The sequence below is a fragment of the Gopherus flavomarginatus genome, chromosome 7 (assembly GCF_025201925.1).
Source record: "Gopherus flavomarginatus isolate rGopFla2 chromosome 7, rGopFla2.mat.asm, whole genome shotgun sequence".
Taxonomy (NCBI): Eukaryota; Metazoa; Chordata; order Testudines; family Testudinidae; genus Gopherus; species Gopherus flavomarginatus.
Window position 1 is genome coordinate 11224658 of NC_066623.1, and position 143111 is coordinate 11367768.

Here is a 143111-nt window from a genome sequence, read left to right on the forward strand (position 1 = left end):
GGGAAACATGGCAACGTCTCTCCGAATACTTTCCACGTTTCAGAAAGGACAGTCAGTTGAGAAATGAAGAACTAGAAATATACACACACACATTTTTAAACCACCAGTTTCTAAGTGAAACCTGCCAAGGGACAGCTCTAATTCATGTCTTTGGCCATCTAAGTAGAATTTTTCTTTATACAATTTGCTAAACAGCATCATTACCATAGTAACTAATGTGCTGCGTTGCTGCTCCTCTCTCACGTACTGTATGTTTTTTGTTTTGAAGACACAGACACCATATTGACTGCATTCATATTGCTCTTGCTTTCCAGAGACAGCGCCAAATTCATCCCTTACATGACTCTGCTGAATTTAGGTTAATTACACCAGGCATGATGCCGGCCTGTGAAAAAGCAGCAGGAACAAACAGATTGAATGCAAAATGGAGAAGGGAGGAATGGGAAGGGAAATAGGGGAACAAAATAAAATGAGGAGGAATAAAGAGAGACCACAAAGTGGAAGGAAGAGAGAGGAGCAATGTTAAATTGGGGAAAGGCAAGATAAAGCACTGCAAAGATACTGAGCGAGAGAAATACAAAGTGAAGCCTAGAAGGAGAAGCAACACGTCCCCCTGTGGCATTCAATACACACCCAAGAGGCATCAGGAAAAGGTTGCCACATTGCAGTAAAAATACAGCAGTGATTAGGCCCTAGTATTAACTGACATCTCTCTCTTTGAAGTCAACTGCCCAACTGGCTATATGGCTTCTGAACACACCCAGCAAGCTTACTCATAAGGACTGTATCTTGATGAGCAGCTGTTGATATGCTACTTAATTTCTCATTAGCCTGAGGCTTTATCTATTAGACAGTGACGTTTGTGTCCTGGAGAATGAGTACCATTACAGTACCTGTGCAGTAGCATATCCTTCTAATATTCACTCATGCTTCCCCTAACATGGATTCTGAAGGCATTAGGAACAGATTATAAATAATTTACTAACAGAAGGAAATGGTGCAACACAGGGGAAGATACAGATAGACCTTATATACAGTCTGTTTACTGTATGAAGCGATTTCTAGCTGCATTTGGGTGAAGACATTGATCTCCCATTTCTTCTGTTCCCACAAGCTCTGAGTCCCACATCACAGTAACCTTCCCTTCCATGGAGATGACTCACCGCTCCCTCTGGATCTTTTGTATGTTACTTCTTTCATCACAGAGGGCCCCGGCAGAGAAATGGGATTATCAAAGTTGGTCTTTCCACCAGTTACCAGCTCTTTTCTCCTGATCAAGCACTTGCTTTTCATGTAGTGATTTCCACTGAGATGATATTTTTTACCAAATCACAGAGGGATCATGTATAGTGTGAGAGGCACTTAAAATGCTCTTCTTTATCCTGGGAAAAGCTAACTTGCAGGGGCTGGGGTGTTGTTTATGGTCTCAATTGTTTCTTTTTTGTGAGCAGACCTAAATTGCTCATTTCCACAGAGATGAAGGGAAGATGTTCTATGTGTAGATTCTCCCTTCCCTTCTCCTTAGTAAGGCATCTTTGGGAGTTCTTCCTATGTGACCTAGGAGAGAGGGAAAACAACCCAACCAGATCTTTTGATAGGATGGAGAAGAATGAGCCAATGCCTGTTCCTTTGCTCCACCTGTTGGGGAAAGCTAGCCATGTGCATTCAACATAAGCTAACCTGGGCAACCCCTTTCCAAATACCTTTTCCAAGCAATAATATTCAGGGTATCTTTCTCCAGGCATTTTTTTATATGTCTGGTATTCACCAAGAATATTTGATTTGGCTCCTGTCTCTTCCACATACAGTGGGCCAAATCCAGCCCAGCTACTGGCCCACTGAAATCAAGAGTCACGGGATGGACAGCTGAAGCTGACCCTGCATATGACAGATAATAGTTACCTTACTACTTTCAGCAAGGCACTCCTTCTTTTGCTGGATTCTTTTTTGAGGGTGTAGGAAGGGGAATTGCTGGGCTAAATGAGAAGATATTTTAAAGCTGAATATGATAGTTAATACATTTGTAAAAAGAGGTCATAGAAGTGCCTACATTTGATGTGTAATGAGTAAATTGTATGGAAACTTCCACAAAGCACAGAACTTATTAAGAAGTATAGAGTCCCTTTGTCCAAGCTGTCTAAGTTTAAATCAAACGCACAACAACCAGATGTTTTTCACATCACTGTATTTCAAAATTTTACTGGAAGTGATCTCATCATACGTAGATGTCCAACTGTGCATATTATTTATATCACGAAACCAAGCTTCCAGCTTTAGGACGCTGAGCAGCAAACATAACTGTTGTTTAAGGTGGATACAATTTGTTCTAAGCCTGCCACTGGGATATGGAGAAGACAAAATTGGATGTAATAGGCTGACACTGACGAGTGTCAAAACTGAGGAAATTATATCACTGATAAACATTTGAACACATTGTTAGGAAAGACTGAGCCACTATTTCTGGGAACCATATTGAATGTAGCCAATCTAGTAAATCAAAGACTTCACAGGCCTCAGATAGCCAATTAACTACAACTGACATGAATAATCTGCAGCAAGTTGGCAACAGGAGACAGACAGCAACAGAAAAAAAGATGCAGGTTTTTTCCAAGAAAGTTAAAATCAAGACCCATTTTTGGGGAAGCAGTGTTTCAATGGGGAAACTTTGCTTTGCAGTTTTGAAAGTAAAATAAAGTCAAGTTGAGTCACTAGCCTTAAAAATAGCCACAATGTTCCTATTTCTGGTGTATTATTTGAACGTGAGATGTTCATGAGGATCAGCATTCATAAGTATTCTGATCATTTTCACAATCTTCATTACTTTCATACCACCTTGTGTAAGAAAATGCCACAGTTGATAAAGGTTACAGATTTCAGACCTGGAATCATCCTGTCACTAATCTCGAGGAGCTAGTATTTGGCCAGGATACCACGAATACCCTCACTATTGCAACAGTGCAAAATTCAGTGCTGCTTTTAAAGAATTTTGGAAATCCACTAAGAACTGAAAACTGCGTAACAGTGCACACCGGTGGATAAGCACTGCTCAGACAACCCACTGCTCTACAACTAATAAGATTTTGATCAACACTCTCTCCACCAACATCCACTAGTCTGTAAATCTAGTAAAATTACCCTTTGCTACTTATAACAGTATGTCTGGGTACAGAGAAAGTAGTTTACTCTCGTGAGTACATATCGAGGCAGCATAACATAGACAAAATTGGCTCCCATTGAAGTCAATGGCAAAAATCCTATTGACTTCAGTGGGATCATGACTTGGCTTTATGAAAATGTATTAAGACAGATTTAGCTCTCCAAAGAGGATTACTTGGTCTTCCAGAATTCCTTCACGCTATTTTGCTGACCCCTGACATAGGAAAAATTATTTTTGACTGGTTGTTTCAAAGGAATATTTGATCATGGCCAATTGATTTATAAGGATTATAAATAATCAAGTGACTTTGGGACTCAATCATGCAAATGAGGATTATGTAACTGCTGTACTGAATTCCTCCTGACTAACTGAGCATACAATGTGAAAATAGTTTCAGAATGTTTTACTACAGGAGAAAAATCTAAAATCAATTCATGAAGTTACTGAAAAGAGTGACTGCTAAAAGATTGTTAGAAAAGAGACCTTAACTTGACCTGTGGTAGCAATGTTTTTTATTTAAAAAACAACCTGTCATAAACAGATAGTTAAGGGTTAATAGAACAGGAGTACTTCATGTCTCTTTTGACTTAAAGGGTTAACAAGTTCAGTGAGCCTGGCTGTCACCTGACCAGAGGACCAATCAGGGGACAGGATACTTTCAAATCTTGAGGGAGGGAAGTTTTTGTGTGTGCTGTTAGTGTTTGGTTGTTGTTCACTCTGGGTTCTGAGACTGACCAGACGTGCAACCAGGTTTCTTTCCAATCTCCCTGATACAGGTTCTTATAGATTCAAAATAGTAAGTACTAGGTGATAAGGTAAGTTAGGCTTATGTTTGTTTTCTTTATTTGCAAATGTGTATTTGGCTGGAAGGAGTTCAAATGTGTATTTGGCTGGAAGGATTTTAATTTGTACTTGTATACTTAGGCGAGGAGGGTATTCCCAGTATCTATAGCTGAAAGACCCTGTAACATATTCCATCTTAAATTTACAAAGATAATCCTTACTGTTTTTTCTTTCTTTAAGTAAAAGCTTTTCTTGTTTAAAAACCTGATTTTTTTTTTTTTTATTCTGGTGAGACCTCAGGGGACTGGGTCTGGATCCACCAGGGAATTGGTGGAGAGAAAGGAAGGAAGGAAGGAAGGGGGAGAGAAAGGTTAATTTCTCTCTGTGCTAGGATTACCTTCTCTCTCAGGGAGAGTCTGGGAGGAGGAGAGAGAGAAGGAGTGGGGAGGTGAATTTTCCTCTCTGTTTTAAGATTCAAGGAGTTTGAATCACAGTGATCTTCCAGGGTAACCCAGGGAGGGGAAGCCTGGGGGAGGCAACGGTGAGGGAAAGGGTTTACTTTCCTTGTGTTAAGATCCAGAGGGACTGGGTCTTGGGGGTCCCTGGGCAAAGTTTTTTTTGGGGGGGGACCGGAGTGTACCAAGCACTGGAATTCCTGGTTGGTGGCAGCGCTACAAGTACTAAGCTGGTAATTGAGCTTAGAGGAATTCATGCTGGTACCCCATCTTTTGGACGCTAAGGTTAAGAGTGGGGAATTATACCATGACACAACCATATAAAAGCAAAGCAGGGGCATAATAGTTTCAGTTCAACGCAAATTTCTGTCAGAGTCAAGCAATTCATCAGAAAATATTTCATTTGCAATCAGTGAGACTAAAAACTCACCACACGGTGAAAGCAACAAGACTCTCTCATAACTTTCTGGCCATTGGATAAAATGTTATCTGACTCTGATAGCTAAGAATAATTTACTACAACATTATTGGGCTTTTCTAGCATTTCCAGCATGTTTCTCTTGGAAAGTGATTGTTGATAAAAAAAATTGATCAAGTGTCACATGACATCAAAAAGATACTTTATACTTAGTCCTATAATTTCTTTGACAGCTTGCCTTTACACATTTTAGACAGTTGCATATTACTTATACTTTGTGGGCAGAAGTTTCTATTGGGGAAGATGAGGGAATTATAAGAATATTATTGTATCTCTAACTAAATAGGAATAATTCTTCTGATGAGAACATTACTTTTGTAGCCATTTTTAATAGCTAAAGACGACAGTCAGCCCTTTGCTCTTTAAAGAAAACTTTTCAAAAGAATGCCAATAATTGAGAGGGATAAAGGTAAACTTTCAAAAGGAAATTTCAGATACTAACAAAAAGCTATTGCTCCCTCTGCTGGCCTGTACTGCAAATATGCAGAGATGTCATAGCAGTTACACGAAGAGTTTTGAGAAGTGGGTCCAATAAAAGATCTCTCAACCACCTTATCTCTGTACTGAAAACAGCTACTTAAACTCCTGAGCTGACAAAATTCTTACTGTCTTCTTAAGAAAACAAATTATTTTCTGAAAACGCATCTTATGCTTTAATATACTGTACATTTCCAATATAGAAGAAACTTTACATATACTTAAATTATTAGAAAGTTTCCCAATTATAGATTTCACCAGTAATATGTTTACAAAGTAGTTTGGCATATCTCATATTTTAAATCTGAAGGTTGACCAATACAAATATATCATCAACTATAATTGTGAGCAATGTAATGGATTGTTTTTCTGAAATGAATTAAATAGTTACTGTAAAAATGTCTTTTCAATTTGACCAAGAGAATATTGTTCTTTTTACAAATTCATAAGAGCAAGACATTTCTAACATATTTAAATTGTCCATTTAAAAGAGACTCAGTCCTCCAGCCCTGGATGTTGATGAAGCTATTGAGATGAGTAAGGATTGCAGCATGAAGGCCTAAGAGGCCCTTGAATTCGAGCTGTCTGATTTTGCAGACACCTATTTGAATGGAGAGGTGTGAACTGTCCCATTCATCTCCCTCAGAAACTGAAAGAGGACAGAAAATATTTAAAAGAACCTAAGTGACTTCAAAGCCCAAGTTCCAGTTTAAAAAGTTGCTTAATTTCAGATTTTTGAAAGTATTTAGGCACTAAAGATGCAGATTGGTGCCTAGCAGAGGTGATGTCTGGTGGGTAGGGTTGCCAACTTTGGTTGGACCAATTCCTGGAGATTTCATCACATGACAATCTTTAAAAAAATGATTAATCTTTAATTCCTGAAGACTCCAGGACAATCCTGGAGGGTTGGCAAGCTAGTACAGGGGCACATGCTCCTGGGCCCTCCCCCCCCCCCGTTTGCTGCTTGGCTTGTACTGAGCATGCTCACACAGACAGAGCACGCTCAGTAACACATGTGAAGCCAGCTGCCCTCACTCTACTTCCCTCTCCCCACCACTATTGGCAGGCATGGGTAGTGTCTGTTGCTTAGTAAGATTTTCAAAAGCGCCTAAAAGTTTAAGTGCCTAACTTGATTTCAGGGACATGACGACGTTAAGGTGTCATATAGATGTCAGATGAGAGCACAGTTGTGAGGCTAGTTAGCAATGAGCTCATTGTTATTTGAGGCATTACTGCCCCTTCTCCACCTTTTGGATCTTTAGTCATGATGAAGCAGAGCTAATTAAGGAAGCGTTTTCAGTCAGGTAGCAGTTTGATTTATTTTTATTAAAGCAACAAGATACGTCTTCCTTTAGAATATTAATGGCGAGCAGGACCATAAGCCAAAAGCAAATCAATCTTGTTGATTGGTATTTCAGTGCCAGCCTGCAGTGCCTCCATTTCCTGTGGCACATGGAAAGCGATGGTGAATGAAGCTTCCTGGGAATGGAAGATCAGAAAGGGCAGGTTCCTTCTCGCTCTCCATTGTGAAAACATGGAACCAAACAGAAGAACCACCACCTTGAGGCACCCCAGTGCCAGAGTCATGGTTTCCTTACCGTCAAGCCCCACTGTAGTGAGGTACAGTTTATAATCCTCTTCCCTGTAAGTGTTTGGCACATAGCTACTGTGCAACTGGAGATGCTGTTCTGAACCCTGCTTCATAAGCAGAGATGATCAAAAACCCGAATGTATCTAACAGGCCGTCCTGAACTCCTTCAGCATTATGGGTTCAGGTAAAATGAACAGTGGTTTACATCTAACGTTAATTGTTGAAGTTTGCAAAACTTCCCTTATTTCACATTAAAAATGCACCAAACAAGAACCAAGCATCCGTCACAAGATGGATGTTCCTTTTTACTTCTAAACTGTGTGCGATTTTCATCTAGACAACCCAGGACAATAGGGAATTTCCTATTAGAGCTGTGAGAGCATGGAAAAGGCTATCTGGTGACCTTGTTGTTATTCTTTAAGAAACAAAGAGAAGGCTTTGATGCTAATGAGCCTAGGGGGATTTTAATTAAGCTCACTGGAGAACATAAATATTTGGTTATATTTCCCAGTAAGAAATGATACTATTTCAAGCTAATCCATGAGAAGTCCCCCACAAGCCGATTGTCAGTCATCCAAGAATAAATACAAAGAAAAAGAATGAACTGTCATTCCAGTGAAGCAACATGGGGCAAGAGGAGCTCACTGATGAATCTGCCCTTTCACTGCAGAGCATAATAATTATACAAGATGACTGTGTTTGGCCACTTGCTGGTTGCTGATATTATTAGAATCAGGGCTTGAAATATTGCCATATAAGAGTGTCATCTTAACCCATTCCAAGAGAAACACAGCAATATTCTCTACACAAATTTAACTATCTTCTGTATGCAGAAGACTCACAGACCTGCCTCTGCTCCGGACTGCTTGCCTTCTATCCAAACTAAAATCTCAGCCTGCCTCTCTGACATCTCCTTGTGGATGTTCTGCCATCAGCTTACAGTTAACATGGCCAAAACATGTCCTCATCTTTGCCCCCACCCAGTTTTTCCTCCCTTGTTGATCACAGTAGACAACCACTCTCCTCCCCGTCACTCAGGCCCGTAACCTGGGCATCACCTTTGACTTGGCTGTCACATCCAAGCTGTGTCTAAATCTTGCTGATTCTTTCTGCATAACATCTCCAAGATACGGCTTTTCCTCTGCATTCACTAAGCGAAAATACTTGTCCAGGATCTCATCACCTCGATTACTGTAGCATCCTCTTTTCTGGCCTTCACAAACCCCATCTCGCCCCTGTCAAGCCATTCAAAATGCTATTGCAAAGATAATTTTCTAGCTTGTCTCTTTGACCAATTCACCCCTCCACTACCCCTCCTTTCTCCATTGCATCAAACTACTTGTCTTTACTTTCAAGACCTTCATGGCCTATCCCCACCTATTGTCTGTCATGTGCTATCAAGATGTCAGCTCCTACCTCCACTTTGCCAGTAACGCCAGCCTCCATTGCCTACTTGTTAAAATTTCAAACAAGCACCATTTTTCTTTGTCCCACAAGATCCCTGACCATTTGGGACAAGCTCTGCAAATGTCTGCAAAGCCATCTCATTGTTCTTCTACAAATCCCTCATTAAAACTCACTTTTGCCATGATGTTTTTAAAAAAAATACCTTGGCAAAGGTTAGGCAGCTGGGATCACTGTCCATCATGTTGACCAATACCGTCTCACTGTTGTCTTGTACTCTCCCATTAGTCCATCTGCATCTGCTCCTTGGGGCAGTGTTGTATTAATTTAGGTGTGCCACAGGTCCGTGGTCCACTGCCTAGTGGTTGCAATTCCCAGTGGCCACCCCACCTAGTGGTTGCAGTAAGAGAAGTAAGAGAACCCAGGCTCTCCTGGGTTCTGACCCAAGGCCCTGCGAGGCTTGTCCAGCATCTTCCATCTTGGGGTGCCTCAAATCAGCCTCCTTGGGTCATTTCCTATCTCCCTCTTTCCTACAGCATGCTACAGTTTATACCTGTAAGCACTATCTCGAGGGCTGCCTACCTGCCTCTGGCCCACAAGGACTGCCACTCACTGAAGTTCCTTTGCCCAGTCTGGATCTAGCTCTGTTCTCCTCCAGAGTTTCCAGATCAAGTCTCTCTCTCTGCTTTAGTCACCTCTCACTCAGCCAGCCAGCTCCCTTATAAACTCTGCCTTCAGTTGGAGCATGCTCAGCAAGGGCAGAGGAACTGGGTCTCCTGAGCCCAGAACTGCTCTTTAACCCTTTGCTGTCCTTCCTCATCTCTCATCTTTCAGTCAGCCAGCATCGCAGTCCATTCATTTCCTCCTGAAAGCCTCTTTCTGAGGACCCCAAAAGGGAGTTATGGGAGGAATGGCCCATCCACTCATGATTTTGTTCACCAGATAGGCCTAATATCCAACACCAATTGCGGTTCACTGATCCCTGACCCCACACTTTTTTTGTTTACCAGGCATGATTACACAGTCCTTGAGTTATAGCAGTAGGGTTTTTTGTTTTGACTAATTCCTTCTGTTTCCTTTTTGCACTTTTTCCTACCAACACTTTTTATGACACTTTATGAACTTTCACTCACTTTTCACAGCTGAGCTCACAATCCAGGTAAATGCATAGGCCCATTTATTACAACAGCAGGGACCATCTTTTTGTTCTATGTCTGTCACAAAGGGGTCCTCATGCAGGGCTGGGACTCCTAGGCACCATCACAATACAAAGTAAGAATAAATCATCATCACCACCACCACCCCCATGAGGAAGAACATTGAGGACACCAGTGTCCATTTCTTCTCTGTCAGCTGAACAATTAATTAATGAAGCCATGCATGGCTTCTTAATCAAATCTTCCACGGTGAAGAGAAGCAAGGCTATTGTGCCCATTCTCTGATGTTACTGGATTCATGATCAGTGGATGCCTTTTACTATGGTGCCTTGTACTAAACTGACAACCATGCTACTCTGAAGCAGCTATATATGTATCCTTCCCAGAAGAATCAGCATCTCCTTGATGACATCTTATCCTTTATGTCAGTTGTTCTCCTCTCTGTATTTATTCAGACTTCAGGCCCAATCCTTTTCAATCAGAATTATTTCTGAATTGGGGCTCCGATGCAGGAAAGCATCTTATTCAGGAAGGTGCCCTTAACCCCTTGCTTAACTTTCCTGAATCAGGGCCTCAGATTGCAGCATTGATCATCACTTTGTAGCATTTTCACAAACACTAAAAATACTGGATATACAATAGCCTAAACACTTAGCACTAGCATAGCTTAGACAGTGGTTTATAATGATCCAGCTTCCTTTCAGAAACCAGCCAAGAGGCCATTCCTATACACAAAAATAAGTACTAGCAGGTAGCGGTATTCTGCCATAGAAGAATCTGCCAGCATGAATTCTAGATTTTATCTGCATATATATGAGCAATGCCCCGTGTACTTACTCTTCAGCAAAACTGACCTTAAATGGATTCTGCAGCACTCTGAAAATAGTGCGATAGCTTCTTCTAAAATTAAAAATGTGGGTCTTAGGAATAATCATTAGTCGAGTAGCTGTATTAAGTATTTTTATATTTGGTTGGACACTGTTCTCACATGTTTAGTTCCCAGTATACTGCAGATGTTTGCACTGACAATGCATTTTAGATGTTGTTTGCGGTGGGGCGGGAATAGAGGTTGGGGCAGCTGGCTAAATGAGGTCTGAAGCTTTGGGCACCAGGGGGCCTGAGAGACAAGTTAGGGATTTTGAGCTAAAATGATCAGAAGTGAAATAATTCACAAGGTTGACAATTAAAATGATCAGCACAGGGAGACGAATAGGCCAGTTAATGTGTCTCAGAGCTATTGTTTCAGGCTGTCTGTATACTCCAGCAGACAACACTGCATCACTTAGGCTCAGCTCCCATTTTCCAGGGGTTTCTTTGCAATCTTTAAGGGATAGAAACTTTTTTTTCTAAATGAAAGCTGAGAGTCTGGAGCACAATTCTGCAGGAATTCCCTGGCCTTGGAATTGCAGAATTCACAGGGTCTCCCTAATGATCCACATGCTGCATGGCAGAGAGAGAAATACAGAATGTGAGATGGATGGGCTGGTAAGAGAAAGAAATAAAGTGGTGCCTACTTGCCTTCCACCACAACCTGCAGACTTCCTACTGTATCAACAGATGGTCAGCTCCTCATGGCCGATAATGAGCATAGCCTGCAGAGAGGAAAGAGTGACTTATTCTGCAACATGCAGCTAATAGCTGCCAGTCTGCACCATTCAGACTCCATCAGACAACTTGCGTATGAGGAGCCAGGAATAGGAAAAACAATGGCCATATGGCATAGGAGCAGCCAGACAGTGTCCAGCGCTGGTCCCTGACGGTACAAGTAGCCAGATGTGGGTGAGGCTATCCCGAGCCTAGTAGATAGCACACTGGCCTGGAGCTCAGGAGACCTGGGTTCTAGTTGCAGCTCTGCCACTGGCCCCCTGACTGATATTGGGGAAGTCACATCACTGGCCCTGTGCCTCAGTTTCCCCATCTGTAAAATAAGAATAATAATGCTGACCTTCTTTTAACATGCTATGAGATTTACTGATGAAAACTGTACACAAGAGGTAGGTATTTTTATAGCCTGAGATCTACAGGTTTTGCATTATGATTCACTTAACCAGAGATCAAGTAGGTAGCGAAGATGTAAACTGAGGAATCAGGAACTAAGTAGGTGCACGCATTGCGGTCAGCCATCCATGGCCACAGAGGCCATGAAGAAGGGGGAGTGGAATTAACTATGATAGGCAGTCAGTCAGTCCTAAAACAGAATCCAACAAGGCTAAAGAGGAAGCTGCTGTAGTTTAGCTCAGAAGGAAGAGCTGTGTTTGTAGCCACTCTCATGAAGAGGGCAGTGCTACATAGTCCTTTTCACTCTCCATGTGAGGAACTGTCTAGTCAGGGGTGGGCAAAGTACGGTCTTTGGGGTGGATCCGGCCCCTCAGGGCTTTGGATCCGGCCTGCGGGATTGTGCCTCGTGGTGCTGCGGGCCCCGCGCCGCTCTCAGAAGCGGCCGGCTCCACGTCCCTGTGGCCCGTGGGTGGAGGAGGGTGGGGGCAGAGGGCTCTGTGCCAGGGCTGGCTCTAGGCTTTTTGCCACCTCAAGCTCAGGTGGGGCTGGGGCTCGCAGCTAACGCTGGAAGTGGAAGGAGTGATGTCACCTTCTCCCAGCGCCTGCAGGGGCTTTACTCCATCTCCCACCCGGCCGTGCAGAGAAACCCCAAAATAAGGGGTGGCACAAGGCAGCACCGCCTTGGCTCCCTGGCAGGACTTGCCTTCTCCTCCCCAGGTAGCAGCTTGGCCCTGGCAGCTCAGCATCCCGGGGCTGGGGCTTCCCCTTCCCACTGTGCCTGCCCTGGCCCCGGTGCGCACCACTGCCACCCCAGAGCCACTTTAGGTAAACAGTGCCAGGCTGGAACCCAAACCCTGCCTGCACCCCACCCCCAACTCCCTGCCCTGAGCCCCCTGCCTGCACCTTGCACTCCTCCTACACCCCAACTCCCTGTCCTGAGCCCCCTCATACACTGCACCCCAACTCCCTGTCCTGAGCCCCCTCATAAACCCCGCACCCCTCCTGCACCCCAACTCCCTGTCCTGAGCCCCCTCATACACTCTGCACCCCTCCTGTACCCCAACTCCCTGTCCTGAGCCCCCTCATACACTCTGCACCCCAACTCCCTGTCCTGAGCCCTCTCATAAACCCCGCACCCCTTCTGTACCCCAGTCCCCAGGGCCGTCCTTCGCCATAGGCAGAACAGGCAGCCGCCTAGGGCACCACTCTGCCTGGGGACACCACTCTGCCGGGAGCCCGGACAGATGGGAAGCAGTGGAGCATGTAAGAGCAGGGCTGCTGGGTCCTAGAGAGCTGAATGCAGCACAGTCTGAGGGAGGGGATTGGCTGCTGGGATCTCTGGGAAGGAGAGATCTCCCCTGGCGTGAGGTGAGGCAGGCTCAGCGGCTCTGGTAGTATCCTTTGTTGTCCCCCATAACATCCATTCTTCTCCCCCCTGCCCCACAGAGTACCCCCCTTTCTCCCTCCCCCCCATGGAGCACCCCTCTCTCAGGGCTGGGTTGGGTGAAGTGCTGCAAGGGGAGGGGAGGCTGGCTGCCTGCTGAGGAATGACAGTGAAAGTAACTCACTTCCTCGCAGGCAGCCAGGATTGGAATGGTCACAGACGGCTGGGCTGAGGATAGCCAATTTAGCATTTTGGGGTCTTTTTCTTATATAGGCTCCTATTTCCCCCCCACCTCCCTTCCTGATTTTTCACACTTGCTGTCTGGCCACCCTAGGTGGGAGTAATTGGTGCCTATATAAGACAAAGCCCCAAATATCAGGACTGGCCCTATAAAATCAGGACAACTGGATCTGGTCACCCTAGCTGGGGAGCACGTCTCTCCCCCGGGCTGGCAGTGATTCATCTCATCCGGGGGGAGTTGCACAAGGCAGGATGAGCTGCTGTGGCTCCATGGGTGTCCCGTCCCTGAAATCAGATGCTGTGCTAACTTCATCATGATCCATTGGGCTGGCAGTGGTGCCAACTGGTGTGTGATAGGACCTGAGGGTTTGCTGCTGCTGCTATCACTCTGCACGCCAAGAGGTGTATTTTGGGGTCCTGCAGTTTTCCACCTATCTCCTCCTCTACTGCAGCTGTTGGACCAGCAGGCTGGGGGGTGAGCCAAGCATGAAAGCAGTACTGTGTTGCCATTTAGATTGTCATTTAACAAATTTGTTCGCCAAAAATGCTTGCTAACAATTCTGAATTCAATTTCAATATTTTTTTTAAAAAAATCAATATCTTAGCCAAAAACAGAAAATTAAGTTGTTGACAATTATGTGACAACTTATTTGTGTTTGGTATGGGGAAGGGAGTGGGCCAGTTTTCATCAGAGAAACAAAAAATGTTGTTAGCCCTGTTACTGCTAAATAGAGCCCTCCAACAACTGTAATATGCTCATCTCCTTATTAGTGTATAGAGCAGAAGTCGGCAACCTACGGCACATGTGCCAAAAGTGGCAAGTAGCAAGTGAGCTGATTTTTGATGGCGCAGCGGCGGGCTGAGCGGCTCAGCCCGCCGCTGCTCTGCGGTTCTGGCTGCTGCCCCATTGCCACCCGGGGTCCCAGCGGCCGGCTCCACTCAGCCAGGGGCGGCTCTAGACATTTTGCCGCCTCCACAGGCATGCCACCGAAAGCACCCTGCCTGCCACCCTCGCGACACCAGCAGAGCGCCCCCTGCGGCTTGCCGCCCCAGGCATGCGCTTGGAGCACGAGTGCCTGGAGCCACCCCTGGACTTAGCACCCACTGCTGGTCTGGGGACCCCCAAGGAACCCCAGGCTGGAAGTAGGCTGAGCAGACTGGCAGCTGATACCCTGACTGAGCCACTCAACCCGCTGTCGGCCTGGGGTTCCAGTCACTCAGCTGGTAGCGGGCTGAGCAGGACTAAATTCAATGAAATAGGAAAAAAAGAGCAACTAATGACAAAGTGCAAGAACCTAGAGCAGTGGTCCCCCAGGGGCCAGACGAAGGACCTTGGTGGTGGATGAGCATCTGCCGAAAAGCTGCTGAAATTTGGCGGCGACGCCTCTGGATGATGCTGCTTGTCGGCGGCAAGCAGCGTCATCCAGAGGCGTTGCCGCCAAAATGCCGCTGAATTTCAGCGGCATTTCGGTGGATGCTCGTCCACCGGCCAGTACGCAGGCGTACTGAGAGGCCCCAGCAGGGGCCATGGCATCCACAGGCACCGCATTGGGGACCCCTGACCTAGAAAGCCTCCTGAAGCACGGCGATAGTTTTGATTTAAATGGACTTGAACTGTATGAAGAATTGAGTACACTGTCATCAATGTTGCCACATGCAAAATCGATGATGGACTTTGTACAGTTTATTCATATCAGCAAACTTGTTGACATATATCCTAATGTGTACATTGCCATTCGTATTCTACTGACAATTCCTGTAACAGTAGCATCAGGAGAACGGAGTTTCTCAAAACTAAGGCTCATTAAAAACTATTTCCACTCTACAAGGAGTCAGGAACACTTGACTGGTCTTGCTATTCTTGCACTCAAACAAGACATCACTTTGTCTATGTCATATGATGACATTATTACTGATTTTGCAGCCAAAAAAGCCAGAAAGACTACTTTTAATTAAAAACAAATCCTTCTTTCAATACCTCTTTATAGAAATTTCCAATAAAATGCTGACAGATTAAAAACATTATTTGCATCATTCTGTCAAATCAGAATTTTTTCTATAGTGCTACTTCTTTAGTGCTAGTCCATCAGCATTACAGTGGCTTAACTACATTAAACTGGTTTTAATAACATGCATGTAGTAAGTTTTCCAATAGTGTAAGTGTATGCTTGTGTTGCTAAGAGCAAGACAGGCGCAGGGCTACCAGTTTAATGATCCCGCCTAGGGCACCATAAATCCTAAGGACGGCCCTGCTAGTCCCCTGCCCTGAGCTCCCTGCTGCACCCTGCACCCTTGTGTACTCCAACCCCTGACCTGAACCCCCTCCCACATTCTGCACCCCTCCTGCACCCTTGCCCTGAGCCCCCTCCTGCACTCTGCACCCCTCCTTCACTCCAACGTCCTTCCTTGAGCCCTCTCATATACCTTACACCCCTCTTCTGCCCCACTCCCTTGCCCTGAGCCCCTTCCTGCACACCACACCCCCTCCCACACCCCAATCCCTTGCCCCAGCCCTGAATACAATATCCCCAGCCAGATATGGCCTTCGGCCCAAAAAGTTTGACCACCCCGGTCTAGTAAGTTGTGTGATTTAGCACCACATAGAATCATAGACCAAAAACACCCAAAACGTCCCACTGACTTTGCAGCAGATGTAATACTGCCATTTCTAGACCCTGGTGTGTTTCTCAAGAGTCCGATGACAGGATATGACTGACCCCAGCCACAGTTTCAGCGACAATCTCTCATCCCCTCCAAAGCTTGGCTAAACCATAGTTTCATAAACTGACAAGAGGCTTGAACGCCACCGCTGGGTTTGCCTATTCCAGATGCACATGGGCTTCTCCAGAAGCCTCTCCAGGATAGTCATGTAAAGTGTCAGTTGCTTGATTGTTTGTTACAGGTACAATTTTGATATTTGGTTGGTTTGTTTTGCGGAACTATTGCAGAATTTCATTCACGAGGGCTCAGCTTTGAGCTGCCTAAATCTACCTTAAGTCATAGAGGAGGAAGGGGATATAAGATACATCCCTAGTTCTCTGCACTGGCTTACCCCCATTGCCAGTCCGTGTGCTGGAAGAAGAGAAACTATCCTCCAGAGCTTGCCCTACTCAGCAAGTTGAGCTGAGGGGGAACTAAGTGGTGCCAGAGACAGGGGAAGCAAGGACTCTGCCAGAATTCAGTCTGCTCTGCTCTGCACCTGGGGCAGTGCAGCTATGTGATGACAAAGAGGCAGTGATGCAATATGAAAGCAGTTTACACATATTTTAAGGGAGACTGATTATTTAGTATTGCACATGCGGTATAGCTAGGCGTAAGGGATAAAACTGAGTATCAGGAACAGTATTCAAAATTGTGAGATGTATTATGGAATAGTCTCTCAAGGCAAGAGACAGAAGCTCCGTCTCTTGGGACTTTATAAGGAAGACAGGATGAAATGCACTGCATGGTATAATCTTGCATTGGAATGGAAATAGGGTGGAGGACCTAATAGGCATCTTCCATCACTAACTTCTTTGATTTTATAGTCACAGGCTCCAGTCTGGTTTCCTTTTTCCATCTGAACTGGTTTTAACCCACAGGAAAGAGTCCCACATTTTCTCCGTGCTGTTCCAAATGATCATTCAATCTCTACGTTAGCGAATCCCAAAATTCTAACGGCGTCAGAGTCAGAAACCTCTGAGCCTGCTTACTGGATCAGGCCCTGCAGGCAACAGATGGGGAAAAGCTTATCTTCCCTTGATTCAGGGATCAAGCTAGGGCTTAGGCATCTGAGCATCTAGAGTGAAGCAGCAATGCACATCTTCTGAGGCAGAAACTTCAGCGTCTAGGGAACTCTTCCAACAGAAGTACAGGTGCCAAGTGCGTATAGTCACCTAAATGGTTAGGTGGCCACAGAGAGGATTTTGTAGATCCCAGTGTTGCCTAAAACTGGGATTTAGGTGCCTCAGTACCTTTGTCTTCACTGTTTTTTTTTTTCTTCAGGACCAAGGCGAGTCTCAGCAATGTGCTCTTCTCCTCCTGCTTAGTAAGGCTGAGATTTTCAAAGACAATTATGCGATTAGGCTACACAGCTCCCTTTGAAGTTAATGGGAGTGGAGTGACTAATTGCCCTGAAAATCTCAACCTCCACCTTTAAATGAATCTCAGCTTTTGTTAAACGCATCCCAACACAATATATTCCTGTGGCATGTCAGCTGAGATAATCCTACTCTGATAGAAGCAGCTGTGAGCATGAAGGCCAGCAAAGGCGAGTGGAATTGCATCCTGGAGGAAAAAAATCTTAAACCATATCCTGGTTTGAAGCCTTGATGCTATTTAATGTTTTTAATATTATGTACATTTTAAATTGCTGTAAATGGGCATTGAAGTGCTATTGGCCCTCTTTGCACAGGTGTAAATACTTGTAAATGGTCCATGGAAGAAGAGGATCAGACACCTGGTTACAGCACTGTAACACTGTTCCTGCCACAACCCTAGGGTCTCTACAGAGCCCTGTGTTTACTGCTGGAAGTTCTGGGGCTCTATATCTTGTGGGGGGAGGGTCAGGTGGGATGTGAGAGGAGCCTGCTTTATATATATTGCCTTTGGGCTGCTTGCACCCCTGTTGAGTTGCTTGAGGATTTGCCTGGGTTACACTTTTTGCTCATGTCATAATTTGAATTAACTAATTTCCAATTAACTTGGGTTAATTTACATGATCTATTAATCAGTTACAACACAACCAAAAACTGTAGTCTGGACAAATTCTTAAGCTACTGAAGGAGGAAAAAAGATACGTTTTTGCATAGTGATAATTATCTCCTTGTAAACTCCTAGTGCAGACATCAAGGTTAGGTAGTTTTTATCTCAACAAAACTACTCAGGAGCAACCCTCCACCCCTCCATCTGGGATTGATCTCGACTGCCTACATCCTCCCCTCCAACCCCCTGACCTCTCCTTTTCCAGCTACACCTCTGTTCTAAGCCCTGGGTGATTCGTGGAAATAGGTTCCTTTTGCAAAATGAATGATTCACAAATAAATATTCATTCCCTGACTAATAGACGCACACAATTTGCAGCTTGCACTAACACTTCTATACACTGTGAAATTTAACATCTGGAGTTCTGACCACATGGAAGGATCAGGAGACAATTTGGTGCCAGAATTCTGTTTTGTGTACCCCAGCGTAAAGCCAAATGTTACACCACTAAGGTCAATGGCACACTTGCCTGCTGTCAAAAAATGTAAGTCAAGTGCCTGCACTTTTGGAAATCTGGTCCAACAATGTCTAAAAGTAACCAGGAACCACCTTAAAATTTCCCTTCCAGGGCTGACTGCTAACTGTGTGTAGCTGACCTGCCCCGCCCAAAGCTCACCTTTCACTTCAGAGGTTCCTAAATTTGGTAGATGCTTTCAAAATACAGAAGATCTATGAAAATTAGCACTCAGACTTTGGAACATGCTATGGGGCCTGTTTTTCTCTCTCTCCTTTCATTTGCTTTCCTCCAACCTACCCCACATTACAGATGGGCTTAGTATTTTGTTATATTGTGCTAAGTGAAGAAGGTGGAAAGTCAGTGGGAGTTAGGTACCTAACAGTCTTTTGTAAATCGCACTCAGCCTCTATCTGTATCTTTAGATGCCCCACCTCACTCGTGCCTCAGTTCCACGTCTGAAATGGGGATAATGATATTCCCCTCTCTGACAAGTGTGGTTGGGAGGATAAATATATATTGTGTGGAGTGCTGAGATACCACAGTGCACCACAGAAAACCCTGTAAATAAGCCTAGCTGTGTCCTCAGGTGTTGGAGAACAATCTCTTTTACTCCTCTTGGGGGTTTCTTTATGAGTTCTTTTGGGGTGAAATCCTGGCCCTATGGAAATCAATAGCAAAACTGCACTTGATTGCACTGAGGTTAGAATTTCCTCCATAAGGTTCTGGAACAGTTCCCCTGGTACACACACTCCCTCTCTCCTGTATTGTTCTCAACAATTCTGAATGTTAGCTGTGTTATTCTGAGAGAAAACAAATCAGGCTTCTGGCTTCAGTATCTCCAGCCTTCCACCCACTTTTACTTACTGGCTTTTAAACTATGGAAGTTAACAAGGTCTAAACTTGCCTTTGTAACTGTCTGCCCATCTCTGGCTCTCACACTCACCATAAATGCAACTTGCCAAAAGCTATTGCTCCAACTCTTCCTGCTACTAACCGCTCAGCAACGGAAAACCAGCCAGGGTTAGGGCTCATAGCTAATGGGAACGTCAAGTATTAATAAGGAATTTATTTGGGTGTTCACAATAGGTAAATTTGTATTCATTGTTACTTTGTTAATTCATGCGAGACAAATTATAAGAGAAGGCACAGAACATGAACAAGGAAGAGATTGTCTCCTTGCCTTTCCTGCTCAAGGAAACAACTAATGAACATTTATCTCTTAGCTTTGTCCAAGAGGATAGTGTAAAAAAATTTACCGCAAATTTAACAAGTTAACCCGTTAAACTATTTTCATAAGGAGTCTGAATAAAATTAACTGAAAAGCAAGCCCAGGAGGTACAAAGGGGGCAAATCTTGCAGTCTGTACTCAGCAATTTTCCCCACTGAACTCCTTTCTCCCCTCAGTAAAGAAAGCAGGATTTAGTCAAGGGTCTGTGACAGGGATAGTGTCATATGTGTTAATCTAGGTTTCCAGTGACCTCTTCACAGCCATTTTATCAGTATCAAGGAAACAAAAGAAACAAGCTTTCAAAGGCCCATTCACCTAAATTCATCTATGGCGCAGCTACGTTTTATATTCACACAGAGCTGAATTATTTACTGTGCATGAGTTTGTTGAGTGTTATGAAAAATTTGTCTTTAGAAATCCCAATGTGCCAATCTGTTTTGTATTTGAAAAGTACATGCTGGCTTGCCATTTTCCTCTCCTGATTTAAAGCAACATAAGATTGTCTCCTTTGTAGTGGATCAAAAGTGTATATGAATCTGGATTGCTTGGAAAGCCAGAGTGGTCTTCAGTGGTATTCATAAGTAGTAGGATCATAAAAAGGTCCAGTACTTTCTTGTGAGCACAGAATTGGGGTAAAATATACAGAATGATTTCATGCAATTTTTTTGCTGCCTTTATTTCAACTGGTAAGTCTATAACAAAGTCAGAAGCTGTCTGGATGAATTTACACTGATCCAAATAATCTTGCTTTAACTTAATTGAGATCTATGAATGAAAAGCACTGTATAACAGCTAGTTACTGTGATTTGTTATTATTGTTCTTATTAAAACTACGTTTTAACTGCAAAATCTGCACACATCTATTTTTGTAAAATGCTATGGTAAAATCGATTTTTTATTAGGCTATATATAATGGCTGTAGAATGTGAAATCAGTAAACAAATTAAGAGTTAATCAACATTCTTAGCAAAAGGGAGCTATTTCCAGAGGGATAGTCTTGAAGAGCGTTTTCAATAGGAATGTGAACTTTGGAAAGTTTTGGATTATTCTAGTCTCTGTTTTCCATTTAGCAGCTAAACATTAATAAAATGGAACTAAAGAGAACCAGACAGTTTTGGTGTTAAGTAAATTTGTTGCTGTTCATTATTGATCAGTTTAACTTATCTCTCTATAATGGAAAAGTTTTTAAAGAAAATATTTTGGAAAATATCTGAAATATCTTGTGAGACTGGTGTTCAACAAGCATAGCCCTGTCCTCTGTTGGATAAATTAGATATAGGCTAAAGTTTGAAAATTACTTTTTTTAAAACAACTCTGAAATGTATATGCACATTTTAGGGGAAGTTTGGGGAAAATATTTTAGCAATTTTTTGACAAACAAATTTCCAGTGGGTGATAATTTTATTCTACTAGCACCAAATAGAACAAAACCTTACAAATGATAATGCTCTTTAAGTGTTTTACCCTTTCATTCATTAGCAGCACAGCTGACTATTATAGCTTCTTTTGTGCTTTTCTCCTAACTATCCTTTCTTTGCCTACTGTTCATGGTTGGAAGGAGGAAGAAATTGCCTTTGTAAATGTTAACATTATTGAGCATGGTATAAGCAAGGTTCTGACATTCAAATGAGCGAATGAGATCTGGGAGAATGACACCACCCCTTTGCTGTTGCTGATGTTTGGTGGGAAAGGTTTCTGGAAGGCTGGGTTACCAGGGCAGCTGTATTTGTGATTACAAATAAAAGGCTAGGAGTTCACAAAGAGATATCAGCTAACTCACCAATCGAGCAATGTCTAGACTGGCCTCCAGCACCTCTGCGGGTCCTTTGGAGACTGGTCTCTGCATGGGCACAGGCCTCTGAACTGGCAGAGACTGGGATCTCAACATGGAGTTGAAGGATTTTGCTGTATGCTTCTCAATGAAACATTTGAAATATAGCTCAGGCAAATGGTCCCAGAAGCAGCCTGGATCAAGCAGTTCCCCCATGACTCTCAGCTTGTCCTCTTACTCACTGCCCAGTGCAGTTCACTCTGCTTCTTATTGATATTATTTAGCAGAGGTGGGGAACATCTACATTCTGTATTTGTAAGACATAGCACAGGGTCACTTAGCATGCTGAGAAGTAATTTTTCAAGTGGTTAAAAGTTTCTCATTGTTGAATGGCAGCAGCACAAAGAAAAAGAAAAGAAAAAAAAAAGTAGCTCACCCTCGCCCAAGATCAGTTACACATCGTGTTAAGACTTTTTTCTTTAGAAAAGAGCACATACAGCACATACTGCTGTTCTAATTTTCATACTCAAAGAGATGAATGTGCATTTTCAACCAGACACACACGTATCCCTTGCCCCTCACTGCTCCAGACCGCCTCTCCACGCCTCCTCTGCCTCCCATTGCTCTAGACGTTCCCATATCTCCCCTGCCTCCCACTGCACCAGACGCCCCCTCCACGCCTCCTCTGCGTCCCACCACTCAGATCCCCCTCCACGCCTCCCCTGCGTCCCACCGCTCCAGATCCCCCTCCACGCCTCCCCTGCCTCCCACCGCTCCAGATCCCCCTCCACGCCTCCCCTGCCTCCCCCCGCTCCAGATCCCCCTCCACGCCTCCCCTGCCTCCCCCCGCTCCAGATCCCCCTCCACGCCTCCCCTGCCTCCCACCGCTCCAGATCCCCCTCCACGCCTCCCCTGCCTCCCACCGCTCCAGATCCCCCTCCACGCCTCCCCTGCCTCCCACCGCTCCAGATCCCCCGCCACACCTTCCCTGCCTCACATCGCTCCAGACCCCCTCCATACTTCCCCTGCCTTCCACCACTCCAGACCCGCTACACACCTCCCCTGCCTCTCACCACTCCAGATCCCCCGCCACACCTTCCCTGCCTCCCACCGCTACAGATCCCCCTCCACGCCTCCTCTGCCTCCCACCGCTACAGATCCCCACACCTCCCCTGCCTCCCACCGCTACAGACTCCCCTCCACACCTTCCCTGTCTCACACGACTCCAGACCCACCTCCACACCTCATCTGCCTTCCACCTTCCCATATCTCCACACTCTTCTCCTGCCTCCTGTTGTTCAAGACCCACTCTCACACACAAGTTGTATTGGAGGAAAACTATAAGAATATTATTGTACAGAATAGTGTATCTCAAACTAACCAGGAAAGTTTGTTCCCACACGTACATTACATTCCTATCAAGTTTTTATAGCAAGAGACAACTTTAATCCCTTTTGCTCTCTAAAGAAAATTTAAAAGAATGAAAACATTTGAGTTCTTGTATCAATGGAGGATTGCGTACAAACAAAAACTAAAGCTCCCTCTGCTGGCCCATACTGCAGATAGTTATTTAGATTTCCAGGCTAGCAAAATTCATATTCTCCCCAGAAAATAATTTTCTATAGGTGTGTTTTGCACTTTAATATATGGTACATTTACAGTGTGGATGAAAACTTTACATATGCTTAAAATATTTGAAAGCTTACCAATTGCAGATGAGATCGATTTTAAAACTGTTACATATTTCATAAAACTGACCAATCAAATATAATTGGGAGCAGTGTAATAGATCATAACTATAATTCATTAGAGAAAAAAGAGAGACACAAAAGTGGGTGAGGTAATACTTTTTATTGGAAGCTGTTCCAATAAAAGATATTACCTCACCCGCCTTCTCTCTCTATCCTGGGACATACGCAGCTAGCACACTGCAAACAAAAATATAGAAAAAATACTTTCAAAATGTCTGTTTTCAATTTGACCAAGAAAATGTTGTTCTTTTTACATGTTTCATAACAGCAGAACATTTTAATATGTTATTTACATTTCACTTTTAAAAGACTCAGTCCTACAGTCCTTGATGTTGATGGTACTACTGAGACAAGTAAGGGTTGCAGGATCTGGAATGTCTACACTTAAACTGCTAGGTCTTGTCTACATATCGAGCACTGCAGCTGCACTGGCGTAGCACTTAGTGTAGATGCTATCTACACCGACAGGAGAGCTTCTCCCATTGGCACAGGCACTCCATCTACCTGAGAGGGGTGACCTATTTTGATGGGAGATTGAGTACCTCTGTGAGCTATTTATGACACTTTTTCATATGGGGCTGAAAAGCAAGCCTGACCCAATTTCACCAAGCAGCAGTGACTCCTGTCCTGTCCCACAGGACTGGACCCAGATCCCTGCTCCAGGCAATGCGATCCCATTCACTATGATCCAATGCCACTCACTCAAATTTGGCCTCGGTGCTCCTCCATCATGACCGAAAGGTGGACAGGACAGGCCTGAATGGTGTTTCAACCCCAAGTGCCAGGTTGCAATGACCACAGTGGGGAGCCAGGCTCAGGCCTGCGGGACAGGAGCCACTGCTGGGTGAATGCAGGGTAGGCTCACTCTCTACCTCACCACCCCAATGCAAAATTTGACCCGAACACCGTATTAAATTGTCCAATTTAAAAACAAAGTATCCCTTTGACTTCGCAGCAGGCATCATACTGCCCTTTCCAGATCCTGGTGTGTTTCTCAGGAATCCGATGAAAGGATTTGATGATTTCCAGCCAGGTTTTCCCGGACATCATCTCCAACCTCTGAAAGAGATGAAACAATCTGGCACACTAAACCAGAGCTCCTAAAATTGACTGGAGGTTTGAACTCCACCTCCAGGTTTGCATATTGGGGATGAACTGGTGGCTTTTGCTTCTCCACCAGCCTCTTCAGCATATTAACTAAGGTATTGTCAATTGCTTGATTCTTTTTTTAAGTGTACGGTTTGATTTTTGGTTGGTTTGATTTGCAGAACTATTGCAGAATTTAATTGATCAAAGCCTAAGCTGTGAGCTACCTAATGCACCCACACAGGAGAGTAAGTTCTCTTCACTGGCTGCCCGCATTGCCAATCCATGCGCAGAAGGAAAGCAGTTGACTTCTACTCTCTCTCCTGTGCAGGTTGGTGGGAGTGGATGGAATCTTGACTCTATATTGACTCTCTTTCCCCAATGCTCTGGTCAGCAAGCTGAGCTGGCATAAAGGGAAATTAAGCTATGCTAGGAAAAAGGCTTACAACACAGTTCACATCCTCCATGGAATAAGGAGGAAGCAGGGACTGAACTTCAAATCTAGCTCAGAATTAGTCCCATCTCTACTCCTGGGGCAGTGCAGCTCTGTGCTGCCCCAACTTGGTCTGGATTCTAAACTGCCAATACTGCCCCAAGTGACTGTATCAAGAGGCTGGCGCTTTTCTAAGCCTCTAAGCAGAGGGTTGATTCTGGCTTTGGGTGTTGGTTTGTTTGGGGGGTTTCTACAATTTTTTTTTAATTGGAAGTCAACTTTTCTCTATAAAAGAGACGAGAACAGATGCGCCAATACAGACACATAATACTCATGGGGTGACCTTCACCCCTTGCAGATGAGCCAGAACAAAATAAGGCTTAAGTGAGACTTAAGTGGTGCATGAGCTTTGTGCTAGCTCTCTGCACAGGGGTGAAGTTCACCAACAACAGACCAGGCCAATGAATCAATAAAATGTTGGAAATAACTTGTTAAAATTAGACTATGAATTATAACTTCTGCTCCCATTATATATACCTCTTATGATATACATGTCATTGAGCACACACCCAAAATATTTAGTCTGCATTAGCTTTCTATCTTTTATTGAATGAGTGTGACTAGCAGGGAACAATAATAAATAATGAGGAAAAAATGGACATTTGGAATCTTCCCCTTTGAATAGTTCCTCTCGCTCCCTGAGACTGATGTGACCACATCTGGCGTATTGTGCACACGACATTGTCCGAAAGGAGAGACAAACTGGAAGGATATCAAAGAATAAGTACTGTACACTGATTAGAAGAAGAGGGACTTGGTTTCTGAGTAAAGGTTAAAAAAGCTCTATTTGTTATTGCATGACTAGGAGATGACACGGGGGCTATGGTGGAACATGAAGGCAGTTCCAAATATTTAACAGGACATTAGTTTGTGTTACACATAGGGATATAGCTAAGAATACAGGACAAAATTAAGAAGGCCAAATATCAGGAAGTTTTCTTAGTGTGAAATGTATTGTGATGTGGAATAGTCTCCCACAGTAATTGGCAAAAACCCTCATCTCCTGGGACTTTTCAAGGAAGACAGGAAGAAATGCACTGTAGGATCTAATTCTGCACTGGAAGAGAGATGGGCTGGAGACTTCGCAGGTATTTTCCTTCTCTAACTTCTCTGCTTTTGTACTTAGTGGCTCCAGTCTAGTTTTCTTTTTCCACCTGTGCAGTTTTTAACTCACAAGGAAGTTTCCCATATTTTTCCAAATGCTCAATCAGCTTCTGTATTAGCTCATCAGATGCTACCTCCCTCACACAGAGATACCAGCTCTTAATTTGCATTCTGTGAAGAAATGTTCTCATTATTAATAAAATAAACCACCTTCTGAATGACATAAGACGCAAAATATTGCACCAGTCTGTCATCTCCAATTGCTCTTGCAAAATTGTAATTAATCAGATCATATTTATTTGTCTTCCATTTTGTATGTGGAGTTAGGACCCAAGCCAAAGATCATTGAAGTCCATTTTTTATGGGCTTCAATGGGTTTTGGAATAAGCCCTTAGACTCTGTCTATACTACAGTTAAAAACCCCTGGCTGGCCTGTGTCAGATGGCTCAGGTTCACACAGGGCTTTGGAGCTGTGCTCTGTCTCCGCTCCAGCTCCAGGCAAAAACCTGCAGCTCCACTGCTCTGGAGCTGCTCCGGGCTCCAGCTCTGGGCTCCGCTCCAAAGCTCTGGGCTTACGGGCCCAGGCTAAGGGGCTATTTAATTGTAGCATGGACATTTGGGTTTGGATTGGGCCTTGGGCTCTAGGACCTTGCAAGGAGGGAGCTGGCACAGACCAGCTGCAGGAATCCAGCTGCAATGTAGACACACGCTCAGAGTTTCAAAAACAGGAGCCTAACATTTAGGTCCTAAGTAAAGGATTTAATGCTCTGAAGTGCTGAGCTCCCTGAACCTAGGTTTTGGGTTATGCCCTCAGTGTTTGGGAAAGGTGACTGCCACAGCCAGACTGGGTCCATAAAACAGACCCAGCCTGGCTGTGGCAGTGCAAGCATCTCCCATGGTGTGCCTTAGCCCTGCTTGGGGAGAACATTGGCAGGGGAAAGAGGGTGGTGCTGTTTCTATTCCTATTTAGTGGATCACTGCAAGGGAAGCACACAAACCTCTTGTCTCCAAGTTGGATTGTCTGGTCAAGTGGGCCACTATTCCAAAGGTATATACTTGCACTGTAGGCTGAACTGGGGGTTACTGATATATTCCTTTTTCAAAGAATGATAAGGGTTGGAAGAGACCTCAGGAGGTCATCTAGTCCAAGCCCCTGCTCAAAGCAGAACCAACACCAATAAATCATCCCAGCCAGGGCTTTGTCAAGCTGGGCCTGAAAAACCTCTAAGGATGGAGATTCCACCATCTCCCTAGGTAACTCATTCTAGTGCTTTACCACCCTCCTAGTGAAATAATTTTTCCTAATATCCAACCTAGACCTCCCCCACTGCAACTTGAGACCATTGCTCCTTGTTAAATCATCTGCCACCAGGGAGAACAGCTGAGATCCATCCTCTTTGGAATCCCCCTTCAGTAGTAGTTAAAGGCTGCTATCAAATCCCTCCTCACTCTTCTCTTCTGCAGACTAAATAAGCCCAGTTCTCTCAGCCTCTCCTCATAAACCATGTGCCTCAGCTGCCTAATCACTTTCATTGCCCTCCATTGGACTATCTCCGATTTATCCACATCTTTCTGTAGTAGGAGTCCCAAAACTGGACGCAATACTCTATATGTGTGGCCTCACCAGTGCCGAATAGAGGAGAATAATCACTTCCCTCCATCTGCTGGCAATGCTCCTACTAATGCAGTCCAATATGCTGTTAGTCTTCTTGGCAACAAGGGCACACTGTTCACTCAAATCCAGCTACTCATCCATTGTAATCTCCACATTCTTTTTTGCAGAACTGCCACTTAGCCAGCCTGTAGCAGTATATGGGATTCTTCCGTCCTAAATGCAGGACTCTGCACTTGTCCTTGTTGAACCTCATCAGACTTCTTTTGGCCCAATCCTCCAATTTGTCTAGGTCACTCTGGACCCTATCCTACCCTCCAGCATATTTTCCTCTCCCCCAAGCTTAATGTCATCTATGAACTTGCGGAGGGTGCAATCCATCCCATCAGGACCTCTTTAGGATCTCCTGACATACCATCATAAAATGGATGGGTTCTGTTAAATCTTGGCTACTGAGAAGTTCTGTTAAATGTGGAAAAAGCTCCCCTGCTATCATAATCCAATTATTTAATTGCTGGGATGTCTGACAGCATATTTAGGACATTGTGACTGTACTTTTTGTATTAGTAAAAGCTACATAAAATAAACGCACCGTGAAGTATGCCCTATACTAAAAGTCAGTAGGCTTGAAGTTTGATGGACAGAGTTCATAATTTCAAAGGTAAGTTCTCTGCAGTTGAAAAAGCCCCTGCCACTAGAATTGGAGTGGTGGAGAGACGGGTATGTTTTTATGATTGCAAGTAAAATATCCAGCAGTGTGCACCAGCTCATAAGCATCATTACTTCTCTCACTGAACTGCAACAAGGCATAGAGAAACCTACAAAACCCTTATGTGCAGGGACTGAGTGTTTCCAGACAGTTTTCCACAGATCTTTGCAACAAAAGCTCTGTTTAAAATTCAACTCAGCCTAATTTGGTTCGATTTTGGTGCTGATTATACAGAATACTTGCTATGTTTCAGGAAGATATTTTAATGTAAAAAAAAAAAAAAAAAAAAGATTTCCTTGTGAACACAAGTTTGAAAAGCTAATTCATCTTTCTGCAAAGGTGTGAGACATTTAGCAGGAAAGAAAAGTTGATTTTCTGTTAGGTCTTCTGACCACTGGAGTACAAGGGAAATCATCTCTCAGGATGATTGCTTCAGTGTTTTACTAATTAGCATCAGCCGAAATGCCCTGCTTGATCTATGCTTTGTAATCAGCTTTTACCTGTTTTTATTAAAGAGAAGAGACAGAAATATAAAATACTGTTGACACATTCTGTAACAGACAGCTTTTATGACTGATTCAATCTTTTCTTTTTGTCTGCTCACTCCAACCTGTAGAAAGCTAATGAAAGAAACTGATAGAGCCAATGTGCAAAGAAAGAATATGGGAATTGACAAAAGTGATTGATAAGTGGTCCGTCTACTCTGGTAGCTTTATCTGACCGTGGCAAGTACCAAATACGTCAGAGGAAGATCCAAGACCTTTATAATGGACCATTATGAAATTCCATGACGGGGGGAACACAAACCTGTGGTTTCCGGAAATTTGAATATTTCCAGATCTGATTCTTAGACTGCAAAACAATTCTCTCTGCCTTCATTATTGGAATTCACAAGTACCCATCACAAAATAGACTAGATTTGATTCTATTTTAATCTGTAGCAGTTTAGATGTTTTAAACTGGTTTAAGGGTGTTTTCATTTGTATCTGCTACTAAAAAGAAATAGACACTTAATAGATGGGATATTTGGTTTTCTTCCACCCACCCCACATCACAAATGGACATAGTCATTTGTTATATAGTGCTAACCGCAAAAGATCCAGAAAACACTTGTCAAGGAGGAGACATCAGTAACCATGCACCTCTTTGAACCTGTTATGATGAAGAAATAAAAGGGATGGATATAGAACCCCGGTTACATTCTGAATCTGTTACCTTTAGAACAGTGGGCGTACACTGCCTACTCTGTTTGGAATCAGACACATTGTAATTTCACTCACTGCTCTAAATTGGCTCTGCGTGTACCTTTACCTAGGTCACTAACTCCCCTTCAGATGTCATTTGCCCCTAGGGTGAGCAGACAGCAAGTGTGAAAAATCAGGACAGGGGGTAGGGGCTGATAGGAGCCTATATAAGGAAAAAGACCCAAATATCGGGACTGTCCCTATAAAATCGGGACATCTGGTCACCTTATTTGCCTCCGCTGTTTAATACATTACTAAGTCAATTCTGGTTCCTAAAGAAAGAGGACCAAGATAAATCTTTATTCCTAGTAAAAGATGAATATGATGGAATACACTTTACAGATACTCAGCATTTCTAGTCCCAGATTAAATTCTTTGTTCTTAACAGATAGGATACAATGGGAGATGGTGAAATGAGGATAGCCGGTCAGGGATCACCTCAGTATGCCTCCTTCTCAGCTTCTGGTAATGGTGATAATTTCTGTGAGGTAGGAAGAAGGAAAGGTCTTATGGACTGGGACTCAGGCAATTTGAGACTTGTTCCTAGCTCTGCTACAGACTTTTCTTGGAGAGACTTTGGGCAAATCCCTTAATCTCTCCAGGGCAGATTTATAAAGGTATTTCAGTGCCTAAATACACATCTAGAGCTAGATCCACAAATGGATTTAAGTGCTGTGGCAAAGTACCTGTTTCTCCTCTGCTGGCTCAGTCCCCTTTTTCCTTGGAGACACAGGCTTGGGCAAAGTAAAGTCCTTCCTGGTCACGGAGGGTCTGGCTGATCCTTTTCTCAGGCAGTCCCTTGCTCTGTTTTTCTCCCCTTCTGGGAAGAGTGCAAGTCTTCCTGGCTGGAAGAGTTCAGAGTCTTGCTGCACATACTCGCTAGCAGCTTCTCTCACTCTCCCTCCCCTCCGCCAGGGAGGGTTTAAAAAGGTCTCCAGCAATTTGGGCCAGCTGAACCTAATTAGTTCCCTGGCAACCCCTGTTCCAGCTGAACCTTATTTCTCCATGGCTATCTCCCCTCAATGAATAGGGAGAGGCCTTTTAGCCCCTCTGGGACTAATTACTATCCCTCCTTTGGTAGCTATTTGTCCTGGGTTTGCCACAGTGCCTAAAAGCCACTTTAGCTATCCAAATCAAAAATCGACATTCTTGAAACCCCTGCTCAGCTGCCACCTCCCCTGTAAGCACCTAAAGTCCCTAGCACCTACATTTCCACTTAGCTGCTCAGTGCCAAAGCTCTGGCGGGAATCACAAACCTGGTGTTCATCTGCCTAATTCATCTGTGGCACCCAATTCAACGGGCATGCTGAGAAGCTGCCTTAGAGCACATTTACTGTTTAGGGCACATACAAAACATAGCTGGAGGAAGAGAAGGTGGTGCTACCCCCGTTATATCTGATAGCCCAGTGGTGAGAACATTTACCCAGGATGCAGGAAGTCCAAGGTCAAATCCCCACTCTGCCTGAGTTGGAACAGGGACTTGACCATCATGGAGTATGTCCTGACCACTGGGCTACGGTATATCATGGGAAGGCCCTTTCTCAATCTCTCCTGTTAAAGCTGTCCCACTTTCTTGTATAAAATACTTAAATATTCATCGGAGTAGGGACCTTAACTTGGGTCTCCCACCTTCCCAGGTAAGTGCCCTAACTTCCAGGCTATAGAGACTCTCTCGCTCACTGTCTGGCCCACTGAAGATGTAAGTGTTGTGTACAAAGTGGAATATCATCAAGAGACCTTCCTCCAGATATCCTATAGCCCAGCGGTTAGGGAGCCTGATATCCTAACCCACAGCTGTAGAATCACAGGACCAGGGTGCTAAAGATATGCATTGCAATGCTCTAACTACATCCCCTCTGTGGATCTAGCCCTAGTGGGTTTCACAAAACTCCTAAGCAGATTAGGTGCCTTGTTGAAAGTCAATGGGAGGTATGCACCAAACTCACTTATGCACACTTATTAAGGCCGCTCTCCACCTTGCAGCATCTTTAGGTGCCTAAATACCTTTATAAATGTGGCTCTCTGTGCCTCAGCTTCATGATGAGAATAATGATACCCCTATCTTACAGGGGTTTAGGGAGGGCACATGCATTGGGTGTGGAGTGCTGAGATATTATAGGGTTTTCTATGGTGTGCCATATTTAGGCTGAAACTGTTTTCTAAGGTGTGGGTGAGCAATCTTTTACTTCTCTCGAGGGGTTCTTTAAAAGTTCTTTTAAGGTGAAATACTGGCTCTAATGAAATCAATAGCAAAACTGATATTGACTTCAGTGGGGCTAGAATTTCCTCCATGGGGTTCTGGAACAGTTTCCCTGACACTTACTCTTCCTCCTGTATTGATCTTACCAATTCTGAATGTTAGCTGTGTTATTCTGAGAGAAAACATTCAGGTTTCTGGCTTCCACACACTCTTACTTACTGGCTCTTCAATTATGGAAGATAACAAGGTCTAAATCTGCTTTTGTTTCAGTGTGCCCATCTCTGGCTCTGACTCTATCACACTCCTGATAAATGCAATATTGCTCCAATTCTTTCTGCTACAAGCTACTCAGCAAAGGAAAACCAGGACTGATGGCAAATATGAATGTTAACCATTAATAAGAAATTCCCTTGGGTCATCAGAATACTTTTCTAAGTCTCGGACAATGGAGCCAATAATCACATTTGTACTCAGCGTTCCTTTGTACATTCATGTGAAACAAATTATAACCGAAAATACAGAACGTGAACAAGGAAGAGATTGTATCCTTGCCTCTCCTGCTCAAAAAAAGCAGCCAATGAGCTTTCATCTCTTATCTTTGTGCAAGAGGATAGCATAAAACATTCAGCAAATAATTTAGGTTTAGCAAGTTTAACTCATTCAGCTAATTTCATGAGAAGTTGGAACAAAACTAGTTGAAAAATAAACAGAGAGGATACAAAGGGGGCAAATCTTGCAGTCCGTACTCGGCAATTCCCACTGAACTCCGTTTTCCCCTCAGTAAAGAAAGCAAGATTTAGTCAGGGGTCTGTGATAGGGATAGCGTCATACCTGTGAATCCAGGTTTCCAGTGAGCTCTTCACCGACAGTTTATCAATATCTAGGAAACAGAAACAAGCTTTCAAAGGCCCATTCACTTAAAGTCATCTGTGGCACAGCACTATTTTATAATCAAACATAGCTAATTTGTTTATTGTGCATGAGCTTGTTGAGAATTATGAGAAACTCCTGGTTTTGGATATCACTCAGGTAGAAATCCCCATGTGTTCATATGTTTTGTATTGGAGCAATACACACTGAGAAGGCATTTTTGTCTCCAGATTAGCTCACATAATAAGACTGCCTCCTTTCCACTGAGTTGAAAGTTTATGAATTTGGATTGGCTTGAAAGTCAGGGTGGCCTTCACTGGTATTCATATGTAGCAGGATGAGAAGAAAGTCCAGTACTGTTGCCTGAGCACAGAATCGTGGTGAAGCGTACAGAATGATTTCACTGATTTTTGTCTTTGCCTTGTTTTCAGTTGGTGAGTCTATAACAAAGTCAACTTGTCTAGATGAACTTAAAGTGACTCAACTTAATTGAGATCTATGGATAAAAGATGTTATATAAGAGCTAGTTATTAATTATTATTATTGAGATTATATTGAAATGCAAATTCTATAGAAGTTTATTGTTTTAAATTGCTACAATAAAATAAATTTTAAAATATTATCTATTTATAATAGTGGAGGAGTGTTACACCAGTAAAAATCAGTTAAGAGTTTATCAATATTTTCAGCAACACAGAGTTAGTTCTAGAGGTATAGTCTCCAAGAAGATTTTGACTTGAAATGTGATGACTAAAAGGATTGTGTCATTCTAGTCTTTACTTTCTCATTTAGCAGCTCTAATTTAATCAAAATAGATCTAAAGAGAACCTAACAGATTTGCTGATAGGGAAATTTGCTGTTATTCAGTATTGATCAGTTTAAATTATAATGGAATACTTTGAAAAAAAAGATTTTGGAGAAAATCTGTAATGTTTGGTGAGGCTAGTGTTGGATAGACCTAGCTTGGTCCTGTGTGAGTTAATTAGGGATAGGATAAAGTTTGAAAATTAAAAAACAAACAAATAAATGTATATGGAAATTTTAGGGGATGTTTGAGGAAAACATTTTTGCACTTTCTTGACAAACAAGTATCTTTCGCTTGGCCTGAATAGCATACAACTTCATGAATGGTAGTATCGTATCTTACTTTTTCATTTGCTAGGGAAAAAGTTGGCTATTAACAATTTCCTTTCCTAACAATCCTCTCTTTGCCTACTGTTTGTGGTTGGACGGAGGAAGAAATTGCCTGTGCAAATGTTAACATTATTGAGCATGGTATAAGCAAAGTTCTGAAATTCACATCTTAGATGAATGAAATGGGGGAGAATGACACCACACCTTTGCTGTTGCTGCTGTTTGGTTGGAAAGATTTCTGGAAGGCTGGGTTAACAGGGCAGTTGTATTTGTGATTACAAATCAAAGGCTGTGTGTTCACAAAGACAAATCAGCTAACTTACCTATCTCTCAATGTCTAGTTTGGGCCTCTGCAGGGTCTCTTGTGGGACTAGACTCTAGGTGGGCACAGGATTCTGAAATGGTAGATCACATTGCAGAGCCTGGGATCCAAATATGCAGCTGGGGAATTTTGCTATGTGCTTCTCAAAGAAACATTTGGAATCTCATGCAAATTGTCCCAGCTGCAGCCTGGAACAAGCAGTTCCCTCATGACTCTCAACTTGGCCTTCTGGTCACTGCAGAATGTAGTTCACTCTGCTCCTCACCGATGTCATTTAGGTTGGGAGGGGACAACTTGACTATACCTAAAATCTTAGTAAGTGGCCACTGATCATGCTAAGAAATAAGTTCTCAATTGGTTAAAACGTTCTAATTTTAGAAATCAGACCAGTCCTGAAAAAAATCCCAAAAAACTAAGTCATTTGTCTTCACAGAAGGTGAGTGACACTCTAAAATAATCCTTTTATTTTCTTCTCTTTTTTAAAAAGAGTAGGGAACTTACTTCTGTTAGAATTCCACACTAAGAGCTGAATGTGCATTTTCAACCCGGCTGACTTATTTTAGAGAACAAGTGAGAAAATTTTCAGAGCTTAGCTTTTGTAGAGGCACAGCAAGTCCAGAGTAATAGTTAGTGAGGAACTCTTCAGGAATTTTATTCGCACTTATTTACTATTCGGTTATCCCTTGTCACTTTGCTGTAATAGCCCAGCGTAACATGTCCATAACATTTCTGAACAAAGTCTTTTCTATTGCTAGTTGCTGCTGATGTTGAATGTGAGAAAAAACTTGGGAAGTGCTATGACTATCGACAAAAAAGATGCTGGTCTGAGATGGTCTCTGGGTTGTGCGGACATGATAAAAATAGAAAATGCTGCATGCCTTGCTCTACTTCGTGTAAGTACAAGCTATTTTATAGTCTATTTATATTAGTTTTCCAAAGTATACATTTATAGTACATCGAGACTGCATAAGAATAGTCTTAGAAAGATAAGGCAGGTGAAGTAATATTTCATTGGACGAATTTCTGTTGGTGAGAGAGAGACAAGATTTCAAGCTACACAGAGCTCTTCTCCAGTTCTGAGAAAGGTACTTAGTGTCAAGGCTAACTGCAAGATTGAAGAGAGAGTTTACCATAAGTAGTTAGCACATATTCTAAGGAATCATTCAAGATGAAGTGGCTCTCAACTGACTTGTGACAAACCTTAGGTTCCCCCATCCCTTATCTGAAGTTTTCTTCTGAGGTACATCCCCTTCTCTTCCCTCAGATTCCGTAGGAGAGAGAGGGGGATGGGCTGGCTGCCTCTTTCCACCATTTTGTGCTTTCATGGAAGTGTAGAGGAGACTCCTTCCCTCCACCCATATCCATGGGAAGGATCTTCTGGCTAGGTAGATTTCCTTCCCTAAATTAGGAGGAGGACCAGAGAAACACCTCTTCCTGGTTCTTCTGCAATGGATCTTTAAGTTCTCTGGAGCTAAGACCCCTCAGAGAAAATTAAGCTCAGGGAAAACCCCATCCAGGCTATGGAAAATCAGCATAAGTGGATTTGAACTGTGCCTAGTAGGACTTCTTTAGCCCAGCAGGTCACCAACTAGGGTCAAGCTGAAATCTTCCCCTCCTAAAAATATTGCAGATTTAGCCATGTAATGGTGGTGAGGGTGGGGAATGGTGCGCCTTGCTCTGGAGGCATATGGATGGGACCTCTGTTTCATCTGTCCCACTACTGTATGGTACTAAGACCATGACTAGATCTCCATATACAGCTGTTAGCAACCAATGTCAGCAAACTGAAGTGGTAATAAAATGATGAAGAGGATCAAAAGATTGGCTTTTGAGGAAAGATTAAAAAATATACATAACTTGGCTAGATAATAACTATGGGAGTCAGGATAACCATTTATATGTGTTTGACATTTGCAATCCCTGAGAAAGGGGAGGAATGGCTTAGGGCTATGCAAGAGGGTATAAGAGAAGTCATTCTTCTGCTCTACTCTGCGCTGGTTAGGCCTCAACTGGAGTATTGTGTCCAGTTCTAGGCACCGCATTTCAAGAAAGATGTGGAGAAATTGGAGAGGGTCCAGAGAAGAGCAACAAGAATGATTAAAGGTCTTGAGAATATGACCTATGAAGGAAGGCTGAAAGAACTGGGTTTATTTAGTTTGGAAAAGAGAAGACAGAGGGGACACGATAGCAGTTTTCAGGTATTTAAAAGGGTGTCATCAGGAGGAGGGAGAAAACTTGTTCACCTTAGCCTCTAAGGATAGAACAAGAAGCAATGGGCTTAAACTGCAGCAAGGGAGATTTAGGTTGGACATTAGGAAAAAGTTCCTAACTGCCAGGGTAGTTAAACACTGGAATAAATTGCCTAGGGAGGTTGTGGAATCTCCATCTCTGGAGATATTTAAGAGTAGGTTAGATAAATGTCTATCAGGGATGGTCTAGACAGTATTTGGTCTTGACATAAGGGCAGGGGACTGGACTCAATGACCTCTCGAGGTCCCTTCCAGTCCCAGAGTCTATGAAAGGAGAAGTAATGGGGTGAGTCCTTTACCATTGGTATGGACACAGTCCTGGAGAAAATCTTTCATCGACAGAGTCTGTGCCAGTGATTAATGCCAGTGTCACTATGATCGCGGTTACTCAAATAAATGATGGATAGTAAAATCTCATTAGAAATTGATAAAGAACTCTGTTATTTCTTAGGTAAAATGAATGAGCACCTGTGGTTTCTCTTCTATGATCGAGCTTGTTTAAACCACAGAGGGATATGTCAGTATAGCAGCAATTATTGTTCTGGCACATACTCTAACCATAGATGCGGGGGACCTAAAACACGCCACTGCTGTTTGCTACGTAAGTGCAATGACTGAGGTTAATCAAATAAGATTTGAAAAGGGTTTTTCATAACTTCACAAAAAAAGAACAAAATATTCATTCTATTTTATTAGAAAAAGTAATTCATCCAATCTTATTTATTAATGGTTTGAAATACACCTCTACCCCGATACAACGTTGTCCTCGGGAGCCAAAAAAATCTTATTGCGTTATAGGTGAAACTACGTTATATCGAACTTGCTTTGATTCGCCGGAGCACGCAACCCTGCCCTCCTCCCCCCGGAGCGCTACTTTATCACATTATATCCAAATTCATGTATATCAGGTCGCGTTATATCAGGGTAGAGATGTATTTTGTGGTTTGTGTATTTGGACTTTGAAAACAAGCAACATTTACCCTTTGCAACATAGAAATTCCTAGCACTAAATCATACCTTGAGAGTAGAAATGGCCAAAATTTTTCCTTCAAAACTTTTTTTGGGGAAAAAATTGCTTTTCATTAAACACTCCATGATTTCATAATCCCCAGCCCCTTTTCGTAAAGTGTCCAGTTTTTCATCAAAATGAAAATTCTCTCTCAACATTCTAGGTATCTTGGCTTTTTCCCATTTTCTTCCCTTTTTTTCCTTGTTGCCACTAAGTACAGAATACATACCAACACTATTTCTTTCTGTTGTTGTATTTAATTTCATTCTAACCCCCTCCAACTTTATGAGGACAAGGATTTCCGTTTGAGTCCCCTGTATCTAAACCTCATTTTGTGGTTTTGTCACCAAGATTGGAAAGGCAATTGCTTTATAGAAGCAAGTTTGATACTATAAAAGGAAAGAGAGGGGGAATGAAAAGAAGGGGGTTGAGAGTACATCTACCAGGTTTGAATGTCCCATAATCAAATTATGTGTAACCTATTTTTTCATTTTTCTTTTACAGCTAGGCCATCTGGGAAATAATGACTCTCTAAAGACATACACCTGGCAGAGGAAGAGACAAGAATATAAACTTAGCTCTCAGCCTCTGGATACCACCAATAGGTCACATTCCTTCCCTTCCCCAAAATAACTACAGTTTACCTTATTCATGCTTCAGCATTCTCCATTTCTTGAATTTCCTGTAATTTGGTTTAACCACATTACTAGAAGGTTTCCTATTTTTACATTAAGCCGTGCTCCAGATTGTAACCTTATGGCTTTTCCAGGTGTTAACTCTGAAGATGTATCATATCTAGGATGTATAATGAAATAGACTTATGTAACTGAGCAAGAAGTGTCCCATGTACTGGTGAGACAAGGAAGAACCTTTCATAGAACACTCTAATAAGGTTCTATTTGCCCACAACTTTTCCAAAATAAGGTTGATTACTCAGTGGTCACCTTCTGAAGTACAGAATTGTCCAACTAGCTGATTTCCTTCCCAAATCTAAGGTGTGTGTGTCTCTCTGCAGGCCAGCCCAATCTGTAGCTTTACAGATTGCTTGGGACTCTATTCTCACCTTCCATCCAATTATCTTTCTGAAATCAGGAATTTAGCTACAGACTGCTGAGGAATGCATAAATAGATAGGAGAATTCAAGGACAAATTGTGATTTTTTTATTTTTAAACCCACTGTTCAGTTGTTAAAAATACCCCAGACAAGTTAATTGCATTGCATTCTCCTAAACCACATAATTACTTTTGCAGAATGGTTTGGCATTTCCACAATATTTATTATCTGCCCTGCCGGGACGCCCCCAAGAGAAGGCTCTGTTCCGGTTGATATTTGGCTTTAAAGATTAAGTTCTGAACCAAGATAACAAGTTCCTATTAAATTTCCCTGATGATGTCTGATTGGCTAGGAACTAAGACACAACCTCTTTTGGAATGCATAAAGAGAAAGTAAAGTATTTTAGACCCTTCACTTGAAACCACAACGCTGGTGACACAGACAAAGATGCTCATAGTCAGAACAATCATTGTTGCTACCTTGATTTCATCTGGTAAGTCAAAATATTATTGTAATGTTGCTTATTTTAAACTAGCATTTTTTTGCTGGAAAAACATCTTAAGGAAGGGCAGATCTGGGCCTAACTGCCACTTGTGCATTTGAAAATCACATCTTAATTTTGTGTAAATACTTTAACAGCAAAATCCATAACAGTTACTGATAAAGATTACAGTAAAATATTAATAGTATTAATCTATGTCCATTGCATAAGAGAGACGACAGACAGGTAACAGTACATTAACTCCATCAGCAATTTGGGGTTTCTCCCAAAAACCTGCAAATGGTTTTATATTAGGACAAAGGTCAAAAGGTATAGACCATCTCAGACTGTTTCTCTATCTATGATCCTGTAATAAAAGGACTAGAACAAAGGAGGAGGAAAAGTTCTCTGTTTTTAAGTAAACTGCTGTCATGCAATGTGAGTTTCTTGGATGTGATTACATTTAGGTATTTTTCGGTTACTACCGTATAAAAGGTCTTTCCTCCAAGTGATCAAGTCCTATTTGAGGAAACAGGTTTGAGACAAATACACACTTTTTACCCCAACATTTACTCTATATTCATTGTGAAGGCCTTTATGGAATCACTAATAGCTCAAACATATTTCTCACATCCCTCTTCACTCGTGATTTGGTATGTGTATCCACTTCTGTATAACCATTGGATATAATTGTTTATGAGGATACCACCACAACACCCATTTAAAATCTTAAGTCATAAGCAGTCACCAACACAATAAATACACATTCATAAGGATTTGATCAGAATACTCATGAGAGGATCAGTCTCAGGATAACCCTTGCATTCTGGCTTGATTCAGCGTGATTTGATAGGATCTGATAAATACCCTTAGCAAGCCTAGTTCTTTTGTACAGTGTGGCAAACAAGTGATGTCTTGTTGATTCTCACTATCCTAGCTAATAACCAGGTTTTGGCCTGATTGGAGTCACTGCTGGTTCATTAGGCACAATCCTCCTTTATTGTTAGAACCATCTGGGACAACTGAGGACTTTTCCAAGGTCTTTTCCTCCTATGTTATCAGTTACCTTTTAGGTCCATTTTTTTTCCAAGTAAGCCACATTTCAAGCCCTGTATTTCCAATCAAGCAGACCATTTTTCAAAGCCTTCCCACAACTGCTAACCACAAGGCATATAATTTTCTTTAACCAAGCTAATTTACCCCCTTATATACCTATATTATCCAACAACAGCTATATCTACAGCATCTCTCTATACAATCACTGTATCAGGAAATAAAAAATAACTCTTGGAAGTTAAACTGAATTCTTTGAATAATTATAGAGGATTTAAAAATACTATTAAAGTGTAAAACCATAAAACCATACTCTCTTGTGTGTAGATAAAGGCATGTTATTCTTTTCCATACATCAGCTATGTGATTACTAGGTGAACTCGTTATCGACATGGCATACGTGGTTAATGTCTTGTGAGTATCAGATATTATAACCTTTCCCCTCTACTTTAAATAATAATAGCATGACTAAAGAGGCATCATCCTAGAATATTTCTATAGGTTTGTTTCTATATTAAATTGCCAAGGGATGGATTCTGCTACCTATAGTCACATTGAAAAATGTATTATTCTACAAAGGGTTCATAAAAATAAATGGAACATATCTAGAATAAAGTATTGTTATGAGCTGAGTGGAACCCTGTTACACATAGAACTGCTACCTACGACAAAAGAAGCATGGGAAACTGCCAGGGAGCTTTTGGCTGAGTATTGTTTTGGGCTGGTGTGGGGTACAGAGCAAAACTGGGAATATGAGAGACAGAGAGCACGCCTAGAAGTATATCAGAAAGTGCAGTGGTTGACTTTTGAAAAAAAATTGGAGAAAAGTGTTTTGGATCAGGGGAGCTGGGTAAAAAGGATGCTCCTGCTGTTTTCTGCTATTCAATTCCTTCTGTGTTCAGAGACACAGGACTTAATACATTATTTGTAAAGAAACAAAACTGCATCAAAGAAAATACCAGATCCGACCCATCTCTACTTCCAGCTGGAACATCCCCCAGGGAAACTTGGAGTAGCCACTTGGGTCAAAGGGGGTAACACTGATGCTAGGAGTGGGATCTAGTTTCCAAGGAGAGAGATTGTGAACTGATATCCTTATTGAATCAAGATGGAACAAATAATGGAGGCACCAGCAGCATTGTATTGACCTTCTTTGGTGTGGTCAGTAGGTGCCTTTCCCCACCTGCACAAACACTACATATAGATTCCAAACTCAGCTCCTTGCTGGGGTCTGCCCTTCTCGAAAACAAACAAGAACAACAAAAGAGAGAGAACAGTAAGGATCTGCTCAGACCTTCTTCCTCTAATTGCTCCCTCAGTCCTGTTTCCCCTAGACAAAGCTACACCCACATCTCTTCTCTCTAGGTGGGATAACACGTCATTGCCCTCAGGGAGTCAGCAGACCCATTTATCCCTTTCCCAGCAGGGTAATAGGATGGTATGTTTCATTCCAATGAGCACCTTTTACAAGAATCTTCAAGGACAAAGCCATATTGCCAGTACCGTGGTCACATAGTTTCTTAGCAACCAATCTCCAGCCTTGGATATGCCCAGCACTTACTTCAGTGGGAGCTGCACACGTATTTAAAGCAGTGGTTATCAACCTATTTACCATTGTGGGCCGCATCCAATACTACCTGTAAGGCCCTGAGGATGTCACATGGGCCACAGCTGTGTGCCGATTGGGTGACAATCAGCGCAAGGGTCGCAGGTTGAGAATCACTGATTTAAAGGCAGAATTTATTCCTCATACAGGAAAGAGGCTCCATAATGATATTTATTTCTTCACATTATTAGTTTTTATTCCACACATTGCCTCACCTCTTCATTTCCCCCATTTTGTTCTTTTGTCTGAACCGTAAATGAGCACTAGAGCTGGAAAAAAACTTTAGCCACAATTCTCTTTTTGTTTGCAGAACAATGCAGATTTGAGGTGACTGAAACATTTCATTAATATATGTTAAATTAACTGAATTGTTTTGGTCAAAAAAATCTGAAAAAATCAAAGTGTTCCAATCCAAATACTTTCTTGACAGAGACCCATGCTCCTTATAACTAATCTTGTGAATATGGGTGTTTAAAAAACTCCTTCCCCGCACACTCTGTACAAACAACATGGAAGTACAAACCGTGGGCTCCATTGCACAGATTTTCAGCTCTCCCTTTCCCGCCACTTGGTTTGTTTGTATGTTGTCTGTTAAATTGCAAGTTCACCCGGATAGGGACCTTGTCTTCTTACCTAACTGTAAAATACTCAGCATGCTGCTGCAAGACAAATAATAGGCTACATGCTTCACCCTTTGCACTGCTCTGGGGGCAGAAACCTGGTTTAATCCGACAGTTCGGAAAAGCTCTTGGATAGGAATACCTGGGGGACACAGCCACGTCCACACCACCCCTTCCTGCCCACCACTCTTCCAAGAATTAAAAAGACTTCTGGGAGAGTTAAAGCTCGTGTTCCTCATGATGGAAGAAAGGTGGCAGAAAGTCAATTTCACTCCCCCCTCCTCAGTTACACGGAGCAGAGCTCAGGCCCAAAAGGTGTTTTCAGAAGGAGGTAAAATACTCAAAAAGGAACAGTTTTAAATCAATATTGTGAAACAGATAGACCTGGCCTTCCACTTAGCAGTTCTCAAAATACAGCCAAGTAATTTATGCTTAATTTTCACCTGGCATAGAACCTGACCGAGAGTGCACTGAAGTCCATGAAGGGATTTCAGGGGGCTTTTTATGAGAGCTGTGTCAAAACAGAGGCTTGGTGGGTCAATTATGTCCTATCAATTATACAACTCTTACAGAATGCAAATCTCCAGCTCTGCAGGTTCACTTTTCTGAGACTCAGGGCGAGGCAAGCTGGAAAGGTGTGTTCTTCTGCTGCCTTCAGCAGGGCTGCCCAGAGGATTCAGGAGGCCTGGGGCAAAGTGGGGGAGCTGCAGTGCTTGTGCTCACCTGGCAGTGGTCCGGGTCTTCGGTGGCATTTTGGAGGCAGGGGGGCCCTTCAGTCGTTCCACATCTTCGGCAGCACTGAAGGGCCCCCCGCCACCGAAATGCCACCGAAGACCCGGACCGCTACTGGGCCAGGGCTCTCAGGGCCCCTCTGGGGCCCAGGGCAAATTGCCCCACCTGCTCCCCCGCCCCAGGCGGCCCTGGCCATCAGGTATAATCTCAATTTGCAGTTACAATGTAGTATTGTTTTGTTTTCTGACTCTCTCAGTGAGCTATGTTTTCCTCTAAATAGTTCAAACTGATGAACAGCCAACATTCAGAGCCTCCTCTGACCCCACACGCATAATCTTCTACTTCAGAGCTAAGTAATAAACTCAAATCCTTATTACCATCCATAAATTTCCACTGAAGAGGGAGGATAGTATTTGATCCTTAGCCTAAGTTATTATTCATTATTTCTATTGCAGGATCATCTACATCAGTGGTACTCAAACCTGGGCTGCCCCTTGTTCAGGGAAAGCCCCTGGCAGGCCCGTGCCACTTTCTGCAGCACCCATTAGCCTGGAGCGGCAAACCACGGCCAGTGGGAGCTGCGATCGGTCGAACCTGCAGACGGGGCAGGAAAAAAAACCAGCCCAGCCCATCAGGGGCTTTCCCTGAACCAGCAGTGGCCCAAGTTTAAGAACCACTGATCTACATGCCCCAGTCATGAGCCAGAATGTCACTGTGTCAGGTGCTGTACAAACACACACACACAAAATGAGTCCCTGCTCCAAAGAGCTTACAATCTAAGTAAAGCATGAGAACTCTTCCAGAGTTCTGCAAGAAAAACTTGGGCTGGATCAATTATTCCTATGTCAAAAATATCAAGATCTTCTCTTCTGTACTGTGTAGTCAATTTAAAGGAAAAAGAACACCACTCTGTTCACACTAACAAAGAATAAAGAGCCATTCATCCGTGGCACTAACACAACCAATGTATATTCAGAAGTGACACATTATAATGCATATTATTAAAGAAAATTCAGCATCCTCCTATTTTAAATCTATTAGTTGCATACCAAACATTTAATATGTAACATTATGTCCTGTACAAGGCAAAAAAAGATTCAATTGTGTATATTCCATTTCTTCTTAAGTTGCTGCAGGACCATGGGGACAGATATGTGCTGGGAATCCTAGGAACAAAGCAAGGGGCTGTGATGGATATGGCTGTGGATATTATACAGCTCCAAGGTAGGATACTGAGAGCACTTTTTCTGTGTGTGGAACAGGTGGTTTGTTTGTTCATTGTTGTTGCTAAAATAATGAACTATTCACTAAGAACCAAAACTTCTGAGTTCAACCTTCATTTAAAGCTCTCAGGGCTTCTGAAGTCTGTCAAATGACACCACTGAAGAGCAGTTGGCGAAACAAGACCCAGGACAACAATCCTTCCAGCATGCATTAATTCCTCATGTGACAGAATCACACTGAGAAAAGGGAGAGTCTCACCACTAGGACCTATTCAGTCCTTGGTCCTCCTTGTTGGGTCCTTAGTTATGTTAGTGCTATTTCTAAGGATTTTTGTGATGAGGACAGGATATTTGCCCTCTAGGAACTGGACTCAGACCACCAGATGATTTCACATGCAGCTCTCTAGAGGCTGTTCAGTTTGTTGTTCTAGACACAGGTAGAACAGACAGGGCTGGTGCAACCATTTAGGCTATCTAGGTGGTCACCTAGGGCGCTGGGATTTGGGGGGCGCCATTTTCTTTGTCAGCGACTGCGGCGGCCGGATCTTCAGCCACCCTGGTCGTCGCTAGCATTTAGGTGGAGGGAGCTGGGGCAGGGGAGCGCAGGGAAGGCCGCCTGCAGCAAGTAAGGCGGGGAGGCGGCACACAAGGGAACTCCCCGCTCCAGCTCACCCCTGCCCCACCTCCTCCCTAAGTTGATTGGCACTGCAAGCCTGGAAGGCAGGAGACGTGAAGCAGCCACGGCGTGCTAGGGGAGGAGGCGGAACAGGGGTGATCTGCTTCACTTCTCTCGCCTCCCAGGCTTGTGGCGCCAATCAGCTTAGGCGCCACAAGCCTGGGAGGCTGGAGAAATGAAGCAGCAATGGCGTGCTCTGGGTGCTCGTGCGTGCTCGGGGTGCTTGTGCGTGGAGCAGGGGTGAGCTGGGGTGGGAGGGGTGCCTCAGGGCAGAGGGTGGGGAGCTGCCACAAGGGGGCGCCTCTGGGTGGTGGTGGGAGCTGCCGCGGGGGGACACCTCAGGGCAGGGGCGCGTGGGTGGGGACGTGGAAGTTTCGCCTAGGGCATGAAACATCCTTACACTGGCCCTGAGGACAGAACTAGTTAAGAAACAACATTGAAATGGTCTCACTTCCACACACTTGAGTGACCCCAATTCCCAACCTCAGAGGTCAGGTGGAAATGTTTTGACCAATTCTATCAAATTTATTAATTTACTTTTTTTTTTTTTAATCTCAATGATTAAAGGCTTATTTTCCTCCCAGGCCTTCTTGAGAAATTTTCCTTTTGTTCAAAGAGATTTTGTGTGTTTTCACAAATATCAAAAACCTCAAAATGTAAAATTTTTTTGTTTTTCATTTTTAACAAAGGAAATATGTATATGTCGTGGGTGCGGGAAGGTTGTATTACTTTGTTTTGTTTTTTGAAACCGTGGTATAACCCCAAAACACTCAAAAAGTGTAAAAATGAAGATTTTATTTTTTTTTCCAATAATTTTTATGGAAAATAAAATATATTTTTGACTCGCTCTGATTAACAGTGGAGAGAGATTTGCAATTATTATAACTGGACTGAACCTTCAAATACTTCTACCTCCATTGCAGAAATACAAAATTTGAAACACAACTAAGCTAACAATGGTAGCCATACCCCTGTGTTGCTTTAAATAATCTACATGTGTATCTAGTGTGAGGCGTTAGGGCTAATGAACATGTAAGTCAGCATTGTCTCATTATTTGCACATTTACACACTTCCAGAAAAGACGGTAGAAAAAAGCACCTAGGGGTGGATGTTATATGCAGAGATGGCTCAACAGTGTATGCTCCTTTCAGTGGTATGATTGAGAGACGAATTAATCCCCATGGAGGGAGAAATGTCATTAATAATGGTGTCAAACTTCGTGGATCAGGTAACTGAGCTACCATATTCTAATATTTAAATATTTATTAAAGATTTGTCATTAAACAAGATTACCTTCTATTCTTAATCAATTGGAGAGCTATGGTAGAAGCATGATCTAAACAAACTTAGAAGTTAAGCAAATCATAACTGTGTAAAGTAGGTCAATGCCGGTGTTTCACTCAAAACGATCTGGTCCTATATTTGAATATAAGTACAACTCATTCACTCACACACAAAGCAGGCCAAATTCTCCATCAAAAGGAACAGCAACACACTCCTTTTCCCCTCTAGCTCTTCACCCACTTAGACAAAGGAACAAAAATGAGGACCTAAAGTGAAGAAAACAAAGGGAGGGAAGGAAAATAAAAAGAGGGAGCTTGAAATACACAGGAGTTTGGTTCCATAAGAAAAAAAAATTCTTCCCTCGACCTCCCAAAGTCACCAGCCTAATAACCCCAACTTCATGAATACTGTTAGCTGGACTGCACTAGCGCTCCCAGCAGTGCTAAAACCAATGGTAGTACAAGACTGGAAGATAATTAGAAAATTGTTAGAATAAAATCAGCCAAGGAGATCAGATGATCAAAGTTTGATGTTTCCTTTATCCTCCCTAAATCTTTTTTTCCCCTCCTTTTCTCAAGGTTTCTGCATCCATATGTTCTATATCAGGCCTGTTACTTACAGAGGTCAGATCAAAAAGGGACAAAAAATTGGAGAAATGCTGCCAATGCAAAGAGTATATCCTGGTATAACATCTCATGTTCATGTCCAGAACTGTAACCACTTTAATATCACTCGCTACTTATAAACGGAAATGTATATTAAATGGAAATGTACAAGATCCCAAATAAAATTATCTGAACAAACAAAAGCAAGTTTCTTCCCTTCCTACTCAGACAGGATAAATTAAAAAGGTAGTCCATGGGAAAGAAAAAGACATTTTACACATACAGCAAAATAAAAATGTATATTACTCCTAGGGAAATTCTGCGCCACTGCACACCCACAGAATTCATGTCCCTCACAGATTTCTTTGCTTCCCCACAGAAAAAATGGACTTTCTGACAGGAAAGCAAAGAGAACCCACAAGAGCAGTCACACACCTCTCCCCAGGGAACCCGGTGGAGAGGTAAATCACTGTGGGGGTGGGGATGCCCCGGGGCCAGTGGCTCCTACCCTGCACTGGGCTCAGCTGCTGGATTTGGCCGGGATGCAGGGGGAGGGAGGATGATGGGATTTCCTCTTTCCCTGTATGAAACAGCCGGGGCCGGGAGCCAGGCCTAAGCTAAAATATGACTTAATCAGCTTCACAGAGACTTAGAGGGATAAATTTTGTGACAAATATTGGAATAGAACAGGATAGCTTTTTTAAGAAAGACAGTCAGAGAATAAAGGGAGGAGGTGGTGCATTATACATCACTTGTTTTGAGGTCCAGAAGGAGGTGAGAGGCAGACTAGTTGAAAGTCTCTGGGTAAAGATAAAAGGGGGACATTGGGCTGACATTATGGTAAGGGTCTACACCAAATCAGGAAGAGGAGGTGGATGAGGCATTTCTAAAACAAACAACAGAAATATCAAAAACAAATGACCTGGTAGTAATAGGGAACTTTACTTAGTGAGGCATCTTTTGGAAAAGTAATATGGCAAAACACAAAATTTCCAATAATTTCTTTGACTACATTGGGGCACACTTTCCATTTCAGAAAGTGGAGGAAGTAACCAGGGAGACAGCCATTTTAGACTTGACTCCGACCAACAGGGAGGAATTGGTTGTGAATCTGAAGGTGGAAGGCAATTTGGGTGAAAGTGATCATGAAATGACAGATGTCATGGTTCGAAGGAAGAGAAGGAGTGAAAGCAGCAGAATAAAGACAGTCACCTTAAAAAAAAAAAAAGCAGATGTTTGAAAACTAGAATGTAAGGTCCCACAGGAAGACAACCTAAGGGATAAAGGGGTTGAGAAATGCTGGCACTTTCTCAAGGAGACAATATTAAAGGCATAACTGCAAAGTATCCTGATGTAAAGGAAGGATAGGAGGAATAGAAAGAGGCCCATATGGCTATATCAGGAGTTTATTAATGATCTGAAAATCAAAATGGAATCCTACAGAAAGTGGAAACAATGCTAAGGAGGAGTACAAAAGAATAACACATGCATATAGGAACAAATCCAAAAAGCCAAGGCACAAAAATAAGTTACACCTAGCAAGGGACATAAAAGGCTGTAAGAAAAGGTTCTTTAAATACATTAGGAGCAAGAGAAAAATGAAGGAAAGTGCAGGCCTCTACTTAGTGAGGAATGAGAACTAACAACTGATATCAAGAAGACTGAGGGGTTTAATATCTATTGTGCTTCTGTCTTCACTAAAAAAGTTAATGGTGACCGGATACTCAACAGAAGTAACATTAATAGCAAGAGGAAGGAACTCAAGCCAAACTAGGGAAAGAACAGGTTAAAGTATAGTTTGATAAGTTAGATGTATTCAAGTTAGCAGGGCCTGATGAAATCCATCTGAGAGTACTTAACGAACTATCTGAAGCAATCTTGGAACTGCTAGCAATTATCTTTGAGAACTCCAAGGTGAGGTCCCAGAGAACTGGGGAAGGGTAACTCTCTTGAAAAAGAGAGAGGATCCAAGGAACAATAGAGTAGACAGTGTAACTTTGATAATAGAAATGATACTGGAACAAATTATTAAACAATCTATTTGTAAGCACTTACAGGAGAACAGGGTTATAAGGAATAGCCAGCACGGATTCACCAAAAGCAAATTGTGCCTACAGTGGTCCCTCACACTCAAGTAGGGAGGGAAGCCACTTTGCCTACTACTGGCAGACCATAAGTAACAGTCTTATAGGGGAGAGCTCCAGCCCGCTGGGCCAGGCAAAGCACCACAATCCTTAGCCCACAGTCACCTGGCTGGGGCAGACAGCTACAAATACCACACGGGGCCTTCTGGCCTAGGGATAAATAGGCCACCTCCCTAGGGTGAGGGCTGGTGGCAGGGGGATGCAGGCCCACCTGATTCCGCCACATCCCAGCCCAGGGCTGTAACAGTGCCAGAGTGTTCCGCCACTGGGTCAGTGGGGAATTCAGCGCAACACGCTGACTCACACTCCGGCAGCAGAGCCAGAGAAAAGTCTGGTCCCCCCGGGCTACTTAACCTACTACACTCTGGGTCCTGTGGTCCAAAGATCCCATTTCCTCCGAGTATTCAGCTGCTGGTAGCTCCAGCAGCTTCTCAGGGTCCTCATTTGCCTCCCCTGATGGCAAAGTGCTGGTTCGCTCCGGGGCTGAGATGGCCTCTTGCAGAGGCATCTGCTCTCTTCTGTGGCTCAGCAGCCACTGAGCTCCAGGGTTCTCCTTTTCTACTCCTGTACCACCCTGGTACTTCTGGTGAGGGGGGAGGGACAGGTTTGGATCCACTCACCCGGGGCAGTGTAGTGGTCCCTCACATTCCAGTTTGGAGGGAGACCACTCCGCCTCACAACTGTGCCTAACCAATGTAATGTCCTTCTTTGATGGGTTATTGGCCTAGTGGATAGGACGGAAGCCGTAGATGTGATATGTCTCGCTTTAGTGAGGCTTTAGACACAGTCCTATAAGACACTCTCATACTCAAACTAGGGAAATGTGGTCTAGATGAAATTACTATAAGGATCAACTGGTTGAAAGGCTGTACTCAGAGTAGTTAGTGGCTCATTGTCAAACTGAGACTTGCAAGAGTCAGTCCTGGATCCGGTACAATTCAATATTTCATTAATGACTTGGATAATGGAGCGTGCTTATAAAATGTGTGGATGACATCAAGCTGGGAGGGGTTGCAAGCATTTTGAGGGCAGGATTTAGCATTCAAAACAACCTTGACAAATTAGAGAATAGGTCTGAAATCAACAAGATGAAGTGCAATCAAGACAAAGAAAGTGCTACACTTACAAAGGAAACATCAAATGCCCATCTACAAAATGGGGAATAAGTGACTAGCCTGTTGTACTGCCAAAAAGGATCTGGGGATTATAGTGAATCACAGATTGAACTCCCACCATTGGAGGTTTTTAAGAACAGGTTGGACAAACACCTGTCAATGATGGTTGAGGTTTGCTTATCCCTGCATCAGAGCCGGAGGATGAACTTAAAGATTTCTTGAGGTCCTTTCCAGCCCGATATTGCTATGATTCTATAAATTAAAATTTCCCTTTTAAATCTGCATGTATTGGTTAAAACCGAAAATCAGAAGCCCTACTTATACTCTGAGGCCTGAAGCCCTAGAGGGAGGGAGCAGGCTGTTGACACCGGTGTGTGAACAGGATGAACAGCCCAAAGTGGCTTTAGAACTCCAGCTAGAGTCAGTGGTTCTCAAACTTTTGTACTGGTGACCCCTTTCACATAGCAAGCCTCTGAGTGCGACCCCCCCTTACAAATTAAAAACACTTTTTTATATATTTAACACCATTATATAAAGGCTGGATGCAAAGCAGGGCTTAGGATGGAGGTTGATAGCTTGTGACCCCCCATATAATAATGTCATGACCCCTGAGGGGTCCCAACCCCCAGTTTGAGAACCCCTGACCTAGACAGAGGCCCCAGAGGCCTCTGCTGCCATCTGTGGGTGAGCAAGGGAAAAGGGTTGATCAAACTTTGAAGAAATAGCACAGAGCTAAGGCTGTGGAGTGAGCTGAAGTGGCTTTGAGACAGTGGGTCATGCTGAACCAAGGCAGTGGACAGGGCTGGGCTGACTGAGGCAGCTTTGAGGGGGTGTATGGACGTGGGCTGCAGCGGTTTTGACGTAGACAGAGGTGTCACTGAGGTGGCTTGGACAGTAGCCACAGGCAAGCTGAGGGTCTTATTGCAGGCTCCTTCCCCAGCAATCAACACTGCAATGGCTTCACCGCAGGGAGGTGGTAGAGCCCCTGGCGCTGCTCAGGCAGTTCTTCCCTTAGAGGCTGGACATGGACCTGCCTAACTTTCTTGGTCTCCGCCAACCCTGGACAACAAACTGTGAGTAGGGAGCAGGGCAGTTGATGATGGTTACATGCATTGACCCATTAGCCATGCGCAGCCAAGAGAGGACTGAGATAAAGACTGTTGCCAAGACACCTGGAGTGGTGGCAGTCTTACGTAATTGATATTCTTGCTTAATTAATTTGCTGAATTTCCCATATTTATTGTCAATCTTCCCTCCTTTCCTCCCCCACCCCAGTGCATACATGCACAAACCAAAGGGAAGGAATTTGGTTTGTTATTGGGGCTGCAGTGAGATTCTTGGGGAAGGCTGAGTTCCTTAGACTTCTGAGGTAATGACAACTGGATAGAGGGTTGGAAAATTAACCTGGATAAAATCCCATCCTTAAACTCCACACTTGCTATTTTATCTCGAATGTCCAAGTTGTTTGTGGGGGGAGGCTGGAAAGAGCTGACTCTCTCATACTGTAGGATTTTAGTCACACTCTGCTTCCACCCTTCTTTGCCTACAATGCAGCAGCTGGGAGTGTTAAAATGGAACTTCCTCAGACTTTTACCTTGCAAATTCCTCCTACTTACTCTGTTAGCAATATGTTGTATTTCATGCTGCGTGCGGTAACTCATGTTAGCTACTGGCATTCATTTTTATTTCTGATTTAGACTTTTTGAATATTTTTAACAATTCATAAACAACCCAAAAAAGGGACAAATTATCTCAAGATTTTGCTGTTCCCTAAAACTAAACAGGAGACCCTGTTTCAGCTCTAGGCTGTTCTAAAAAGGGTTTGGAATTATTGCTTTTATAAACTCTGATTTCAAGGGATTATGACATGGATACTTGTAAATCACTCTGGCTTCAACCTGTCAGAATTGGTCAGCTCATACCACATTTTTAACTCTCAGAGAAGCTATTTTATTTATCTACAGTCCGTGCTTTATTCCAACAGGAAGCAGCATGCTCCTGTGGTGACAGAACTAGCTTGAGATGGACTCCATCTGAGTAGGGAAGGAAACAGACTTCTGGGACGGAGGTCGGCACAACTAATTAAAAAAGGAGAGACGGTTGGGAGATGCTCATGTAATCCCCACACCTGATTCTAACATTGAGTGGGGGAGGGGAGACTCAAGTAAGAGAGAATTCAGCAATGGAGAAAGGAACAACAGAGAGGAGGAGAATGGATGTCCAAAGGAAAGATAATACTAATGCCAGTGATAGTCAGGTAGGCAATACTGGCAGTAGAATGACTGTACCTATTTGGGTGAGGAGTCTGAGTGAAGCCATGCAGAAACAACTAAGATGTTGTCTGTATACCAATGCAAGGAATCTGGGTAATAACATGGAGGAACTAAAACTACTGGTGCAGGAAGTGAAACCAGATATTATAGAGGTTACAGAAACATAGTGGAATAGTAGTCATGAGTGAAGTACAGGTATTGAATGGTATGTGCTGTTCAGGAGAGACAGAAATAAAGGTATTAATGATGAGATAGACTGTAAAGAAATTAGAAATGATGGAATGGAAAAAACAGAATCTGTTTGGGTCAAAATCACTTTGGGGAAGAAAACTAACAGAAGCTCCACTAGGATAGTGCTTAGGTTTGCTGCAGACTCCCATGATTTGATTTGAATATGAAAAGAGACTGCTTTAATATTTCTAATAAAATAAATACTACTGGAAATTGTGTGAGTACAGGAGACTTTAATTTCCCAGATATAGGATGGAGGACTAGTGCTACTAATAATGGTAGAGGCCCAGCTCTCCTGGATTTGATAGCTGACAGTTTTCTTCACCAAATAGTTACCAAACCAACAAGAGGTGATGGTCTTTTAAATTTAGTATCAGTAAGTAGCAAGGACCTCCTAGAAAACTGGTTGTAAAGGAAAGCTTTGATTCAAGTGATCATGAGCTAATCCATTTTAAACTAAATAAGCCTGCATCTAGGGTCCTTTATTTAAAAAGGAAAACTTTAAAAAATTAAGAGAATTAGTTAGGGACGTGGACTGGACTGAAGAACTCCAAGACCTGAATATTGAGGAGGCTTGGAATTACTGTCAAAGTTGCAGAAATGATCTGAAGCCTGCATTCCAAGCAAGGGTTAAAATTCATAGGGAAGGGCTGCTGCCCAAACTGGTTGAGCAAGCATCTCAAACAGGTTAGAACAGAAAGACTACAAAGAATGGAAAATGGGAAGGATCAACAAAGAAAGCTACTTCTTGGAGGTCAGCAAATGTAGGGGGAAAAGTGAGAACTGTCAAAGGCCAGGCAGAGGTGCACCTTGCAAAGGAAACTGAAATCAACAGTAAAAGGTTTTATAGCTATGTAAATAAAAAGAAAACAAGGAAAGAAGAAGTCAGACTGCTAAGCACTGAGGATGGGGTGGAGACAAAGATAATCAAGGCATGTCCCAACACTTACAAGAATACTTTGCTTCGGTTTTTAATAAGGGTAGTGGCAGGGTAGCTAATGGAAATGAGGATATGGAGGCAGAAATAACCACATCCCAGGTGGAAGTCAAACACAGAGAGCTTATTGAGACCAAATAAGGGAGGCCTAGATAATCTTTACCCAAGAATATTAAAGGAACTGGCACACGGAAATGCAAACCCAGTAGCAGGAATTTTTTATGAATCTGTAAACTTGGGGATCATACCGTGACTGGATAATTGCCAATACAGTACCAATTTTTAAGAAACAGAAAAAAGTGATCTGGAAAAAAAAAGGCCCGTTCGTTTGACCTCAATTCTTTGCAAGGTTTTAGAACAATTTTTTTTTAAAGGAGCGTAGTTAAGGACATTGAAGTAAAAAATGATTGGGATAAAATACAACATGGTTTTACAAAAGACAGATTGTGCCAGACACCAACCTGATCTTTTTTTTTTTTTGAAAAGGTAGCTAATTTTTTAGACAAAGGAAATGCAGTAGATCTAATCTGCCTGGATTTCAGTAAGGCATTTTTTTACAGTTCCACATGGCAAATTTAGTGAAATTGGAGAAGATGGGGATTAATACGAGAATTGAAAGGTGGATAAGCAACTGGTTGAAGGGGAGACTATGATGGGTCATACTGAAAGGTGAACTGTCATGCTGGAAGGAGGTTAGTAGTGGACTTCCTCAGGGTTTGATCTTGGGACCAATTCATGACTTTGGCACAATAAGTGGGAGTGTGCTAATAAAATTTGCAAATGACACAAGATTGGGAGGTATTGCTAATATGGAGGAGGACCAGAATATCATACAAAAAGATCTGGAGGACCTTGAAAACTGGAGTCATAGATTACATTTTTATGCAGCATCTCTGGGAAGGAGGAAAGAAACTTGTTTTTGTTTGCTCAGATGATTTTATATGAAATTTTGTACATTTTCATTTCATGTAACTTTGCATTTATAAGTTACCAGTAAGATCTGCTCTGTTACAGTTCTCAGTATGAAACGTGAGATGTTATACCAGGATATACTCTTTGCACTGGCAGCATTACTCCAATTCATTGCCCTTTGTGATCTGGCCTCAGTGTTTAACAGGCTTGATATAGAGCATTTTTACGCAGATATCTTGATGGGAGGGACGAAAAAAAAAGAGAGAAAGATTAAGGAAGGATAAAGGAAACATCAAAGTTTGGTCATCTGATCTCCTTGGCTGTTTCTCCTCTGGCCAGAGACGAAATATTTTCTACTCTTGAACTATCATTGGTGCTAAGAGTGCTTTCAGCACAAGTACAGTCCAGCCTACAGTATTCATGAAATTGAAGTTTTCAGGGCTGTTGTCCTTGGCGAGAATACTGGGGAGAAGGATTTTCTCTTAAAGAATTGAACTATAGTATATTTCAAGATCCATGTTCTAATATTTTGTTTTTCCTTTTTGTTTTCTTCACTTGAGGTCATCATTTTGTCCCATTGTCTAAGTGGGTGGAGAGCTATAAGCAGGGGCGGCTCTAGGCATTTCGCTGCCCCAAGCAAGGCAGGCAGGCTGCGTTTGGCGGCTTGCCTGCAGAGGGTCTGCTGGTCCCGCAGCTTCGGCGGACCTCCCATAGCCGCACCTGCGGGAGGTCCGCCAAAGGCACGGGACCAGAGGACCTTCTGCAGGCAAGCCGCCGAATGCAGCCTGCCTGCTGCCCCCGCGGCAACCAGCAGAGCGCCCCCCGCGGCTTGCCGCCTCAAGCACACGCTTGGCGTGCTGGGGCCTGAAGCCACCCCTGACTATAAGGGAAAAGGATTGTGTTGCTGGTCCAGTTTATGGAAAATTTTGCTTGTTATGTTTTGAAGAATGAATAAGTTGTGCTTGGATTCAAATACAGGAACAGACAGTTCTGACTGAAATACAGGCTTTGACCTATTCTGTACAGATATGCTTTGTTTTAACATCCAAATGTGTTTAGGTTATGCTTTTTCCACAACTCTCCAATTGGTCAAGAATTAGGTAAAATTATTTCATGAGAAATATTTAACATTTATCAAAGATCAATACTATGGTAGCTCAGTTTATCAATGATCAACACTATGGTAGCTCAGTTACCTGATCCATGGAGTTGGAGTCCATTATTAATGGCATTACTGATTTTATAGGGGATAACTTTTCTCTCAATAGTACCACTAAAAGGAGCATACGCTGTTGATCCATCATTACATACAACATCCACCCCTAGATGTCATCTTGCGGTGCCATCTCTGAAAATGTACACATGTGTAAGTAAGGAAACATTGCTGATTTACATATTTTATAGCCATAATGTCTGATACCATATACCATGTAGATTATTTAAAACAACACAGCAGTTATGGCTCAGAGGTGCCATTTCAGATTTTGGTGTTGTGGGAGGGAGAGAGGGCACCTTTAATCATGATTCCAAGGGCCACTTAGGCACCTGAAAACTCCAGGTTTTTTTCACAGATAATAACTTTGAAATTGGCTGGTAGGGTGCTGTATTTAATTCCTATATATATAAAAAGAGGATTTAATAAATATTAGATCCACTCAGCTCTAATACTAACGTTCTCACATCTTGTGTCAAGTCACTTAAAGCAACACTGGTTAGGTTTAACGTATATTCTTTGTTATTAACTCTTGAATACAGCAATTGAAACAATTCGAGAAAAATCTAGATTGCTTTCTATCACTTTTCTGTAGTTCATCAAGCCTGAAACAGATCATTTAACTTTGGCAACATCCTACTAGGGCAACGCCCCATGAGTTTATACTGCACCTGCCTGGGGCTCTAGAGGTGTTACCTCACTACAAATAGACTCGAAACTAACCTTAAACAGGAGTGAAACTGACACTTTCAGGTCACTTTCACAGTATTGCCAATCCCAAATGTTCAAAACCCATGATTCCGGCTCACCAAAAATCGTGATATTGGTTTTAAAACATGAGATTATGTAAAAATAACAGATTGGGGGTTCTTTTTATTAACCTTCTGCTTTTTGAGCCTTTAGGATGCACTAGACTCACATTTTGAAGCTTTCACCACAGCCACAAGACTTCATTTTTCTTTAAAAATGAAGGCTGAATCATCATGTATCCACTTGACTCCAGGAGCTGGGGCTTTAAGGAAAACAATTATCATGAGACTCATGACAAAAATCATGAGAGTTGGCAACACTGCTTTTACTTCTGTTTAAGGGCTGGTTACTTTCCAGAAGGCTCTTTAACACAACACTACAGTGATTGAGTTGCAGTTCTCTCAAGAGAATATTTAAAACCAAACACCAAGAAAATTCTATATTTTAAAGTTGAGGGGAAAAAAAAAGACTTCTGAGTTATAGCAGAGCCACTGCAGGCAGGAAAGAAAAATAAACAGGCACAGGAGCTCTGGGAAGCTCTTCCTCTTGAAAGAAAGTTGGAGGGTCAAATCTTCTAGATTTTAGTCAAGTCTATTGCCCTCAGCACCTCCACTCATAGATATAAACATCACAGTGAACATGTGATAACATGTTCGGTCAATAACTATACACTTCATACTTAAATATCTGAGCCATCTTATCCAAAGTTGCACATGTTGCATGGACTCCTCCTGACGGTTGAAATGACAGACTGGATTTCTACATAGAGTGCTTCTACAAACGTGCACAGGCTGAAATTGTGAACAAACAGCATCACTTGCCCATAACCTCAGCTGTACAGAAACCAATGCCATCCACAGCCTCAGAAACAACTTTGACATTACAATCAAAAGGGCTGACAAAGGAGGTGGGGTAGTCATCATGAACAGGTTGGATTATGGACAGGAGGCTGCCAGACAACTCTCCAACACCGCATTCTACAGGCCACTAGCCTCCGATCCCACTGAGGGGTACCAAAAGAAACTACACCAACTGCTCAAGAAACTCCCTGCTACAGCACGGGAACAAATCTACAAAGACACACCCCTATAGCCCCGACCAGGGGTATTCTATCTGCTATCCAACCTGGAAATCCTGGATGCCCCATCATCTTAGGCACTCTTACAGCAGGATTATCTGGCTATTTGTACTCCCTCCTCAGACCCTACCAGCACTCCTAGCTACCTTCAAGACACCACTGACTTCTTGAGGAAACTACAATGCATCAATGATCTTCCTGAAAACACCATCCTGGCCACCATGGATGTAGAAGCTCTTTACATCAATATTCCACACAAGGATGAACTACAAGCTGACAGGAACAGTATCGATGATGTAGCCACGGAACACCTGGTGTTATACCAATAGAATAAAAACCAGCAGGATCTTATTAAGAGGCTAACATTTTGGTGGAGAAGCCTCAGGTATTGTAAACATTGATGTGCACACAGCCGGCTCTATAGAGAGCGGTTCTATTTTTGGTTAACCAAAGCCAACTGATCTCCAGTGGGTAGAGGCTTCCTAAAAGAGCTCATAGAAACTTTAAGCTACAATTAATCATATCCAAAGTGTTCACTGAGAAATCAGGGGTAACAAGAGCCTATAGGGCAAAGTAAAGCTGCTCGCTAAACGAGACCAGGGGTAGCAGGATAAGATAATTTAGGCTGTGTCACTCGCTGCAAAGGTTCAGGGGTGACAAAGGAAATTATACATGTGTTAAAAATGTTTAAGAAAAGACAAGGGAGAACAGTCTCAGAGGCTTGGTCTACACTACGCGTTTAAACTGATTTTAGCAGCGTTAAACCGATTTAACCCTGCACCTGTCCACACAGCGAGGCCTTTTATATCGATATAAAGGGCTCTTTAAATTGGTTTCTGTAATCCTCCCCGACGAGAGGAGTAGCGCTAAAATCGGTATTACCATATCGGATTAGGGTTAGCGTGGCCGCAAATCGACGGGATTGGCCTCCGGGCGGTATCCCACAGTGCACCACTGTGACCGCTCTGGACAGCAATCTGAACTCGGATGCAGTGGCCAGATAAACAGGAAAAGCCCTGCGAAATTTTGGTTTTCATTTCCTGTTTGCCCAGCGTGGAACTCTGATCAGCACAGGTGGCAATGCAGTCCCAAATCCAAAAAGAACTCCAGCATGGACAGTACGGGAGATACTGGATCTGATCACTGTATGGGGAAACAAATCTGTTTTATCAAAGCTCCGTTACAGAAGATGAAATGCCAAAGCGTTTGAAAAAAAATCTACAGGCTACACAGTGCTGTGTGACAAGCGTAACGGGAAGCCAGAGACTCAAATGGACGCTCATGAGGGAGGAAGGGAAGGGGTACTGAGGACTCCAGCTACCCCACAGTCCACAGCAGTCTCCGAAAAGTATTTGCATTCTTGGCTGAGCTCCCAATGCCTGTAGGTTCAAACACATTGTCCAGCGTGGTTCAGGGAATAGCTCGTCAATTTACTCCCCCTCCCACGTGAAAGCAAAGGGAAAGAAATTATTTCTTGACTTCTTTCAATGTCACCCTATGTCTACTGAATGTTGCTGATAGACGCGATGCTGCAGCAGTGAAGAGCATTATCCACTCCTCTCCCCTGCCTGGTGGCAGACGGTGCAGTAGGACTGGTAGCCGTCCTTGTTATCAACCAGTGAGTGCTCCTGGCTGGCTTCAGGTGAGGCTGGCCGGGGGCGCCTGGGTGAAAATAGGAATGATTCTCGGTCATTCCCAGTAGATGGTACAGAACGGCTGGTAACCGTCCTCATCATAGCAACTAGGGGCTGAGCTCCATCAGCCCCCCCCACCTCTTTCCTGTGTAAAGAAAAGATTCTGTCCTGCCTGGACTATCATAGCAGTGGCATGTTGGGCTCCTCTCCCGCACACCGCTTAATGTCCTGCCTGGACTCTCATAGCGGTGGGAGGCTGCCACCCCCTCATTTTATCTCACTAACAAGTCACTGTTTCTTATTCCTGCATTCTTTATAACTTCATGACACAAATGGGGGGACACTGCCACAGTAGCCCAGGAAGGTTGGGGGAGGAGGGAAGCAACAGGTGGGGTTGTTGCAGGGGCACCCTCCCATGAACAGCATGTAGCTCATCATTTCTGCGGGATCTGACACGGAGCAGCTGTGTTCTCTGATACACTGGTTCTCTAGCACACTTGCCCCATATTCTAGGCAAGACTGACTATTTTTAGAAACCATAAAGGAGGGATTGACTCAGGGAGTCATTCCCATTTTTGCCTTTGCACCCCCCGCTGACCTCAGCCAGGGGCACCCATGATAGCAGCAGACAGTACAGAACGACAGATAACCATCATCTCATTGCCAAATTACACTGGCAGCAGACGGTACAGAACGACTGGTAACCATCTCTGCTATCATGCAAAAGCAAATGAATGCTGCTGTGTAGCGCTGGAGTATCGCCTCTGTCCGCGGCATCCAGTACACATACAGTGACTGTAAAAAAAAAAAGCTGAATGGGCTCCATGGGTGCCGTGCTATGGCTTCTGCCAGGGGAATCCACGGAAAAAGGGCACGAAATGATTGTCTGCCGTTGCTTTCACAGAGGAAGGAATGACTGACGACATTTACCCAGAACCACCCGTGACAATGATTTTTGCCCCATCAGCTACTGGGCTCTCAACCCAGAATTCTAAGGGGCGGGGGAGACTGCGGGAACTATGGGATAGCTACGGAATAGCTACCCACAGTGCAACACTCTGGAAATCGACGCTAGCCTCGGACCATGGACGCACACTGCTGAGTTAATGTGCTTAGCGTGGCTGTGGGCACTCGACTTTATACAATGTTTTATAAAACCGGTTTATGTAAAATCGGAATAATCCCGTAGTGTAGACGTACCCAGAGAGAGCAATGGAGTTTGAAGGAGCGCCAACCTCACCTTTTGTAAAAGAAATAACACCCTTTAAACAAATCCTTTAGAGAGATGGGCACAGTCCTTGGACTGAACAAGCCCTTGCAGATGCTTGCTCTATTTCAGATCTAGAGGATAGATTGGCCCAATATAGCCTCATATGTAAACCCCCAAATGCAGGAAAAAGAGACGCTGCAGGGATCTGGCTACTCTGGGAGACTTGTAATGACAGCTACATCCACCTAACAGCCTGTAAAGAGGAGAAAATATCTCTAAAAGAAAAACTATCCCAACTGGAAAAAGGGATAGAGAATTGGAAAATCATGGCAATAAACTCACAGAATCAAATGGAAATGATAAAAGAGGCAATGCAGGAATGTAAACGTACAGAAAAATTCCTGACAGATCAAGTTACCGCACTTAGGGGACTAGAAAGCGAGAACCAAGCCCTAATTAAAGAAAATCAGGTCCTACAAGGAGTGGTTAAAAAGTTAACATTGAAACAAGGTAAACATCCAGCAAACCACAATTGCTGTGACTCTATTATTAAGCAGCCAAAACTAAAATTGGGCTTCACCACCTGCCAGATAGCAGCCATTAGCTCAGGAGAATGGAACCCAGCTGACCTCAAATTAAATTCACATTGGGAAAAACAGGCTTGGGACCCCCGGGAAACATGAGAAGAAAATATGTGGAAAGACCGTTGTAAGCTGCTCTTTTAGGAATTAGGGGTTATAATGCTTAATATTTATCAAGTTGGTTTTGTTGTGGTTGGTTGTTGCTCACAACTGTTGGAAAGAATGTTTAAGAAAACACTGTCTAAAGATATCCTTAAAAAAACCAACCAATCAACCAAATTGGCTAGGTACTTATTAATATATAAACCCTCAGCTCCAATGAAAAAGGAAGCAGCTGCAGTTTGGCTTCTATGGAAAACCTGTAATGAGGTTTTCCTTCAATTGGCTAAATGTAAAAATGAAAAACTGCACCAAGATTTACAAGCCTCTGCTGCAAAAGCAGAGAAATAAAAATGTTTGTAGTACCCAAACCCAGTTAAGTGCTTCACCACCTGCCAGATAGCAGCTGTTAGCTCAGGAGAATGTTATGAACTTAATTAGGGTTAACCCCACACACTCAAATCTCCATCAGAATTTGCAATAATAAAAAAAAACAAAAACAGGACAACACCATTCCCATGATGCACAAATAGTATATAGTGGCAGCTATCCTGAAGAAGCCTGCTAAGAGGTATAGCTGCTGAACTATGGTCAGCCTGTCTAAGAAGGCATTGCAGCTAGATTGGCATACATGACTATTGGCATCTCCCTGGTCACGGACAAAGGCCCTTGCAAGACTCAGAGCCTAAATATTTTCATTTGAATGGCCTCAGCAATCAATAGAAATCCTCTACAAGAATATGTTTGGGAGTATGATAGCAACAAAAGTTATAACTGATTATGGATACTTTCATTCTCTCTTTCTGAAGATAATAAGCATGGATCAAATTTCAGCTCCTTGTTTTTGCAGTTAAAAGCAATAAATAAACTGGACCCCCTCTAACACCTGGTATGCACATAGGTTTTGCACCAGTATAACTATGCCAGTTAGGGTATGTTTACACTACAGGATTATTCCGATTTCACATAAACTAGTTTTTAAAACAGATAGAATAAAGTCGAATGCACGCGGCCACACTAAGCACATTAATTTGGCGGTGTGCGTCCATGTACCCAGGCTAGCGTCTATTTCCGGAACGTTGCACTGTGGGTAGCTATCCCGTAGCTATCCCTTAGTTCTCGCAGTCTCCCTCGCCCATTGGAATTCTGGGTTGAGATCCCAATGCATGATGGTGCAAAAACAGTGTCGCGGATGATTCTGGGTAAATGTCGTCACTCAATCCTTCCTCCGTGAAAGCAACGGCAGACAATCATTTCGCGCCCTTTTTCCCTTGGATTGCCCTGGCAGACGCCATAGCATGGCAACCATGGAGCCTGTTTTGCCTTTTGTCACTGTCACCGTATGTGTACTGGATGCTGCTGACAGAGGCTGTATTGCAGTGCTACACAGCACATACCATCCCTATTGCACCGTCTGCCATTGTAAATTGGTGATGAGATGATGGTTACAAGTCATTTTGCACCGTTTGCAATTGGAAATTGGTGATGACGATTATCAATCATTTTCTACTGTTTGCAATTGGAAATTGGCAATGAGGGTTATCAATCATTTTGTACCGTCTGCTGCTATCATGGGTGCTCCTGGCTGGCCTCGCTGAGGTCGGCCCGGGGCTCATGGACAAAAGTGGGAATGACTCCCTGGGTCATTCCCTTCTTTATGTTTTGTCTAAAAATAGAGTCAGTCCTGCCTAGAATATGGGGCAAGTATACTAGAGAGCCAGAGAGCACAGCCGCTCCGGGTCAGAACCCCAGAGATCCCACAGAAATGATGAGCTGCATGCCATTCTAGGGGGTGCCCCTGCAACAACCTCACCCATTGCTTCCCTCCTCCCACACCCCTCCTGGGCTACCGTTGCAGTGTCCCCCGATTTGTGTGATGAAGTAATAAAGAATGCAGGAATAAGAAACACCGGACTTTTTAGCGAGATAGAATGAGGGGGAGGCAGCCTCCTGCTGCTATGATAGTCCAGGTAGGACATTAAAGGGTGAGGGGGAGAGGAGCATAGCCTCTCGCTGCTATGATAGTCCAGGGAGTACAGAATCTTTTCTTTAGACACGAAAGGGGGGGGGGGGGGCTGACGGAGCTCAGGCTCCAGCTGCTAGGAGGAGGATGGTTACCAAGCATTTTGTACCGCCTGCCAGGAATGACATGGAGTCATTGCCATTTTTACCCAGGCACCCCTGACTGACCTCACCGAGGCCAGCCAGGAGCACTCACGGGATGATGACAGTTTTCCATCATTTTGTACCATCTGCCATCAGGAAAGGAAGGGGAGGGAATGCTGCTGTTCAGCACCGCAGCACTGCGTGCAGCATGCAGTAGACATATGGTGACATTGAAAAAAGCAAGAAACGTGTTTTTTCCCTTTTCTTTCACGGGGGGGTGGGGGTGGGGGCAGGTAAATTGACAAGATATACCCTGAACCACCCCAGACAATATGTTTGACCCTACAGGCATTGGGAGCTCAGCTAAGAATGCAAATACTTTTCGGAGACTGTGGGATAGCTGGAGTCCTCAGTTCCCCGTCCTTCCCTCCATGAGCATCCATTTGATTCTTTGGCTTTCCATTACGCTTGTCACACAGCACTGTGCTGTGGCCTCTGTCTATCATAGCCTGGAGATTTTTTCAAATGCTTTGTCATTTCGTCATCTGTAACGGAGCTCTGGTGGAACAGATTTGTCTCCCCATACAGCGATCAGATCCAGTATATCCTGTACGGTCCATGCTGGAGCTCTTTTTGGATTTGGGACTGCATCGCCACCAGTGCTGATCAGAGCTCCACGCTGGGCAAACAGGAAATGAAATTCAAAAGTTCGCGGGGCTTTTCCTGGATGCACTGGCCAGTGCATCCAAGTTCAGATTGCTTTCCAGAGTGGTCACAATGGTGCACTGTGAGATACCGCCCGGAGGCCAATACCATCGATTTGTGGCCACACTAACCCTAATCCGACATAGCAATACCGATTTCAGTGCTACTCCCCTCGTCGGGGAGGAGTACAGAAATTGGTTTAAAGAGCCCTTTATATCGATATAAAGGGCCTCGCTGTGTGGACGGGGGCAGGGTTAAATCGGTTTAATACTGCTAAATTCTGTCTAAACACGTAGTGTAGACCAGGCCTTAGGAGTGAGATTTTTTTTTTTTTACTGAAATAGTTACACCAGTACAACCTCTAGTGTGGATGCAGTTGTACCAGTATAAAGGTGCCCTAAACAAATATCGCTTATTCCCCTTCCTCTACAGGAATGCCTATAAGCTCCTTTAGAGTCCAATAGAATTACATCCATACTAGAGGGATTATACTAATTTAATTACACTGGTTACATTTTGTGAGTTGGTAGACCCTGACACTTTGCTTTTTTGTCTTCTCACCACTTTCTTGTTGACAGAGACCTATGTTCCCTTCACCCTGTAGCAAGTTGAATCTACTGAATACGAGTATATAAAAACACCTTCCCCACACATTCTGTACAAACAACATGGAAATACAAAGCGTGGGCTCCATTGCACAGCTTTTCAGCTCTCCCTTTCCTGCCACTTGGTTTGTTTGTATGTTGTCTGGTAAATGGCAAGCTCACAAGGATAGGGAGTCTGCCTTCTTACCCAACTGTAAAGTACTTAGCCTGCTGCTAATGCAAGACAAGTAGTAGGCTACATGCTTTGCCCTTTGCACTGCTCTGGAGGCAGGAAGGACACAGAATCTTGGTTTAAATCAGCCAGTTAGGAAAACCCCTTTGATAGGAATAGCTGGGGGGCACACTCAGCTCCATGCCACCCCTTCCTGCCCACCACTCCTCCAAGCATAAAAGAGGTTCTGGAGGGTTGAAACAGCCTCTGTTGAGAGAAGGGGGCACAAAAAGTCAGTTTCACGCTCCCCACCAGCTACGCCAAGCAGCTCAGTCCCACCAAGTGTGATCCTAATGAACTAAAGAACCCCCAAAGGGAGCAGCTGAAATCAATATCAGAATGGGGCCTGGCCTTCTGAGTGTGTCAGAATGGGGCCTGGCCTTCTGATTATACTCCCTGGAGAAACTGAGGTTACAGACAGGGCTGAAAGTAACTGAGGACATTTACTAGTACGGGGTGGGGCGGCTCCAACCCCCCGGAAGGGGCAGGGATTTTGGTGGAAGAGGTGGGGCCGTGGGGTCAGCATCCCCCAGCCAGCCCTGTCCCACATTGCCCAGGACTCCTGTGTTGATTTAAAGGGTCTGGAGCCCCGGGCTCTTTTAAATCGCTGGCCCCACGGTAGCTGCTCCCTTTGCCCCCCACACCTGTAGGCAGCTGGGATTAAAGCACTGCAGGGTCCTTTGCTGTGGCAGTACTTTAACATTGCTGCGTCCCCTCTGCCCCTCCAGCGGCGAGGGTGTGGAAACATTAAAGGGTTGCCGCATCAAAGGACCATCCTTAAAGCACTGCTGCGGCAGCGCTTTAATGTCCCTGCCCCATTTGCCTCCCCTGACGGCTGTTCTGCCAGTACAGACTCTACCAGCAGGGTCGTCAATGGGGGTGGAGGGAAGGACAGTGAAGGATGGTCCTTTGCCTTTGCAGCTCTTTGAGGATCCTTAAAGCGTTGCCGCGGCAAAAGATCGTCCTTGTTGCTACTCCTTCCTGCCCCCCGTCGGCGGCCCTGGGGAGGCAAGGGGCAGGGATATTAATGTGGGCTGGGTTCTTACAGGTACGGAGTACTGGCCTGTACCAGCTCACTTTCACCCCGGTTACAATAAAGTCAAATACTTTGCAGTTCCAGGGTATATTATAGCTTCAATGTGACTTCTGACCAAACGTTTTGGCTGGTAAACTGAACAACTAATGCAGCCTGCTGGTTCCTAATGAAACTACAATACAAGTAATTGGTGGTACAATTATGCAGGCTTTTTGTACACCGCTTATTTAGTCCTCTAGTCTATTGGCATTACAGTTCATCTCTGCTCACCTCTGTCCTAGCATTATTGGAACTCTTGCAAGCTGCAAATCCCCAGCTCCTCGGGTTTGCTGCCTTGAGAGTCAGGGCTAGGAAAGCTGGAAAAGCAGAAACAATATTTACATGTGATCTCAGGCAGCCCTCAGGCAGCCTCTCAACTTGCAGCTACAGAGGAATATACTTTTGTTTTCTGACTCTCTCCGTGAGCTAAGCTGATATCTGAATAGATCACCTGATGGAAAGCCAACATCCATAACCACCTATGACCTCATATGCGGCTCTTCTACTTCAGAGTGAAATAATGCCTTCAAATCCTTGACTGTCATACTTCAATCTGAACTGAAGGTGGAGGGTACTCTCTGATCCTTAGTCCCAGTTGCTATATACTATTTGTATTGCAGTAGCAGCTGGATTCCCTAGTCACTGAGCAGGACCTCACTGTGTTAGATGCTGTACAATCATAAGATAGAGAAAGTCCCTGCTCCAAACCGTTTAGTATCTAACTGAAGCATGGGAATCCTTTTAGAGATTTGTAAGGAAAACCTTTTTGTAGGATCATTTACTCTTATGACAAAAAATAATCGAAATCTTGTCTTCTGAACAGTGTATTCTACTGAACAGAAAAACCACCACCCACCATTCTGCCTACATTAAAGCAAAGAAATGCAGAGCCATTAGTCTACGGGGAGCACACAAGCAACATGTACTGGAAAGTGACATATTGTAACACCAATTACTAATGAAATTCTAGCATCCTCCTATTAATATTAGTTGCACAGCAAACATTTTATATATTACATTTCTGATCTGTTTAATGCTAGAAAATGTACTTCACTTTCCTATATTCCATTTGCTTTTAAGTTGGTGCAGGACAACTTAACAAGTAAGGGCTGTGATAGATAAGGCTGTGACTACTATGGAGTTCCAAAGTAGTATACAAAGAGCACTATTTTTGTGTGGAACGGGTGTTTTGTTTGTTCATTGTTGTTAAAATAATGAAATGTTCATGAAAAACAAAAAAAATCTGAGTTTAGCCACCATTTATAGCACTTGGGGCTTCTGCAATGTGTTAGAAGGACACCACTGCCAAGCAATTCACTAAACAAGAACCGTGGTAATGTCCTTCCAATGTGCATTAATCCCTCATATGATAGAATTACGCTGAGAATGGAAGAGTTGTCTCCTCGATCTATTCAGACCTTGGCCCCTCATTGTTGAGGTGCCAAGGAGGGGCCTTAAGTACCTTAGTGGCACTTCCAAGGATTTTTGTGAAGGGGGCAGGACATTTGCCAACTAGGAACTGGACTTAGACTACCCAATGATTGTATATGCAGTTCTTTGAGGCTATTCACTTTGTTGCTCTAGACATGGACAGAACTAGTTAAGGAATAACATTTAAACAGTCTCACTTCCACACACTTGAGTGACCCCAGTTCCCAGCTCATAGGTCATATGCTCAGCTGGTGTACGTCAGCATAGACGCATTGAAGTCGCTGGAGTTATGTCGCTTTACGCCAATGGAAGGTCCAGTGTTCTTTTGAGCCTTGTAAGTGAATTGACAGCCTGCAGCACCAGGGAACTAGTGAGAGATTTTAAGAGTAGAGCTAGTCAAAACATTTCTATCAATTTTATTTATTCATTTTTAATTAAAAAAAAAAGCCTTTTCTTTCCCAGGCCCTCTTGTGGAAATTTCCCTTTTGTTCAAGGAATTTCTTTGGGTTTTCACTGAAAAATCGAAAACCTCAGATTCTATTTATTGCCAATGAAGTCAAGCTAGACCATTTAGTGAAACTACATTGCCATCCTGCCAGTTTTGTTTGGTGCAGGTAACCCCCACATCTCCTGGGTGTGGTGTTCTGTCCCATCTAGTGGCACGGAGACCACTTAGAGAGAGGTTAATTAGTCTGTGCTACAGCCTTAGCTAAGGGTATGTCCATACTACCAGCCAGATTGGTGGGTAGCGATTGACCTACCGTGGATCGATTTATCGTGTCTCGTCTAGACGCAATAAATCAATCCCCCGAACGCACTCCCGTCGACTCTGGAACCGCACCAGGGTGAGAGGCGGAAGCAGAGTCGATGGGGGAGCCGTGGCCGTCGATCCCGCGCCGTGAGGATGGGAAGTAAGTTGAAATAATATGCGTCGACTTCAGCTACGCTATTCCCATAGCTGAAGTTGAGTATCTTTTACTTACTTTTTTATATATATATATATATATATATATATATATATATATACACACACACACACACACACACACACACCTTTTAGTGCATGTAGTAGAAGCTCATGCACTAAGCTCCAGAGGTCCCAGGTTCAATCCTGCCCTCCGACGACTGGGTCTGTCAGTGTTACACAGGCAGGGTATTTTATATTAGGTCTTTCTTGAAAAATATTGTGGCTTCAAGTATATGTAATTTTCCCTCAGCTATTAGTTTGAATTGGTCTCTGAAAAGAAAACAAAGAGACAACACTGCAAATGAATACAGCACATTTTTTTCTGAATACCACAACTACAAAAGCCCAATAATCTATTTCCTCGCCCTAGTAACAAGAATGAAAATGAAAAAGAGAAGCTAACAAAGTGACAGGCTGAAACAAAATTCAGGGCTACTTTTTGAAAACCACTAGCAGATGGTTGCTGCCATGGAACAACGTAGAACAATAGCTTGAGCCTTGCTCTGCCAACAAACACATATAGGTGATCCCTAGGCTCCAAGCACTGCATTGGAAAGAGGAAATATAATTAATTACCTGATATCACCATGCAGCCACCACCAGCTGCTCCACACAGCATACTTGTCAGAGCCACTGCAACACTGAAAAGGAAGAATATCTGGCAGGCAGGGATATTGGCATTTTCCCTCCGAAAGCAGCAGAATATCTCTGGACTTTTTAAGTGCAAGTTTATACTAACCCATCCAGCATTTAACTTTGCCTGCTATATTCACTGTGAGCCCATTGGTAGGGTTACAAAGAGCACACACATCAAGGGAAGTCAATAGTGGGTATAGGAGCAGCAAAGCAAGAGAGACATATTGGTTGTGTGTAAAAGACCCAGGATATTTTATTGGGTTTGACTCATCTGCTCTACTTCTTGCAGATCCTCAGAGCTTAGGCATTATATTCTTGGTATCCTTCCCTTTTCTGCACCTCTCTTGATCCTATCCATTGTAGCTGGGAGGACATGTCGCAACTGCAGGTGCTCAAGAGCTGTGCAATTTCTCAGGCCCTTGTTCCATTTCCGTCTGTTTTTATGTTGCAAGGGGATTATTGCATGTTCCTTTCACAACTGGACATATCAACAGTTGTATTTTCTCTTAACATCCCAGTTTCTTAATTTGAGAATTGCTTTACACAGTTTCAAAGCTCTACTCATATGTGAATGGGTATGCAGACAGGTTTAACCTTTCTAGAACACAAATAGCAAAAGACACACAGTACATTATACTGCTGATTGTATGAGAGAATTCTGGTAAAACAGCTGCAAAATGTTCACACACATACTGACTGGTTTTTGGCTAGGTTCCCATCAGTAAATTGACTATTTCATCTATTTTCATGAGGGTTTGACAGACTTTTTAGCAGCTTAAATATCAGCTAAATATTCTTGCAGCAAAATCCATCCTGATGTATTTAGTTTACGAAGAGTTAATGTAAAATACAATATTTTAAAAGACCTATTAACTGACAAAATATAAAGCATCTACGTGCATATATTTTATCAACTATTTGGCACGACTAATATCATTCATTATGTGGTTTAAAGAAATGCCATGAGAATTGTAAAGTTAAGGTTGTTTTAAATTACTCTTAATAGGTCTGAAAACTAGAGTATATATAACCAACCAAGTCATTAGCTTTGCATCTACAGAATAACTGGGGGGAGAGAAGAGCATCTTTGTATTGGGAGGGATATTTGGCCTCAGTCCCTGAAAGTATAATCTAAAGAGGTTAACGAAGTTCCAGATTAAGCCATTTGAAATCACTATTGGGAAACAGAACAGGGCCTTGTCTTCTGCTTATCCATGTGCGATAACAGTGAGGTTACTATAAAACCAAATACTTTTAAGATACATGCTACAGAACTGCCAATAGTGACTTGCAACCAAATCTATCAGCTAGCACAGCCTGCTGGTTTGTAGTGAGACTACAAGAAATGGTTAGTAAAGCTAGATGAGATTTTCAGACAAAGCTTATTAAGTTCTGTACTGTAGTTAAATACATCTAGTTTATTCTTAATTTGTCATTATTTCTCTTCCTGTCTTTTATCATTCTAGTAAATCCTAATACATAAAACAGAAAGCATAGACTCATTCTAGTGGTCATACAAAATTGCACGCCGAGCTCTAGTTACTTGTTCTACTGTTAGCCAACACACTTTTCAGGCACAGAAAGAACTGAAAACTACATTATGCTCTCTGTGCAAAGGGGATGCATACCTTTCTATACAATGACTCACTGAACAATTTGGTTCCTACTAAGTATATCCTAAAGATAGTAGGTGCCTTCACGCTATCCATTTTCATGAGAGTCCCAATAGACTGTCAATGGGATTTTGGCTCCCAACTGTCTAAATCGCTTTTGAAAATGAGATTTAGGATCCTAAATCAAAATTAGTAAGGCAGCTGAGCAGAGTCTGTATCCATACGCCTTCCACATGCCTGTTATGCAAGCTGAGTAACTACATTTATCTTCATTGCACTGTGGGTATGTATTTAGGCATCTAATTCCCACTGAAATCTATGGGTGCTAAGGGCCTAAATACTTTAAGGATCTGCAACCAGCTCACTATGCTATTTCTCTTTAGTTGTCTCTATGTAGATCATATTGTGGATTTTGTTGCCAATGAAGTCAAGCTAGTCCATTCAGTGTGACTAGACTGCCACTGTATAAGTTTTGTTTCATACTGGTGGAGAATTTTTTGAGCTCCTGTATATTATATAAATACAAGACTTCTTAATTTTCCATCAGCTACTAATTACAGTTGGTCTCAAAAGATGACTGCTAAATGGATATAACACTGCAAATAAACGCAGTATATTTCTTTATCTCATAACGATACAAAGCTCAAAGCACAATGTATTAATTCTTTTTCACTCCATCCTTGGCAGTAAGGAATCAAAGAATGTCAGTTTATCAGAGAAAGTGACACTGTAAAATACCATTTTGGGCTACTTCTGAAAGCAACAAACAGATTACAGCTGCCATAAAATGAGGTGAAACAAGTTTGAGCCCTGCTCTCCAGAAACCAAATGCTGGTGATCTCCCATGCTCCAAGCACTGCACTGTCTCTCTCTAATTTCATGAATGTTAACAGCAAAAGTATGCAGCACAATGAAAAGCTTAAATAACTTAGCATCAGTACAGCTGAGGGAACACCTATTGACCTACACCCCTACAGACACCAAGAATAGCAGGGTAGGAAATCACCAATATTCCTGAAGTGCAGTCCTGACTAATAATGCCTTTTCCATGGAAAGCCCATGACTTCTGGTCCATTGCTTCTTCAGGCACAGATATACTTTTGTGACATTTCTCACTACAAGACTGACAGCTTGTGTTCATTGTAACTTGCAGACTTCGAGGAAAAGTACATGGAGGGGAAAGGTAACTATCCCATATCACTGTGCAGTCACCACTACCTGCTCCACACAGTTTACATGCCAGAGCCACTCCACTACTAGAAAACACGAGCAGCTGGCCGAGTGGGATAAGAAGCTGCTGCCATTACGACTGGCACGTTTCCCTCTGAAGCTGCAAAATTGTTATGGAGTTTTTATGTGTAAGTTGATACTAACACACCCATCATTAACTTTTCCTGCTAGATTATGTGTGACCTTATTCAAATGATTATAGTGAACACACATTTCAAGCAAAGCCAATAGCAGGTGTAGGAGCAGTAAAGACATTGGATATGCATGAAAGACCCAAAGTAATTAATTGAGTTTGGCTCATCTGTTCTATTTCTCATGGACCCTCAGCGCATAGGCACTATTTTCTGAGTTCCACTCCCCTTTCTGCCACCTCTTGGCACAATTATAGCCCCTCATCAAAAGCTGTGCAATTTCTCGGGCTGTTTCATTTGTCTGATTTTATGTGGCAAGTAGGTAATTATTGCACTTAACTTTCAACAGTTGTATTTTCTGTTAACATCTTGCCTAATCTCTGCCTTACATTGTTTCAATACTCTGCTCAGAAGTCTGATTGGCTGGGAAGACAAACAGCCTTTCTAGGACACGCAGAGAGACTATACATTATAACTTTGATTTGATAGAGAACTCTGGTGAAACAGATGCAAAATGCTCACATTCAAACTGATTGTTTTTGCTGGTTTGGTTTCCATTGGTAAGTTAAGATTACTATGTCATATTTTCTTGATGCTTTTATTTCAAAACAGACTTTTTATAGAAGTGCCTCAGGTTTACTATTAACTGAATATTCTTGCAGGAAAATCTATCCCGAAATATTTATTTTATGAAGAGTTAATGTAAAATACAATGTTTTAAAAATCTATTATCTGAGAAAATAAAAAACGTGCGTCAGTGATATGGCGTTAGTGATTTGACACACTAAATGGGTTAAAGAATTTAAATTAGTTTGAGACATAAGAATAGTTATATAAAACCATCCAAGTTATTAGCTTTGTTTTGTTTCTAGAGGATTTTACCATTATCTTTAATGTATCTTTGTAACATAATAGCTATTCTGTTAGAGAAAATCACACTGAGAAACTCTTGAGATTTAGAGAAATGACCCAGTTCTGATCTCACTCCAGTTTAACTTAATTGATTTATAACCAGAATGAGATCAGAATCAGGCCCAAAATCTCTAGTCTAGTCCACACACGGTCTTTCTGTAAATTTCTTACAGTTGATTTTATTGGTGAACCCATGAGAAATGCCAGTAGTAGAATCAGAGGGTGCTACTTGTTGGCTAGTGCTGCCCATGGCAAAGTTAGATAGCAGGATGATTAGAACACCAGTGATCAGTCTACACTAGCTGTTTTGCTGTTTCCACTAGTGGTAGTAACTGTAGAAAATGTTAAGAAAAATCTAGCACAGATAAAGCCTCATTGTAAAAACTAGGGTTGAGAGCAAAGAGCCATAAAATGTTTTGTGAAGCACTTCTCTGAAGGTCAGCATGATGAAAACCCAACACTTATAGCCTCCCCCCGTTATAGACTCTTCTATTTCAGAGCTAAATCAGGTCCTTATATCCTTAATGAACATCAATACGTTTCCAATGAAGGCATCTGACCCTTAGCCTAAGTTCATTATTTGTATTGAGGTAGCAGCTAGTAGCCCTAGTAATGGACCAGGATCCCATTGTACCAGTGCTGTACAAAACAAAAAAGTTAGTTAAGGAGGCAACAGCGAACCATGGAAATCTTTTTAGGAGTCCATAAAGAAACTTGTTGATGTCATTAGTTATTCTTCTACCTAAAAAAAAAGAAAAGAAAAAGAAAAGTCTTGTCTTCTGAATGACATATTCCACATAAGACAAAATACATCACTCTGCTTCCACTAAGTTAAAGAGCCACTGTTTTGTGCAAGACACACAATGTGTATTGTAAAGTGACACTAACAGATCACTAATGAATTTCAATTTCTTATTTTTAATCAATTATTTGCACAGAAAACATTTAATATGCAACATTCTGTCCTGTACAAAAACAGAAAATGTACTTACTTTTGTATATTCTATTTTTTCTTAAGTTGCTGCAGGACGATGGGCACAAATCTGTGATGGGAATCCTTTGAACAGCATAAGGGGCTGTGATAAGTATGGCTGTGGATATTATGGAGCTGCAAGGTAATATAATTTGGACAACAACAATGACTTTTTTGAGTTGTTCATTGTTGCATAAATAATAAGAATGCTAATAGAGAACAAAACAGACTAGTGAGCTTAGCCATCTTTTCCAAGCATTTAAGGCTTGCAAAGAGTGTCAGAATAACACTGCAAAGCAAGTGACTAAACAAGAACAGTGTGAATGTCCTTCCAATGTGCAGTAGTCCTCATCTGCTAGAACTGGAGTAGAAGTTGTCTCCAGGCTCATTCATTCATTGGCTTTCATTGATGAGGCTGTTGAACAATTCTCCCAAAGTATTTTAGTGCCATTTCAGTTTATTTTTGTGATAGAGACAGGGCACTTGCCCAGTAGGATCTGGCCTGGAACAACCAGATGATTTCACTTTTCTGTTGACTGTTGCTGTAGATCTGGGGCGGAACTGAACCAGTTAGTAAAAAATGGTATGGTCTGTAATCTCATTTCCAACCAGCTGAGTCACCTCAATCTCTCAGCTCATGGATGAGATGCTCAGATAGTACTAATCAGGATAGCTTCAATGAAGTTCCTCACTGGATTTACACCAATGAGAGATCTCACTTCAAGTGTTCTTTTTACCCTCATATGCGAGTGGACAGACAGCTAATATCTCTAATTTCATGGTGCTAACAGCAGAGATAATCAACTTTCCATAAAATATTTTTTGTTTGTTTTAATGAAAGATGTCTTTGCCCCATCCCCAACGCTAGCTAAAGAAAATTTCCATTTTGTTCATAGATTTTTTTTTTCCTGGATTTTCACTGAGATACAAAATCTCCAAAAAGTGTGATTTCCTCCTCCCTCCCCTCCCTCCCGTTTTGACAGGAAAATATTTCAGTTTAGGAGTTTGGTTTTTTGTTTAGAAATCTGGGAAATTTTCACACACAAAAATTAAGTGAATATTTTAAAAAAATCTATTTTTGACCAGTTCTGCTTAGCAGTTCAGAGTTTTGAAATGATTAAAACTAGATTGAAACCTCAAACTTTTCTACTTCCATTGCAGAAATACACATTTCTGCAAATAAGCTAAGAATAGTCCATTTTGCTTTAAAGAATCTACATGGTAACAGGCTTTATGGCTGAAGAACATGTCAATCAGTAGTGTCATTACTTACATATGTCCATATTTTCAGAAATGGCAGAAAGCACCTAGCGGTGGATGTTAAATGCCAGGACGGATCAGGAGTGTATGCTCCTTTTAGTGGCCTGATTGTGAGACGCATTAAACCTTTTGGAAATAATAATGCTATTGATGATGGAATCTTACTCCGTGAAGTAAAATCAGGTAACTGAGCTACCACAGATAAAAGTCTTTGTTAAACTTTAAATACTGGTCATTAAATCATTTTACCTTCCTAGGCAATTGTAGCCCTATGGAAGAAGAACAATCTACACAAAAGTTAAGCAAAGCATAACTATAGAGTAGGCCAAGGCCCGTGTTTCACTCAGAACTGTCTGTTCCTGTATTCAAACCCAAGCACAACGCATTCACTCTTAAAACAGTCCAATGTCTCCATCAATGGGACCAGAATACACCCCTTTTCCCCCTATAGCTCTCCACACACTTAGATGATGGAACAAAATGAGGACCTAAAGTAAGGACAACCTTGTAGAAACGGGAAAGTAGTATGAGAACAAGGAGCTTGAAGTATGCCACGGTTAATTTAAGGAGAAAAAAATCTCTTCCCCATCTCTCAAAAATACCAACCCCGAAAATCTTAATTTTATGTATGCTTCGGTCTGGACTGCACCAGTGCTAGCTAGTGCGTACAAAACTGCCAGAGTAGGCATAGCCAAGGGGATCTGATGCCTATCAGAACGTTGATATCTTCCTTAATCTCTCTCCTTTATCTTCCCCTAAAGGTTCTTGCATAAAACTGGCCTTTATCAGACCTTTGAGAAACAGAGGCTGGATCAGGAAGGGATCTAAAATTGGAGTAATGCTGCCAATGCAGAGCGTGTATCCTGATATAATATCTCATGTTCGCATCCAGAACTGTGACTACTCAAATCCTACTGGCAACTTATAAATGGAAACTTACATGAAATGGAAGTGTACAAAACCCCAAATAAAAATCTGAGCAACCAAAAGTGTTTTTTTCCCCCCTACTCCCCATAGAAAACCCACCTAAAATTTAGTCCATGGGAAGGAAAAAAGACATTAGCGCACACAGCAGAGTAAAAGAGTACATAGCGTGTGTAACACAGCCTGTAGTGACTTAAAGAATGTACCATCCTCAGGGCAGACTTAAGAAACAGGTCACTTATCCCAAATTGATTGTGAGTTCTATACTTAGGCTACGTCTCTGATAATTGATGCACTGGGGGTTTATTTAGAAGGTCTAGCGAAGACCCACTAAATCAACGGCAGAGCACTCTCTGGTTGACCCCGATACTCCACCCAGAATGAGAAGAATAAGATAAGTCGATGGGAAAGTGTCTCCTGTCGACCTAGCGAGGGGAGACACCGCAGTCAGTCGACCTAAGCTACGTGGACTCCAGCTACATTATTCATGTAGCTGGAGCTGCGTAACTTAGGTCAACTTACCGCAGTAGTGTAGACATCGCCTTAGATTTCACTAATCAATTATCAAGTGGACACACTTCAGGCACTGTTACAGCCTAATCATGGAGTCACAGACAGTGCACTTGTGTACGCCAATCTATCTCACTACCCAGGAGAGCATATTTTTGTGATACATGGCCACTAAGAATCACAGCAATATTCAGGTTACTCCTAGCTCCAGAGGACCAGTCACTTACTCCAGGTCAATTGCAACTTAGATCTCATATCAAAGACAATGGATATAAAGATTCATTAACTAGGAAAAGGAAATTAGATTGTTATTTACAGGGTTAAAGCAGGTAAACATACGTACACAAATGAGTTACAATTTAAGTTTCAAAAGGCAACAGAGGTCTCTATATTCAGCAGGCTCTGTATGTCCTTTAGGGCTAACTCAGGCTAAGCAACTGGTGATCTCTTGCTTATGCCTAAAAAATCCCCATCCCCACTTCCTCCAAGTCCAAGCATAGAGATTAATCAGTTCCTTCATGTTAGGGTTTTTTTCCTCTTTCCTTCCACATGCTCTGAGCTGCAAACACCCGACAGAAGGAATCCACTCATGTGACTCGTCTTCATGGTGGAGGGTAGAACACACATAGTTTGTCCTCTTTAATGCCCCACAATATCTACATCTGGTGTCAATGGACCTTTCCTGTTGAGCAGGACATAACACGTTCCGTTGCAGATCAGTACTTCACTTTAATTAATGTCCCTCTCTTGCCTGGTGATTTACATACTCTCAGAGGCTCACAATATAACCTCTCAAATAAATATAGGTGTGATGTTCTGTACCTTGTGGGAACACCCTGCATCCCCATGTTCATCCTTATAAAATGATTAAGTGGTATCTAATGCAAAGTTTGTCATGTTAGGTGTCTTCGAAAGGCTCAATGATGCACTGAGCATTGTTGTGATAGAGATGTTATAGGTTGTAATTTCATGTGTATATATAGTTATGAGGCTGAAAATGTGTATTCATGGCTTAAAATAAGATCAGGCAAAAACTCTCCAAGTGCAGAGGGGCCATTCACACAACATCAGGGCATGTATGGTCAAACCCAGCCCAGCCTCACAGGAACAAAGGACACTGGCCTAGGAAGCAACAAAGGATCTGTTGGACTCTCAAGTGAGTCACCCCCTTTCCCTTGTTCAGACAGGGACTATGATGAGGTAATGCTCACCTGACTCTGAAGGGGACGGGAGGGAGAAGGGCACAAAGCCAATAGGGAAGAAAGAACATGATAAAAGGGAAAGACATTTGCCATACTGTTCCTCTCTCTTCCACCTCCATCTACAGACATCACCACCAAGTGACTGAAGCACTGATCAAAGTGAAAAGCCTGGCTGAAAGGCAACCAGCCAGCCTCTGGTGAGAAACATATAAGTTTGTAAGGGCATCGAGAGTGTTAAGATTAGCTTAGAACACATTCTGCTGTTATTTCACTTGATCAAATCTAACTTGTTAAGCTTTGACTTAAAATCTATCTTTGTAGTTAATAAATCTGTTTATTCTGCCTGTAGCAGTGCTTTGGTTTGAAGTGTGTCAGAGATGCCCCTTGGGATAACAAGCCCGGAGCACGTCAATGTCTTTGTTACACTGACAGACTCATATAAGCTTGCAGCTTCCAGCGGGCATAACCCTAGGAACCTCCGCCTTACAGGGTCCAGTTGTGTCTGAGACCAGAGATTATCATAGAATCATAGACTATTAGGGTTGGAAGGGACCTCAGAAGGTCATCTAGTCCAACCCCCTGCTCCAAGCAGGACCAATCCCCAGATTTTTACCCCAGTTCCCTTAATGGCCCCCTCAAGGATTGAACTCACAACCCTGGGTTTAGTAGGCCAATGCTCAAACCCCTGAGCTATCCCTCCCCCAAATGGCTAGTATTATTTGGTGGCACAATCCCAGGAGCAGCTTACATGCTAGAGGCTGTGCGTGAACCGCCCAGGAGTGGGGGTCTTACAGCAGAGCAGGGTAAGGCTGGCTCCTAGAGTCAAGGACTGGAGTGACCTAGCAGATCACCGGTCCAGAAAACACCAGAAGGGAACATCACAAAAGGATACTAAGATTGTGAAATTGATGAAGGCAGCAACTCACAAGCATTTAATAAAATCTAAACACTAAACACATTCTTATAATTCTAGTGCCTTTGTCAACAATACTAACACACAAGTAAACCAGCCTGAATCCAGCTATGTAGTTTCTAGTGTTCAGCTGAGAGATGGGAACACTGGTATGAGCTGGCCCCTGCTCTACCAGCATCACAATATGCACATTACCCGTGTGTCACTCATCAGCTTAGCATATCAATGATTTGCCCAGGACATCATAATCTCAGGCTCAGCAATGAGCTATATTGGAAATACCACTGTGCCCAGTTACAACCTTTTTGGTATCCATGTGTGTTTTTATTTGATCTTAGTTGAATACATAAAATCAAACTGTTCTCTTCACTGCGTGCATAGACTACCTCAATATGAACTTTTAAACAGGAAAAGTGTTACCTCTCTGTTTTTGGTGCTAAATGAGTCCCAGTAATAACACATGCAGGAGAACCTCTATTCAATTAAAAGGTATTAAGGGAAAAATGAAATTGCAGGGTGATTAATTTGCTGAAACATACAAAAGTCATACGAAGATGCTAGTTGCTGTGACTATGATTTAACAACCAGCGTCTAAGTAAATTGAGGTAACACCCTAAAGGAAACCAGCTGCCTAACCAAGATCATGCATTTTAGTGAAATTAATATGTAGCGTGCCTCAAGAAATGGAAAAGAATGATTTTTTGTCTGTAATACTCGAGGAAATTAAGCTTATAGGAGGGACTAGACTTGAAGTAGACAACAGACTTTTCTACTGAGCCACCTCCAAGAGGAAGAGAGAATAGTTGAGTCTAAGGGAATAGCTCATCAGTAATGGGAGAGGAAAGATAATATTGCTTTTAAACTGAAGTGTATAGAATAGCCCATAAAGTCTCTCACATACCATCTAAGTCAGATGGGACAGAAATCCAGTGTGTTCCAGTGCTTCTTCCCTGTGCCTTAAAAGTACATTTTATTTCACCCAAACCTCATAGGATCTGAATGTTACACTGGGGGGAAAATTGACAAATCATTTTCTTGCAAGAAAACAAATCCCACGGAAATACATAAATTGGCCTGCTAAATCCAGGGTTGTGAGTTCAATCCTTGAGGGGGCCACTTGGGAGGTCTGGGGCAAAAATCAGTACTTGAAGTGAAGGCAGGGGTCTGGACTTGATGACCTTTCGAGGTCCCTTCCAGTTCTAGGAAATAGGGGTATATCTCCAATCATCATCATCATCAACCTGTATTTCAGCATTTACTAAGGATCTATAAAATTTAAAACTTTGCATTAATAGGCTAGTCAAATTTTACCAGCCACATTTTTATTTATTGAACTTTACAAGTTCAATGTTTCTTTTGGATCAGAGAACAACTTTCAAATTATACATGGGAAAAATGGATTATTTTTGGATCCAGGTCTAAAAGAATACAAGTCTGAAGGGAGGGTAGTGTGCTTTAATTTAAAAGCAATATTCAAAGTTCTTTTGTGTTCACTTTGAATTCTAAGTGAAATTAATTTTTTTTTTAAATTATGCAGAGATTTAAAACATACCTACTAAACAGGGGCAGCTCTAGGCACCAGCAAATCAAGCACGTGCTTGGGGCAGCCGGGATCCAGCATGGGAGCTGAGAACCAACAGGGGGCCTTGGGAGCTGTAGTTCCTTGGTTAGCTCCCTGCCTATAGAGCCAGCCCTGGAGCAGAGAAATAACTACATTTCCCAGCATTCCCTTGGCCACTACCAACAGGAAAGGGAAGGGGAGGGAATGAGGTAGCTGAGCCCTCATGCTGCAGCCTGCTGTGAGTGGAGAGCTGCACTGTGAAGGGTAGGGATACCATATTTTAACATTCCAAAAATAGGCCACTCCATGGGGAGAGAGGGTAGCCTGCCCTGCCACCATCCACTCCCTCCAACTGCCCCCTACAGAAACCTCAACCCATCCAACCCCCCCGCTTTCTATCCCGATTACCCCCTCCAGGGACCTCACCTCCTAAGTGCCACTGCTCCTTGTCCTGATTGCCCCCTCCCAGGACCCCACCCCTATCTAAGCCTCCCTTCTCATCCCTAACTGCCCCCTCCTGACACCCTCCCCACCTCCCCCCCAGGACACCACCCCCTACCTGTCTGCTGACAAACCCCTGGGACTCCCATGCCTATCCAACTGCTGCCTGTCCCCTGACTGCCCCCCTGAACCATCTAACCCCCCTTCTCCCTGACTGCCCCCCAAACCTCCACCCCATCCAAGCCCCCTGATCCCTGTCCCTTGACTGCCCCACCCAAACCCCCTACCCCTCCTCCAAGCCCCCAGCCTCCTTACCGTGCCACTCAGACCAGCGTGTCTGGCTCCACGCAGCACTAGCCACGCTGCTGCATACATGCTGCCATGGTCTCCTGCGGAGCCACAGGCCCTCCAGGACCTGCCTTCCAGATTTGAACACCTCAAAATTCGTGAGTGCTCAAGCTCAATTTGGGCAGCTGTTATTTCGTTTCTCCCAAATCAAATATACTGATCCACTGTAACTTACTGTAGAAAAAGTAGGACAGAATTGAGCAAGAAATGCTTCCCGGTAGTTATTAGGATTGGAATTGCTATTTTTAACAGCCATTGCCTTTTTTGTTTGTTTGTTTAAAAGGAAGACAGTGATATCGCATTGGCAAATTCTCCATCGAAAGAAAGAGTGGAACAAAAGAATAATAAAAGCACTTCAACTTTTTCACATTTATGTAAGACAGTCTTTATAATATGCATCCAGATATCCTCCAATCACACGAGCTGAAAATTGTTCCACTTTACTGCAGTTCTGTAACAATATGGGAACCAATCCTGTATGCGTTCTGTGCACATCTAAAATTCCTGCTGAATGACCAGCCCTGGGAGCAAGTTACCAGTGACCCAGGGCTGCGGCGGAAGGAGAGCCAAGGGCTGGGGTGGCAGGAGGTGTGTGTATGGGGCAATGGTGAGGGGAAAGGAGGGAGCCCAGAACTGGGGTAGCAGGGGGAGTGGGGAAGAGCCCAGGGCTGGGGCAGCATGGGGGGGCGGTGGAGCCCAGGGCTGGGACATGGTGCAGCCAATTTTTTTTTTTCTTTTTTGCTTGGGGCAGCAATAAACCCTAGAGCCGGCTACTAAAGCCAAAACATTTAAGCATTGTAGAAATACAAAGCATGGAAGTATGAAGGAGCCTCTCAAAACCAATACTAACACTGTAAAAACTTAGGATTCTTGGGGGAAGAGGGGAAAAGATAAAAGATCTGAAGTTCAGTGTAGGTAAATATTCAAAAGCTCTAATACTTATCCAGACTCTGAACTTGGATACATCTACCATATCCCTAGCTCTCCTATAATATTCCTTAGAACGATGGTTCTCAAACTAGGCCCGCCACTTGTTCAGGGGAAGCCCCTGGCTGGCCGGGCCAGTTTGTTTACCTGCTGCATCTGCAGGTTCGGCCGATTGCAGCTCCCAGCGGCCGCGGTTCGCTGCTCCAGGCCAATGGGGGCTGCAGGAAGCGCTGTGGCCACTGGGAGCTGCGATCCGCTGCCACTTCCTGCAGCCCCCGTTGGTCTGGAGCAGTGAACTGCAGCCACTGGGAGCTGTGATTGACCGAACCTGCGGACGCGGCCAGTAAACAAAGCGGCCCGAGCCACCAGGGGCTTTCCCTGAACAAATGGTGGCCCTAGTTTGAGAACCACTGCCTTAGAACAGGCTCTGTTTGGCAACCCTTAACATCCTACCTGTTGTTTTGCAGTAGTCTATCATGTTATTTCTAGATGGCATATCCTTTGTTCTCTCAATAGACTCCCTGGGACTTCTCATCTTATTGGTCTTCAACTTTCTCTCCTCCCATAAATCTACCGGAGACTGCATACACTTTCCCTGTGGAAGATATGATTATCTTTAACTAAAAAAAAAAATATAGTATGACATTTTATGAAATACTTTTTTTTTTTGTTTTACCTGTTGAAAGCAAATATAGCACCATCTTGGCCTAAAATAGGAAACTAATTCATATTTCAGAATCAACCTATTTTTATTTAAAAATAGTCTTAATTAAAAATAGGGTGTGTGTGTGTGCTGGCGCACGTGCGTGCGTGCCTCTCTCTCTCTCTAAACTTCAAAAGCAATTCATAGTAGAAATCAGGATCACTCTCTCCCTTTTGGCTGTGGGGACAGTAGCTAAGATAAATAGATTCAGCAAGGCTTTTTCCTCTGGCACTCAGGGAAGGGTCAATCAAGTATTTCAGTTACAGAGATCTAGGATAGATCCAACTAACATATGGAAATTAATCTCACTGGTGAGACAATGGTACTTTAGTGGGCATGTTCAGCTCCACAAAAACCATCTTGTAGCAGAGTGTGTGCGCGCGTGTAGAGAGATGCACCCAATATAATGATCAGCATGTCTATGCAACACACTCCACAACCATTTGATAAACTGTTTGTATACATGTTTGATCCAACTATCCAACAATCCATTACAAATGTGTTCTCTTACTATTCCAAACTGCAAGTAGCTTCAGTCAAAACTAATTTTTCTCCATTCTTCCTGCTAGAGAGAAGGTACAATCATCTCCTGAATTTAACAACATTTGGGAAGATCAAAATCTCCTAACACTTGTTTTGATACTTTTCATTCACAGATCTAAAAACACTTGTTCCTTTTTTGCTGTTTCACGATCCCCATTTCACAAATAGGGAAATGGTAGTCCAGGGTATGTCTACACAGCTAAAAAAAACCACAGCTGGCCCACACTAGCCATCTGGGCTCCTGGTGCTGTTTCATTGCTGTGTAGGCTTCTGGGCTTGGGCTCAGGCCCAGGCCCAGGCTCTAGGATTCTTTGAGGTGGGAGGGTCCCAGAGCCCAGGCTCCAACCCAGAAGTCTACACAGCAATGAAACAGCTGCACAGCCTGAGCCCTGTGAGCCAAGTCAGCTGGCACTGGCCAGCTGTGGGCTTCTCTTTGCTGTGTAGACATACCCCTAGAATGATAGGCATTAGCTCATGACAGCACCTCAGTGAGCGCACAAGAACCAGAGACAGAACTCAGGCCACCATACTATTCCGATATCCAAAAGAGTATGCTTGCTTCCTTATGATGTAATCAAATATGGGCAGTTTTTTTAAACATATAGGACTATTATTTCACTAGATTGCTGGAAAATTCAAAAGATAAAAATGCCTTGATAAAAAAAGATGTAGGTAAATAAAAACTCTTTTGGGGAGGCAAATCTGTTTAACCAGTTTTGTTAATGTTTAATTAAAAATGTGTGAGCTAATCAACTGACAGATTGAGGCCAGTGGGGTTAAAAGCAGTCATGTTACACACCCTTGAAATCAGAGTTCAAAACAGCAATCATTACAAATCCTTTATGAGAGCAGCCTTTAAACATGAAACCTTGTTTCAACTAGTTTTAGGAAAAAGCAAAGTTTTGAGGTATTTTAGTTACTTTTTTGCTGGAGCGATAGAGGAGGGTTATGAAGATACTTAAATATATACAACTAAGACACCTGCATTAATTTTTACTGCTATCGTAAGTGTTTCTATGCTGCATAAAACATTGTTAACAAAAGGTCAACTTTGAGCAAGCGCCATTTTAATATGTATATTTCAGTTTCAGGATTTGAGGCACTCCCAGCTGCTGAACTGTAACTAAAGGAGGAAGCACAAGATGACCAAAACCCCACAATTAGAGAAAGTCAGCTCTTTCCAGTTCCCAAAACTATGACAGATGAGGAAAATAAAGTCCTTTTAAGGATGAGAATGTACCCAGGTTGACATTTCAGATAATAATGCAGCTATATTAACTAACAAACAAAGAAACACAGTCTTCCCCTACTATTAACCTCCCTTCTCAAAAACAAACAAACAAAAAACATAAAACAGCAACCTGATTCCCTTCCATATGTACTCCTATGTATGTTTACCTTCACTGTAACTTATTCTAAAAATGTTGCCTTTTAACTATTTTCATTAAAACCAATATAAATTTTCTTCAAAATCAGTGGGAAGGTTAGATCAGTTTATTAAATTTACAGTTTAAACAAAAATTACAAAAATCCTCATCAAAATAATATTTGGAACCAATTTAGATTATATAAATTTACCACTTATGAACTGCTTGGTTAACAAGTGATATTACACAGTCTTTTCTACAATATTTGTCTTATGTAGTTTTTACAAACTCATTATTGATCAATTTAAATACATGTTTTGTCCAAACAATCTCTTATTTTATGTTGTGTATAACTTTTCAAATTATTGTGTTTGAGGGAATGGAGGAGTTAGCCAACACCTAACCCAAAATTATTTGTACAACAGAGAAGTTAGGTTAACAAAGGAAGTGACTCTACTTGGCTTTTACTTTGATATGACAATCCACACCAAATGCACACATCTCTGATTTGCTGCTACAAGCAGGTAAATAGACAAACTATGGTACAATGCACTACAAATTTATTAGTGTATAAAAGTGGATCACAAAAAACAAACATGTTCTACTTTGTACTAACAACCTTTACCCCATTTCAAGTAAAAGAAAGATTGCCTTCATCACGGGATTCTTTAGTGCAGATATGCAACAAGTCAATCCTACAGTCCTAAAACAGGCAGGACACTCACTTAGGTTGCAAGTCTTGCTTACTTAATGAAAACAGGATCAGCCCCCGACACTCACTCTAGGAGGATTTAGTGGTTAGGATAGAGTTCTATGAGGCACAGCTGAGGCTCCCCAATTCCCAGGGTTTAATGGGGCCAGTTTGGCCCCTGGCATTAGGAAAGCTTTGGTTGTTCTAAACTTTTAATTGTGTGTCAGGTGGGAAAATAACTGCATCCAGTTGGTACATCCCAATCACACCTTCCTCCCTACCAGCATACTTCTGTGCTAGTGTCACTGAGATATCATAGCCATCTCTACACCAGGAAAAGGAAAACAACCGTCACCATTTTGGGACATCTTAATAGACCCTTTGTGAAGGGAGCATGGGCCAGAATCCTGACAGTTTAGTCTTTAAGATAAAAAAAATGGTCTTAAAGATAAAAGCATACACTTTCTCAAATGAAAGAGCTACTACTTCTTATATACAGTTACTAAAGTGCTTCACTGCTTAGCCAAGAATTGAAACATGAATTATTTTAGGTACATCAATTTTAACAAGGTTTGTTTTTTTCTGTACAGTTAAGTCAGTACATAGGAAGAGAAACAATGAATTATAAAACACTATCTTTATGGAATAACTTACTGATAAAGTGAAAATTGAGTCCAGAGTGCAAGTTAAAATAAAAAAAGCTTTTTCTTTATCGCAGCATAAGTCCTTAATTTGCCACAATACTCAAACACCTGTATACATGCATATTAAAACAGATTTAATAAGCTAAACTATTTCAGTTTGCTATTATGATACAAAGTGTTTGTTCTACATGTTCAACAAAAGATTAGTGAACAAGTGGATAAACAATGCAAGTAATAGTTTACCTGAAAGTTCCATTTAACTCCCTATCAAGCAGACTAGCTTCAGACTCCCTTTAACCACATCAGAAAGATGAACACCTTAAAAAAACTTTGTACTAACTGTGTTTAATGGAACAATTTAATTGAACAGAGGCCAAATGAATGTGCTTAATTTAATTGGAGGAAGAAATATCTCTAACTCACAGACATCCTTTCAATGTATCTATTGTTAAGCATACGAGATTCTATTTTCTAATTGAATCTAACATTGTCAAACACTTCATTTTAGCCTACATGCAGTTCATTAAACTTGAGAAATGTAAAATTAAGTTTTGATGCTTTACTTTTATAATTTCTTATTTGCATAGTAAGCAACATCTTGATCTAACCAGTTTTGACAATATAGTAATACTTTCTATAGCTAGTTTACCAAGTAGGCATCATATCAGGGAACCACATTCTTCCAAGGTGTTTGGAGACTTCTGAATGAATTTGATCCAGGTTGTAATCATTATCTGGAATTAGTACCTCCTCCATAATAGAAAGTTGGGTGAGTCTCCCTCCACACATCTTTACAAACTCAATGAAACCTCTACAGGTAACCTCACATTCACCGAGGCCCATCGCTGTTAGGTTCTTACAGCGTTCAGCAATGCAAATGAGTTCATCATCCAGTGGCTGAAGTCCATTAGCACACACCACCAATTCAATCAACCTGGGGCAGTTCATTCCAATACGACCTAACATAGCTTTGCTTACTGCACGACCAAAGTAAAGGTGCGTAACAGGAGTTTCTTCTCTGAAAAATGCATCAAATTCCTCTTCATATAAAAAGAAGTACATCACAATATTGACTTTGGGGGAGTGCTTAACAAGTGCATCCCAACTTTGCTTTTTAATAGTATGAAATTCAATTTGTCCAGGATTTTCACTCACAACATCTATGCGAAGATGTTCAAGGTTAACATGTTTCTCACTTGAAAGAGCCAGGAGCAGTTCATCACTTAGTATGTAATAATTCAAAGCCAGTTCCCTAAGGCCATGACACTGGTCAGCAACACAAAGAATTCCTAAGACAAAACAATTGAAATACATAAATTGCATATATTTATTTCTTTTATAAAGTACAGTATGTTTGTATACTTAGCTTAAATTAAAATATTTTATTCAAACCACTAAACCATGTGTTATTCTTTTTGGCATACCCATATTCTAGAACAATGTCTAATATTTCCAGAAAAGCAATGATAATAGAAAAGGTTGGTTTTGTAGGTTGTGAAAAACTTCAAAGCTGTCAGCTTTATAATAGTTCATATTTGATGGCACCCCTAATGCTGTCAAACAAATCTTTTAATTAAAGAAGTTAGTGTAAAATATAAAATGAAGCTCTACTGTGAAAAATGGCTAAATAAATATAGAATCTTCCTTCTCCACGGTTCTGCTTCTCTTGTGCGTTCGTATCTGCTTATTTTAGTGATTATTTTCCTCCTACTGCTTTTTACTGCTGTTAGTCCTAGAATGTGCCTATGTCTGTGACAGTGTGCACTGAATTTTAGCTTATTTGTATACCAACAGAACTGCTTACCAAATTTCATTGTCATACTTGTAAAAAGCCACTGAATGCAATGAATAGGGACAAGTATTAGAGGCATAAACTGAAGAAAACGAGTTGTACATCTGTTACTAAGGGAACAATCTGGTCCACAGAAGCTTTAACTAGTAATGATATTTAAGAATATAGTTTGATTTTTAGTTGTGCAAACAGCAACTGAACAGGCATTCAAAAGCCTCAATACACAACTGAATTCATTTAATATTTATGTTGAGAAAAACAGAGGCTCAAACTTTGTTAAGTCACTTTAAGATGTTTTTAGACTCAGAATATGCAGTGTGTCATTGATAAAGTTATGACCATACATAAATGCATAATATTTACAATGCCTTACATAATTCAGAAAATTCAATGTTATCTATTTCCCACCACAAATTTGTATTAAAGCTTCTTTTGCACTACATTACTTGATTTTTAACAACAAAGCGACAAAGTTACGTTTTTTCAATGAACAGAGATACAGGTACTGTACATGCTCATGTTAGCTTGAGTATGTTATAGAACAGAAGTTGATTAGTTTAGAAAATACTGTGCATGCTATGAGCAGTTCATGAATTTTAATACTTACAACTTCATTATTTCAAGCAAATTTCTTCACACAGCAAGAGTCATGTCCTTTATACTTATGTTACAGAAAGAGACAGTACTATATATAAACAAGTACTTGCTTTTATGTTGGGCTAAGTGCACGGAAGGTTTACATTTTTTAAATCTAAAATTTAATTCTTTACAGAAGTAAAACAAAGCATTAGAATGATTGAAAAAGCATGGACGAATCCCAAAAACAGGAATAAAACCAGAAAAATTTAAAGTAATATGAAAGGTATATCAATACTATTCTGCTTTCCTTTCACTATGATTACTCCAAAAATGCTTGACATTAAAAGACCACATTTTCCCACGCTCTAGACAACTGAGACTAGTCAAGTGGAAGGTTTAAGTACCATATTTGAACTGAGAATTTGCATGAAAGATTTTAAGTAGAAGAATAATTTACTCCAAATGTTAAGTACCTGAAAACAAGTTAACAGAAATGCATCCTCAACAGTAACTATTGCATTACTACTTCCTTTTTAAAAAACAAACAGATTTACTACTCACCAGCCGGTGACACATGAGGACAGCTGCTCATTTTTAGCAGTTTTAGAGTATCGCTATTGTTAGCAACAAGAACTTTCAAAGATGGATCATCAACTGGTGTGTCATCAATTTTGATGGATGATAAAGACTTGGAGTTTACAAAAACTACTGTCAGTGCTGATGCAAAATGAGCCTGTTCAGAGAAAGCAAGGGTGGGGGGTGGAAGTTATCCTTCAATGGACATTTAATGTTGTTATATCCATAGCATAGTTGATTGAAATTATGGCTCAAGGTAGAACCATTAGTTTGGTCTTACATGGGCTGAAGGGGTAAAATAATTAGTGTAATTATAAATTCTTATTTAAATCAATTCCCTAAGTTATGTAATAAAGAATACAGTACTTATTCCCAAACTAGGAGTTATTTTAATGCTTACAGTGAACACAAGCAGTTCTGCCCTCTTCCTCATTTCCCCTCTTTTCGAGAAAAAAAAAAAAGTGAACAATGAAGAGCTTGAAGTAGCTACACAATACCAGTAAGTAAAAATACCAAATTAAGAAAAAAAAAATTCATCAAGAAACAGAACTGAGATCTCTCAGGACTAACATTTGATGGAGTGATAACTGAACCCTAGCTCACTGAGAGGAAAAAAGGGAAGGATATACTTACATATGTAAAATTAAGTATTGTAGCACCTCACTTCTGGAGATCTGATTCATACCACTACAATTCTGGAGTCCTGAATAGCGCTGTCAAGCGATTAAATAAATGGTATTCTATTGTTTCACAGTGTGATTAATCATGATTTTTGTTAAAAAAAAAATTTGTTGATGTTTTCTACATTTCTAAATATTTTTATTTCAGTTATAACAATACAGTTTACAGTGCTCACTTATTCTTTATTACAAATATTTGCACTGTAAAAAAAAATAGTATTTTTCAATTCACCTAATACAAGTACTGTAGTGCAATCTCTTTATCATGAAAAAGTTGAACTTACAAATGTAGAATTATATACAAAGAGACCTGCATTCAAAAATAAAACAAAGTCCAATTAGTCCTGTTCCTTGTTCAGTCAATCACTCAGACAAACAAGTTTATGTACATTTGCCAAAGATAATGCTGCTGCTTGTTTATAATGTCACCTGAAAGCGAGAACAGGCATTTGCATGGCACCGTTGTAGCCAGCGTCATGATATTTACATGACGGATGTGCTGAAGATTCATATGTCCATAGGCGGCGGGATAATAGGCTATGGGAAGCTCTGCCTCCCCCAGTGCGGCCACGGCCACTGGACTCCTGGCTGCATGGTTTGGTGGTGAAGTTTTTGCTTTATTATGCCCCATGCAGGTTCCAGGGTGGGAGAGGAGGCACATATCAGCTCCTCAGCCACCCCAGAATCTGCATGGGCATATCAAAAAGTGTCTTCTATGGATGCTTTTCCCCTGGGCCATGGGCAGGTTGGGTCTGGGGAGGGAAAGTGAAGCATTATCACAGCAAGCCCCGAGCTCCTCCAGGCTTCGCTTGGGGCTTCTGCCAGCCTGGCCTGGCCTGGGTGTGCGTGTGTGAGATAAGGGGGAGCTCTGGGCTGCAGCTGATCTGGGGCTCCTCTAGCCAAGGAGGGGAAGGGGTCTCATGGCTCTGGCCATGGACGGAAGGGGCAGAGCTGGGGACTAGCCTCCCCAGAGTGGCGCTCCACACGCCACCTATGCATATGCCCCTTGATGCTTCAACCACCATTCCAGAGGACATGCATTCACGCTGATGACAGGTTCTGCTCGATAACAATCCAAAGCAGTGTGGACAGACATGTTCATTTTCATCAGAGTCAGATGCCACCAGCAGAAGGTTGATTTTCTTTTTTGGTGGTTTGGGTTCTGTAGTTTCTGCATCAGACTATTCCTCTTTTAAGACTTCTGAAAGCATGCTCCACATCTCACCCCTCTCAGATTTTGGAAGGCACTTTAGATTCTTAAATCCTGGGTCAAGTGCTGCAGATATCTTTAGAAATTTCACATTGGTTTCTTCTTTGCATTTTGTCAGATTTCCAGTGAAAGTGTTCTTAAACAACATGTGCTGGGTCATCATCCGAGACTGCCGTAACAAAAAATATATGGCAGAATTCAGGTAAAACAGCAGGAGACATACAATTCTCCCCCAAGAAGTTCAGTCACAAATTTAATTAATGCTTTTTTTAAATGAGCGTTATCAGCATGGAAGCATGTCCTCTGGAACAATCGCCAAAGTGTGAAGAGCCATATGAATCTTTAGCGCATCTGATATATAAATATCTTGTGACGCCAGCTACAACAGTGCCATGCGAACGTCTGTTCTCGCTTTCAGGTGACACTGTAATTAAGGGGGCAGCATTATCTCCCGTAAATGTAAATAAACTTGTTTTTCTTCATGACTGGCTGAACAAGAATTAGGACTGAGTGGACTTGTACGCTCTAAAGTTTAACATTGCTTTGTTTCTGAGTGAAGTTATGTAACAAAACAAAACATATGTACGGAGCACTTTCATGATAAAGAGACTGCACTACAGTTCTTGTATGAGGTGACCTGAAAAATACTATTTATCATTTTTGCAGTGCAAATATTTGTAATAAAAAATATAAAGTGAGCACTGTACACTTTTTATTCTGTGTTGTAATTGAAATAGATATATTTGAAAATGTAGAAAAACATACAACCATAGAATACCAACTGAAATGTATTAAATTGTTTAACAATGTGATTAATCATGATTAATTTTTTGAACCACCATTAATTTTTTATTTAATCGCATGAGTTAAGAGTGATTTATCGGACAGCTGTAGTCTTGTGCCATGCATTTGCTTCCCAGATGTTCCAAATCTGGATTAAGCACCATGCTTCAGCACAGGCTTAAGACTCATTTAAGTCCTGTAATTAAGATCACATGACCCAGAGTCATGGATATATAGATACTAGTTTTTTAGAAGCCAGTATCAGCTGGGCAAAAAGTTCTGAGAATGAAGTGTTGTCAAATCTATATCACACTTTAAAATACAAACATGAAAATGAGTGTTTAGAGAAATATATGGCAAAAAACAGAACTTTGTGCATTTGTGTACTTTAAAATTAAAGTGTTGGGTTTGTAAAAATTACTTTTTTAATTCAATAATATCTACATAGTTTAACATGCTTAGATATTAAATGATTTGTTACACTATCTAGCAAGGTAAAATTTGAGAGTCCATAGGACATTACCTTGGAGACATTCATAAAACTTGGTTTCGCTGTTGAAATCAAACCTAATGTCTTGATAGAACAATTCACCAATTGAGAAAGGATGTCACAGGCAGCTTCTGCAGACTCAGTACTACTATCAACCTAGAAGACAATTTTAAAACACTGAAGTCATTTTGTATTGCTTCCTAGAAAGTCAACAGCATGATAAAATATATTTAATATCCAAAATAGAGTAGCACCAGTTTTTTGGGTTTTTTTTTAAACTAGTAGATTGCCCTATACTAATTTTTATTTGCTCCAAGAAAGAAATGTGAAGCTTATTAAGCAGCTAATAATTTGAAGGCAGCAAAGAGTCATGAAAAGTACTTGCCTACAAACAACCACTTATTACACTGTGTGATTATCAGATAAACCATGTTCTGACAGTCTTGATAACACCAAACATCTTAAGGCTATCCATCTATCTTTGATTTGTCTCATCTCTGCCTTTCTTTATCAACATCTCAATTTGCAAGCATGACTAGTATTGAATTGCAGGTTAACGCATACCATAATTTCATAGTTCATGCCTCTTCTTCATAATTATCAACTGTCAGACTTTTGGGGTTTATTCTGGTCTAAAAACAGGATAAATAAAAGTAAGGCAGCAAAGTGGTCCACATTACACACTTTGTAGCCTAGTGAAACCAGGAGACCTGGGTTCTATTCCTGGCTCTGCCACTGACCTGCTGGAAGACCTTGGCAAAGCCTCTTTACATCTGTACTTCAGTTTCCACATCTGTAAAATAGGGTGATACCTACCTCCTTTGTCAAGAGCTTTTAAGATATGAGCTACATATTCTTATCTGGATCACTATTCTGATGACATATTAAGAGGCAAATCAGTTGTACTACGTGAAGTAGCTACATGTACTTAAAATAACTTATTAAAATATTAACCATGGACTACTACAGAACTGCATCACAAGAACGCTGAAGGTAACTAAAAAAGAAAATTACTAATGACAGTGTTAGGAGGGAGAAACTTCTGAGTTTAATCCTGACTTTGACATCAGCTCCACCTCTGTGGTGTTCACAAACTTAGGGCTATTTTACACTATAAATTCACCCATCTAAGGGGACCTGGTTACAACATTATAATCCCCAAATGTAATTAAGCCCATCTTCCAGTGTAGATTCTATCTACGTAATTGCTATACTTTGAGTAGTATATCTCAAAGACAAGCTATGTTATCTGAATGGTCCAATGCCCGAATAAAGGGAGGAGTATGTTAAGGTAGTACTCTGAACACAAACTTAACACCTGTGTGTGTAAACCATGCTGTTTCTTGTATATTAATGTTTCTCAGTCACCTCAATATCCATGTGCAGCATATAAAAAGTTCTGTGATATCCTTTAACATATGTAGTTAGATATACTATTTTGATTACATTTTCTTTGCGATTGGATGGGACCTTTACATCTCTGCTTTAATTTCGACATGTTTAAGAGGTAGAAAATACTACTTACCTCCTTCCCTCCCAGAAGCTGAGAATTAGTTTGTAGAGTACGTAGTGCAGGGGTGGGCAAACTACAGGCTGCATTGGGAGACGCTAAGCGTGGCACCCGGAAGCAGCAGATGTCCTCCCTCCAGCTCTTATGTCTAGAGACAGCCAGTGGGCTCTTCTCCGCATGCTGCCCCCACAGCTCCCATTGGCTGGGGGAGAAGCCTGGCTGCGCCTCTGCATAGGAGCCGGAAAAGGAACATGCCGCTGCTTCCAGGAGTGCTTGAGGTAAGCACTGGCCAGAGCCTGCAGCCTGAGACACGCCCTCCCCAGTGCCCCATCCTCCTGCCACAGCCTTGAGTCACCTCCTGCCCTCCAAAGCACTCATCCCTAACCTGTAGCATCTTCCTGCACCCCAAACCCCTCATCTCCACCCCAGAGCCTGCACCTCCAGTCAGAGCCTCATTCACACACTCCTCACCCCCCCATATCAGCCCAGAGCCCCTCCCGCACCCTGAACTCCTCATTTCTGGCCCCAACCCAGATGCCATACCCCCAGAGAGAGCCCTCACCCCCACCCCAATTTTGAGAGCATTCATAGCCCACCATACAATTTTCTATACCCAGATGTGGCCCTCAGGCAAAAAAGTTTGCCCATCTCTGACTTAGTACCACTATAACAAAAACTCTAAGACTAGGATTGACATCCTATCCACACAGTATACTTCCACCGACAATACTGGCCTTGTAATTTTTAAGCACAAAAAATTATGACAAAGTTGTGCAAAATATTTTTTTTTGAATACACTAAATTAAATACAACAGGCTACGAAAATCATGTGAAGTAGATACTGTGCATGTATAGGAAGTACATAATCTTAGCAACTGCTTCCTTCTGAAAAAAAATTGCTGCAAACATCTTTGAATATAACTTTCCATGCATTCAATAGTCATACCCAATTTATTCTTTAAAAAATAAAAATAAATAAAAAGGTTTTTGGATGGAGATGTGATACCATTTACAGACATCCAAACATAATTGTCCTGAAAAGTGACAAAACAAGCCTCCACTCCTATCTTTACCTTGAAGCTGACATACTGCAGATCATCAGCATGTCTCTTGATAATTTGCTGAATGAGATCAGGGTGAGTCGACTTTAAATAAGAAGTAGCTGGTTGGTTAAGCTCAAATTCAAACTTCCTCCACAGGTCAGGTATATGAAAAACTTCATTCCACCTTCGGCAAACAGAAGATGCCCGTGCTCGATCTACTAAAGGCAGGAACTGAAAAATATGTAAAACTACATGGAGTGGCAGGGTTCCCCAGTCCATCAAGGTTTGCAGGCGAGACTTGCCAAATGATGATCCATAGAAAAAAGTTTTCTGCTTTTTTGATCTTTGTGATGCTTGGAGAATTGGATTCTCAGTTTTAACAGTCTGCCTGATTCTCTTCATTTTGAGAGCAAACAATTTCAGTTACTAGAGTGTTGTGACGTAATGAAGGTACAAAGCTTTCTGTACGTTTTCAAGTACAATAGATCTCTAAGAAAAGTACAGAATATCACAAAAACAAAAAAAGAGACATGTTAGCAAAGCCTAAGTATATCTGACTACCATACAAAATGTCTCCGCACTAGATACAATGTACATACAGTAGCCAGAGTCTCATTTCCACATATATGGTATGCTCTGTAACCACTAATGAAACCAAGTTTCCTAGGTCCAGATGAGCTACCCAAGGGCAGTTTCCTTTGACAGTATTTCATGCAAGTATACCACCAACTGCCTTCTACAAAAATAAATACAATAAATAAATTTAATCATATGCAGGTTTAACTAAGAAGGCTCAAACTAGTGAGTCCATTAGTAATTTCTAAGAGCATATTTGTCTTTGTTATAGTTTAAGGTATACTGTATTTTTTCCCAAACCGATGGACCTGTGAAATGCCATGCCACTTTTTATCTTATTCTTTTAGCCAATATGGCAAAATAGGGCTTGTCAAAATAGGGACACTTAGCAAAAAATAATCCAAATCGATTAAAGGGGTGAATTTAAAGTGGATTAGTTAACTGCATTGAGTAAGAGTGTCCACATAGTGTTTAGCATTAAAATGACTAATTCAGTGAATCAAGTTAAGATCACTTTAAATCCTGTCTTGACACTTGCACAGAGTTAATGTGGATTAATCAATCCACTTTAAATTGTTCATCTGTATTAAAGCTTGTCTATACAGGAAAATTAAATGCCACTGGATTGTGAAGTCTGAGGAAGGATCATCCCCAAACTACCGAACAACTTGTCCGGGTAAATCTAATTCAATGCACTTCCGAATGACTACTTTCACCCACGTTCCTTTTTAGAAAAAGGACAAATGCACAAAGTACTATTGCACATAAAAGCAAGGCAAGAGACACTGATCAAACAAAGTGGATGAACCCACAAGATAACTTTTGAATCACATAACCTAGAACTTCAATGCTTCTGACATGCGAAGTGTTGCAATCCTCAAGTTTTATAGCACACAAAAAATGTACTATATACTTCACAAAAAGAAATCAGCTTGTAAATTTGTTGCGAGGTTAAATTTAGTTGGGCAGCAAGGAATGAGGATAAGAGCTACAGAAAAACAAGGAACTGGTAATTCATTTTAGGCATGTGCATAACTTCATGGTTTCAGGGTTGCTTTTTTTAAAACTATAAAAAGAAAGATACTACCGACTCATTTCTTATGGGTAGTGAGGTTTCAGAAAGGATTTACCTTATGGTTAGAGACTTGCTGTTAAGAATTCCACTATCACAGGACAGCATACATAAGGCAACAATACATTTGTGCCTGTTTATAGGTTTAATCTAAATTGCTACAGCATATGATTCAAACAAATTAGTTTTATTAGCAATGAAAGAGCTCTCCTATTGGCCTACCATAAAATTTACCTTAAATTGTTATGTCTTTGTAGTTTTGTACTATCTAGTCTTGCACTTTGACAAATTGTAAAACTGCATAATTCTATTGGAAACCCTGTGATGCATGTCATATTCAGAAGCCTACACAATCTCTGTAAATAAATCAATAAAAAAATTAACCATAAAAAAGCAATGAAGTTAGTCTAAAAGGACATATTTAATTGTGATTTGTTTGCATTTTACATTTTCATAATATGTAACCACATAAAGGCCAGTACGTATTGTAGCTAGGTATATGACAGCATGAACGTGAAATGAAAGTGTCATGCATAGATTATGTCCCATTACAAATTCCTTTAAAAGGGACCTTCCTACTTTGATTTTTCCAGTGCTAACCAATTCCTGAAGATATTATGGCCTTCTGTCAGTTTCCAAAACTAGTTCTAGACATTTAACAGATGAAAGCACTCACAATTCAAGCAAACTTGTTAAATATTTGAATCTGACTTCACAGGAGTCAAGAAACAAAAACTATCAAACTTGATAAGTCCTTGGGATTAGAGGGAGTTCAATTCCCCATTTCTCATGAAAATGGAGTTATTCAAGGTTATGCACCTCTACCTTGATATAACACAACCCGATATAACACAAATTCAGATATAATGCAGTAAAAGCAGTGATCCGGGTGGCAGGGCTGCACATTCCGGCGGATCAAAGCAAGTTCGATATAACGCAGTTTCACCTATAACATGGTAAGATTTTTTGGCACCCGAGGATAGCATTATATCAGGGTAAAGGTGTACTGAACTCTATGGACCAGACTTCAGTACATATTACAGTTTAAAATATATAAAGAAGTGTAAATTAAACAGAATGCAAACCAAAGCATGTTAATCCAAGAAGTCATTAATACAATCTCTAGTGGGTTTATCAGTATGCCACAGATAAAAGATTCTGACTGAATGTCAACTCTTACTTCTCTACAAATAATGTCTATGAAAACTAAACAATTCTCACCCAGTATTTTGCAGTTTACAGGGTACTATAGAAATCTGAGAATTAATCTCAGTGATGAAAAGCTTAACTTTTTGCTTGTCTGTAGGACGGTCTAGGGGAAAAAGGGTTTTTTTTTTAATTTTTTTCTTAGAAAGACAAGATGTGTGAGGTAATACCTTCAGTTGGCAAGAGAGAGAGAGAGAAAAGTTTTCAAGCTTTTACTGGTCCAATAAAAGATACCCACCTCACTCACCTTGTCTGCCTAATATCCTGGGACCAACATGGCTACAACAAACCCATTCTTTCTCCTTTTAGTCCAGGAACTTTATAAGAAGTTTTTTTAAAATCGATTAAAATATGGAAGGTAATTCTTAGCCCAGTAAGCACCTTCTCTTTACTAAGGATGTGTCAACATCCAACCACATCTGATGTACTTTTACCTTTTCAGGAACTTCCAGGTTCCTAATATTATTGGCTTATATCCCTCCAATATCCCTATGGTTTGGAGACCTACAGGGAGATTTTCAAAGGCACAAATGGTAGCTGGGGCAAGCCAATGGCAGTTGGATGCCTAAATTCCCAGCTGCATTAGAGCTGCAGCTTCATGTTGCCAAGCAGGAGGAGTGGGGTAAAACTGTGTGTACCCCACCATTCCCTGAAGAAAATGGACTAACAGTATGGCCCCAAATGAGTTGGCGGTCAAGTCTGAATCTTAATAGATCACATGCCCACATCATAACTGGCATCCTTGTTAGCCACTTCAGCAGAGGCCAGAGACAGAATGAGCATGAAGGCTTTAGATATGATGGAGCTTCATCAAAAAGGAAGGAAGGATCTTAGATGGACATATGGTCAATGTTATAGGCAGCTCCCGCTACACTGAGGGCTCTGAAGATTAAGAAGATGACTTTAAACTGGCAACAGAAGCAGACTGGGAGCAAACAAAGACTATGACACACAAATGATGTGTTTATGGTATCCTAGTCCACTGAGGAGATGGGTAGCTGTATTCTCCCCAATATAGTATGTCTAAAAAGCTTTCATATTTAATGTCAGAATTAGTTTAAGGCATCTAGAATATGAAAAAACCTAAAGATCTGGCTGCAGTGATCCAAATTCTGAGAGAAAATGACAGTTTTCTAGAAAACTGAAAGATGACATTTTCCACTACTGATGCTACCTGATTTTCCAGGGTTAGTAAGGAGCTCAACAAGACTGAAGGGTCACACCACTTTGAAGAACAGGAAGTAGGTATGTTCAACGCAGGGGGTTACCAGTGGGAAAGAGCATTCTAACAATACCTCTACCTCGATATAACACTGTCCTCAGGAGCCAAAAAATCTTACCATGTTATACGTGAAACCGCGTTATATCAAACTTGCTTTGATCTGCTGGAGTGCGCAGCCCCGACCGGAGCACTGCTTTACCGTGTTATATCAGAATTCGTGTAATATCGGGTCACGTTATATCCGGGTAGAGGTGTAGTTCTATGAAGAGATATCTCACTACGACCAGCATCACTACTGTTTGCTTTGTAGCTAGAGGACTTCAGTCCCCAGAGAAATCATCCAGCAACTTTCAGAAGCAGTAAATCCACTTTAAAAAATATGGTGAACTATGATCATATTTACATGGCAAAAACACAAAGAACATGAGACAATACAAAGAAAGGTAAGAAACTCCTCAGATACTTTAAATGATTAATTCAGAAGTATGCCCTCCCCGACCCCATGCATGCGTTTCATAATACAAGTTTGAAAGGTAATCAGGTCCAAGAACAGTCTCATACAACTATTTCTTCCATCTACTATTGTTTCACCACCTAGATTACTATAACTGAAAGATGAGATAAGTATTCTGCTCTTTGTACCTTCCGTTTCACTGTACTTAAGTTTCCTGTTGTGTAGTATTCACACAGCAATAGGGAGAGGAAAACCATGTTAAAAAAAGAAATGGTGACTAAAGTCACAATAAATTGGGAGATATAACTGAAGTTTTGTCTTTTTAACTGACTAAATAGTAAGTTTTTCCGATCTAACAGAAAAGAGTGTTTCAAATCTAATCAAGAATTTGATTTTTACAATTTTAAAGAAGAACAGCATACTAGCTCATGTTAATATACACTTAACGTATTGCTTCACTATTCAGACCATTATGTCAGACAGTCATCTAACTGACCAATTTAACAACTGTTCAGAGAATCACTAAATGGATCTGCAGTATAACATTAAAGTTAGTATTTTGATATTATAGGCAGAATTGGCAGTGTCCCATTATAAGATCCTGGTTTTGGTTCCTTGTAACTTTGACAACTTTATACTGCCTGGGATGAAATTTTCCATGCCAGATGTCTTTCTCCAGCTGAATTTTTTGAAAAAAATGCCAAAACAGCTCAGCTATTTCTAAGAATAAGGCATAGGGAAAACATGCTTTCCCACGTTAATTTCCAGCATCATCATCTTTGATAAGCAACCACATGCTTTGCACAAGGGACTTTCATTTGGAAGGGGGAGTCTTTTGTTTCAAGGATGTGTCTTGTTATTTCTGTGAAAATCTGCCCAGGTTTGGCCAAGTTATAGACCTTTGACAAACTGCATCTTACACACACTCAGAGACCTGCTAGAGCTTCACAGTTAAACTCCCTTACGATTTTGATCGCATGCCCCAGCTTGGAGCTGAGCAGGACTTTCCTTGATATTGTTGCACAAGATTGCTGCAGGTCAGGCTGGACACCATAACTGATAGCATAGACTAACTCTCAATGACATCATTGCTGGGCCCAGGCAGGATGGAAGAGGAGATCTCAATTTGAATGCAGAGGGACAACAGCCAAATTTGGTGTGGTAGATTGTAACTGGATGAGCACTCGTGTGCAGGGTGACCAAAATCCGAAAAAGCATCAGAGAGACAATGACTGGCTGGGTAAGGAGAAGGGAGACATGACACATAATAGATGAGGAGCCTTGGGAAAAGAGACCATGGGGATAGGGAACATAGATGGTGGGTGATGAATGGAGGCTGGGGGGACCTGGGACTGGAAGTTCAGTGGGGTGAGACTAGGCCTGGCTGGACAAAGAGACTGGAATAAGAAACCTCAAGAGTAGAAACTGGGGCTTGCTAGGTAAGGAGAACTGCCCTACGAATGAGGAGTGGGGAAGAGACAGGGCAGAAGGGGGGTCATGATTGGGAGAAAATGAGAAGAAGAGTCTGTGCCCAAGAGATAACTCTCCAGAGAGAGTCTCACCATTCCTCTGCCATGAGCACATACGGAAAAGAAAATGTGCATATGCATTACAATTATCACATAGGAGGGCCGAATTAAGGCTACACTGGCAACCTTAATCCCAGCATTTCCAAATTTTGAGTGCTTGCCTTTGCAATATTATGTTTTAGTGCACCTTTTTGCATGCAACATATTTTCACTTCAAAATTTCAAACTACTACACACTGCTGAAATTTTAATTCTATTCCCATGACTCTACATCTTCTAAAATGATACAACTATGAGAACTGTGCATGCCCTTTCTCTAAACATAAAGGGTGAGTTGCTCAAAAGCTGACATTTGACATCCAGTACAGATGAGGAGGTAGGGTGCAGAGGCTTGCTGTAAACTGTGGCTGCTGCCATTGGTCCCCAAGGATTGTTTGGGCAGTTGGGAATCATGAGAATGCAAGACTGTGACCACACCCCATATGCTAGGGTGGGGCCAAAGAGTGGAATAAGTAGTACCTTGTAACTGCCAATATATATGGTACATGAAATGCAGACTGCAGGCTGACAACAACAAAATATGGTAATTACTACACTAACTATCATACTATTTTAGTTTAGCTATTTCTGAATCTGATATAGTTTTGGTATTATATATACTTCTATATTTTAAAACTCTTGCATAGTTGCATCACAATGTTGTGCAATACCAAATTTAGAACTACAAACTGGAAGGAAGAGGGGAAAAAAAGAAGAAAAAAAAAAGTTTATTGCTTATAGATCATGGAAAATCACCATTAATGTAGATTATTTTTTATTTTCCTTTAATACATTAGTATTCACAGAACCTTCTGTTCCATTCTGGAATTAACTAAAATCTAAAATAAGATGCATGTTACGTATACAGCTATTTCTTAAAAGTAGTTTACAATATATTTTCTACAACTGAAGTTAACTAGTCTAATTTTCAGGTGATATAATCAAGGTAGCCTTGAATCAGAGGTGCACATGCACACATACCTCCAAAGAACGTGGAAGTTCCTGTCTAACTTCAGCACCTTTCAGGTATTTGAACATCCATCCCATTGCTGAGTCATCCTGTATGTATGAAAGGATTCCTTAACCAGAAGGCAGGGAGGAGTCCCAGAAGATGAATTGACCTGTGAAGTCATCGACCAAAGACAAACTGACCTGCAAAGTCTGGGAAACCCATGAGGGACTTTAAGAATTCTTTAAGAATTCTAATACAAGTATTTTAATTAAACCAAGAGCACTATCGAAGAAGCTAGTCTCATCACATCCACTCAGCAAATAGTTTTGTAATAGAGCAGGGAACTCTTAAGGTGCATAGCTCTAAACTTGGGCCATTTTTTGCCTTCAGAATGCACTCAGTTATCATTAGCTGTACAATTACAGGGACTGAAGTTACACAATCAATACCATATTATTAAAACACCATCACAAGTGTACCATTGCTCTTGATCAAGAAAGTCTATAAAGGGATTCCATACGTGGGCAGGAAAAATGGTGTTGCTCACACACGTAAGACAATCTAAGACCTGGGGAGTTGTACTCGTCTGATGTTAAGCAATCAAAAACACACGACCGAATCTGTGGATAGCATCCAGAGAATGTTTTTTTAACCTCAATGTCTCTCAGTTACAGTATTCTTGTATTAATTACTTGTAAATCCTACTGTTGCATGATGTTCCTAACAAAAAACAACAACAATCTTTCTTCTAAGTTGACTGTATCCTTTTGATCACTTCTGGTTGTTCTACACATGCACTACCTTTCTGCAAGAATGTTATCAATTATTACAGTATACAAGAAAACTGACACAGTAAATAATTTATAATTAGTAATGACACAAATATACTATGCATAAAATCACAACTGAAAACAAAGCAATTGTGACATACAACATGCCCAGATATTTTACAACTATGAAGTTATAGAACCAACATAATTAACTACAAAAGACCAATTTTATAAGTTGTATAGGCCAGTCTGAGACAATTTCCTTACCTAAAGAAAGCTTCCAAGTTATGGTGCGTAGTGGATGAATGAACTGTGGTAGCCGCGGCCATGGGGCATTCACCAGCATCTGTCCGCTTTCACTTCCTGTCCAGATAAAAATCCCCCCAAAAGTTTTAAGTTTAAAATCTAATGCCGAGATTCCATCTGGTATAAGAATGAGTGAGTTAATAATGAACTACGATCACCTCATTAGCCTTTGTCTTTCCTACTGACATTTAGCATCCCTCAGCATAGCAAAAACAAGTCTGGTTGTGACAGCCCAACGGTACGTGGATATTTTTCCATATTGCAAATACTACAGATAGAATTGGTAGTCTCTGCTGAAGATAAGCATGCAATTGAAAGATTGGTTATATGCTTAGTCTTAACCTGTATTGGCCAAATTATATGGAGGAGTTTAAACATTTGCTCTACTGATCCAATGCCACCAGTCATTTGTTGCCATGAGCACTAAAAAAAAAAAAAAAAAAAAAAATCACTACCCGAATTAAGTATTAATGTCATCTAAAGTCACAGAAAACACGACGTACACCTCTACCTCAATATAACGCTGTCCTTGGGAGCCAAACAAATCTTATCGTGTTATAGGTGAAACTGCATTATATTGAACTTGCTTTATCTACTGGTGTGTGCAGCCATGCCCCCCCGGAGCACTACTTTACCACATTATATTCGAATTCATGTTATACCAGGTCGCATTATATCGAGGTAGTGGTGTATACTAAAGAGCAACCATGTAGGCTTTTCCTTGTTTTTCCTGTGTCAAAGATTTATTTCCTTTATCATGTTATGCTACTATATAAGGAGCTTTCTTGTCAATTTCATCTGTTTTAAAACAGCATTAAGAATCTTCTTCCTATAATCAGACCAGTAAGATTATTTTTGTGAGAGCATAGAGTAGATATTAATATGCTAGTTCAGTACTTGTTTGTATTTCTGAAAAATACTAACAAAAGGCTCACTCATCCAATCTGTCCTATTTTCAGCACTTTGGTATTCCTCCCATCATTGTTCAACTTGAGAAACTACAGTCTAAGGCAAGAATGCTATTTTATACAGTTTTATACAGTTTCTGATTGATGCTGAGGGCTGGTTCCTCTTCTTGGTGAAGTTATGGGGGCAGGTCAAAAAGTGGCAAAGATTTGGAACATCCAACTGGAATAGGAGTTGAAAGCAAAACAGAATCCTCTGACAAAAAAATACATGTATTTTGCTCAACTGACAGCTTGGCTATTAAGCTACATATTTAAGTTAAAATAATCATAAATAGCTAAATATGTATTATGAACACTTGTGTTTCACCAAAAAACTTTGATTTAACATGTTTTCTAGACAACTAAGATTAATAAGCTATTTAAGTTTTGAAGCTGCAAAAAATTATAAATGCTAGGCCACGTTACTGTAAGGAGATACCGCTTAACCCCACTAAAAGATAGCAGAGAAACCCTGAATGTTTCACAGATCAATTTAGAAATTAGGAGTTGTGATAAAAAGGAGTTGACAATTTTCCAGAGAAAGATAAAGCTTTGACTTGACTTGTAATAATAATAATAATAATAATAATAGGAGATATATCTATCTCCTAGAACTGGAAGGGACCTCAAAAGGTCATTGAGTCTAGCCCCCTGCCTTCACTAGTAGGACCAAGTACTGATTTTTGCCCCAGATCCCTAAATGGCCCCCTCGAGGACTGAACTCACAATCCTGGGTTGAGCAGGCCAATGCTCAAACCACTCAGCTATCCCTCCCCCAGGCCAGCAGTTGGCACTGAATGGGACTGGCAGCGGTACCCCGGCTGGCAGGAGCCAGCAGTGGAAACCCCAGAGCGGCGGCGGGCTCAGCAGCTTAGCCCGGCCCAGCTCTGGGAGGTTTCGGCTGCTGGCTCCTTGCCAACCGGGGTCTCAGCCCACCACCAGCCCAGGGTTCCTTCCCCCAAGCCAGCAGCGGGTGCTGAGAGGGACCGGCAGCGGTACCCTGGCTAGTAAGGGGCCAGCAGCGGGAACCCAAGAGTGGCAGCAGGCTGAGCAGCTCAGCCTGCCCCACGTGCCATCAAAAACTGGCTCGCGTGACCCCTGAGCTAGAGAAAATTGGGGGGAGGGGTGGCGGCAAGTAGAGGCAGCAGAGGTCAGATGCACCAAAATACAACTGTACATTATTTTTTGTTATTGAGGCTGCCAAAAAAACCAAAACAACAAAAAAAACCAAAACCAATTCCTACGATTTGGAAACATATGTGCATATTCATTTGTTTTTCCTAAAGTATTTTAGGAAATTTTGTCAGAGCAGCCACCAGCAAGAGTTGGTGGCTGCACTGAGGTCACCACAACCTTTGTTGTGCAAACCCCTGCTCTAGGCTTTTAATGGAGTTTAATGGCTTAGTGTCTGCTCCCATTGGCTTCACTGAGAGCAGCATCAGGTCTTAAATAAAGGGAAAGTCAATGCTTAAAGAAATAAGAGTGAAGCCAGTAGTAGGAAACTGATTATACTCAATTACCAGTTAAGATGGGACTACTGCTATTTCAGAGGAAAGACACAGCTTGATATTTTTGTAAGATAAACACCCACCCTGGTCAGGAGACGGATGTTTCATTTTGTGCAACTTTGTCCTAGAAGTACCGACAACTGAAATTCACTTACTTCAGAATACTATTTGAATGTAAAAAGATAAGCTCTCTTCATACTCTGCTTTCTCTTCAGTTCGTATAAATCTTTCATAACAACTGATTGCGTTATCACACAAGTTCTGACATACATTAAAGGATGGAGGAATGACAGTTACTTTAAATATGAATGTGGGTGCCTGACTTTCAAAAAGGTTCTAACTTGTTAGCCTAAATAACTTATTTTTTAAGTTATAGAATTTGTTGGCTACTTTTACCCACTAATCTTTTGTTTTTCCAAGTAGTAAACTGTAGTTCCTCAAAAATCCTGTTAAGCTTCTGTTTGAAAACCAATCCCCTTTTTCAGTTTTATCTTAAAGCTGCTTTAAATCCCCTTATTACACATTTTATTCAGTGCTCCAATGAAACACTTTAAAAGCCTCCCTACAGTATTTTTACCTATCAACTCTACCTATTCTTTATGGAAGAATAGAAATCAAGATGGTCCCTGCAGTGTTTTGTGCAGCATTTCACCCTAATTTTAAGTAGTATTCTGGAGCACTCCAAATTAGGAAAATCCTCCTTTTTTTAATCTGACACTCTCTTTTAAAAAAAAAATTTGCAGAGACCAACTATGAGAAGTCTCTGGAGTAAGCCCCCAGTTTAGTTTCCTCTACAAACTGAAAGGGCCTGCTAAACCCAGGGTTGTGAGTTCAATCCTTGAGTGGGCCATTTGGGGACTGGTCATGCTTTGAGCAGGGAGTTGGACTAGATGGTCTCTTGAGGTCCCTAATAATCTATGAAAAAAAAAAAATCAACCCAGTCAAGCCTAACAGATTTCAGAGGTAGCCGTGTCAGTCTCTATCAGCAAAAACAATGAGGAGTACTGCCTTAGAGACTAACAAACTTCTTTGGGCACAAGCTTTTGTGAGCTAAAACCCACTTCATCAGATGCAGAGTCTCTCTGAAACACTTGCTGCTTTCAGTTAATGACAACATTACCTCTCGCCCACTAGATCTGGCACATCTCTTACCTCAGAAGAGATGTTTTACTATTACACACTGAGTTTAGTGTCTGATAGAAGATTTTGCTTAATAGCACTGGAGAGGTCAGGGATATTTCACTTTGATCTTCTCTCACTCTGAGGGCACCAGTCTGAAAAAGCCCAACCCTAAAGGGGGAGGAGCCTATAATAACCCCAGCAGCTGGGCCGCTGTTTATAAACAACCACCGGGGAGACGCACACGCCAGGACAGACGTCAGGAGCAGAGCGGCTTTGGGGCTCAGAGTGAATTAAGGTCTCAGAGGCCAATGACCATTTCCTGTGGCAGTTCCCCGCCCCCCTTCCCCGTACACAGCCCGCATCACCCCCGCCCCACAACTCTCAGTCCCGCCCCTCCCCCCTTGGCCACCCTCACCGCTTCCCCCTTCACTGCCGGCCCAACCCCGCCCCCGCCCTACTCTCATTCAGTCACGCGTCCTCCTCGGCCCAAACACCGCCCTGCCTCTCCCCAGTGCGCCCCCCGTCCGGGCCCCGAGCAGCACTCAGCCCCCGTTTCCAGGGCTGCTCCGCCCCCTTCTCCTCAGCCCCGCCGCTCGGCCCGCTCTCAGGGCCATATTGCGCAGGAGCTAATTTCCTCAGGCCGGCAACGCGCCCCGTCCCCTCGCACTCACCGCTGCGGCCGCGATGCCCCCCGCCGGCTGACTGGGTTGAGGGGCTTGGTGGGGGGATTAGAACCTTCTAGGCCAACAGGGAGCCAGTAAAGCCACCGTCCGCTTCCGTGCCTCCAGGAGGGCGGGGCTCCTTTCCAGACTCAGCCGCCTAGCACTCCCTGCGGCGCATGCGCTGGCCGCTCCCGGGCATCTGGGACCGTCATGACGCATGCGTCCTCTGCGCGCTTCTGTTCTTCCACCCGCTAGGTGGCGGGAAAGTCCGTTTTTTGAGTCACGTGCCGCTCCTGCGCCACAACGAGGCGGACGCTCCCGGAGTGCGTCAAGTTCTGCCGAGGGGTTTGGTGCCTCGTTGTGTAAAATGGGGAGAGGGAACCTTGTGTGTCGGCTCCGCTCGCTCCAGTGCCGGACCAAGGAGCTCGCAGCGGAGCGCGCACACGCAGAGCAGTTCAATGTGCTGCGGCACCGTCTCCCTCGTCTCCCTGCCAGGCCCCGCACAGCAATCCCGGGCCCACCCCGCCTCCCTCCGCGTTATGCTGAGACCCACTGTCTCCTCATCGCCATCCCCAGCAGCCCAGCCTGCTGCGTTAGGGGAGCATCCATTCCATGGCAGGTGGGCATAGCGGTGCTGACCCGCACGCCGTGTGCTGAGGACGCAAACACTACGCCCTCCTTGCCAGCGCCAGCCCAACACTGGCTGCTGTAGTCACATAAACAGTGGGAAGGATAAATTGTCTCTATGCCCCCCCCTTGATGCAAGAACAGAGGCAGAGTGGTGTAAAGGTGGCGTTGAGGTACCTTATGCCCCCTCCATCTAGGACCAGCAATGGACCAGGCTGGGTTCTGGTGTAAGTTAGAGCAGCCTCAGGACTACTCCAATTCACACCCCACTGCTTGTGGACCCCAAGAGGCAGTTTTAACATCCAAGAATAGCCTCTCACAACAGCCTTTGTGGGAAGAACTGTGATAGGGTAGTATCATAGAGTTACAAGGTAGGAATGTGAGTATTTCAGCGTTTAGTGGCCAAAGTGGTCGTCCCTTTAATTAAATATCACAGGGGTAGTTGTGTTAGTCTGGATTTGTAAAAAGCAACTAAGAGTCCAGTGGCACCTATAGATTAAAAGATGTGTTGTAGCATGAGCTTTTGTGGGTGAATACCCACTTCGTCAGATGCATGTTATTCATGAACAATCTGAATTCATTACCCATGGCAACCATACACTTCTACTAGTGCCCATGGATTTCCTGGCATTTGCTTATGACAGTATAGCTGACCGTAACATTTTACAGTATCTTAATATAGTTGTAGACATATACCAAGTCTTTAACTTGGGATAATTAGCTTTATGTAGATTTATTATATGTTGCCAGATTTATTTTTTTGCATGTATTGTATGGCTTTTACTTTTGTTTTGACCTGGAAAGGTATTATGTCAGTATTGGTGTAAGAATGGGTTATGTTGCATGACTTTCAAAAGTGAAACTTTTTTTCTACAGGAAATCCTCATTTGATTAGAATCCAACTTCTTGAACTACAGCTGCAAACTAAGGAAACACAGTAACGAGCTAACGAAAAAATTGAAGTAAATATGCATTATATGATTTTCATTTAATCTTCAAGTTATTATATAACATAAAATATAGTAACAAAAATAAATCAGTTTATTACAGAAAATCACAAATATATTCTTACCTATAAAGTACTTGACTGCATTATAATCAATACTTCAAGGAAGAGAGAGAGAACAAAACCATGCTTATGTTTTGTATCTATTCTTTGTTGTACCAAAAAATTAATTGCATGCACAATTTCTCTTTAAATAAACGGTTATTAAAAATACCAAAACCTTTTGGCATTACAGTTACTCTCTGCAGATAAGAATACAGGGTAGATAGTAAACAGAGATGAATGGAGATTTATAACTGTTGGCATCCAAATGTACCAGTCAAATGCTTATCCTTGGTGGACTGCCATTAATCATTGGAATACAGTACTATAAGGAATAGGTCTGATTGCATTTAACTGATATTCAAATTGCCCTGTCTTTTGTTATGCTTTCTCTGTAGAAAAGCAAGTACATGGTTTTTTCTATTGAGGTTGCAACAACTTACATATGTACTTAACTTTACACACTGAGAGAAATCCTATTGTCTTTAAAGTTAAGCAAATTTCTGTTTGCAGGATCAGAATATATCTTTTGTAAAATGCTGCAAATTAAGAATAATAATAATAGAAGTCAGATCTGAGGGTGGGGGAAGGGACAGGACTTTTTCAAACTCTAGCCACAATTCAAATTCTACCAACTCTTGATGCTGATATGAAATGTCATTCAAAATAGATCATGTAGATAGATGTTCATAGTATGATCGTCCTCCTTTATGGGTTTGACATTCACACCATTATCATTAGGCTTCAGATTAACTATCACCCCGCAACACTCCAATTAATGGAAACAGTTCACGCCTTTCATCGCTATTGCTTCATGATGTCTGCACTACAGACTCTCGCAGATTACCAATCCATTCATTTTCATTTGGATCAAATTGTGAAGGTTATTTGTATTTTTGCAATTGTAAAAGCTACATTTTTAATGTGTTCACTAATTTTGAGTGCTGCCATTTTTGGGGAGCCAACTTGAGACATCTTTTGCTTGACTTTTAGAGGGACTGTAGACCAGCAGTTTAGTTACCTAAAAGTTAGATAAGAGAATAGAAAAATGAAAGGAGAGAGGGAGGAATGTAAGAAGAAATGGGAAAAAAGAGAACAGAAGGGAGAAAAATTGATATATGGATTTGCGGTAAGAGTATTGGTATAGATTCATATTGATGCATTTTCCTCCAGAGAAAACGGAAGAATTTAATTATGGTATAGAACTTTTCCTATGGAGTCTAAGCTCAGCTGCCAGATCTGCACCCAGACCTAGAGGAATCATTCTAGAAGAGAGGAAACATGATTTGACAATATCCTCTTCTGAAACATTGGTTGCTTTAAAAAAAAAGTTTTTAAAGAGAGCTTAGAAACATTGTCACAATACATATTGATACAAAATGAAAATAACTAAGCAGATTCTTATGATATTCCAAAATATGGCAAGTACTTTTAGTGACAACCATGATATTACAAGAGAGTTTCTTTGATATCAAATACTTTTCTCATGAAGACAACAGCTGTAATTGGCACCCATTGAACCAGCTTGACATGATATCTTGCCCTGGGACAGCAGGATTTTGCTTTCAATAAAAGCTTTTGGCATCCTCTCTGGGTAGGTGCTGCTGTCTTCATTGCACCGATTTTCTGGCATATTTTCATGATCTTCATGGTCTTCAGTACTTCCTTCACAATATTTGGCATTCAACTTACTGTTACCAGAAGAAGCACAGTTCTGCATACCTGCTATAATATTTTCGACCACTCTAGTTTTCAGAATATATTCACTGACAGGCAAAATTTATTGTAAAACTAACTTTTGCTGAAATTATGCTTTCTCTCAAAAAATTCCTGTAAACAACCATTAACAAGTAGGGCAGCAAATAATACAACAGTCCACTGGTTCTTCTTTCCTTTCCTCAGTTTGTTTCTGATCATACTCTATTTCTTCTCTCCCTTGTGTTTTTATAATCCACTTTAGCAGAATTTTTGAAATTGTTTAAATTAGCATTTAGAAATACAATTACAGCAGTTTCGCTTCCAAAGGTCTTCCCTCATTGGCCCTGAACACATGTAAAAGAGCAGCTAACCTATGGATTGTGCTGGGTGGCCTTGATGCTTTTTGATTCAAGAGAGAGTGGTGAAGGCATGGACAAGAATATGCATCTCCCTGTCAAGTGATTTCACGATCTCCTGAGTCATTTTTATGCATTCTGGAAGTAGTGACCTAACCAAACACAATTAATTTGATGTATAATTCCATGCGATTTATTGTGCTTTGTTCAGATAATTCATCAAAGCCTAAAAGATGGTGTAGGCTCTTCCTACGTCCCTCCCGTCACTAGCCTTGCATGCCGTGTCCCCGGGGCATTCACTTGAGAGAGGGCAGCTAGGAGGAGTAGCACTTCCAGTCTTTCCTTGGGATATTTTTTGTCTGCAAACAACTTTGACTTTGAAAATCTCAGCCTACCTATGAGATTTAAATGCACAATTCCCATTAATTGCAATGGGAATTGCATATCTAAATCATCTAGATGTCTGAAAATTTCAGCCCAGTCTCCACTGGGGGATCCATAGGAACACTGTGGATAGAGACTGCAGGGAGGAAGTGCTGAACGAATATATCCCTGCTACCTGGTGACCTTTGTTCGAGGAAAGGTTATAGGTGCCTAGCATGAGAGCTGCCCCCTGGTGCACACTCTTCCACTGAAGTCTTCAGTAAGGTCTGCACCAACAGAAGCTGATCCAGACCCTGAGTGAATTTGGCTTTCGGCATGTGTACGCTATTTTCATAAAAATTTAAATCTGAAGCACACCAACATGCAGTCTTAACAATGTCCTGCTAAATTCTAATACCAATAAGGTTTCACGCTGCATCAATAAATGTAGCTATTAATTATCATCATCATTAAAAGTTTATATTATGTCAGTGACCAGAGGCTCCAGTCAGGATTAGGGCACCGTTGTGCTGACCAAAGATATATTAAGTCCCTGTCATGAACAGCTATATTGGAAGTATTTCACTAATACTACTGTAAATGCAATGACCAATTTTCTGTTGTCATTCTTCTCTTTACAGCAAAATACTGAAGCTATTGTATGATTAAACAGTGCAGCTCTAATGTCTTGGAATTATCAAGGAGACTGAAGTAGCAAATCAAAATAATACCCTGGAAGTAGGTTAGCATATCATGTTTGGTGGAAGCTTGCTAGCAACTTCACTAGGCAACAGCTGTTTTCAAGGGCATGTGACAAGAAGAAACCTGCTTTAGTAAACATGTAAGTTTCCTGATTTATTTTAAAAAAAAAAACAAAAAAACACAACCTACTAATTTTCAAATGTTTAAAAAAAATTAAAATGACAGTTTACAGCTATTTTTAAAAAAGGTCTTCCTTAATAATAGTTAAGAAATAGCAGGGAGGAGGTTTGTTATGTTTGGATATTTTAAATGCTATAGTCAGGCTTGTAAAAATGTATTAACATCTTCTAAAATTACTGGCTCCATAAATAAACAGTAAGCATGATTTACTAAGCCCGTCGTCCGAACTGTGGTACAACCATACATTCTTTTCCCCGTATTTGATCCGTGAGTTTAATAGGTGGTATGTTTCAAAATCATTTACTTATTATGTAGGATACTGGTAGCATGCCTTCCAGATAAATCTGATGTGAAAGAAAATAGGCACAGGTCATTAGCGTTCACTGAATTGCAAAACAAAAGACAAAGGACTAGTCACTCAGTGAAATATTAACACTTGCTGTAGGTTTCCCTGTAAACAAGCAGCTAGAAGAAATATTTTAATAGCTTTTAGTTTTTCTGAAAATATACATATCTGATTTTTCTAAAGTAACCGCCTTGTTTCCTTTTCTATTAAATAATACTAAAATATTCCTCTGGCAAGTCATGGCACTTTAGTGGCAACACTGATGGGAACCCTAGTGTGCATAAGGCTCCTGAAACAGAAAGTTTATTTTTCTATATTGCACCATCAGACTCTCAATGCTTAACAAATAATGAGCAGTAAAAGTGCCAAAACACTAACAAATGGTGACACAAGGTGAAATGTAGGCTAAAAGTTGATGAGATTACTTGAGTATAAAACATTATGACTGTCACTTTGCAAGAATGCTTGTCTCTAAATTCAAAAGTGAAACAAATATTAAGAAAATCAGATGTGGAATGTAGTTGAGATTTTCTATTTCTCTGTTATCCTGTATGCTGGGGATTAAGTCTCTTAAGAGCAGTCTTTTTAGAGACTAAAATACAAAGTAGGAGCCATCCTTCTTCATAATTCTGATTAATCACTCTGCATATTAATTATTATCAGCTTCTGACAAGTTACTCTGCCTACTAATTATCCACAAGGTATGGGCTACTCGCTATTAAGACTAAATATGTTCTAATGATCATAGATATCAAAGTTGCCAGCACACTTAGAAGTTTTCTGCTGTGAAAAAAATTGTTGTCAAATATATAGTTGTTAGTTTTGAAAAACAATTATTTTTTCCAACTCAGAATATTTATCTCACACACATCATGGATGACTCAGAAGTAACAAGTTACATGCAGGTGGCTCACACATAGTTGAATTCTGATTAATACCTTTAAATAGGAGGACCTCCTAATATATATTTAGCTCCTGTGTCATCCCCAATATATTTACAACTATCATTAGCACCTTTAACTGGATGTCACTGCCACAGCCAAGAAAACACAAAACATCAGGGCATTCATTCCAAAATCCTCCTTTGCGAATTAATCCTGTGTAGAGAAGAAACTCCTGAGGCCAGATCTTAGCCTCTATTAATTCTTCTTTGCACAATTCCATATACACAAAGCTGATTTAAAGATGACCTAGGTGGCCAGCTGAAGATTGTATTTGAATAGAAACAACTCAGTGAGTTACTGCAACCTGGAGTAATGTAGGTTATCTAATTCATGCTGGGGTTTGAACTCTGGCCCTCAGCAGCTCCAGAGATTTAGTGGGTAATGTAGATGGCCTACAGCTTGTCCAGACCCAAATATTAGTCCCTCAAAAGAAGACTTTGAAAGAGTGTTTTCATTAGTTTCCTGCTTTACTAACATCTGCTAAACATTATCAAACTTATCCACCTTTTAACTGGATTATGGAGAATCTTCTCAGAAATGTATGTTACATTTCACCTAGTCCATGGGGGGAAACTACAGACTTGCCTCAAACTCTGTTTTGATTAATCCTTGACCAAAGCCATTTGTCTAGCACAGTAACTCCATTTTGGACATCTGTAAAGTCAAAGAATGAACAAAATTGAGAAGCCATAATCTTAAAAAAATTGAGAATTGGGAGACGCTAAAGTCTTGATTCATCTGATACTACACTTGAGTCTGCTAGATTTTACAATTTATCAGCAAGTCCCCATAAATGTCGTGGCATCAGTTTATTACCATGAATCTAACTCTTTTCTAGTCAAGCTCCACAAGCCTAGGCTAGATGTTTTCCAATTTGGGAAAGACTTGTTTTTGGTTGGGATCTATTCTTCAAATCTTACAGGAAGAGCACCATATGTTAGGAAGGATCACCTTTCTAGGAACAGATAGTTTACACTGATGTTTGCAAACCAAACTTTATCTTCTAATTTTGCAGAGGAACCGCAAAGCAGAATAATTTCTGCAATGTTCTGAACGGTCTTCAGCCTTGCTTTTTAATATTACCTTCTCCTGTTCTCATTTGTCTCTTTTTTGTACTAAATTGCCCATTTATTTCTTTGTTCTCAGGATCTGAGCAACTTGTTACTCAGATGGATCCAATACCAATGTCTTTTTCTTGCTATGTTGGTGCATAAATTTCTGATGTTCTTTCTTGGTGGGTACACACATTAAACCTGCCACACTGGTAGGTTAATAGATAAATGACACAAAGCATTTGGTTCTGTTGGATATTTTCAGATGCAAACATTTTTGAGCAGCTCTGACTTTTTCACAATACATCTTCTTATTCTTATTTTCTTAATGGCAAGAGAGAGGAAGGGAAAGCAAAACACAATGGAGGCCAGTTTCATTCCTTGTGCAAGTCCATTGACAGCAGAAGGATTGTGTAATATGCATGTTATCTTGCAGTGGGAAAGATGCAATGGAAAGTTGTATATTATATAAAATACCACTCATACAAGTTTGCTGGAGTACATACTTGCATGGCAGGTGTAAAGGAGCACCCAAGGTGCAAGGCCATAAGGACATTCAGGCCCTAGAAGTTGTAGAGTACTTGTTGCAATTTAAAATACATCTGAGTTCTAGCACTGTTTACATTTATAGCAATATCAATTGCCTTTCATTTGATATAAGCAATGTAGAGATTTATTTATTTAGTTATTCAGTATAAGTGGCATCACACCTTTATATACTATATGGCAATGTCCTTGTAGTGATTTTGATAGAATTGCGCTGTTTCACAAGATTGCACAGATCTTTATAAAAGTAAAGTTTTATAATAATAAATACATAATTTTATAATATTTCCCTGATTGTATATGCTATTATTACAAACAATAGAAGCTCCATTTCTACCACAGAAGGGAGAGTAGGAAAGAAGGCAAAGTATAGTGACCAGTTTTCTCTGAAAAAACAGAGGTGTTTCTGTTATTAGGGCTTGTCATTGTGTCCTCATCAGTTTCACCAAGGACAGTTTTGCCCTGTTTTTTGTAGCCTCTGCATACAGACTGCCTGTTAGCTGGGTCAGTGACATTGACAACAGGCCATCTGAGAATATATGCAACTCAGGGACCTCCCCAGCAGACCTGTTATATGTTGATACATTGCCCTTTACGGTAGAAGGGGGGTTGCTTGGCTGACAAGCAGGCATCATGTTCTCATTCACCCCCCAGAACTACAACTCATAACTAACTGACTCTACTATATGAGATGTGGTTTCTTTGCGCAGCGCTTCAAAGAATGGATTATTGCCACATGAATCCTCTTGGTTTGGTGTTACTTTAAGAAGTTGCAATAGCACCACCTGGTCACAAGAGGGAGCTCACATTACTCTAGTGACATCTCAAATAGTAGGAAGCCAGTTCCGTGAAAGCATCAGATATTGGCTACTGCCAGAGGCAGGATATTGGACCAATGACATATAATTACAAATCTTATGCTTTCATGGAAAAACCCCACCATCACTTACCAAATTTAATGTGTCATTTCAGTGGTAGGATACTGGGTGTTTCAATTTCTGACCTAGGAACATAAATGCTACAGGCAGCATTAACTCCCTTCCATGCCTCCCCCATTACTGGAGAGGGTAGGTAGATCAGAGCCACAAGGGATAGTAACCCTAGAAAACAGAGTAGAAGACAGGGCCCAAGACCCATTATATTAGTTTTCTTTTTCCTATGGATCTGCAGGTTGATCCTCTTCCCACACTTCTTGTCTGCACATCTACCCCATTAGAGGTAAATATATGAGGGTGCAGAGTCAAAGTAACAGCAATCCAACAATCTGTCCAGCGCGGGAGTACCTAGAGGATTGCTCTAGCCAGCATAATTAAGAGCAGCCCTTAGGTTCAGCCTCCAGTTAAGCCAAGGCTCATGTTTCCTCTGCTAAATTCAGCTTAGCTATGCCCTGAATATTGCCCCGAATTCCTAATATTCTATTTTATCTGTAATTCTTTTATCACTATTAATTGTGTGCATTAAAAGAGGAGAATAAAACATAAATGAAGGCCACCCTTCTTCCAGCTGCTAATGGCAGCTATATTGGCTGAGTTTACTCTGTTTAGGGGATTTTTTCTAAAATCATTAAAAACATGGCTCAGGCCCACGCCCAGAGCCTTACTCCTACTGCTATGTCTGAGAAACTGAAATACAGCTTCCCTAGTCTCCTTTCTAAGTGATTCTTTCCCACTTGTAAGAACTCAGAGTCCTTGGGGACACAGAATCAGAAGTATCTTTTATTTGGGGAAATGGGGAAAAGCAGTAAAAAGATACAGGAGAACTCTCTCTCCCTTTCATATTCAGGAAGCTGAACAACCCAAATCAGTGCATCAGGAGTTAGGTCAACCCCAGTTCCAAATAATAATCCTCTGATTTACAGAGGTTCAGAACTCAGTCCCATCACAAAACCCACTCATGGGTCCAGTTAGACTCAGAAGCAGTTAAGAGGTAGTTGGCCTCTGCCAGATTGCTCCAGTTCAGAAAGAACCACTTTGCCAGGTCTCCCTTCTGTATTAAGCTTGAGTTTTGTTGTTACCAAACCAAAGTGCACTACCTGGAAGGTCGTGTTTACCCACTCACTCCAAAACACAAATTCCTATGCTCTTTCATCAGAATAGTATTCATAATAGTTATTTATACAATCAAAACAAACAAAATCCAAGCAAAGAAACAAAACTCGGTAGGTGGAATTACTGGTAGGCAATGTTATAACTGCTGTAAATGAAGATAGCCCCAGCTGATTTCTTCCTTTTTTTCTCTATAGAGGGAACAGAAAGTTCCCTCCCTATCTTCTGGCTCTTCTCTTACTCCTGTAAGCCCCTGAAAGTTACACAAAACCAATCTAATTAACAACTGAATATTCTTGTACCACATCTGCACGCCAATGTTTTCTTTAACTCCCTGTCGATAAATTTATGTGACAAGATTGTGCAAACAAACTTATGTCAATCTATTTTAAAAGCTTCTATATAATCCTGAAAGTCTGGGCTTCTTCTAGGAACACTCAGTATAATGAAGTTGGTCCAAGCCAGGTGTGCAGTTGTAAACATGTCTCATGCTGTTAGGACTCATCAGCATGATACAGTAACCTGGAAATGTGAACAGACGCACAATCAGAAAAGGCCTGGAGATTAAAATCCTGTCTATCCTGTAACTTTTAACTGAGTTTGAAACCATTCTAAGGCATGGTCAACTCTAAATTTGGTTTGTGTCATCAAACAAACATGCCTAATGCTTCTTTTGCCCTTGCTGGTGGCATAGGCTAGCATGCAGGTGTCTTCCTGTAACAAGCTCAGCCCACTGATTTTTTGCAGTATAGATAGGACCCCATATCTTAGTGGCCTGGTTGGCACTTTTTGGATATGTGGAGGACACTCCAGAGTACATTGTTCCACAAGCTGATGTTATTTCATCTCACCTTAACTGATCACTCTCATTAGAGTGTGTATGGTAACACCCATTGTTTCCTGTTCTCTCTGTGTGTGTGTGTGTATATATATATATATATATATATCTTCCTACTGTATTTTCCAATGCATGCATCCGATGAAGTGGACTGTAGTCTACGAAAGCTTATACTCAAATAAATTTGTTAGTCTCTAAGGTGCCACAAGTACTCCTGTTCTTTTTGCATTGTTAGGGTATCTAAAGAGATATTTCCAAGTCAGATTGCTCTGCATTAGTAATGAATCTTAACAGCTGTTTCAGTAAACACTGTTCCAATGTGAAAAGACACTTTACATGACAGCACTGGATATAGGGAATTATTAACAAAAATCTTGACATTCATTTAGATGTCAGTACTCAATATTCTCTCATGGATGTATCATAGCAATCCTATCTAATGTAATGAAAATTTTAAGTTCAGCTTGACTTCTTTATACATTTCAGTACTTAGCAGCTGCATTTTTCATGTGCAAACAGACCCCCTACACATTCCCCCCCTCTGTGCTTACTTTGTTCACCTGGTGCCAATTATCACCATGTTAAGCTACACACCTCCAATGGCTTTAGCCTCTGACCATTGTGCTTCAGCTTTTAACATCATCTAGACCTACAACAGTATTACACATAAAAAAAAACTACATTAAAAGGACATTAAGGTTGCAAAGTCAAACACTCTAAAGTTAGGAAATGCCAGAATTAAGGTTGCCTGTGCAACCTTAATACAGCCCCCTTGTGCATATACATTATGGTACAGTCTCTGACTACGGGTTTCAGAGTAGCAGCCATATTAGTCTGTATCCACAAAAAGAACAGGAGTACTGGCACCTTAGAGACTAACAGTCTAGACTGCATGATCACATACTGCTTTTTCCTGACAGCAGAGGAATGGTGACACTTGGAAATCTTGGGTTCCATTCCAGGCTCTGAAGAAGTGTGCTCTAGTGGGCCCGGACTCCTCTGCCTCTTCCTCCCAATCTTGACCTCTTCTGCCCAGGCCCCACAACCTGTCCCCATCCCAGTCCTGTCTTTTCCTTATCTCTGGTTTCTTGTCCAAGTCTTACTCTCTTGGCCTACCCAGTCCCGGTCTCCCATTCCAGGCCTGGTGTCTGAGTCCTGGTCCCCACCATTACTCCCAGTTTCTCTCCCTCCCCATGTCGGTTCTTAGTGTCTTGTCCCAGTAGTTCCTGTTCACCCCTCCTGCCCAGCCAGGTCTCAATTCTCCCCACCCAGTTTCTCATCCAATCTATCTCTTCCCTCCCACTCCACCGATTCCTTGTCTCTCTCTGTCTCCCCCCATTCCTGGCTACTTGTCCCAGTTTCTTTGCCCAACTAGTCCCAATTCTGCACTGCACCACAACCCCTTCTCAGATCTATCTCTCCTCACTCCTATTCCTTCCACACTGGTCTTAGTCCCAATCTCTTTGTCTAACCATTTCCAACCCCTCTCTTTGCCCCCCCCCAGCTCCTTATCCAATCTCAGAGTTCCCAACTACTCCCAGCCTTTCCCCAGCCCTGGCTCCTAGTCTCATTATCCAACCAGTCCCACTCTCCCCCTCCCAGCCACTAGTCCTAGTCTCCTAGTCCAACCAGCCTCAGCATCCACAACCCTTCCGGCTCCAATTTCCAGCCTCTCCCGCTCAGCTCCCAGTCCCAACCTCCCCTCCCTACCCTTTTAAATTCCTAATTCAAGTCTTCCCACTAGCTCCCAGCCCCTTTACCCAACTAGTCCCAGTCCCTCTCCCCACTTCACCTCTAGTATTACCAGACTCCTTGCCCCAATCTAGTTCTTTCTCTACCCCTGGGCCGTCTTTTGTCCTCTGCATTCGAATCAGATGGGTTCTTCTTTCACGCTACCTGGGTTGCCAGCAAGTTGGGAGGTGTCACTAAGAACACAGTAGAGACAGGCTCCCTGCGGCCAGTTTCTGGACCTGGCCTGGAGCAGCTACTACAGGGAAAGTCCTTCTGAACCCCTTTACCCCTTGAGCTGAAGCATGCTCATTCACTCTGAGGGTGGCACATGCACAGTCCAGTCACATATAGGAGCTATGAGGGGATGAAGCATGCTTAATAAGGACAGAATCTTTGGAGAATTTAAATGCTAAATATCAAAGAAGTCTTTACTTGGCATGGGTGTGGGCTACCATTTTTCAAAGGTGTATAACCTGGCCAAATGTGGGCAGATTTCCATGGAAATAAAGGCACATCCCAGACACAAAGGCATCCCCCTACCACATTTCAAATCCCTACTCCAAAGCATGAAGGCACTACACCTGTTCAAGAAAGGTCAAGAATTTTTTTAACATAGGCAAAAAAAAAATGTTTTATTCCCTAGCCTCATTTTTGGATATGGCTGAACTATTTGGACTGAAATTTTCCAGTAAATAAACAGCCTGAGGCAGACAACTAGCATGGGAAATTTCAGCCCAAATGCTCAAAGATTTAAGCAACTGAAAACAAGGTCTTATAATGGGTCAACCTTAATGCTAGGGGTGCTACCAGCCCTGCCTATAATACCTAAGCTCTGATAACAAAGGTTTAGGGTATGCTTGTGTGTGAATAGAATTCTTTTCTATATCATTTTACTTCTTCCTTAAGGGGCCTCTTCATCCTCCTCTTGTTTATTCACACATTATTCCTTGACCTTCTATACATGCCCCTTTCCTTATCTTTGTTCTCCTTATTCTTTTTGCCCTTTTTTTGATATCAGTGTCCCCCTTTCTCACTTGTTAAAACACTCCCGCTGCTGGGCCTGTCTCTTTGTCTGTTCCGTATGGTTGGCCTACCCTGAGCAATTGTTCTTACCATGAAGTGTGTGTCTCTCTGGAAGAAAATATAAGCATTATTTAATCCAGCACTGGCAGGCATCTCCTACCATCCATGCCTGGAGAAATCATTGAAGTTCCACCAGCTGAGGAGTCTATCCTCAGATAAGTTCACAGTTGCTTCTGTTTGTTGAAAGAGGTTCAGTTTATGTATTGACTTCAGTAAGCAGCCCTTGAATCTTTAAAAGAGTTTCAAAAGAATTCCTGTTCAGGTTCTAATGTTCCAGCTGGCTTTCCATTCTGGAGGGTAAGTATTTTTATTCTCAGAGTGTTGTCTCTGCTTGTAACTGCACCTTGTATACATAAGGTTATACATACCCAAGTATAGATTAACAGCATTCCCTGGTGACTCCTTCCTTTCCTCATGCCCTCCCAAGTGCTGCTGCTTGCTCTTGCCAAATGCATGTAAAGTGGGTGTAAAATGCTACAAAATAAAAATTTCCCACTCAGTTACACTGGTGGTAGTTTTTACCTCCAGTTTGCATGCCTGGGGCTATTCGGGTAGCTGAGGATTGCTGGAGTGCATATCCTTTGTCCCTCCACCCCCACTCCCAACCCTGACATAAACCCCAAACTGCTCTACACCACTGGAAGTTTCTCCTGTGCAGAGGGGATCCTCAGTTTTCCACCTAGGGCAATTTAAAGATGTTTTGCAGATCAGGAAAAGTGGGTGTGGACAGGTTGTCCCTATGTCCTGGTATTTCCAGTTGCTGGAATAGTCTCTAAGGACCAGTAGTTTATAGTAGTTTGTATTGAGAGACTGGCCTAGAAGCTGCACCAGTCAAAGATTGTGTGTGAAGTGGAGGCACAAACAGCACCTTTGGGCCCTATGGTAACGGACTGTAAATAGGTAATAAACATTAAAGGACCATCTGCACTTATCTTTTCCTTAGCAACTAACAAATTTGACTCCTAATTGTATTGCTATTCTGACAAAATGTCCAATGGTTTCCAGGAATGTTGCAATTTTCACAATTTGATAGGATACTTTTTTTCCTCTGTTGCGGCGAACAGCAGAGGCTAACAGAGGGAGTTTGCCTGGGATCTGGCCGTGAGGAGGTATACTAAGTGCTGCATTAGGGGGGCTGTGTTGGTGAGTATCTGAGTGTCTGTTGCAGGGGATAGTTTGTCAGTTGGACTGTGCGCTTGATTGTTTGATTATTTGTTTGAAAAGTGTGAATTGGGAGTGCTTTGTTCCAGGTGGGCCTTAAGTGGGCCTGACTGCTGTAAAAAGGCAGTCGGCAGCGAACCAGCTGAACGGCAAGCAGTAGAGGCTAACAGAGGGAGTTTGCCTGGGGAGAGCCCACTGCTTTCATCTCGCGGGCTTCTGTGAGTTGCTGCAACAGCTCAGGAAGCTCTTAGAAGGAAGAAATTATGGAAGGTGAGCATTCAACTGTTGTAACCTGCACAGGTTGTGCCATGTTTGTCTTTCTTCCACAGGACAGAAGTGACTGTGTGTGTACAAAGTGCAAGCTGGTCTCCATATTGGAAGTTGGAAGAGAAGGTTTGAGGTCTGGAGCAACAAGTATCAACCCTGCGTTGCATAAGAGAAAATGAAGATTTCCTGGACAGACGTCAGGATATGCTTCTACGGGCACAACGTCCTGAAGAATTGGAGCAGGCTGCACAGAAGGGAGAGAGGGACAGTGAAGAAATTTGGCAGCATGTGACCTCTAGAAGAAGAAAGAGGAGCTTCCATGTACCAGCAATGGAGATACAGATGAGCAACCGTTTTCATGTTCTTTCCACAGTTACTAATGCGGAGAGTGGACTAGATGGTACATCTGAGAGAAGGGAACAGAAGGAGACTCCACCGAGTGGAAGGCACGAGATGCACTGTCCTAGGGATGGGGATTCCACAACCACCGCTCCCAAGAGAAGGAGGAGGGTGGTGGTGGTTGGGGACTCTCTCCTCAGGGGGACTGAATCATCTATCTGTCGCCCCGACCGAGAAAACTGAGAGGTCTGCTGCTTGCCAGGAGCTAGGATTCACGGTGTGACGGAGAGACTGCCAAGACTCATCAAGCCCTCAGATCACTACCCCTTCCTGCTTCTCCACGTGGTCATCAATGATACTGCCAAGAATGACCTTGAGTGGATAACTGCAGACTACGTGGCTCTGGGAAGAAGGATAAAGGAGTTTAAGGTGCAAGTGATGTTCTCGTCCATCCTCCCTGTGCAGGGAAAAGGCCTGGGTTAGGGATAGTCGAATTGTGGAAGTCAACGAATGGCTACACAAGTGGTGTCAGAGAGAAGGCTTTGGATTCTTCGACCATGGGAAGGTGTTCCAAGAACGAGGAGTGCTAGGCAGAGACAGGCTCCACCTAACAAAGAGAGGGAAGAGCATCTTCGCAAGCAGGCTGGCTAACTTAGTGAGGAGGGCTTTAAACTAGGTTCACTGGGAGAAGGAGACCAAAGCCCTGAGGTAAGTGGGGAAATGGGATACCGGGAGGAAGCACGAGCAGGAGAGTGCAAGAGGGGAGGACTCCTGTCTCAGACCAAGAAAGCAGGACATTCAGCGAGTTGTCTTCAGTACCTATACACAAATGCAAGAAGCATGGGAAACAAGCAGGGAGAACTGGAAGTCCTGGCACAGTCAAGGAACTATGATGTGATTGAAATAACAGAGACTGGTGGGATAACTCACATGACTGGAGTACTGTCATGGATGGATATAAACTGTTCAGGAAGGACAGGCAGGGCAGAAAAGGTGGGGGAGTTGCATTGTATGTAGGAGAGCAATATGACTGCTCAGCGCTCCAGTATGAAACAGAAAAACCTGAGAGTCTCTGGATTAAGTTTAGAAGTGTGAGCAATAAGGGTGATGTCATCGTGGGAGTCTACTATAGACCACCAGACCAGGGGGATGAGGTGAACGAGGCTTTCTTCCAGCAACTAGCCGAAGTTACTAGATCCCATGCCCTGGTTCTCTTGGGAGACTTCAATCACCCTGATATCTGCTGGGAGAACAGTACAGTGGTGCACAGACAATCCAGGAAGTTTTTGGAAAGTGTAGGGGACAATTTCCTAGTCCAAGTGCTGGAGGAACCAACTAGGGGCAGAACTCTTCTTGACCTGCTGTTCACAAACAGAGAAGAGTTAGTAGGGGAAGCAAAAGTGGATGGGAACCTGGGAGGAAGTGACCATGAGATGGTCGAGTTAAGGATCCTGACACAGGGAAAAAAGGAGAGCAGCAGAATACGGACCCTGGACTTCAGAAAAGCAGACTTTGACTCCCTCAGGGAGCTGACGGGCAGGATCCCCTGGGAAAATAACATGAGGGGAAAGGAGTCCAGGAGAGCTGGCTGTATTTTAAAGAATCCTTATTGAGGTTGCAGGAAAAAAAATCCCAATGTGTAGGAAGAATAGTAAATATGGCAGGCAACCAGCTTGGCTTAACACAAAAAAGAAGCTTACAAGAAGTGGAAGATTGGACAAGTGACCAGGGAGGAGTATAAAAATATTGCTCAGGCATGCAGGAGTGAAATCAGGAAGGCCAAATCACACTTGGAGTTGCAGCTAGCAAGAGATGTTAAGAGTAACAAGAAGAAAGTCAGGTATGTTAGCAACAAGAAGAAAATCAGGGAAAGTGTGGGCCCCTTACTGAATGAGGGAGGCAACCTAGTGACAGATGATGTGGAAAAAGCTAATGTACTCAATGCTTTTTTTGCCTCTGTCTTCACAAACAAGGTCAGCTCCCAGACTGCTGCACTGGGTAGCACAGTATGGGGAGAAGGTGACCAGCCCTCTGTGGAGAAAGAAGTGGTTCAGGACTATTTAGAAAAACTGGATGAGCACAAGTCCATGGGGTGGATGCGCTGCATCCAACGGTGCTAAAGGAGTTGGCGGATGTGATTGCAGAGCCATTGGCCATTATCTTTGAAAACTCATGGCGAACGGGGGAGGCCCTGGATAACTGAAAAAAGGCTACTGTAGTGCCCATCTTTAAAAAAGGAAAGAAAGAGGATCCGGGGAACTACAGGCCAGTGAGCCTCACCTCAGTCCCTGGAAAAATCATTTAGAAGGTCCTCAAGGAATCAATTCTGAAACACTTAGAGAAGAGGAAAGTGATCAGGAACAGAGTCAGCACGGAATCACCAAGGGCAAGTCATGCCTGACTAACCTAATTGCCTTCTATGAGGAGATAACTGGGTCTGTGGATGAGGGAAAAGCAGTGGATGTGTTATTCCTTGACTTTAGCAAAGCTTTTGATACGGTCTCCCACAGTATTCTTGCCAGCAAATATGGGCTGGATGATTGAACTATAAGATGGATAGAAATCTGGCTAGATCTTTGGGCTCAGTGGGTAGTGATCAACAGCTCCATGTATAGTTGGCAGCCGGTTTCAAGTGGAGTGCCCCAAGAGTTGGTCCTGGGGCTGGTTTTGTTCAATGTCTTCATTAATGATCTGGAGAATGGCATGGACTGCACTCTCAGCAAGTTTGCAGATAACACTAGACTGGGAGGAGTGGTAGATACGCTGGAGGGTAGGGATAAGATACAGAGGAACCTAGACAAATTAGAGGACTGGGCCAAAAGAAACCTGATGAGGTTCAACAAAGACAAGTGCAGAGTCCTTCACTTAGGACGGAAGAATCCCATTCACTGTTACAGAGTAGGAACCGAATGGCTAGGAAGCAGTTCTGCAGAAAAGGACCTACGGGTTACAGTGGACGAGAAGCTGGATATGAATCAACAGTGTACCCTTGTTGCCAAGAAGGCTAACAGCATTTTGGGCTGCATAAATAGAGGCATTGCCCGCAGATCGAGGGATGTGATCAATCCCCTCTAGTCGACATTGGTAAGGCTTCATCTGAAGTACTGTGTCCAGTTTTGGGCCCCACACTACAAGAAGGATGTGGAAAAATTGGAAAGTCCAGCGGAGGGCAACAAAAATGATTAGGGAGCTGGAGCACATGACTTAAGAGGAGAGGCTGAGGGAACTTGAATTGTTTAGTCTGTGGAAGAGAAGAATAAGGGGAGATTTGATAGCTGCTTTCAACTACCTGAAAGGGGGTTCCAAAGAGGATGAATCTAGACTGTTCTCAGTGGTACCTGATGACAGAACAAGGAGTAATGGTCTCAAGTTGAAGTGGGGGAGGTTTAGGTTGTATATTAGGAAAAACTTTTTTGCTCAGAGAGTGGTGAAGCACTGGAATGGGTTACCTAGGGAGGTGGAGGAATCTCCTTCCTTAGACGTTTTTAAGGTCAGGCTTGACAAAGCCCTGGCTGGGATGATTTAGTTGGGAATTGGTCCTGCTTTGAGCAGGGGGTTGGACTAGATGACCTCCTGAGATCCCTTCCAACCCTGATATTCTATAAGTCTATGCATTCTCCTTTATTAATATGTGATTAAGTCTTCGGAAGCTTGCAAAGCAAAATCAGTTTGGTGGGAAATGCTTTTTCTGACACCATGGAACAACTGTATAGCCAGATGACTGATTTATATCCTGCCTGAAGTCAAATAAAACAGAACTTATCTACTCTCCCACAGGGTGCTTATAAAGTCAGAAGTAAACTGATTATTATCTGTATCTCACAAGTCATGATTTCCCTTAATATTTTACTCTATTATAATTCCATTGTATTGAGAAGGCAGGGGAAACTCCCATCACTCCTGGGTTTTTTGTTGACATAATATCTGGAAATGAATATTTGATATGAAAGCTTACAGATGAAAAAACAACAATTATTGACTCAATAAACAAATCTAGCAAAGCTATTTTCCTGTGCAGCCTGTTTCTGCTGATGCTCCACTTGCCTTTGAATTTGTGACAGTAACATACTTTGCATTGTAAAACTACTAAAAGTTTAGCATTTTGTTTACTCCGTGTGATGTTACCACTTTTTCTAGATTACATTCTGATACAAGCTTAGTATTACTTTCTTTCTTGATACAGCACCAAATTTAAGACACCAAAAATGATGTTATTACTGAGAATGTGTGTGTGTGTGTTCAGTTTTTAATGCTGTGTATATTTCAGAAAAAAAATTAACTCCAGTGACAAGGATCAAGTGGGAAAGTGGTAGTATGAAGTGTTTAGCAAGATTTGCAACCTTTAAGGCAGATAGGGACCGCCTGATGAAGGGAGTATCTCAACTGGTTCCCCACTTGTGAGGTACTCCTTTCTCTTCACGTGTCATTATATAATGCCTGCATCTGTAACTTTCACTCTATGCATCTGAAGAAGTGAGGTTGTTTTACCCATGAAAGCTTATGCCCAAATAAATCTGTTAGTCTTTAAGGTGCCACCGGACTCTTTGTTGTTCTAGTAGAGTAAAGCACACAAGGCGGTGCACAGATCCAAGATATCTGTTATATGATATAATCACCAGCACTGAGTTGACTGAAATCCCAACAGAGTTTTCTTGCTATCATTAAACCCCTAACATTGTCACCCAAACAGACAAGGATTCTGTTATGGCAAGCAAGAGTAGAAAACAACCTTGTTACCACTGGTGCAGATCAGCAGTGGACTACATGCTGTTGCCTTAATCGACTCTGCACTGGAGTTGGCTGATCTAGAGAGGCAACATCATTGGCCCCGATTCTTGTGACTGCAGAAGAGAGCATGATTGAGCATAAATGCACTTCCAGTGACCTGGCGAAGTGCAACTCTCTTATATTTGTGCTCCCTGATTGAAATGAATATGGGGAGAGAATGTTTAAAAGTGTTACTAGTTATCCATTGTGGAGTCAGTTGCAGGACATTGTTTGTCTGAAGAGATAAACAATCTTGTAAGACAAGCGTTTAGCCTACTTTACCCCCTTCCACTTCCTTTCAAGCAGAGACTGTAACATGACAGATGGTTTTACTGTGATTACTAGATAAAGATATTGGAGATAACAGAAAAAGTAACTTTGTTACAGTAACAAGTGGAGACTGTATATGCAAGTCTTGTTTTCTTTTGGCAGCTATGCAGTGGTGCGGTGGGAGCAAATTTGAGAGAGAGAAGGACCACAGAGAAAGTAGCACTTTCTCAGGTCTGCACAAGAGGAGCAGCTAGGAAGAACTACAGCTGTGAAGTAGAAGAGGAATACACTTCTGTACATGGAGGCTTAGAGCAGAGCCAGCCTTCCCAACAGGGTTGCCTCCAGGCTTGCAAAGCATCCCACTGACAGAGTGTTAGGATCTGCTGGGAAGGTGCAATTCTGCCACTGAGGAAGAAGCAATGTGAGGACACAGGATTAGATTTTGTGCTGCATCCCTCAGGAGAGGCAACACAGAAAATGCAGCCCAGGAAGAGCAGAGGCAAAGGGGTCTTGACATCACGATTGAGCTGCCTGGAATCTGGATTGCTGTGGGAGCCAAAACTGCCCCAGCATAATTTACAGCAGGCTTCTCATAGCTACCTCTGGAATCCTGGTGGGCGCTCAGCACTACACAGCTGCACCCTGGATCTTCTCCTGTCACTTCTGGCCCTACCCTTGAAATTCCCCCTGTGCCAGAGCCTGGGGCTGCTTACCTCAGTCCTATACTGCTCCTGTACTGTGAGAATTCTTTTGGGCTCCTTCAGGGCACCTGTACACGGAGTGGTGTATAGGGGCCAGAGCAGGGACCAGAATCCACTCCAGAGTATGTAGTTTGAAGTAGTGCATTTGAAGAGCCTGACATTTGAGTTTACCTGTCTTAGTGTGGAGGAATTTCTCATCTTTCATGAGCTCCATTTGAAGGAGAAATAGCATGGATATCAAGCAAGGGTTAGCTTATTGCAAGTGTAAGTGATAATACCACCTTGTGTAAAATTGCTCCTATCACAGTGGTGTCTTGAGCCCAAATAAGATCACAGGTAAAATTTTCAGAAGTGCTTGAATGACTTTGGTGCCTAAGTCCTATTTTCCAAAGTAACTTAGGTGCTCGAGACTCTCTTTGAAAATCACTTAGGTGTTTTTGAAAATTTTACCCACAGCTCCATTATACAAAAACACAAAGCAAGAGACAGTTCCTGCTCAGATGAGTTTACAATCAAACAACACAGAAAAAGAGAGGATGGAGAAAAGGAAGCATTATCCCCATTTAATAGATGGGAAGTCATGTGCAGAGTGATCAAGTCACTTGCCCAATGTCACACAAGAAGTCTGTCTGGGAGTTAGGAATTTAACCTCAGTCTAATTTTTCTTCATCAAATGCTTTAAGCACAAAATCATTCTTCCTTTCATAATCGTGGTGTATGACTAAAATATTGCAAGCTGAGATGAAGTAGTAGAAGTCTTGCAAACAGACAGATTTTGTAGATTGCTAAGTATTTTTCCTCCTTTTTTCTCTCTCTCATTCAAGGGAGTTTCTCATTATGATGTTATAAAGGTAACTTTTCTCTGGATGCAGACTACATTCATCCATTGCAGACATCTGATGGTCAAATCTAAGCTTATCAACTGTAGCTTGCGATAGCTAGAGCTATTGTGAAATCATATGTCTTAGTTCCAATCAAAAGGGTTGTGGGACCAGAAGTGTCAGAGTTTGGATTCCTCCCACAGCTTTATTAAAGTAAACATGTTTTAATAGCGCATCTGCAATCTTATGATCCCGGAGATCTTCCAGTCATCTATAAAAGTGCATCATTGTTTTGATTTTACATTTGGTTTTATAGAACATCTGTACAAAGTGCCACAATAACAGGGTGATGGAAATATTAAAGCAATTTAGATGTGCAATTGGAGATACATCCCAGGACTCTATGTATGAGCAGCCAGATGAGCAATACTCAGTTCTGCTCAGGGTCTGACACTAGATTAGAGGCCTGATTCAGCAAGCTCTGACAGCAGTGGAACTACTTATGTATTTAAAGTCAGATGCATATATAAGTATCTTGCTGACTCAGGGCTTGATGGGGGAAATGTAAAAGTGGTTAATTTGGACTATTTGGTATAAATTTATAGAAGAACACAAATATTTTATTACTTCCTGATTCCAGCTGTAGTGGGAATACCACAAGAAGAGAAAAAAGTCTCATGATATTTTGCTACTCCTCATCTTTCCTGAAACCCAAAGGCAAAGAAACCCAAAACACACACAAAAATACATTGTATCAAGAAGCGTACTTCGTCTAAAGCGTATCCCATAAAATACAATAGAAATTTAACTAATACTACACAGTTGTATCAAGTACATTTTTCTATCTGTAATTCCAGGCCTGTTTAGTCATGATTGGCATTTATTCCTATACCAATGAAAAACGTAATGATATCATTCCTGCCACCATGCTGCATGTCTCTGGGAACCCAGTGCCCAATCTCACTACCAGGAGGCTTTATTTTGAAAGAAAAAAAAAAGTGATGGGCGGGGGACAACATCTGTGTCTGGGACTCTAGGTCTGGTAAAGCCTCTGTCAGGCTCCAGCTGAGATGGTGAAGAACTGACTTCCAGGAGACTTTTCCAAGCTTCTTAAAACTCTAGAGGCCCTGGATCAGATCTGTGGCCCCACTCTACCTCTTTTGCTCCACTTTGAATACACAGTGGGTCAGATTTCATCCCTCTCTCTCCTGTTTGGGATTCCCCAGTAGCTGGCCGTAAGGTGGCATAGCTGGTTCCTATGTGACCTTCCCTCCTGCCCCTCATGAAAGGATATGTTTGCGCTGGTGAGGTCTGCTGAGTGGAAGCTTGGTGCAGCAGAGAATCGGGCCCTAGTTCTCCTCAACCTATGCAGTATAGAAATAACTCCCATCAAAGTCAATGGGAGTTATATCCTGAGAAGAGTGAGAAGAAAAGGCCACCTCAAACAGGAGCAGTTCTAACTTGTGCACTAGGATCTGGTTCAAAGTCCAATGAACTCAAAGGGAGTCTTCCATTTACTTCAGTGGGGCACTGAATCTGAATTTAAGTTGTGTTAATTGCTACCTTGTCCCTTAATGATGATAATCTCTTTTTTAAAAATAAAACATAACACACTGTTAGCATAAAGAACTCACTGCCAAAAGAGATTATTGATGTCAAGCACCAGATTGTTAAAGGGATTTAAACACCTAAAGATGCAGATAGGTGCTTTTGAAAATTCCACTGCATCCTTAGGCACCCATATACTTTTTAATATCTGACCTTAAGAGCTCATGATTTAGAAAGGATTGGACATGTAAAAAAAGGGAGTCAACAGCTTTAGAGGATGTGGAGGAATTGGACCTTCCTTCATATATAGTGAGAATGCCCTATGATTATAGTATTTGAGGAAAACAGACTGAGTTTAATATGTCTAAAAAGCTAAGCTACCAAAACACCCAATGGTAGTTCTGTCAGGTTATAGTCCAAAGCAGGTTATTGACTTGAGGAAGGTGTTGTGGAATAGGTATACCTCATCAGGGGGTGTCAGATTGCAGGGGTTGTTAAAAATGGCTATTTGGTGGCCCAAGTAGCATGGATCTAGATGATAGCCCTGCAGCTCAGGGAAGTATGGCCCAATGGCCAGAGTCAGTAAGGCTGTCCTTTGGTCAGGGCAGTACAGCCTTGCGGCCCAAGTCTCTGTGGCAGACCTGCAGCTCAGGACAGCATGGCCTAATAGCCAGAGTCAGTGAGGCTGTCCTGTGGTTCAGAGCAGCACAGCCTAATAGCCCAAGTCCATGTAAGGGACAAGTTGGCCCCTCCAAGCATCAGCTGTCCTGGTAGTAGGACAGCCAGGGTAGGAGGATCACTGCCCAGGGAACCAGCACTTCTATAATCAGCCTCACTCAGTCATCCAACACTACAGTTCCATTTCCTTGGCCACTTCCTACCCTTTCTTCCAGTCCTGGTAGTATTACAGTCACCACTGTCTTTCCTTTGTTGACCTCAGCAGTCAGCTAGAGTCTCAACCCAGATGGCTTCTATGTCCTGGAGCTCTGGCAGTTTCCTGACAGAAGTCTGCAGCACACATCTGCTGTCATCAGTGGCCAGCCCAGACTGAGCTGAGCTACTCCCTTTTATACCCTGGTGATCCCTGTTGGAGCATGCCCAGCAAGGGCAAGGGGCTGTGGTTTCCTCAGCCCACAGAGTATGGTTAACACCTGCTGAACTGGTGTGGGGTAGAAACACCCTGTCACAGAAGAACTCATTGGATATGTCTATGCTGCAATTAAAAACCCACAGCTGGCCAGTGTCAGCTGACTTGGGGTCACAGGGCTCAGACTAAGGGTCTGTTTAATTGCACTGGAGATTTTTGGACTCAGGCTTCAGCCCAAGCCTGAATGACTACACTTCAATTAAACAGCCCCTTAGCCTGAACCCCAGGCAAACGAGTTATTTGCCACAGGCAAGCCAAGGATGTCTAATTGCAGCATAAACATACCCACTGATTACATAGTTAGACTAGCAGCCTATGTGCAATAGCTCAGTTTTGGAAATGTACAGATTCCCCCAATATAGTGTCATGGAGGAACAAAGTATATGAAGTCTTTTCAACCACCACCACCACCAGACATTATACCAGTATCACATCAATTTTATAATGTCTGGGTACTTTTTGGGAACAGAATAAGAGGCTGACCAGACACAAATGAATCTTTTAAAAAAGGTAACAAATATGAGTTATGAATAAGATTTGTTAATACTTGTATTGAAAGTTCATGTATGTTAACAATGAACAAATAAAGGTAAAACAAAATACAGATAACTGAAGTGGCATTAATTTTCTGCAGTTACTGAAACTAAACTGGATGTCACAAATGTCAATCTAATAAAGTTCCAGGAAATGTGCTGTCTTCATTGAGCTCCTGAGGAGGTTATATTCATAACTTTGTTAAACAGTAAAAATCACGGACTGAGTAATGACACTGGATTTATGGCACACTCCAAACAGTCTATAATTCACTAATACTCCTTTGTCATGCAACAGCAGAGATATTAACTGCCCATTTCACCTTCAATGGTCCCTTAAGGCTGGTCTACACTACAGGGGAAAATCGATCTCATATATGCAACTTCAGCTACGTGAATAACAGCTGAAGTCGAAGTATCTAAGATCGAATTACTCACCGTCCTCACGGCGCGGGATCGATGTCCGCGGCTCCCCATGTCGACTTCACAACTCCATTGGGGTTAGTAGAGTTCTGGAATCGATATAAGCACGTTCGGGGATCGATATATCACGTCTAGATGGGACGTGATATATCGATCCTCGAGCAATCAATTGCTACCCACCGATACGGTGGGTAGTGAAGACGTAGCCTTAGAATGTGTTAATTAATTTAGCTGTGATACTTAGTACCTTTCTCAGACTTGAAGACGAGCTCTGTGTAAGCTCAAACGCTCATCTCTTTCACCAACAGAAGTTGATCCAAGATGAGATATTACCTCACCCAACTTCTCTTTTTTTTTTTTTCCTCTGGGGAGTCAACCGTGCTTGGCAGTCCTGGGGAAAATCAGCAGAGTCCTGCTACCATGGAGCCAGGAGGAGACCATGGGCAGTGTCCCACAAATGCCTTGAATCCCTTGGAACCACTTGCATCCAGGACCAGCTGCAGGTACCAGCAGAGCAAGCACATGCCTGGATGGCACATGCTAAGGGGCGGCATTCTGTCCATTCTTGGGGCGGCAGAGTCCGGGCAGCTTTTTATTATTATTATTATTTTTGTGCTTCAGCAGTTTGGGTGGTGGCAGTCCAAGTGATTGGGTTTGTTTTTTTTTCTGCTTTGGCAGTTCGAGCAGCTGCAGTCCGAGTGGTTTTAGGGTTTTATTTTTTGCACTTCGGCAGTTCAGGCAGCGGCAGTCCGAGCGGGGTGTTTTGGTTTTTGTTTTTCTGCTTTGGCAGTTTGGGTGATGACAGTCCAAGATGCTCTTTTTTTTTTTTTTTTTTTGGCTTGGGGTGGCAAAAATGGTAGAGTCGGCCCTGCTTGCATGCAGAGAGATCTTATTAAAAAGATATTAACATGCATATACAGTAGCTGCTTTAAAATCTGATCCTCCAAAAAGCTCAGCATGTGCAGACCCATATTAAAATATCTGTATTTGTATGGCACTGTCCCTCCAAGGATTTCAAGCTGCTTTTCAAACAGTGCCATTATATATTGTGGAGAACTGATTTTTGTTTTCTATTTGTAAGTGCTTTGAGGAGTGAAGTTAGTGGAGCATTTCTTTAACAACTCCTGCAAAGAAGTGTTCTCTGATACAAGCAGTATGAGAGCAGCACGTCATCAGTGTATAAACAGAACAGCTTTACCATGGGTTAGAGTGGTTTTTCCCCTTCATTCCTTGGCCTTTGTCACAATCCCTCAACACCGCCTCGCAGCGGGTGAAGTAACACAGGATTGTCATCTCAGTTTCTTCTCTCGGGTTGCTTAAAAACTCCACCACAAATTCTCTTGCATCTGAGATTACCGCTGCCCAGGATTCAGTTTATTATCCCACATAGTGCAAATAGTCCTTGAAAGCTCAAGACAGTACATTTATCCCACATATAATGCAATAGTCTGTAAAATCCCAAAACACAGTCCAAAACCACACTTCACGTCATACTCCTACTCCAGCATCTTCTGGATCTTCTTTGGTCCCTACCTGGTCTTTTACTAAAAGAAGCCATTCTAGACCGTCCAGCTGGAGTCCTTCCCAGGCTTTTTTCTGATTTGCAAACCTCTGCCTAGGAAAGTTCAGCAGACTAGCCCTTCTGCTGTTTCCCTTACCCTTCTGTCCTCAACCTTCTCCAGGAATGCTATGCCTCTAATTCTCTCCAGAGGTCGTCACCCCAATCACAGCTGTCTTCTTCTCATTTATGTACCCCAGATACCTGTTTTTTAATCAGGTCAACCCGGGACACACCTGTGCTGGTACAATCACTGCAGACACATTTCATGGAAAGGGACCAGTGACCCTGTGACAAATACTTTAAAAGTATTATTTTACAGTTTCTTTTTTTAACTAAAATGTCACATGACATCTGCAGCACAGGTGTCATAAACAGATAGCTAAGGGTTAATGTCTCTTACACCTGGAAAGAGGTAACCTGAAGCACCTGACCAGAGGACCAATCAGGAAACCAGACTTTTTCAGGTCTGGGTGGAGGGAAGTTTGTGTCTGAGTTTTTTGTCTTGTGCCTGTCTCTCTCTCGGCTATGGGAGGATTTCTGTCTCTTGCTTTCTAATCTTTTGTTTCCAAGTTGTAAGTACAAATATAGTAAGGCAGTAAGGTTTCTATTGTTGTCTTTTGTATTTACATGGGTATAGTTGCTGGAATGTTTTGAATTGTATTCTTTTTGAATAAGGCTGTTTATTCATATTCCTTTTAAGCAATTGACCCTGTATTTGTCACCTTAATACAGAGAGACCATTTTTATGTATTTTTCTTTCTTTTTACATAAAGCTTTCTTTTTAAAACCTGTTGGAGTTCTTCTTTAGTGGGGAACTCCAGGGAATTGAGTCTGTGCTCACCAGGGAATTGGTGGGAGGAAGAAGTCAGGGGGAAATCTGTGTGTGTTAGATTTACTAGCCTGACTTTGCATTCCCTCTGAGTGAGGGGGGAAGAGAGATTAGCTCTCGGTACTTCTGTTTTCCAAGGCTGGAAACGGGGAGGAGGGAATCCCTCTGTTTAGATTCACGGAGTTTGCTTCTGTTTATCTCTCCAGGAACCCAGGGAGGGAATACCTGGAAGGGAGAAGGGAAGGGAAATGGTTTATTCCCCTTTGTTGTGATACCCAAGGAATTTGGGTCTTGGGGTCCCCAGGGAAGGTTTTGGGGGGACCAGAGTGCCCCAAAACACTCTAATTTTTTGGGTGGTGGCAGCTTTACCAGGTCCAAGCTGGTAACTAAGCTTGGAGGTTTTCATGCTATCCCCCATATTTTGGACGCTAAGGTCCAAATCTGGGACTAGGTTATGACATGGTGTGCAGTGGTGAGATAGATAGAATCCAGAAGCCAGTAGGAATATTATATTTTTCTTTTCTCTGCTAGGGGCTTTTAAGCAGACAGAAACAGTTTGTTTTTAAAAGGAACCAGAGAGAATTTTTTTTTCTCTGCTCTCTCTTGCAGTTTCTGGCTTGCATATTAAGCAAGCAACCATTAAGTAACTATTACGGGTCTTTTGTCACACAATAGCACTCCCATTAGGAGTCAAATACTAGCACTATACACATGCAAATAAAGTGGTTTTTCTGGTTTACTTTACATTGAAAAGATTAGCTAGAAGAAGAAAGGGAAAAAGGCACTGTTGCTAGGCAGACGCCAGGAGGCAACTGAGTCTGCAGTTCAGACAATAAACACCAGAGGGCACCCCAACGCAAGAAAACAGGAACCATGACTTCCAAGGAAAAAAGGGAGGCAGAAGAACAAATCAAAGAAGCTGAACATAGGCGACAACTGGAAAAAAGACAAAAAGAGGTGGAGCTGAAAGAAAAGGAAGAAAGCATCAAACTGGCAGCCTACAAAAGAGAACAAGCAGCCAAAGAGGCAGCCCACAAAAGAAAACTAGAAGAAGAAGTGGTGGCACACAGAAGGAAACAAGAAGAAGAAGATGCAGCCCACAAAAGACAGACAGAATTCCAGAGGGAGGCCCACCGACAGGCCCTGGAATTAGAAAAGGCTAAGCAACAGGCTCCAGCCAATCCTAACAACCCTTCGCCAATTATGGTTCCACATCACAGAAAATTTCCCACCTACAAGGCAGGTGATGACACCGAGGCCTTCTTGGAAAATTTTGAAAGAGCCTGTCTTGGGTACAGCATCCCTGAAAACCAGTACATGGTAGAATTGAAGCCACAGCTCAGTGGACCTTTAGCAGAGGTGGCAGCTGAAATGCCTAAGCAGCAAATGAACGACTATAAACTTTTTCAAACCAAGGCCAGATACAGAATGGGGATAACCCCGGATCATGCCCATCGGCGTTTCAGAACCCAAAAGTGGAAACCAGATGTGTCATTTCCCAAACACGCCTACTACGTTGGGAAAAATTATGAGGCCTGGATATCAGGACACAATGTTAAATCCTTGGAAGAACTGCACCTCCTCATACAAATGGAGCAGTTCTTGGATGGTGTTTCTGAGGACATAACACGGTACATACAAGATGGAAAACCCAAAAATCTCACCGAGGCGGGGGAGATTGGAGCCAGATGGATGGAAGTGGCAGAAAGCAAGAAAGCTACTGTCAAGGGGAACGAATACCCCAGGGGGCACACCGACCATAAACCCTACAACCGAGGACAGCCAAAGACCCCACATATTACCCAAGTAAAGCCACAGACACCCTATTCTTCCACCTCACCAGTCTACAGTAACTCACCTCGACCCAGTGACCCGTCAGATGGAAGATGCTTCAAGTGTAATGAACTGGGACATATCAAGGCCAACTGCCCAAAGACCGCCAACCGAGTGCAGTTCATTACACCTCCATCACACCAAAGATCCCCAGGCCCAGATGCCTCTCAAATACCCTTGAAGCAAAGGGAAAATTTGAGAGTGGGCGGAAAGAAGGTTACTGCGTGGAGAGACACAGGGGCACAAGTGTCAGCTATCCACCAATCCTTCGTCGACCCCAAATTCATCAACTCAAAGGCCCAAGTGACAATTTACCCCTTCATGTCACAAGCTGTAGACTTGCCTACAGCTGAACTGCCTGTCCAGTACAAAGGCTGGTCAGGAATGTGGACTTTTTCAGTCTATGACAATTATCCTATCCCCATGCTATTGGGGGAAGACTTGGCCAACCAGGTGAAGCGGGCCAAGAGGTGGGAATGGTTACATGCAGCCAAACCAGACAAGCTTCCAGACCCATTCCTGTTCCTGAGCTGTCCACAGATGCCCCGTCTGTGTTACCAGAGACCCAGACAGAGGTAGTGGACCCGGATTCCATGCCAACCACTGAAACAGCCACAGCGCCTCCAGTCCCAGGCCCGGAACTGGAACAGCAACCAGCACCAGCAAGTGCAACCACATCTTCAAACTCAACGCCAGAGGGCGCCAGCGAGCCAAAACTGTCAGAAGCAACAGACAGCCATACCCAAAAGGCTCAGCCAGAGCCTGAAATACCCTCAGGTGCACCAGCGGAGAGTGGTTCACCAGCAACAGAAACAACCCCATCACCTACATCGCTTCCAGAGGGACCAAGCCCAAGTCCACAGTCTGAGGAAGAACTGGTGACCCCAGCCTCAAGGGAACAGTTCCAGACTGAGCAGGAAGCAGATGACAGCCTTCAGAAAGCTTGGGCGGCGGCATGGAGCACCCCACCGCCTCTCAGCTCTTCTAATCGATCCCGGTTTGTTATAGACCAAGGACTTTTATACTAGGAGATTCTTTCTGGTGGACACCGGGAAGAATGGCAGCCGCAAAAACAGTTGGTGGTTCCAACTAAGTACCGGGGAAAGCTCTTAAGCTTAGCCCATGATCATCCCAGTGGCCATGCTGGGGTGAACAGAACCAAGGACCGGTTGGGGAAGTCTTTCCACTGGGAGGGGATGGGCAAGTACGTTACCAAGTATGTCTGGTCTTGTGAGGTATGCCAAAGAGTGGGAAAGCCTCAAGACCAGGTCAAGGCCCCTCTCCAGCCACTCCCCATAATTGAGGTCCCATTTCAGTGAGTAGCTGTGGATATTCTGTGTCCTTTCCCAAAAAAGACGCCCAGAGGAAAGCAGTACGTACTGACTTTCGTGGACTTTGCTACCCGATGGCCGGAAGCAGTAGCTCTAGGCAACACCAGGGCTAACACTGTGTGCCTGGCCCTAACAGACATTTTTGCCAGGGTAGGTTGGCCCTCCGACTTCCTTACTGATTCAGGATCTAATTTCCTGGCAGGGACCATGCAAAAACTGTGGGAAACGCATGGGGTGAACCACTTGGTTGCCACTCCGTACCACCATCAAACCAATGGCCTGGTGGAAAGGTTTAATGGAACTTTGGGGGCCATGATACTTAAATTCATCAACGAACACTCCAATAATTGGGACCTAGTGTTGCAGCAGTTGCTGTTTGCCTACAGGGCTGTACCACATCCCAGTTTAGGGTTTTCACCGTTTGAACTTGTGTATGGTCACGAGGTTAAGGGGCCATTACAGTTGGTGAAGCAGCAATGGGAGAGGTTTACGCCTTCTCCAGGAACTAACATTCTGGACTTTGTAAGCAACCTACAAAGCACCCTCCGACACTCCTTAGCCCTTGCTAAAGAGAACCTAAAGGATGCTCAGGAAGAGCAAAAGGCCTGGTATGACAGACATGCCAGAGAACATTCCTTCAAGGTAGGAGACCAGGTTATGGTCTTGAAGGCGCAACAGGCCCATAAGATGGAAGCATCATGGGAAGGGCCATTCACGGTCCAAGAGCGCCTGGGAACTGTGAACTACCTCATAGCATTTCCCAATTCCTCACTAAAGCCCAGAGTGTACCATGTTAATTCTCTCAAGCCTTTCTATTCCAGAGACTTACAGGTTTGTCAGTTTACAGTCCAGGGAGATGATGCTGAGTGGCCTGACGGTGTCTACTACGACGGGAAAAAAGACGGTGGCGTGGAAGAGGTGAACCTCTCAACCACCCTGGAACGTCTGCAGCGGCGACAAATCAAGGAGCTGTGCACTAGCTTCGCCCCATTGTTCTCAGCCGCCCCGGGACGGACTGAACGGGCATACACTCCATTGACACAGGTAATGCTCACCCAATCAGAACCCCACCCTACCGGGTGTCTCCTCATGCCCAAGCTGCTATAGAACGGGAGATCCAGAACATGCTACAGATGGGTATAATCTGCTCATCTACCAGTGCATGGGCATCTCCAGTGGTTCTGGTACCCAAACCAGATGGGGAAATACGCTTTTGCGTGGACTACCGTAAGCTAAATGCGGTAACTCATCCGGACAACTATCCAATGCCACGCACCGATGAGCTATTGGAGAAGCTGGGATGTGCCCAGTTCATCTCTACAATAGACTTAACCAAGGGGTACTGGCAAGTACCGCTAGATGAACCTGCCAAGGAGAGGTCAGCATTCGTCACCCATGCAGGGGTGTATGAATTTAATGTCCTTCCTTTCGGGCTGCGAAATGCACCCGCCACCTTCCAAAGGCTGGTAGATGGTCTACTAGCAGGACTGGGAGAATATGCAGTTGCCTACCTCGATGATGTGGCCATTTTTTCAGACTCCTGGCCCGAACACCTACTACACCTGGAAAAGGTCTTTGAGCGCATCAGGCAGGCCGGACTAACTGTTAAGGCCAAAAAGTGTCAAATAGGCCAAAACAGAGTGACTTACCTGGGGCACCAGGTGGGTCGAGGAACCATAAACCCCCTACAGGCCAAGGTAGATGCTATCCAAAAGTGGCCTGTCCCAAGGTCCAAGAAGCAGGTCCAATCCTTCTTAGGCTTGGCCGGATTCTACAGGCGATTTGTACCACACTACAGCCAAATTGCTGCCCCACTGACCGACCTGACCAAAAAGACCCAGCCAAATGCAGTTACGTGGACTGATGAGTGTCAAAAGGCCTTTACCCAACTTAAGGCAACGCTCATGTCTGACCCTGTGCTCAGGGCCCCGGACTTTGACAAGCCATTCCTAGTAACCACGGATGCATCTGAGCGTGGTATAGGAGCAGTTCTCATGCAGGAAGCAACGGATCACAACTTCCATCCTGTCGTGTTTCTCAGCAAGAAACTGTCTGAGAGGGAAAGTCACTGGTCAGTCAGTGAAAAGGAATGCTATGCCATTGTGTACGCTCTGGAAAAGCTACGCCCATATGTTTGGGGACGGCGGTTCCAGCTACAAACTGACCATGCTGCACTAAAGTGGCTTCATACTGCCAAGGGGAACAACAAGAAACTTCTTCGTTGGAGTTTAGCTCTCCAAGATTTTGATTTTGAAATTCAGCACATCTCAGGAGCTTCTAACAAAGTAGCTGATGCACTCTCCCGTGAGAGTTTCCCAGAATCCAGTAGTTAAAAAGTGTTCTTAAAATGTAGAAGTCTGTTAGTTATATACTTAGTTTTATATGTAAAGGTGCATGTGTTGTATTAATCTGGTTATTTTAAAGTTCTAGGAGGAAATCGCCACCAGTGAGCTTCCCCACTGTCTGCAATTTGGGGGGCGTGTCATAAACAGATAGCTAAGGGTTAATGTCTCTTACACCTGGAAAGAGGTAACCTGAAGCACCTGACCAGAGGACCAATCAGGAAACCAGACTTTTTCAGGTCTGGGTGGAGGGAAGTTTATGTCTGAGTTTTTTGTCTTGTGCCTGTCTCTCTTTCGGCTATGGGAGGATTTCTGTCTCTTGCTTTCTAATCTTCTGTTTCCAAGTTGTAAGTACAAATATAGTAAGGCAGTAAGGTTTCTATTGTTGTCTTTTGTATTTACATAGGTATAGTTGCTGGAGTGTTTTGAATTGTATTCTTTTTGAATAAGGCTGTTTATTCATATTCCTTTTAAGCAATTGACCCTGTATTTGTCACCTTAATACAGAGAGACCATTTTTATGTATTTTTCTTTCTTTTTACATAAAGCTTTCTTTTTAAAACCTGTTGGAGTTTTTCTTTAGTGGGGAACTCCAGGGAATTGAGTCTGTGCTCACCAGGGAATTGGTGGGAGGAAGAAGTCAGGGGGAAATCTGTGTGTGTTAGATTTACTAGCCTTACTTTGCATTCCCTCTGGGTGAGGAGGGGAAGAGAGATTAGCTCTCGGTACTTCTGTTTTCCAAGGCTGGAAACGGGAAGAAAGGAATCCCTCTGTTTAGATTCACGGAGTTTGCTTCTGTTTATCTCTCCAGGAACCCAGGGAGGGAATACCTGGAAGGGAGAAGGGAAGGGAAATGGTTTATTCCCCTTTGTTGTGAGACTCAAGGAATTTGGGTTTTGGGGTCCCCAGGGAAGGTTTTGGGGGGACCAGAGTGCCCCAAAACACTCTAATTTTTTGGGTGGTGGCAGCTTTACCAGGTCCAAGCTGGTAACTAAGCTTGGAGGTTTTCATGCTAACCCCCATATTTTGGACGCTAAGGTCCAAATCTGGGACTAGGTTATGACAACAGGTGTGCCAGGGTTTGCATTAGGTTCCTGGTTTTGAATGTAAATGTCCTTTTTATGTCCTTCTTTCCACTGGAAATTCAGACAACAACTCTCTGAACTATTGTTTCAGGCAGTCTGCGGTTTCAGACATCACTATTTTAATAAGCTTACCTTTATACAGTCTAATTACAGCCATAGGCTGCTCTAACTCATGCTAGAGGATGGTTCAGCCTCCGGACTGGAGAAGGTGGAAAAGTGATTTAGAACTACCTTTGCCCTCCCTCTCACCACCACCTTAGCTGTGCTGAACATTAGCTTGGTTTAGCTAAGGATCAAGAATTCTATTGATTTCAATACAAGTTAGGAGCCTAAATAGTTTTGTGGATCTGGGCCCAAGCCTCCATATGACCAGACATAAATTCTTTTGTGCCACTGGGAAAAAAAAAGTGTAAAAAAAGGATGCTTGAAAGTCATTGGTGTTCATGTAAAATATAATTTTATTTTTTTCATTCAATTACTGTCTTTTATGTTTTATTTAGATAATAAATACAATAAATAACATTTTTTCTCCTTTGTCATTTTTTTTCACTTCTCTCCTTTGTCACTTGCTGAAAGGTTGTTTTGACGAGTGTTAAGAATTTCTCTATATTCCCAGTGGAATTTGTATGACAGGGTCCTCTACAGGTCTGGAGCTGTGGTAGAAAAAAAAAGAGACCATTAAACAAACAACAAAAAATGGAAAGAAAAAAAAAGTCCCTACCTCAACATTGTGGGTTTAAGTGCTTAGGCTCTGAATAAAGACATGTATGATAAGGGGGGCTGGGTTGAGGGTGAAGATGGTGATGGGTTCTATCACAATGTATCACCTTAATTCTTTCCGCATCTCCCTAAGGCCAGGTCTACACTACAGACCTATATGGGTATATCTGCATCACTCGGGTGTGAAAAATCCACACCCCGACCGACATAGTTATACCAACCTAACTCCCTGTGTAGACCATGCTATGTTGACAGGAAAGCTTCTCCTGTCGACATAGCTACCACCTCTTGGAGAGGTGGATTAATTATGTTGACAGGAGAAACTCTCTAGTCAGCATAGTAACGTCTTCACTAAAGCACTACAGTGATGAAACTTCATCAGTGCAGCTGCTTTGCTGTAGAGCTCTATGTGAAGACAAATCCTAATTCTTCTGACAGTTTCAATGATTTGACCATTTCCTCAACTGATATGTTCTAATCTAACCACTATTTTTGTCCTATGGATACCAGTAGATTTTTAAAAATTGTATTTATGCAGCTATATTTACTGTGAGCTTCAGACCAACATCTGGCTCATGACCACAAATCAAGTTCAAATCTTGAAATAATTTCTTTCCCTCAATCAATGTCCTATGACAACTATTCTTTCTCCTGGACATCCAAGGAAAGCTATTAGCAATCTAATTATTTTCACATTAGAACTGTTGGAACTATTGATTTAATCCAGCACAGTTTCCAATATCCTCTTTTACTGCTGCACATTACTTTGGGCTAAACTGCCATCACTACCACCTGAGAGACAAAAAAAGGTGCATCAGTGCAGCTGCACTGCTATAAGCTCTCTAGTGTAGCTATTGTCTCTCTAAACCTATGTCTACACTAGCACTTTTATTGGGAAAACTTATGTCGCTCAGGAGTGTGAAAAAAACCATGCCTGACTAACATAAATTACACTGACAGAAGCACCTCTGTGTGGGAGAGCTTCTCCCGCCAACATAGGCTACCGCTGCTTATTGTGAGTGGTTTAATTATACCGGCAGGAGAGCTGTCTCCTATCAGCATAGAGCAGCTACACAGGAGATCTTACAAGAGCGCAGCTGCATCAGTACAGTTGTGCAGCTGTAAAGGCCCTAATGTAGACATAGCCTAATTACCAGGGACCAACACAGCTACAACTACACAGCATACAGCTAAATACAAGATGGAACAGATTGTTTAGCATAAGTAGTTAACACATATTTCAAGGGACCATTCAAGGTGAAAGATCATAGGGAGGAAAGGAGGGAGGAGTGGAAAGCATATGTGGGGGAGCTGTTAGTGGGTTGTGAATTGTTGTAATATGTTAACTTCACCTTGAATGGTCTCTTGAAATATGCATTAACTATTTATGCTTAACTATCTGTTCCATCTGTTCCATTTTGTATTTAGCTGTGACACTCTGAGTAATTTTCCCAGACCTGAAGAAGAGCTCTGTATAAGCTCAAAAGCTTGTCTCTCTCACCAACAGAAGTTGGTCCAATAAAAGATACTACCCCACCCCACTTGGTCTCTCTAATATTCTGGGAATGACAGGGCTACTGCATACTGTTACCACCTGTC

The 143111-nt window shown here is 42.3% G+C and overlaps 3 protein-coding genes and 2 long non-coding RNA genes across 10 annotated transcripts; 3 read left to right on the top strand and 2 right to left on the bottom strand.

Moving 5' to 3' along the window:
- Nucleotides 1-29563: 29563 nt before the first annotated feature.
- LOC127055371 (uncharacterized) lies at nt 29564-67983 on the bottom strand. The gene is made up of 5 exons (XR_007775467.1): nt 67803-67983; nt 66949-67118; nt 65552-65637; nt 32354-32402; nt 29564-29803 (listed from the first exon to the last, which is right to left on the bottom strand). It is a non-coding gene; the product is annotated as an uncharacterized LOC127055371 (long non-coding RNA).
- Nucleotides 39947-46581, top strand: LECT2 (leukocyte cell derived chemotaxin 2). Of its 2 annotated transcripts, none has more exons than XM_050962268.1 (4): nt 39947-40108; nt 43780-43876; nt 45629-45780; nt 46415-46581. In XM_050962268.1, exons 1-4 carry the CDS (start codon nt 40102-40104, stop codon nt 46579-46581), a joined length of 423 nt encoding a protein of 140 aa, XP_050818225.1. In that variant the 5' UTR covers nt 39947-40101. The 2 variants fall into 2 exon arrangements, with proteins under 2 accessions (XP_050818225.1, XP_050818226.1); XM_050962269.1 differs by lacking the exon at nt 39947-40108 and adding an exon at nt 43724-43730.
- A 3706-nt stretch (nt 67984-71689) lies between the features above and the next one.
- On the top strand, nt 71690-77455 carry LOC127055366 (myeloid protein 1-like). Of its 2 annotated transcripts, none has more exons than XM_050962265.1 (4): nt 71690-71888; nt 73259-73355; nt 74505-74656; nt 75235-75671. In XM_050962265.1, the coding sequence occupies exons 1-4, from the start codon at nt 71843-71845 to the stop codon at nt 75399-75401; spliced, it is 462 nt and encodes a 153-aa protein (XP_050818222.1). In that variant the 5' UTR covers nt 71690-71842; the 3' UTR covers nt 75402-75671. The 2 variants fall into 2 exon arrangements, with proteins under 2 accessions (XP_050818222.1, XP_050818223.1); XM_050962266.1 differs by lacking the exon at nt 75235-75671 and adding an exon at nt 77235-77455 and having other exon boundaries at nt 71692-71888.
- Nucleotides 77456-84024: 6569 nt separating this feature from the next.
- Nucleotides 84025-106426, bottom strand: LOC127055358 (F-box/LRR-repeat protein 21-like). 4 transcript variants are annotated; one of them, XM_050962255.1, is made up of 7 exons: nt 106281-106426; nt 101998-102093; nt 100990-101067; nt 93941-94399; nt 91391-91513; nt 88180-88351; nt 84025-86536 (listed from the first exon to the last, which is right to left on the bottom strand). In XM_050962255.1, exons 4-7 carry the CDS (start codon nt 94310-94312, stop codon nt 85893-85895), a joined length of 1311 nt encoding a protein of 436 aa, XP_050818212.1. In that variant the 5' UTR covers nt 94313-94399; nt 100990-101067; nt 101998-102093; nt 106281-106426; the 3' UTR covers nt 84025-85892. The 4 variants fall into 4 exon arrangements, with proteins under 4 accessions (XP_050818212.1, XP_050818211.1, XP_050818210.1 ...); XM_050962254.1 differs by having other exon boundaries at nt 100990-101129; XM_050962253.1 differs by lacking the exon at nt 100990-101067 and having other exon boundaries at nt 106285-106426.
- Nucleotides 106427-106534: 108 nt separating this feature from the next.
- Nucleotides 106535-114422, top strand: LOC127055370 (uncharacterized). Its single transcript, XR_007775466.1, has 5 exons — nt 106535-106598; nt 107100-107273; nt 107779-107864; nt 111009-111208; nt 113686-114422. It is a non-coding gene; the product is annotated as an uncharacterized LOC127055370 (long non-coding RNA).
- The last annotated feature ends 28689 nt before the right edge of the window (nt 114423-143111 follow it).

Excerpts from the sequence above, each read along its gene's own strand:
- LECT2 (XM_050962268.1), top strand. Across the intron at positions 43,877-45,628 it reads GGATATTATACAGCTCCAAG|AAAAGACGGTAGAAAAAAGC; the intron begins GTAGGATACTGA and ends ACACACTTCCAG. Across the intron at positions 45,781-46,414 it reads TGTCAAACTTCGTGGATCAG|GTTTCTGCATCCATATGTTC; the intron begins GTAACTGAGCTA and ends CCTTTTCTCAAG.
- LOC127055366 (XM_050962265.1), top strand. The coding sequence starts at position 71,843 with ATGCTCACATTCAAACTGATTGTTTTTGCTGGTTTGGTTTCCATTG. Across the intron at positions 71,889-73,258 it reads TGCTGGTTTGGTTTCCATTG|TTGCTGCAGGACGATGGGCA; the intron begins GTAAGTTAAGAT and ends TTTTTTCTTAAG. Across the intron at positions 73,356-74,504 it reads GGATATTATGGAGCTGCAAG|AAATGGCAGAAAGCACCTAG; the intron begins GTAATATAATTT and ends CCATATTTTCAG.
- LOC127055358 (XM_050962253.1), bottom strand. The coding sequence starts at position 94,312 with ATGAAGAGAATCAGGCAGACTGTTAAAACTGAGAATCCAATTCTCCAA. Across the intron at positions 91,514-93,940 it reads TGCAGTATGTCAGCTTCAAG|GTTGATAGTAGTACTGAGTC; the intron begins GTAAAGATAGGA and ends ATTGTCTTCTAG. Across the intron at positions 88,352-91,390 it reads GTTTTATGAATGTCTCCAAG|GCTCATTTTGCATCAGCACT; the intron begins GTAATGTCCTAT and ends TTCTCTGAACAG.